The 144179-nt window shown below is 41.0% G+C and overlaps 4 protein-coding genes across 4 annotated transcripts; 1 reads left to right on the plus strand and 3 right to left on the minus strand.

Moving 5' to 3' along the window:
- Positions 1-2953: 2953 nt before the first annotated feature.
- PIG-T (phosphatidylinositol glycan anchor biosynthesis class T) lies at positions 2954-34479 on the minus strand. Its single transcript, XM_080273866.1, has 13 exons — positions 34259-34479; positions 29922-30102; positions 29380-29511; positions 26978-27083; positions 26505-26591; positions 22061-22243; positions 17828-18029; positions 10747-10890; positions 9882-10134; positions 7365-7526; positions 6529-6779; positions 3329-3336; positions 2954-3007 (listed from the first exon to the last, which is right to left on the minus strand). The coding sequence occupies exons 1-13, from the start codon at positions 34455-34457 to the stop codon at positions 2954-2956; spliced, it is 1962 nt and encodes a 653-aa protein (XP_080129992.1). The 5' UTR covers positions 34458-34479.
- A 7674-nt stretch (positions 34480-42153) lies between these two features.
- VhaSFD (V-type proton ATPase subunit VhaSFD) lies at positions 42154-81422 on the minus strand. The gene is made up of 11 exons (XM_080272747.1): positions 81287-81422; positions 77812-77893; positions 76780-76966; positions 67171-67389; positions 58271-58378; positions 56304-56404; positions 47898-48051; positions 47422-47531; positions 45776-46003; positions 44071-44184; positions 42154-43465 (listed from the first exon to the last, which is right to left on the minus strand). Exons 1-11 carry the CDS (start codon positions 81330-81332, stop codon positions 43408-43410), a joined length of 1407 nt encoding a protein of 468 aa, XP_080128873.1. The 5' UTR covers positions 81333-81422; the 3' UTR covers positions 42154-43407.
- A 637-nt stretch (positions 81423-82059) lies between these two features.
- U2A (small nuclear ribonucleoprotein polypeptide A'-like U2A) lies at positions 82060-102832 on the plus strand. Its single transcript, XM_080274409.1, has 6 exons — positions 82060-82223; positions 89628-89775; positions 96795-96987; positions 100791-100956; positions 101509-101643; positions 102412-102832. The coding sequence occupies exons 1-6, from the start codon at positions 82142-82144 to the stop codon at positions 102438-102440; spliced, it is 753 nt and encodes a 250-aa protein (XP_080130535.1). The 5' UTR covers positions 82060-82141; the 3' UTR covers positions 102441-102832.
- A 16925-nt stretch (positions 102833-119757) lies between these two features.
- LOC145402287 (dnaJ homolog subfamily C member 8) lies at positions 119758-137865 on the minus strand. The gene is made up of 6 exons (XM_080274421.1): positions 137770-137865; positions 133132-133290; positions 132475-132541; positions 123879-123973; positions 121821-122060; positions 119758-119868 (listed from the first exon to the last, which is right to left on the minus strand). Exons 1-6 carry the CDS (start codon positions 137857-137859, stop codon positions 119758-119760), a joined length of 762 nt encoding a protein of 253 aa, XP_080130547.1. The 5' UTR covers positions 137860-137865.
- Between the last annotated feature and the right edge of the window lie 6314 nt (positions 137866-144179).

The raw sequence follows: 144179 nt of genomic DNA on the forward strand, positions 1-144179 counted from the left end.
TACAACTGGGCTAGTGCATGGAAGGAAGTCTCTGTGAAAACTCTTGAAAATGGTTGGTCTCGTCTGCTTCTCGGAACGGATGTGGAGTATGATTTTCTGGGGTTTGACGTGGATGACTTCCATGCACGGCTACGTACACACGGCGACGATGTTGATGTGGACGATGTTCGTGAGTGGTTGGATGACGACGAGGTGATCCTGGGTATCAGACGTTGTCTGACATCGAGATCGCGTCTTCGGTTGCTGGTGTCAGGACCGAACTTGAAGATTCCGACGACGAAGGCGACGATGATGCGGACTCCTCTCAGCAGGACACTACTCCAGCCATCCCCAAGCTGAGCGCACTCCGGGAACATCTAGAGTTCGTCCTAGACTACCTGGAACACCCGGACTGCGACAGGGAGATGGGGCCCTTGGGACTCGTGGAGGAAGTGCGTGCTTTCAGGCAGCGCATCATCAATCGTCAGAATCGTCGTTCCTTGCGTCAGTCAACGATTGACAGTTTTTTCAGGCCCATGACCCCCGCTGTGCCCAGCCCTAGCTCCACTCCGTTGCCTCCCTAAGACAGGCCCTCATGCTCTGAGCCACAGCCCAGCACATCAGCCACGGTGGAGTCACCGTTCGACGTGAGTTTGCGGCTTTCTTCAGAGTCCTCTGCCGTGGGTACGCCATCACCACGACCCAGCGATGCACCCCTAGGTCGCCTGCCAATGATACTCTCGGACTCTGACAGTGAATAAACAGCAAGAACTTCTCCACTAGACCACACGGGAATTTTGAGTGTTGTGCAGTGAAAAAAACGGTGTGTTGTGTTAAGGTTTTCAAGTTGAGAGAAAAGACTCAATATAAAAAAAATTTAACGTAAATAGACTTCTTTGTTTTGGCTTTGGAAAATAAAAAAAATTGGGAAAAGTTAAAGTGCAACACTAAGTTACAATGGAGCATTATTTGGACAAAAGTGAACACTGTGAAGAGAATGGACTTCTGTGTGTTATTGACTAAGTTCAGTGCAAGACTTCAGGAAGTGTGTACTGCAAGTGCTTCAGGAAATCGTTCTTACTGTCAAAGTCCGAGAGGAGGCGGTTATTCATCGAGGTGGCCAGGGACTTGCTGTAAGTAGCCAGAATGTTTCATACTGTACTTTTTTCCATACTATACTTACCAGAATGTTTCATACTGTACTTTTTTCCATACTATACTTACCTCATTTCACTCTTTAATGTCCTTTATTGGTGTAAATAGGGTGTTAGTAGCTATGCATGTGCAGTAGGAATGTGTTTTTCTGAGTTAGGCTAGGTTAGGGTCCATAAGTACCAGAATGTTTATTAATGTATGAACATACTTCTAAACCCTCATTTTATGTTTCTTTTGCATTTATTTCAGTCATTTATGTGCCTTATTGGTGTGATTTGGGTCTTAAATAGGTGCTATGCATGTCCAGAGGGAGTTGTATAGGTGTTTCTCTGAGTTAGGGCCCATAAGTACACGTACATAAGCTGGGGCCCAATATCCGGACAAAACCAATAACCGGACCTACCAATGGCTCTATTACATCGGATATTGGAGTGATTACTGTATAAACTGCTTTAGTACAAGACACTAGGCCCTTCTCTGTCCAAACCCAGTGTATTTAAAGATTCCTTGCCTATGATAACACTGAGTTACATGCATAGGATCATCAGCTGTATGCTTCAGCATAAAAACTGCTATACTGGACATGCTCACTGCTTTTCCATTTGGGATTGATGGCATCATTTCTGATCCTACATCATAAAACATCATAGTTAATAATAAAACTGCACTGAGATCAATTCAGTTTATTGATCTTGAATGAGAGATATTTATTTAAGCAATAAAAAAAAAAAAATCCAAATTTTTAAAAAACATTGTACAGTAAACACTCAATTATCTGTTGTAATTCAGTCAACCCTACACAAAATAGTGTGAAACGCCTGATATTGCATAGTATACCCCCATCGGCACAACATTCGGTGTTGAGCCTGATATTCTTATACCATAAGTCTCGACCCTCTACACTATAAACTTTCCCATTGGTAAATGATGAAAACTATGCATAAAATACAGTACAGTAATGATACACTACAATAATACAGGACAGAACTGTACATAGTGTGCTACTGTATGTGTTCACCAAGTGTTGGCATTGATGGCGGGTAAAGTTGTACACCATGCAGACAATACTATACTGCACCATATGCAGTCATACTTTATGGCTCTCAACAGAGCACTAGGACATGAGCACTGACAAGCCATATGCTCTGCAACAAAATCGAGCACAGGATGCCACTGTGCCACAGAGTTAGTCACGGCACTAGGGTTTCGTGACTGCTTGGTTAGCAAAGCAGGGCGCAGAGCCACATCTTTACTCTATGAGATCCACGGGTGAGAATGAAAGTGCAGAGGTATGCTAGGCATGCCTGGTGAACTGCTCCAGTGATGGATTCTGATTGGCTGGCTCTTAGCAGGTGTTTTCACTGACTAGCACATTTCGGGGTTTTCCTAGGTGCCGGCTGGTTAGCCTACTTCTTACAAGTCGATTGATATGCCTCAACACTGGATATTGCATAGAACTGCCGGTTACGTCCTGCTTTGGCACTCGATGCTGCATAATTTTGCCGCATATTGTTTTAACCCCTTGGGATCGGGCACTGTTTATAAAATTGACCGTCAGGAGCAAGCATTTTTTTTTTTTTTTTTTTTGGAGGGGGGGGGGGAGTGATTTTTAAAAAATTGCTCCTATGAAAACTATTAAACCTATCATAAAAATGTTTAGAGCTGGCAGAGTACAACTCTTTAGCTTTAAAATGAGTGGTGTTCCAATGTCTTATGATTATTTATTGTAGAGCAGTGGCTGAGAACGTAAGAGTGTCTAAACATTCTGGAACGGGGACCGATGTCCCCATGACACGCGTTCCAGAACAATGACCGACCTTTAGGGGTTAATAGATCCAAGCCTGTAGAGTCGGATATTGCTCTGGCCTGGATACTGCAACAATAAATAACTGAGAGTTTACTGTGTTGAAAAATATTAGAACTGTTAACCCCCAAACAAGCAGTTTCAAACCATTTCACTTCTCTTGTCATATATACAATGTGACCTTATTAGAATATAATACTGGTACATAATCATACTGGAATGTATTACCATCATCATCATCATAATCATCATTTCAACACTTACTCTCACCTGAAAAGGGGGAGTGAGGTAGGATCTGGAAACAAAGAATGGAAAAACATCTATCTATCTATCTCTATATACCTAGGCTGCTTCCCCCAAAGAAAGTCCTTAAGATCACAAGGTTCTAACCTTCGTCCCTGAAAGATGAAAATTACTATGAAATCATAAAGAACATGTGTTACAATGGGTAGTTTAACTTGGTATTAAAGATACTAATCATCCATCATCCAGTCTTTTATTGCCTTATCCGAAGCACAGGGGCATGATGTCTAGGCTCTTCTCAGTCCTGACATTTAAAGCAAACAACCTGTCACTTGTACTAGTGGCACTGTGAGGGCAATAAGCCCCAAGCATCTCTTGAACTTTAACCCTTATTGAGAACATTTCGTTGGTGCACTTTAACCCCTTCACATCCGTGATGTATGTGTTTATGTTCACAAAGTGCAGAGTAATGCTGCCCATGACGTAGCCCTTTACGTCCCATAACATCTGTATGTATTTGGATGGGGTTTATTGACCCATATGCATTCTTTGAGCCTGGCATACCTCACTGGGAAAGAAAAATAAGTTCCACCCACCAACCAATGACAGCTGAGACAAATGGTGTCATCTGAAACGTCACTGCTCACCATAAAGTTTTATTGGCTCCTACTTTGTACTTGGCTCTCAGTCTGTGTCTGCCACTCGAGGGGATAGGATTATGTCAATAGTCGTATCTGTGCATTGCCATGTCGGGAATTTACTGTGATTTTTTTCTGTGATTGTGTTCATGAATACACAGCCATGTCAGACAGTAGTGACGAATATTCTGATGCAACATATGTGCCAGGGGAGTCCAGTGAGGATGATAGTACTGACAGTGAGTTATCCTTAAGTGATAATGAATTATGGAGGGAAGATAACCCGACTGAGCAGAGTGGGTGGAGGTTTCTGGTCGACATTTTTGCAGACCAATGGCCGGATGCCATTCCTGCCTTCAGTGACGGTGCTGCCCAGGATATGATGCCCCCTACCTTTGCTTCCCCTGGGGCTGCTTTTAGTCATTTTCTTGATGACAAAGTGATGTCAAAATTGTGTTCATGGGTGAATGAGAGGGCTGATGTGTACTGGGCTGTGAATCCTAGTAAAGGTAAAGTACATGGCCTAAAATGGAGACCAGTTACAACTGATGAAATGCACGTGTACAGTAGGTAAGTTAAATGTGTGTACGTAATGAATATTCCGGGTATGTCATAAATATTGCATTTATAAAGAAAGGGAACATATGACACTTTACTGAAGACAAAATAAGGATTTTCTGTTAAGTATTCTTTATGCAGGTTTATGGTCGGGGGAGGGGGGGGGGGATCAGCGGGCTACATGACCCCCTGAAGCATGGGTGTGATGGGGTTAATCTACTGGACCACCTCTTACCTCCTAAGTTTCCAACTTATTCATAAGGCTGGTTTGACACAACAGGGGCACTGTAACCATCAGACCACCAAGCACCCTTACCCTTCAACCTGATGATAGCTATCTTTTCTCTTGGCTGCTGAACAGACATTGGGAAAATTGGGGGGAGACTTCTAATGATTATACTATGAACTATTCTATACCACATGCTTTTCCAATGCTAGCAATTCATCACTTATAAGTTGGTAGGGGAAGGTGGTCATCATCCACTCACTCGATGTACTGTTGATTTCAGGTGCCTGCCCTTTCCTCTCTTCCTTCATTCCTTCCTCTTCTGTCTTTCCATCATTCTTTCCTCTTTCTTCTGTCTAAGGGTGACTCTATACTGAGTAACAAGCCAAATGGTTTCATGTACATGTGGAAACCATTTGCCAAGCTGGGTGGTAACCATCATCATCATCATGCGGACCTCCTTACCCACTCTAGGGCAGGGTCAGGAGCAGCAACGTCCAGACAGCCCAAGTGTGCCCAGTCCAATGGGTCATGCTTCCATTCATTCACCATTCAAGCCCTTGAAATCCTGGCTCTATCTGATACGCCAAAAACTTTCACCACATTCTGTAGCTTCACATAAACGCATCCAATAGAGTCAATCTGAACGCCATCACATTAAAAAAAGGTGCCAAATCCCTGATCACGCACTTCTTCTCAAAACATTCATCCAACCAGCTCAATCTCTTGTCAGTCCCCTAGCCTCACCGACTTCCATACCTCTCTTCCTCACACACTCATCCACAACATCCCTCCATCTTCTCCTTGACCTAGCTCGCCTCCTCCCTCCTTCAAATTCGTTCAGATACACCGTTTTCACCAGTCTATTGTTATCCATTCTCTCCACATGACCATATCATCTCAGTACACTCTCATTGACTCTGGTGTCCACGGACTTCCTCACTCCGCATCTTTCACAAATCACTTAATTTCGTATTCTATCCATTCTCTGTACTCCAAATACATTCCTCTGCAGTCCCACCTCCACTGGCCTCACTCCTGACTTTTCATTTTCATGGCACACCATAGTCTCACATCCATATTTTAAAGCTGACACTAACACTCCTTCATGTATTCTTCACACAGCTGCAATACTCATGCCTCTGTTTCTTATCAAGGTCTTCATAGCACTAGCTACTTTCCTTCCTTGTGTGGCGGTAGGTGGGGGCATCCATCATCCACTCGCTCAGTGTAGGAATGCCTTATGGTCTCTAAACTATGTGACAAGCCAAATGGTTTCCTGTACCCAAGAAACCATTTACTATGCTGGGTGGTAACCATATAACCGGGGTTTTTGGCCAGGTTGTGTCCTCCAGATTCCCCTATCTAAAAACGCTTAATCATGACAGATCAAATTATGGTGCCTGATGGTTTAGTGGGTAATTATGGCACTCCAATTAGATTGAGTCTGCAAGTTTATATCCAAGGAATGATTGGGGTCTGTTGCTCACACAATGCCACTCAGGGATGAGTGAGGCTGGTCACTCTCATCTTAAATGTCAGGACCAATTTCCCTAGCTCCAGGCTCCTACACTCCTCATGGGGCAACACTGGATTAGATGATGATTGAAATGAAAGAATGAAACATATAGTACCTGGTTGAAAATGTGCTAGTGTAAATGGCAAAATACTGACTTCAGAATCAAATTAGATATAAAGACCATGAGAGTAACTGCAACTCCTACGTTTTTAAACACTGATATCAGTTAGAAAAACAAGCTACAAACACACAGTATTCACAACTATTATTACAACCATTTTTTTTTTTTTTTTTTAACATGAGCTACCAGTACTCTCTATCACTTATACATCATCGTCATATCTTTAATTATTCTCCTAAACTTCATTTCATCTATCTGCCTTTGCTATAATTTTTCTATGCCTACATTCTGTCTTTTCCTTCTCCTTCACCTCCTCCTCCTCTTTGTCCTCCTCCTCTTCCTCTGCTATATCTTCCAAATCCTCTTGCCGATCATCAAAGACTGGATTCTGCTCTACGACGACAGGATCCTTCCCTCCCTCATTTACCCCATCCTTCCTCTCCTTCCCTCTACCAATTTTCCCAAGGAACTGCCGGATTTTCCCCAGAAGCCTCTGAAGTGGTGGATCTTTAGCCTCCACTTTCCTTAACACCAGCCTGAAAGCACACAAATTTAGTTAGTGCAGAGTACAGGCACTCCTCATTATAAGGTAAGGGGTCAGCTAAGCTCTGGAAACAGAGAGGGAAAAGCATAAAAGTACAACTATCAAACACAATATCCTATTAAACATGTCACTTAATCACTGAAACATAAAATATTAATAATGGTACTTAAAATGCATTATGGGTATGTCACACTAGATCATTATGTAAATCATACTCTTCTGAGGCAGCAATGTAATCTGGAAAAATCCCCATGCTGGAGAATGCTTAGCCCCTTCAATACAGAGACTTTTTTCTTCTACCCATGTGCAGATGATTATACTGAGTATAAGAAATAACTTCGATCTAGGAGGGTTTGATTTAGCCTTCATAAATTCTTTCACTACTAGGGTGATCTCTTTAAATGAACATAATTATCTAGAAGTAGCAGCGATAAAATACAATACAGTATAACATAAGCCATTAGACTGAAAGAGTTAATTATTCATTTACTGTATATAAAAACACCCACAAATATTACACAGTATTATACACTACATAAGCAAACACCAAACACAATAACAATTAATCTTCACAAACTTTTTGGTGGTGATGTTGTGGATGGGTCCAAAGGCAAGAGCAACGACAGTGCAGGCCAGACATATGACATTGTATGGCATGGAGAAGTCCGGTGTGGGCAAACTCACCAACAGTGTCTCGGTGTGAACCCGCACAAAGCTCTGTCCGCCCCCTACCTTCAGCCTGGTGTAAGTGAGGATGATGGTTAATGAAAGTTTTGTGGGCATGTACTATCACAAACACTTCCTTGCCAGATATAGTAATGGAAAATCTGTATGTGATAGGAATATGAAGCACATAACAAAAGGATATGAGATGGAAGGATACTCTCTGACATTCCTGGAGGAACAGGAAATGAGGATGGTAGGAAGCAACAGTGACATGGAACTGTCAGTAAACTTGATAGTCAGGAAAGCAGTATTCTCCTATATTCAGTTCATCATAACAAAAAACTGCCGGTATCTGAGCCCTTCTAAAACACTGTTGAGACAAGATGGTAGCTACAAGATCTGAGGTCATATTTATTATATGCTTTTGTATTTCTCTCCTTTTCACTTCAGGTGGCTAAACACAGAGTGACATGTCTAATGAACAGGGTGAAGTGAAGCCTATTACAATGCCCCTGTTAACTGGGTGGAGAGACAACTAGGAACCCTCCACTTTTCCCCTGCAGGGGCAGTTGCTTGCCTATGGCTGATGGGTCTGTCCAGCCAAAATGACTGGGGATGATCAACAACAACAACAACTTGATAGCCAAATCTCTCAAAATCAGTTATTAACATGGATAATTTTTTTCATACCTTTCACTGTAAAAGTCCCCTGATTTGACTGTACAGTGGCTGTTCGCTGTAGAAGTAGAATCAAATGTATGTTAACAGTAGAAGTACTACTACACACAACCCACAGACTGTGGCACACTGGAAATCCAAACTGCACCCCATGCACGCGTAAGTAAACAAATAAATACACAAATATGGAAGACGACGTAAGTTTCACATATTTGATTTCTTGTCTTGCTGATTGGTAGATGATATGATAAAGTATATACTGTATATGTATATCAATTTTCAGGCTGATATATGTCAAAGTTCAACCACTGCAGTGTTTTGAAGTTTAGTAATTTTGGACAGACAAAAAAAAATATGCACATCCACCCATCCATCCATCATCTGATCCTGTGTTGCCCCATGAGGAGGATAGGAGCCCAGGGCTAGGCAGGTTGGTCCTGACATTTAAGATGAGAGTTACCAGCCTCACTCATCCCTGAGTGGCTTTACTTGAGCAATAAACCCCAACCACCCCTTGGATATAAACCTGCAACGGCTCAATCCGATTGGAGCGCCTTATTTACCCACTAAACCACTAGGCGCCATAATCTGGTTATCACTCAGCAAAGTAAATGGTTTCCTGGTGTACAGCAAACCATTTGGCTTGTCACTCAGTGTAGGGTCACCCACAGGCAGAAGGAAGAGGAAAGAATTTAGGAAAGAAAGACAGAAGAGTAAGTGCAAAGTCACCCATAGGCAGAAAGAAGAGGAAAGAATGAAGGAAACAGACAGAAGAGGAAGGAAGAGAGGAAAGGGCAATCACCTGAGAGCAGCACCCAATCGAGTGAGTGGATGGTGAATGCCTCCACCTACCACATAAAAATGCATATACTGTATATCATTTTTTCCAAAGCCCAATTTTATGGGTATTTTATTAATGAGAGCAGGCTGCACTATGGGTGCGCAAGTTTTCAGGTCAATATCTACCATAGTTTACCTGTCAAAAGCCTCCATATTTTCCCATTTTGAAGGAGGAACTTACGCAAAAATGTAGCTACAATGAATATTCGTCACAAATAAATTTTATGTGTACCATATGAAAGAGTGCATGTCTAATATTAAGACACACAAACTCAGCCCAGTATGTACCTTGCTGTGGACAAGGTGAATTTCTGAAGTATGGTGGGCCAGACCTTGACCTTCTGTCATACCAAGCAATGACTAATGAAGCAGGCATGGGGTAGGCTATGAGCAAGTGAAAAGGCTCCAGATACATCCATATTTCATCATCTATAAAGACTCTTAACATGCTTGCTTGGCCACCTAATGGCAGTTCTCCATGCAGCTCATTCTCTGGCAGCCTTCCTATTCAGCCCTTTGCCCCTGAGGTCACACTCGAAGATGTTGTCCCAGGTCTTTTCTGGTATGCAACTCAAAACCCTACCCCCAACATTCACACTCTCCTCATTTTCTGCACCCAACTGCATGCCTGGAAACCATTTACAGTGCTGGGTGGTAACCATATAATCAATCCTTACATGTTCCCTATGTGTCAACAAGCGGGTTGGCAGAGGGTTAGTGCCTCTCCCCATAAAACAAGTAACTTGTCAAACAGCCACCCTTTATGGGATTATGGCATCTGGCTATATGCAGACTGATAGACAATTGTCACTAAATGTGGCGTTGGATAATTGGGGGATTACTGTAATCGGGGGATTACTGTATAAATAAACAGCCTCAGAATAATGCAGACATAAATTGCTAAACTCACTTCTCTCTGAGCGTTGAGCCAAGGGTAACATCAGCCGAAACATTGCGGGCAGTGGGTAGGAGGCAGGAGACAGTGGCCGCCGGAATGTAGAAGCCATGGTTAGCATCAGGTGGGTACTCGAGCCACTTTAGGAGAGCCCGGGAAAACTCCAGACAGAGCTCTACAGTTCCACCACCTCCTGGTACTTCTAACACAGCCTCGTAAAGCCACCCACGCTCACGATCTCGTGCTGTTACCAGCTTAGCAACATAAACTGCCACAAAGATAAGGAGTTGTGTCAATATTTTTGCCAATACAGAGATTACAGCAAATGCTCCAACCATTCTTATACATAATATACTAAAGCTGAATTCTCAGTGATTTACAGAGCTTTCTAACCTCTTCCTTAGTAATATATTTTGAAAATTTCACTATTATTTTTTTTCTTGTTTAATTTATGTCATTCTGGTGATGAAAAACATAGCACAAATAACATACAACAGAACATCAAAGTGCCATGTGCAGAAATAAACTGGCAGGTGAGAGTTCGTCCACCTCAATTTGCAAGAGATTTTCATCCTTTTGCAGCTTATTTTCAAAGACTCAGTGACATAATAAGACAATACTATGGCTCTACATCCTTTCCACTGCACTTCTTCATGATGACCATCATATTCTATTGTCTTGTTACAGTTCAGCTATCATGATGAAGACAGCAATTTTAGCCCAAATTAAGGTAAACAGAGTACAGTTAGCCTCCTATGCTGATATGAAGGCACACCAAGAACAAAAAAGGTCCTTCACATTAAACTGGTAGCAAATAACAAGCATAAACAATTGGTAAGTCTAACTAGTACATGGCAAAACATTACAAAATATGACTCACGTGACTGAAGCTGCTGTTCTGAGTGTGAGGTGTGGAGGAAGAGACGGAGGTACCATGGTAACACCTCTAAATACACAACAGTTAAAGGAGTCGGCCCTGTGTTGACAAACTGAACTGTAATACTTCCACCTTCCTGCCCATATCCTGCAAAGATAATACGATACGTGAAAGCAACACTGGACTGTCACAGCTGCTGTTGTCGTAGGATCACCTGGACTTCACGAAGCCTGATCAGAGATCTTTGCAATTATGATGGGTGACTGTCTTATGAAAGTGATGTGCATAAAGTGTGTTGTGGTATATCGGCCATAAACGTCTGCATTATGGTGACAGCACAGTGGATTCTTCATGAGTTGGAAGAAATAATGTTTACTCACATTTAGGTAGTCATTATTTCAGAGATGCATTCTAAAATTATCACAGTTTTCCATACAATTAGTACGTGTTGCAATGTACATACAGTAAACTCTCAATTATCCAGTGTAATTCAGCCAAGCCTTGCACCTAACAAAGTGAAATGCCCGATATTGCATAGTGCCCCCCAACCAGCTCAACATTTGACGTTGAGCCTGATGTTGTGCTACTATCTGTCTATCCTAAAAACTTTCCCATGAGTAAAAGATGAAAACTAAGCATAAAATACAATGCAGTAATGGTCTATCTATCTATCTATTGCCAGACACCTTAATCCCATACGGAGTGGTCACATACAAATCGCCTCCACGTCACCCTGTCCCCCGCCATTTCACTGCCCTGCTCCCAACTCACACACCCCCTCTCTCATATACCTCTCCACTCCATCCCTCCATCTCATTCTTGGCCTCTCCCTCCCTCTTCCCCCCTCCACCTCACTCAAATACACTCTCCTCATCAGTCTCTCACCCTCCATCCTCTCCACATGGCCAAACCACCTCAGTGTGTTCCTCCCAATGCTTCCTGTCACATCCACATCCACACCACAATGCTCCTTTATATCCTCATTTGTCAGCCTGTCTCTCCATGTGACTCCACAGGCTCCTCTTAAATAACTCATTTCCACTGCTCTCACTCTTGACTTGTGTCCTTCCAACAACGTCCAAGCTTCACTTCCATACATTAGAGTTGGTATCACAATACTGTCATGTAGTAATTTTTTCACTTCCATGCTCACTTCCCTGTTTCTTATCACTGCTTTCAAGGAACCAGCAAACCATTCTTCCTTGTTATACCCTTTCATGCAGTTCACCCTCCAAACTTCCATCCATACTCATCACACTCCCCAAGTACTTAAACGTACTCACATTTTCCATCTCCTCACCATCCAACCTCACCGTACTTTCTTCACCTCTCTCAAAGACCATCACCTTACTCTTCCCTACATTCACCTTTAGATTCCGTTTCTTACACACTCTCCCAAACTCATCCACCAAGCCCTGCAGCTCCCCTTCGTCTTGACTAAACAACACAGTATCATCTGCAAACAACAGTACAGGGAGTTTCCAAACACTACCCTCTCTTACTAGGGCCACTCCAACATCCACTGCCCTTATATTACCCCATCCATGTACAGATTGAACAACCATGGAGACATGACACATCCCTGTTTCAACCCAACCTTCAAAGAGAAAAAAATTCACTCAGTTCACCATCCACATGCACTGCAGCCTTACCACCATCATACATACTCTTCACAGCATTCAGCAACTTCACATCTACTCCATATATTCTTAAAACTTTCCACAATCCTTGTCTATCCACCCTGTCATATGCTTTCTCCAAATCCATGAAGGCCACATACAACTTCTTTCCCTTCTCTAGAAACTTTTCCACTCGAGATCTAAGAATCAATATCTGATCTACACAGCCTCTTCCCTTCCTAAAGCCTCCCTGTTCTTCTCCAACTAATTCCTCTGTTATTTCCCTAACTCTGTCAATAAGTATCCTACTATACACTTTTCCTATTACACTAAGGAGACAAATGCCCCTATGATTACCACACACTTCTTTTTCCCCTTTTCCTTTGTACAAGGGAATAATTATACCTGACTTCCAATCCTCCGGGACTCTACCTTCCTCCCAGACCAATCTGCACATCTTCCACATCCATTCTACTACTATCTCTTCCCCATGCTTCAGCATTTCACCACACACTCCATCAATTTCTGGGGCTTTCCCCAATTTGACTTTCTTCATTGCTTCCACAACTTCTATCCTACTGATTTCTTCCTGTCTTCTCACCTCCCTTCTTCTCCCAGCCATTCCTCAGCCACTTATACTCGCATTCCTTCCATTCTCTAAGTTCAACAATTCCTTAAAGTGTTCTCTCCATCTGCTCACTTTTTCTCCCTTCTCCACTAGTAATCTACCATTTTTATCTTTCACTCCACTACTAACTTCACTGCCACCCTGTCTTACTCTCTAAACCTCTTTCCATAACATTTTCTTACAGTCCCTCCACTATACACTCAAATTGTGATGGTACAGTACAGTAATATGGTACATAGTGTACCATTGTATGTACTCACCAAGTGTTGGCATCGATGGAGGTTGGAGTTGTACGCTGTGCAGTACAGTACTATACTGCACAACGTGCAGTCATAACTTCAGGATCACAATACTGCAGAGTACTAGGACATGAGCACTGACAGGATATAAGCTCTGCATCAATAACGAGCATAGGATGCTACAGTTAGTCATAGCAATAGGGTTTCACAATCGCATGGTCAGAAGAGCAGTGCGCACAGACACGCCTTTACAAGATCCATGGGCAAGAATGAAAGCGCAGCAATGTGCTTAGCGTGCTGGGTGAGCTGCTCCAGCAACGGATTCTGATTGGTTGGTACGTAGCAGGCGTTCTCACTGGCTAGTGCATTTGGGAGTTTTCCCAGGCGCAGGCTGGCTACTGCTTACGAGACAAATGATGCACCCCAACCCCAGATATTACACAGAACTGCTCATTACGTCCCATTTCAGGCACTAGATATTGCATAATTTTGCCAGATATTGCTTTAATAGAGCCAAGCCAACAGCGCTGGATATTACGTTGGGCTGAATATTGCAACAACGGATAATTGAGAGTCTACTGTACAGTACTAGGAAAACTAGTTGATTAGCTTTATAGCTAGCCTATGAAGGAAAGCTTAACAGACAAATACAGTCATGACCTGATTTACGACTGGGTTACATCAGGTAAGAATCAATCACATACTGATAAATCGTAAATTGATGCTGATTTAACATGGGTTCAATGGGGATACGTTCGAGGTCAAAGGCCACATAATCTAAAATCTCAGAAACACATTTCTGCCAACCACCTGAGGTATGTTGCAGACTGGTTCAAACTGACACTATGGGTTTCCCCCAAGGTTGGGAACAGCTGGAGGGCCTAAGCAATCACTCCAGGTTGTCAGGAGGTGATGGATGATGGAGAGAGTAATGCAGCAAGGCCAAGGAAAAGCATCGTGGTGTGGCAGGTGGGGAGCAATGTGATGAGGCAGCAGGAGAACAATGCGGTGAGGTGATGGGAAAGTGATCCAATGTTTTCCATAAAATGTTTTCCAAGTCACAAGTTTCAGTATCACACACACACATGCATGCACATGCACACACACACACATACACAAAACTTAGCTCTCCACTTAATATCGCACACTGCACTATTCGACACACACTTGCACTGTTATTTTGTGATGGCATTTGAGTAGAGATGTACCAATACCAAAATTTTGACCAATACCGATACCACAAAATTGGACCGATACTACTACCGATACCAAAACTTGTCATGCTGTAGTATTGTAAATAAAAATACGAATGGAATCAAACAACTATACGTATCAATAAGAAAAAATTATAAAAGCTGTGAAACTGTAACTCATGCAGGCAGAGGACTGTGTGTGGATAGTGAGGGAGGGTGGTGCCTACCATCTGAGGACTGTGGCCAGGCCCTGAGCCAGTGATGCAAGACTACCAACCTGTCTTGTACATGTCCATGGTGGCAGATGTGGCTCATTACCAAAGAATATACTGTATTACTATGCACCATGTACTGTACTGTGCTCAAAATAATATGATACTAAATAATTGGCTATTACCAAAAATGTATTTTTCATCCCTATAAAACATCCAAATTCTATTTAACAAAATAACATCCAGTGAGTGATATGCTATGCACTAATTTCCTTTTAAGTATTGGTAGTATTGGCAGAGAATCAGCCGATACCCATTCTGATACCGATACTCTAAAAATGGGCCAATACCTTCGATACTGATAAGTCGGTACACCTCTACATTCAAGGTGGTAGGTGGCAGCAACCATCATTCAATCACTCGATGTAGTGCTGCCTACTTCTTCCTTCACCTTTTTCATTCATTTCCTCTGTCTGCCCTCCTCTCTTCCTGTTTCTCCTTTCTTTCCTGTCACTTTTTATAACTCTACTTTCCTTTTCAGGTGGGTTTACATTGAGTGACAAGCCTAATGTTTTCTTGTATGCCAAGAAACCATTATCAATGTTGGGTGGTAACCATATGACTAACCCATATGTGCTCCCCACACGTCAACAAATGGGTTGGCGGAGGCATTGTGCCCCTCCCCATAATACAACTAACTCAAAAGAAAAACAGCCACCCCTTATGGGATTATGGAATCTGGTTAGAAACAGATAGATAGACTGGCATTTCAATGCTCATGTCAACAGTGGGTGCCCATCAAGGCTCAAACATATGACTGTCTTGGACAGATGGCATGTATCCTCACGGGATCATCCTCTGTGGCCATCGCAAAAATCACATTAGTGACTTCTGCTATTTTTAACCCAAAACTGTGTATAAGTTTTCACTGACCACAACTGATCACATTCAATACGATCATATACCAGGTTGTGGCTGAAGAAGTAGTGCATGAAAAAAAATAAAAAAATAAAAAAATAAGTCAAAGAAAAATTATGATGGAATACGTGGGAATACATCCATGTAACAAAATGTTCTGGAAAGAGGTAGAGAGCGTTGGACAGGGTGATACAGTATGTCAGTGAGTGAAAGATAAATATGGTAGATTGCTAGTGGAGAAGGGAGAAAAGGCGAGCAGATGGATAGAACACTTTAAGGCATCGTAGGTGAAAAAGAAATGTGTGGTAATCATAGGGGCATTTGTCTTCTATGTGTAATAGGAAAAGTGTATGGTAGGATACTTACTGACTGAGTTAGGAAAATAATAGAGTAACTAGTTGGAGAAGAACAGGGAGGTTTTAGGAAGGGAAGAGGTTGTGTAGATCAGATATTCATTCTTAAGTCTTTAGTGGAAAAGTTTCCAGAGAAGGGAATGAAGTTGTATGCAGCCTTCACGGATTTGGAGAAAGCATATGACAGGGAGGATAGACAAGGAATATGGAAAGTGTTAGAAATATATGGAGTAAATGGGAAGTTGTTGAATGCCGTGAAGAGTATGTATGAGGAGGCTAAGGCTGTAGTGCATGTGGATGGTGAACTGAGTGAATTTTTCTATTTGAATGTTGGACTGAAACTGGGATGAGTCATGTCCCCATAGTTGTTCAATATGTATATGGATAGGGTTATGAAAGAGGCACAAGGTAGGGCAGTGGATGTTGCAGTGACCCTAATGAGAGAGGGCAGTGTTTGGAAACTCCCTGTACTGTTGTTTGCAGATGATACTGTACTGTTAAGTGAAGACGAATGGGAACCGCAAGACTTGGTGAATGAGTTTGGGAGAGTGCCAGAAACAGAATCTAAAGGTGAATGTAGGGAAGAGGAAAGTTATGGTCTTTGAGAGAAATGAAGTCAATGAATGTACAGTGAGGCTGGATGAGGAGGAAATGGAAAATGTGTGTGTGTTTACGTTAAGTACTTGGGTAGTGTGATGAGTAAGGATAGAAAGTTGGAGGATGAAGTGCTTGAAAGGGTACAACAGGGATGATAGGTTGCTGGTTCTTTGAAAGCAGTGATAAGGAACAGGGAAGTGAGCATAGAAGTAAAAAAAGTCACTGCATGACAGTATTGTGATACCAACTCTAACAACTCGGGGGAGGCGTGGCTCAATCGGTAGAGAGGTGGCCTGCCGTTCCGACGGACCCAGGTTCAAATCCCTGCTCGGGCAGGGAACAGTTTAAGGATTTGAATTTCATTAAATCGTGCTTTACTGATCTACCAGAAGACCCGCCGACATGTCATAAAATACCTCCGCTAATACCAATATACCAGTCCTGTATGAGACACCCCTAGCATGTACTGAAGATGGATGATGGATGTTAGCGCCGAAGTGGTGATATGTAGAGGTGTATGGTATGTAGGAGGACTGCTAAGCCTTGATAGCAGGCTGTGAAGCCTATGCCCAGAGTCGAACACATAAAATATATATATATATATATATATATAGAAGTGAAGCTTACCTTGTTGGAAGAACACAAGTCAAGAGTGAGAGCAGTGGAAATGAGTTATCTGAAAGGAGCATGTGGAGTTACAAGGAGAGACAGACTGATAAATGAGGAAGTGAAGGAGCATTGTGGTGTGGATATGGACATGATAGAAAGCATTAAGAGAAGTACACTGAGGTGGTTTGGCCATGTGGAGAGGATAGAGAGCAACCGGCTAATGAGGAGAATGTATGCTAGTGAGGAGGAAGGGGGGTGAGAGGGAAGGGGAAGCCAAGGATGAGATGGAGGGATGGAGTAGAGAGGTACCGGTATATGAGAAAGGGGTGTGTGAGCTGGAAGCAGGGCAGTGAAATGGCATTGGACAAGGTGACATGGAGGCAATTTGTTTGTGGCCTCCCCTTACGGGACTGAGACATCTGGCAATAGATTGATAGACATGGGAATAATAGTAGATGTACCACCTGTCACAAGCAGTTATGAAGTAAATGCTTAATTTAACACCATCATCATCATCCTAACATTACAGGAAGTCCTTATTCACAGTTAGTGATGTTCCAAAATATAATTTTTTCCATTAAAAAAAAAAAGCAAATCAGCTTTAAAAGAGTGACAGAATTTTAATTGTAATTTTAATAATTTACCATAAACTTATAGCAAAAGGCTACAATAAGGAATTACTGTAACTCCAACTACACAACTAATCTGAATCTGACCAGTAACAAAACGTGACACATATAGCGGTGGTGATGGGACATGGCCGTGGATGAGACGGTTGGTGTAGGAGGCAGTCACATCGAACGTGTCCCCCATAAGCGATACGTGAGTGTCGTACACAGCCAGCCGACGCAGACTGGCTCCTTCACCACTCTCCTCTATTGTTTCAGGTTCAGGACTAAGGGTGAACTGATGGAAATCCTAAACACAAACACCAAATTAATTAATTTTCAAAGTAAGATCATCATCACCATAATCATCATCATCATCATCAGTCTGGCCCATATTCCAACCTAAGGATGAGGGTATATATATATATATCATCATCATCATCATCATCTGGACCTCCTTTCCCACCCTAGGGCAGGGTGAGGAGTAGAAATGTCCAAACAGCCCAAGTTTGCCCAATCCAATGGGCTATGCTTCCATTCACTCATCATTCAAGCCCACAGTAAACTGATCCTATCTGATTTGTCAAAAAGTTTCCTCACATTCCGTACCTCCACATAAGAGTATCTGAAAGAGTCAATCTGAAAGCTGTCACATTAAAAAAGAGTGCCAAATCCCTGATTATGCATTTCTTCTCACAACATTCATCCAGCCAGCTCGATCTCTTATTGGTACCATAGTTCTACCAACTCTCATACCTCTCTTCCTCACACATTCATCCACTCATCCATCATATCCCTCCATCTTCTCCTTGGCCTACCTCGCCTCCTCCCTCCTTCATATGCGCTCAAATATACCTTTTTTTACCACTCTACTGTTATCCATTCTCTCCACATGACCTTACCATCTCAGTGCACTCTCTTTGATTCTGGTGTCCACAGACTTCCTCACTCCGCAACTTTCATGAATCACATTATTTCACATCCTATCCATTCTCTGTACTCCACATACATTCCTCAGCAGTCTCATCTCCACTGCTCTTACTCTTGACTTTTCATTTTCATGCCACACCAAAGTCTCATATCCATATGTTAAAGTTGGCACTAACACTCCTTCATGTAAGCCTCGCACAGCTGCAACACTCAAGCCTGTTTCTTATCAAAGCCTTCATAGCATCAGCTACTTTCCTTCCTTGTGTCACTCTACTTTCCACTTCTTTTGCAGATTTTCCTCTCTTTTCTATCACTGTACTTGGGTACTTGAACTCTCTCACCAATTCTAGTCTCTCTCCATTCACTGTAATATCACACTGGAAGTACCTTCCCTCTCAATTACCATCACTTTACTCTTTTCTACATTTACTCTCAAGGTACAACGCTAACAGACATCAGTGAAACTCTGCACTAGTCTACAAAGAGCCCTTGGAATTTGGTTTCCTCTTCATTAAAAAAAAAAAAAAAAAAAAAAAAAAAAAAAAAAAAAAAAAAAAGGTCTTGTCTGGTATTTGCAAGTAGCAATGCATTATCAGCATACAACAAATCTGAGATATTCCATCCCATTCATTACCAACGTCATCCCTCACTCCATTACTCATGTTTTTACTTCTCTCATCACCCCATCCATATACAGGAGAACCTCACTCTAACAGACTAACTGGGGCCCAAGCGAAATTCCGATAAAAGTGACATCCGGACTTCCATCTGCTATCCCGGACTTTTTCCGATACATTAGACATTAGTCCGGATCGCACCAATGGTTTTTAAACTGTTTTCGCTATCATTGCAGTACTGTGCTGTATTATACCTTTACTACAAAAATCAAATGGAATAATATACATAATAACTACTGTACTGTACATTGATATACATGTCTTTTATTTACCTTATTGTGGTGAACACAGCTGAAGTGGTCAGGCAGTCCTGTCCGCTTCTGGATTTATCGGACTTTTTCTGATATATAGGAATTTAGTCTGGTAGCTCCTTGAGTCTGATAAAAGTGAATTCTGGTCTATTGAAGTCCATTATATTGAGATTTTACTGTATATATTGAACAGCCATGGGGGTATCACACAACCTTGTTGCATGCCCACACTGATCGTGAACCACATACAGGTATACCTTGATATGTGATACCCCTAGATGAGATACCCCGGCTTAACAATAGGGGCAGAAATACCACCATACCCCGCCTAACGATGGCCAAACCCCGGTTTAATGAGGGGTTTCAATTTTTATTACTGATATTGATTGTATTTTAGACTAAAATTGTGTTTAGGTTGATTTACAAACTGTTTATAGACTTAGATTAATGTGTTTTAGCCATAGGTTGAGTGAACATTGTCATTTTGGGGTACAGTTTACTAATCTTGATTTTTTTCAGACATATTTGATGATTTTCAGATTTTATTTGTTGGCTTTAGTCTGAGAAATGTTAAATTTACCCTGATATACGATACCCCGCCTAACGATGGGCTTTTACCAAACCAATTGCATTGTTAAACCAGGGTATACCTGTGTATATACTGTATATATATATATATATATGTATATATATATATATATATAAAGGTAATCCCTTAATTCACGCGAACTTTTTTCACACGATTTCGGTTATCCACGAATTTTTCGTACAATAATTAAAACATAAAATTATAGTATTCAAATAAATAATCTTAATATACAAGAGAAATAAATAAAATATAAAAATGCCTACCTGCTGCCTGTGTGCATACATATATGTATGTATGTATGTGTGTGTGTGTGTGTGTGTGTGTGTGTGTGTGTGGGAGGTCGGTCTACCAAGCACCACACAGTCAGTTTGAATCCAACGGTCGAACCATGCGTGACTCGCGAATCATTATTTGTGGCTTATTTTTCTGCCTTCCAGTGATTGCTTGCCTTGTCTCCCAGCATGGGGCCTAAGCGTAGTGCTAGTGATGAATGTGGTAACACACCAAAATGGACTCGTAAAGTGATGTTGCTGACAGAGAAAGTTAAAGTGTTGGACAAACTTAAGGGAGGAATGTCGGCGACAATTCTCCGTCAGGACGTTTCCCCATCATTTATTTACATACCAGTTTATTTAGCAAGTACAGTACATTAATTTTTTACTTATATGAGTTATAAAATCCCCTTGAAAATTAGTTATTAAAGTATTAATTAATCAATAATAAGTATATTTATAGAATGACAGGGAATCGTCCATGTTTTGATGGTGAATTGACTTCATGGTGAATTGTCTCAGAACCGTGTGTTTGGGGTGAGTCAACTGTTCTTACAATAAAGAACGCAGCATACAGGAGGCACTGAGGGCTAGTGCACCAGACTGTGCTAAAGTGTCTCCACCTACACCTGTGAACTGGCTCGGAGCCGTATGTTTGGAGTGAATGTGTCAACTGTTTGGACAATAAAGAAGGCAGAATGTAGCATATGGGAGGCAGTGAGGGTTTGTGCGCCAGACTGCTGAAGTGTCTCAACCTATGCCTGTGCTTGTCAGGTTTCAGTGTTAAATTTCTTACATTTTTGTTGTTTTTCATACTTTATACTAGTTTATAAGGTGTATGTAGTGCATAAACAGTATTATTCAGATGTAATATACTTAGTAGACATGCGTAACTATGTGCACACAAGGGCAGAACATATACGTGAATTTACCACATACGCGAAGGGTCTGGGAACGTAACCCCCGCATTAATTAAGGGTTTACCTGTATATATATATATATATACATACATATATATATATATATATATATATATATATATACTGTATATAAATGGGCAACACAATCATCCACACAACATTCAAATCTCTGGAATCCTGGCTCCACCTTAGAAGCATAACTATTTGGACATAAACACATACTGTACGGTAACGAACAGTACAACTACCACTGTACCAACATTCTGCTATCATGGGGGGGGGGGGTCTATATCAAATTTCTATAATTTTTTCAGGACATGACACTCAGAAAGAACTACAGTACTGTGCCAGATTAATCTCTTTCTCAATGTGCAAACAGTTATGTGAATACCTGCATCATACAATGTGGGAGGTAAAGGTGAAATATAACTACTGTATGCCAATATGCCCTGCATGTTATGCTTAGATAGCATGCAGATCATATATGGACAGTAAAGGACAATATTATACCTTCCCGATCATCAAGAAAAGTTGAAGGTAGTACTTAATCGTGTGAGTGGATAGCAGGTGACTCCACCTACTGATAAATTCTGTACAAACGCATGAGGCACTGATAACTCATTATCTTTATCCTTGGTGCTAATGAAATATAAAATTCAAATGTGTCCGAAAACCTTTCGGCGAATTAAAGTTACGACTGACCTTGTTTTCAGTAATATCAACATAGATCTTAGAGATGATGGCCAGAGGACAGGAATAAAGAAGTGGTGCTGAAAAAAGCCGTTCCAGTGACCAGTCTGGCCTTCCGCTTGGACTGTCACTCAATGAATGCACCAGTGATAATCCTTGGGTCAATTCCAAGTGTGAGTCGATACATGATGGGTCCTGGAAACCAAAATGTTGCAATTATGATATTTTTAATTTGGGATTTTAAAGTTTTGTTACAGTAGCTCCTCAATAAACCACTGCTGTATGAAGATTTTTTTTTTTTCCTTAGCCTATTCTTGTAATTATCAAACTATTATTATTATTATACATACATATATCACCTAATCCTGTGTTGCCCCATGAGGAGCGGAGCAGCCTGGGGCTAGGCATGTTGGTCTTGACCTTTAAGATGAAAGTGACCAGCCTCACTCATCCCTGAGTGGCATTACGTGAAACCCCAACCACCTCTTGGATGTAAACCTACACAGGCTCAGTCCGGCTGGAGCGCCTTAATTACCCACTAAACCACCATGCGCAATAGGTTGGTTATATGGTTGCCACCCAGTGTAGTAAATGGTCTGGCTAGTCACTCAGTGTAGTCACCCGCAGACAGAAGGAAGAGGAAAGAGAGAGGGAAAAAAGACAAGAGGAAGGAAGGAAAGAAGGAAGGGAGGAATGGGCAGTTACCCGAGAGCAGCACTACATCAAGTGGAGATTATTATTATTATTATTATTATCATCATATCATCATCATCATCATCATCATTATTATTATTATTATTTCCAAAGAAGTTAATGAAGGTTATTTCCAACACCTACAGTTCTTAAAACTACCAGCAGACAACAAATACCTACATGACAAGAATATTTTACCTCTATGAAAGGACTATCACTGTCATCTCATCTCTTATTCCCACCTAAAATGATGGGATGAGGTAGGATCCAAAATCATCACAACCACCTTACTTAAAGATCGAGAGAGGAAGGACCCAGAAAAAAGGAATGAGCAAATACAAAAGTCAAACAACTAAACAGCATGTCCAGTGAAACAGGCCACACAAAAATTCACTTCTCATTCAAACCTTCAGATTCCTGGTTCTACTCATATATCATGAGTATAACCAACTATATTTTTCTTTACAGATACGCTTTGCACTGTTTTGATATATATATACAGTACACTGTACCTCATGTTCTGTAAGGATCATAGGGGTCCAGGGCTAAGCTATGTAATGCAAACATTTAAGGTGGGAGTGATCAGTCATTGGCACCTGAGCATAAACTCTTATGGGCAACATCCAACTGGAGCACCTTAATCCAATACACCACCAGGCAACCATTAGTTGGTTATAGGGTTATCACTCAATAAAGTCAATATTTTCCTGGAATACATTTACAAACTTACATGAAATATGGTGATCAGTACGTCTGGCACAGTTAAGACTGCAGGGAGGTATAAACAGCTGTATGTTCCTTCTCTAGATCATCCTACCAGGAAGGACATGACAGAATCACGGCCAGCCTACACTGTACCTACATATTTCCCCTACATCCTTACTATGCCTAAAAGTTTCCCTTGCGCCTAAAAAAAATAAAAAATTCAGTGCAGTATTGAAAAACAAAAAAAAAAACAAAAAAAATCTATGAAAAAAATACTACCCAATTACTGAGGTTGCAACTGCAGTACTACAGTACAGTAATCCCTCCACTATCCAATGTAACAGAGCCAAAGGCATGTCCGGAAAGTGGGCCCCTAGCTCCTGGACCGGTACTTAAGGACCCTAACCCAGCCTATCTTTGAAAGCCACCTAAATAACTCCCTACCAGATAAGCACAGCATCTATTTAAACCTATTTAAGACCCTATTCACACCAATAATGGTCATACAGCATGAAATACTGTAAATGAAAAGGAACCAGAGAATGAAGAATTAGATGTGGTTATGGAAAATATTTAAGTGTACATGGTACTTACAGCACGTCTGTAGCCGCCTCCTCGCAGGCTCTGGTGGTGGTGAAAATGCTCTTGAAGCACGTACAGTAATCCAGTGTTGTGCTACACTTAATTCTTTGCACTGTGAGTTATAATTGTTTAACACTGCACATTCTGTTCTTAATTGTGCCACACCAGTTTCTACTGCCAGTTTGCACTCCACACTTAATCCTTTGCACTCAGAATTCTAATTTCTTAACAATGCACAACACAGTAAATTCCCATGTGGTCTAGTGGTGAGGCATTGCAGTTTGTTCGCTGTTTATTCACAAAAACGAACACGTGAGGCATCGATTGCGATGAACAGTGTTTAGGCAGTAACTGAGGGCAGGGTTGCCAGATCTGAGCTCCTCCACATTATCAAACTCCTCAGTTTTCATTACCAAATTTAACTTTTCATTACCAGATTATTAAAGGATGCATTTATTCTTCACTAATTATATGTATATACAAATGGAAATAATCACTCCCCTTAAAATCAGCAGAATGTTTATTTATGCGCTATGTATGCTAGCAGATTAATCAGAGAAAGCAAACAGTTCACCATCTCCATTCTCTATATCTATATACATGTGAAAAGTCTGTTTGATAATGGATCATGCTGATTCACTACCAAACGAACTTTTCAATACCAAATTGGCCGACATTTGGTAATCAAAAATACCAAAAGGCAACCCTGACTGGGGAGGAGGGAGAGGGGAGGAGGGAAGGGGTGAAGGGGCTGTGGTGTAAACAGCTGTTTGGCGCTGCGGGGCAATTTCAAATTACGGGTGGGAAAAAATTCGGATTTTGGGGGGGTTCCGAAGGTCCAGGCCCACAATGTCAGGTAAGTGGGTAGTCCAGAAAGTGAGCGTCCGGATAGTACAGTGATTACTGTACTGTCATACTGTTAGTTTCATCCATCCATCCATCATCTAATCCTACGTTTCTCCATGAGGAGCGTAGGAGCCCGGGGCTAGGAAAGTTGGTCCTGGCGTTAAAGATGAGAGTGACCAGCCTCACTCATCCCTGAGTGGCATTATGGGTGCAATAAACCCCAACCACCCCTTGGATATAAACCTTTACCAGCTCAATCCGACTGGAGCACCTTTATTACCCACTAAACCACCAGGAGCCAAAATTTGGTAATATGGTTACCACCCAGCATAGTACATGGTTTCCTGGTGTACAGGAAACCATTTGGCTTGTCACTCAGTGTAGAGTCACCCACAGGCAGAAGGATGAGGAAAGAATGAAGGAAAGAAAGACACAAGAGAGAGTGTAAAGTCACCCGCAGGCAGAAGAAAGAGGAAAGAATGAAGGGAAGAAAGACAGAAGAGGATGGATGGAAAGAAGGATGGAGGAGAGGAAAGGGAAGACACCCGAGAGCAGCGCTACATCAAGTGGCTAGCTTCATCTTCCATTAATTAACATCTCCGATCAATTTTAATACACTGTTAGAGGCTCCAGTAGGCATGAAGTTTCCCAGTAATGGATCATCAAAATTTAGGAAATAGCTGATACTCTTCTCAGATTTCACTAGGAATTCTGAAGTTTACTTCTCCCTGTATAATGTTCTCTTTTTCCTACCTACCTTACCCCATCATTGGGTAAGCAGTGAGACTGGAATGAAAATGATGATAATGATTCCCATTCTTGCATAGCGAACATGGTAATGTGGTGTTAGTGCTACTGCTAAGCAAGCAACATTATACTTCTTCCTTGATGCAGGATCATGAACTTGTTACTGTATACCAAAATTTCTCATCATCTCATGAAGTGCTCAAAAGGCCTCAACAAGGAAGAACAGTTGCTGGTTCTTTGAAAGCAGTGATAAGGAATAGGAAAGTGAGTATGGTAGTAAAAAAATCGCTAGATGATAGCACTGTGATACCAACTCTAACGTATGAAAGTGAAGCTTGGACCTTGTGTGATGGACACAAGTCAAGAATGAGAGCAGCGGAAAGGAGTTATTTGAAGGGAATATGTGGAGTTATATGGAGAAACAGACTGACAAATGAGGAAGTGATGGAGCATTGTGGTGTGGATGTGGATGTGACAGAAAGCATTAGGAGAAATACGTTGAGGTGGCTTGGCCATGTGGAGAGGATGGAGAGTGAGAGACTAATAGGGAGTGTATCAGTGAGGTGCAGGAGGGAGAGGAAGGGGGAGGCCAAGGATGAGATGGAGGGATGGAGTGGAGAGGCATATGACAGAAGGGGGTGTGAGCTGGGGGAAGGGAAGTGAAATGGCAGGGAACTGGGTGACATGGAGGCAGTTTGTTTGTGGCTAACCCTTACAGGATTAAGGCATCTGGCAATTGGTAATAGATAGATAGTAATTTCCTATATTACAAGGAAATGACAGGATACAGATAATGAAGTGGGTCATAAATGTATTCACTCATCATTCAAATAAAAAAATTTCTTGGTTAGACCCTAACAGGTATACATTACAGTATATTCACCCTGCATGCTGGTCGAAGGTGGAGAGAAAGGGAGTGGTAGTGCGCAGTGTAAAGGGGTCCAGGGTGCAGAAGGACTGATAATCCACTCTGAAATGCAAAACTATATAAACGCAGATGTATGAAACATTAATATTGTAATAAAGCCAGTCAATCCCATATTGCCCCTCTGGGACAGGAAACTTCCTTACATCTCCAACAGCATTTTATAAAGATGAATAATTCACAGTTTGCTTTTGGATTCAATGTGTGTGTGTGTGTGTGTGTGTGTGTGTGTGTGTGTGTGTGTGTGTGTGTGTGTGTGTGTGTGTGTGTGTGTGTGTGTGTGTCATTATCAATAAAAATGGTGACCAGGTGCATGTATCATAATATATCCTATATTTCAAGGGCTAATTAATATAAACAATACAGTATTCAGTGCATATATTCCTTGAAATGAGTGGAGAGTACAATTCAAGTGATCCATACTACCCAACCTGAGTATGACAGGGAAGCAACTTCTTCCATGGAGTGAGGTTCTCTGTGCAAACATTTTCACGAGGCAATGCAGCATAACGCAACAGCGATGAGTTCTTGGCATACCTGGCATGCAAAGGAAAACAAAAGTAATCAGATACATGTAAGCACAGTGCAACTCATCATTTAAATATCCAGTACACTGATGAATATACACCATACAACTAAGGAAAGTACTGTACCACCTAATTTCACTGCTCTGAACTATACAAGATTTTACCCATGCTTACAGCTTTCTTCTTTGAGGCAGCACTGCATCAACTGATTACATAACAGAGCAACTGAGGTGATGAGTGACAGGTCTGACAGATTATGTATTTGCAGAAAGATAAGTGGATGTGCATTTGTCAACAAAAGTATAAAAAGAACTGTGTAGAACACTGTACAGCTGTATGTATGATAAAATGAGGAATGTTTGAAAGATTTAGCTATCTAACTATCTACAATATAGCAAGATGCCTTGATCCCATAGGGGTGGCCACAAATAAACTGCCTTCCTGTCACCTTGTTCCCTGTCATTTCTCTTCCCTTCCCCCAGAGTCTCTCACTCTCCATCCTCTCCATATGGCCAAACCAACTCAATGTATTTCTCCTAACAATTTCTATCACATCCACATCCACACAACAATGGTTCTTCACTTCCTCATTTGTCAGTCTGTTTCTCCATATAACTCCACATGCGCCTCTCAAATAACTCACATCCACTGCTCTCACTCTTGACTTGTGTCCTTCCAATAAGGTCCAAGCTTCACTTTCATACGTTAATGTTGGTCTCACAATACTATCATGCAGCAATTTTTTACTTCCATGCTCACTTCCCTACTTATTACTGCTTTCAAAGAACCAGCAACCTTTCTTCCTAGTTGTAGCTACCCATTCAAGCACTTCATCCTCTAAACTTCCATTCTTACTTACACACTACAAAAGTAGTTAAATGCACCCACACCTTCCAATTACTCTCTATCCAATGACAATGTGCATTTACTGACTTCATTTCTCTCAAAGACTATAACTTTACTCTTCCCTACGTTCACTTTTAGATGCTGTTTCTTACACACTCTTCCGAACTCATTCACCAACCCTTGCAGGTCCCCTTCGCCTTCACTAACAATACAGTATCATTTGCAAACAAAACGGGAATTAAACACAGGAGGATTTGGCAACAATACCATAACAACATGAATAAAACAATGGAGGAGCATATTATTCAAATGAGAATGATTACAGTAAACAGGAAGAAACAATAACTATGGTAAGTCCAATTCAAGGAAGTCTCGTATGAATTTATGGAAGCACAAACAATATAAATGGTAACTGGAAGGCAATGTTAAAGGCGAATGCCATAATATAAATACTGTATTTAAGACATAACCACAGAAACAACATGATGAGATACAAAAGTAGAGAGTGCAGAGATCAAAATAATGAAGTGGTTGTGGTAATGTTAAAAATACATAAAATAATGCAAACTTGCATGGAGATACACGTGACAGTAGTCTCTCTCTCACTCTGGCAGTCTTTGAAACAATTTTATAGTGCAGGTATTTACAACTTCATTTAGTTCTTTTAGTCACAGAGCTTGTGCTCTGCAGCTAGGAATTCTGAGTGTTTGAATGAATAGTGAAGAGATGTGTAGTCTAGGTTTGGAGCACTTTGTCAATACCTACTTATTTTCCTGCCTTCTCAACCGTATCTTCAGCATACATAATCACAGTCATCTTAATACTAATTCCCATCTAAAAGACAGGGTGAGTTAGAATCTAGAAACAAAGAAAGAGAGAAACAGCATAAAAGTATATCAAAGAATAAATAAATAAATACCTTATTTCCATCTATTTCTCTTTAAACAAGCAGTGGTCAATTAATGTCTAAGATGAGTGAAAGAAAACAGCTATTTTTATTGACAAACTTTTAAGTGATGCACAAGCTTCTGTACTAAGGGTGTGGAAAGAAAAATTAGTCTCATTTCCAAGCAATAATAATCATGAGCAACTTGGTGAAAAAAGGAACCAATTTATCCGTAACTAAACAACAGAACTTTTAAGTGAACCTACCTTAACTCTTTCAATATGATGATTTTTTTTTTTTTTTTTCATCTTGCTCCTGTGAGATTATTATAGCTATTTATCTTACAAAAGATATCTTACAGTGATGAGTAGAAAGACTCCATCAACCCCTTCAGTACCTGATTGTTCTTTTATAATTCATTCTTCCTGTCAGATAATTTTGCTAGGCTTAAAAGAAACCTCTTGTAGTGGAGAAATTAAGAATGGATGGGATATCTTAGAATTTAGTTTGGCTGCCACCACACAGTGTTATTCTGGTGAAAGAAGTTAAATAAAGGTGTTCTTAGTACACTCACCAATCATCAGCCAATCCTTGTGGGCGGTAACTGAGTTCTGGGGAGACAGTGTTGGTGGAGTCTATGAAGTTAAGTGAGGCACACACCAAGCCACTCAGAGCATTCACCAGATCACGCCATGACTGATCCAAGCTGAAACACCAAATACAGGTATTACCGGTACACTATACTGTATTACACAACTAGGTAAACTATGTACTGTACAGGCTTATATCACTGGACAAGTAAATAATAATATGATTCTGTGGTAGGTTCTGAGTTACCAACAACTGGGAATGAAACCTGTACTGTATCATGCACCTTCCTTACTACTGTAGCTTATTTTGCTAAAAGTAATACAGTGTGCCTACCATGGAGAAAAATCACTATGGTCTAGCTACTCATTAATGGCTGTTCACTTGGAAGTTGACAATGAACACTCAGAATATTACTGTACAGTCTTAAAATTTCACTACAAGCTACGGTACTGGTACTGTACTAATTCACAGACTATTAACCATTGCTGTAAACTTAAACCTACTGTACTAAACTCCTGGACTCACTCATCATTGGTGGGGTTAAACCACACCCAGAGTTGAGCTCCTGGTGGAGCATCAAACACTGGGTAACCCCACTTGCGGTGACGCCAAAGGCCCTGTGTCAGGCTCAGGTGAAGTTCTCGTACGTGATACCGTTCAATTATTTCTCCAAGAGCTCGTGGGAAAAGGTCATAGTGGAAAAATTCTGTAATGGAAGGAAGAAAGGTGTTGAAATGGATGATATCCATGCTAAATTCTCTTTTTGACCATCAACTTTTTCACAGGTTAACATGATATGGATTTTGAAACTTAAACTCATAAAATATGAGCAAAATATAATGTACTGTACAATACTGTACTGATGTATGGAACAAACTAAAAAACGCTCACAGATGTAAATGTAGAGGTACTGGAGTTATACTGATAAGAAGAGATTCTTATTTTTTATAACTAGTAGCTAACACTAGAACTGGGAATACACACAACATGAAAGAAAAACCTACTACCAGTAGCAGAAATAAAAATACTGTATTATAGCTAGCCTACTGTCAGTGTACACAAAACTGAATCCAACTGCAGAATGCTATGGTACCAGGTAAGAATAAAATATAAAGACATTTTTTAAGGACACCATACTACAACTAGAAGTTAGAACAGTAAGATGTGAACATGGAAGGTAAGAATATGGTAAAAATAGGGTAAGCAGTGATTGATGGCTTAACCCTTTCAATACGATGAAGACTTCATAATTTTACTCTAGCTATTGCCAAGCAATCTGGTTTATCCCTGAAGAGACTCCCATATTGAATGACTTGAAATGACTGGGCAATCGTAACCCTCCTAAGCCTACAACTTCTTTGAGGAAGAGTAAGAAGAAGCTAATGTTAAATTACACCAAAAAGTTAGATATAGAATAATGAGGATTGAAGGCAGTGAGAAGAAAGCTAAAGTTGCCCACCATTATGGACTCAACGAGGTACAGTAATTATTTATCAGAAAGGCACAGCCATTCCACGTAGGCTATACGGTAGCTAACAAATTCACAATCTCAGACAGTTAACTGCTGAACTGTGACTGCAAGAAGCGAGTGTACAAAACAAAATAGCTATACCGGTACCTATCTTGGGGTATTTAAGGAGGCGGGCAAGTCGCCCGTGGCAGTGTTTACAAACTACAGTATTTCTCAAACTGGCCACGTTGTTTACAAACCACTGCTCCGACTGAACACATCAGTGTATCATGCATTCTAAATCCTAATTTATAGCTTTCAGGGGTAATTTTACAAAAATGCCCAGTAGCTATGGTAATCCTGGAATAATAATAATTACCGTAACCTGTGGAAGACTCATTTCAACATAAAATAAGCTAGCTAAAGAATTAATCTCAGTGAACAGACAACACGGAGGTAACTGAGGGTGACTACGACATCGCTTCTGTTGGCTCCACTCTGGACTTGGAAGGGTTCTTGAGGGAAGTTGATGAGAAGGAGGCAGCACTGAGAGGCAGCATGAGGCAGCTGCACACTCGCCTCATGCTGAGAGGCCGTAGTCTGCCTTAAGCCTCTGAACCCCTCTCTCCTCCCCAGGCCATTCAAGCAATGTCATTAAATCAGATTCAGATAAAAATCTTAAGATATTGTTCATTCTCATTAAATATGCTTTACTACAGCAATTTCCTTTCCAGATTGTTAATGTTCACTGGCGACCAGTTTGATGAAGGTTTAGGCCTAAGGAGGGCAACTTTTCCGAGATGACAGGGAATTTTCCCCATAAGATTAGTTATTTCTACCTGGCAGAGTTCTCAAATTGTGGCATGTGCTCAGTCTCATAAAGACATGATTTAGGAGATTCCACTGAAAAAAGTAGGGCAGTGGATGTTGAAGTGGCCCTTATGAGAGAGGGCAGCATTTGGAAACATCCTGTACTGCTGTTTGCAGATGATACTGTACTGTTAAGTGAAGATGAAGGGGAACTGCAAGGCTTTGATGAATGAGTCTGGGAAAGTGTGTAACAAATGGAATCTAAAGGTGAATGTAAGGAAGAGTAAAGTTATGGTCTTTGAGAGAAATGAAGTCACTGAATGTACAGTGAGGTTGGATGATGAGGAAATGGAAACTTTGAGTGCATTTAAGTACCCGGTACCGTACTTGGGTAGTGTGATGCGTAAGGATGGAAGTTTGGAGGGTGAAGTGCTCGAATGGGTACAACAAGGAAGAAAGGTTGCTGGGTTTTTTAAAGCAGTGACAAGAAATGGGGAAGTGAGCGTGGACGTAAAAAGTCGCTGCAGATAGTACAGTAAAAGTCCTCCAATCCGACCACCAATAATCCAAATATCCCAATAATTCAAAATTGTCAAGGCAAATTTTTCAAATTTTTCTAGGCTTTATCTAAGGATTTATATGGTTTGGACTTGCCCTTGGACTTGGATGTACCTGCCTAAAACTATTCAGCGACGCTTCTATACATTTCCGGTGAGTAAAACAATACCGTAATCCATATCATCTGAAGTGTTTATTTAATGATCTTGCACATATTTCTAATGTTTTCAGAGGTCCCTCCCAATAGCCTTAAAAAACCAGTAGTCCAGAAGACCCTCAGTCCCTTGCCATTCGGATTACAGGACTTTTAGTGTAGTGTGATACCAACTCTAATGTATGGAAGTGAACCTTGGTCTTTGTTGGAAGGGCACAAGCCAAGAGTGAGAGCAGTGGAAATGAGTTATTTGAAAGGAGCATGTGGAATTACATGGAAAGACTCATTAACAAATGAAGAACTGAGGGATGGTTGTGGTAGAGTTAGGAGAAATACACTGAGGTGGATGGAGGGTGAGAGATTAATGAGGAGAGTGTATGTGAGTGAGGTGGAGGGGGGGGAGAGGGAGGGGGAGGCTGAGGGTGAGATGGAGGGATGGAGTGGAGAGATATATGAGAGAGAGGGGTATGAGCTGGGAGGAGGGCAGTGAAACAATGAGGGGCAGGGCAACATGGAGGTGATTTGTTTGTGGCCACCCCTTACAGGATTAAGGCATCTGACAATATATAGATAGATGGACAGATCCTGACTGCATGTACACTAACCCTCAAGCTACTCCTTACCTTCTACTGTATGCACTTACCAGCAAGGACCTAACATAACTGTGAATGCCTTCATGGCTAACACTGAGGAGAAAGGTACAGTTCTGGCCTCTTCAGCCACCTTAGCACATCCAAGGATACGGGATGTACTTATGACAAAGAGATCTTTTGAAATGGGCTCCTCTGTTGGGGTGGGTTGTGTGAGGGCATACCGGTACTTGATCTGACAACGGTCCTTTATTGGTTAGTTTCAAGTTGAATGGGCACTGTTGATTAAGGGCTGTCACTCATTAATGAAGGGGTAGCCCCAGGTCGGCTCAGCATCTCTAGGAAGACTGTCAGGTGGCAGCATCAACAGAGCGCATAACAAGGTGAAGGGTAAACGCAGTGATAGTGGAAATTATTTATATCACACTGAGGTGGTTTGGCCATGTGGAGAGGATGGAGGGTGAAAGACTGACGAAGAGAGTGTATGTGAGTGAGGTGGAGGGGGGAAGTGGGAGGGGGAGGCCGAGGATGAGGTGGAGGGATGGGGTGGAGAGGTATATGAGAGAGGGGGGTGTGAGTTGGGAGCAGGGCAGTGAAATGGCGGGGGTCAGGTCGACTTGGAGGCGATTTGTTTGTGGCCACCCCAAACGGGATTGAGGCGTCTGGCAATAGATAGATAGATAGAGACGAAACTGAAACCACCATAAGGACCCATTTGTGGTGGAAACACCTTAGAGAAACCTAATATGTACACACAACATTGCAGAACACAGTGAAATAGTGAGGCAAAGCTAAACTAAATGGTATTATACCAGCAGAACTAAGAAAACAAGCAACAACCACCAGTGCAAAAGAAACATCTATCTACCTACTGCCAGAAGCCATAATCCCATAAGGGGTGGTCGTTTGAGTTAGTTGTGTTACAGAGAGGGGTACTAACCCTCTGCCAACCGACCTGTTGACACATAAGAAACACATATGGGTTAGCTATACGGCTACCACTCAGCGCTGTAAATGGTTTCCTAGCTTAGGCTACAGGAAACCATTTGGCTTGTCGCTCAATGTACTGCTACCTAAAAAAGAAAGAAGAGGGTAACAAAAAGTGACAGGAAAAATGGGAGAGGCAGACACAGAAAAAGAATTATAAAGGTGAAGGAAGAAGGAGGCTGCACTATGGTACATCAAGTGAGTGGATGATAGTCACCACCACCTACCACCAATGAGAAACATATATACAGTAATTATTATATAATGCTTAACAACACACTAAAACAGGATAATCAACTGTAATGCAACATACCAAAGTCTTTGTACTGCATGATGGACTCGCTGATTTCTGGTGAGGTCCAGGTGGTAACAAACTCGAAGTGCGAGTAAACATGTCCAGTGACCAAAGGTCTGATTAGCAGTTCCTCTGTGAATGTATTACTGGACTGGCTACCTTTCCCTACACTCCATAACACTGCCAGAAGTACAGCAGTCACAGCACAGTGATGCATGACTGCTCGCGGTGACCAAAGTTTTCTCACGGAAAAGAACTACAACAATGACTACGAGCAAGAAGGAGGGACTGGAAATATCCTTGGCATTCCTTCCATTACCGTAGTCTATATTTTTTAACACACTAAGTCCTCAAAACGGTCAATCCAAAGGGCACTTCTTTGGAACTTCATGAAACCACCTAAACTTCGAGTTCGATTTGTTTTGATTCGACCACTGCCTGGTGACATTGCCGAAATAATATACTACTTTCTTGACTAAATATACCTCCAACTGTATTTTCAAATTAAATTTTTGCAAAATGTAATGTCACGAGTGTTTGTATACTTAAAATAAAAATAAAAGCCGAATATTTACCAACAGTAATAACTTCATTGCTTTCGCGCTAAATTTTCAAAAGATCATCTTTCGCTGGATATCATTACTGCTGTATCTTACGCAATTTTCAGCCTTAATGTTGTACTAATAGCTTCAAAATGCTGACTGTAATGAACTAGATGCCAACTACAGTCAGTCATTAGCAAGTTCTAAATTAATGTTCTTTCCATTGATTTTTTTTTTTTTTTTTCTGGAACGGGGGACATGGGAAACTTTCGTAGTTTCCTTTCCTAGTCCTTCCTGAAAAAGAAAAAATAAGCTTCAGTAACGACAGATAATTGAAAGTACTGTGTATTCGTCCCAAACTGATGCAAATTAGCCAAGTGAGTGTACAGAGCATTTAGTTTAAGTGCCTTTGGACATATTCTTACATAAACCCCTTCACCACAATTGCCATTCTTATTTTATTCATTGTCTAAGAACCATTTTATTCAAATTAGGAATTACTTGTCGGAAGAGAAGGGGTTAGGTACTGTCTTCAGCTGCTTAGGTCTAGTATAGAGATATCTCAGCTGGGGAAAAAGGAAGTTTGGTGGCAACAACAATAAAATAAAAAATTTGTTCTCAGGCTGTAAGAGCTAAAATTTTGATTATATTAGCTGGCCAGGCTTTAGATGTTAATTAAGAGGTTAGAGGCTAATTAAAGTAATATGAAGTACAACTTTGTTAGAAAATGAAATATATTAAGTCTAAACCACTAGTCAGTGTTAGATATTAAAAACATCCAGAGATGTATTCAGCCAGAGCTTTGAGAAGCCTGAGACTCAGAATGAGTTGAGTGTTGTGTGTGTGCACCAGTCCACCACTTGCCAAGGAAGGAAAGAATAATGAAGAAGTATCACCAAGTCATAATGTAGCTGTGTGGCACTGTAGGAGTAGAGAGAAAATAAAGGTCGGAATAAACATGGAAATATCAAGAAGAGAGGTAGGGGAGAAGAGCAGAAGAGGACAGCAAGGAAAGAAATGGATATACTGGCGTTCCCTCGAGCTAGACCCTGTATCGGATCATATAGCCTCGCTAGGTTACAGAAGCGCGCTACCACTCCTGGCACGGCAGCCCTGGGTGAGGCTCAAACTCGCAATCCCCCGATTACGAGCTTGATGCTCCACCACTGAACCACTGTGCCTCCCGAAAGGAGAGAAAGACTGGAGACAAAAAGGTCCTTTTAGTCACCTCTTACATTAAGCTGGGATATTGGGAGGGTATTCTTCCCCCCCCCCCTAGGGTGCATCACTTGCCATGACACAGGGCATATATGAGCTTCAGGAATTAAGGGATTATTTCCCCAAGCTAGACCTAGATAGATCATGTAGCCCTGCTAGGGTTATAGGAAAGCGGTACCCCTCCCAGCAAAGGCAGCCAACTGGGCACGGCTCAAACTCTTGACCATGCAATCTAGAGTCACACACTTTACCACTGAGCTACCCCACTCCCCAGATGAGCTTCAGAAAACTTTTCATGCCTTCAGCTACTGTGATGAGTGCACACTGAGCTCTCTCAGTGTGAGTGCATAATGCCTTTGGCTCTGGTTTACCTTCTTGCATTTTCCCTTAATATACAGTAGTATATTTTTAGTGCCATGACCTGAAAACGATATAATACTCAATTATTTCCATTCTCCATTTCCTCTCACACATATCAATTTGGTCTTTCTGTTCCTCATATATGGTGGATGGATGCAGAAACACTGATTACATCTATCTATCTATTGCCAGACACCATAATCCCATAAGGGGTGGCCATTTGACTTTGAGTTATTGGTTTTACGGGGAGGGGCACTAACCCTCCACCAACCCACTTGTTGACACGTAGGGAGAACTGATTACTATTCAGTTTATTACTATGCTCAAAACCTTGTATGAAATTAAAGAGAATGGGAGAACCACTTCAGCCTCATCATCCTCAGCCTGACTTTACTGACAGAGGTCAGTAGAGTCTCGCTAATGGTTGACCTCCTCAAGGTCCTATCCTTCGTCAGAGGTGAAGTTTGGGGCACTGCGGTTTGGCCCTGGCTCAGCTGGAAGGCACTGCTTGTGGCCCCACTGCATGTTCCACAGCCAATGATACAGCTTCCATTATTTGCTGTGTTGCCCAGATGTAAAAGAGAGCCTGGCTCCTCTCATACCTTGGTTGTGGTACAACCATGGTGCCTTTGGCTCTGCCTCTCTGATGGACACCTACATTCTTTCCTTCTTGACTCACAAATGTGCGAGCAAGCAGTCAGAACTAAGGAAAGAGGGTGAAGAAAGGCACATGAGACCCTGGCACAGAGTCACCAAACGGTGCTCGGTTGTCTGTGCTAAAAGCCTACTTGACCCAATATGAAGTGCACAATTGTGAAAGGTAGGCCCTGACTGAAGTGGGCCTCATGTGGTGTAGGTGCAAGTGGTACAATAGTACATTGTGCCTTGGCACCCCTAGGAATGTATTCAACCATACCTTCATGTTGGCTGATCCTGTTTGACTGGTGGTAGGTTATATACATGTTCTTGCCTCAGGCATTCCAGTGTAACCTTGTCTCTCACTGGGCATTGCAGTATGGTACATCCTTACCTCACCTCAGGCATTGCAGTATGCTATTTTTTTCACCTCAGACCTTGCAGAGAGACCTTGTATGCCTCACACACTGTAAGGTGTCATTGTCCCAGACACTGTGGTGTGTCTCTGTCTTGCCCCAGGCATTGTGGTGTGTCTTTGTCTTGCTCCAGGCATTGTGGGATATCCTTGTCTCACCATGGCGATTATGGGGTGTTCTTGTCTCATGTTAGGTATTGTGGGGTGTCTTGCCTCACCTCGGGCATTGTGAGATGCCCTTGTCTTGCCTTGATTGTTCCATGTAACAGGAAGCATGGAAGTATTTGAGCACAATATCATCCCCAGGAAAGAGAGAGAATAAGCCATTTTCAGACTGGCAGATCACAGTCCCATTAGGCTAATCTTCAAACTAGTCATTATGCCCCTCAGAATACTAGCAACTTCTCCAGTTTATCACCTCCCAGTTATCTTTTACAATCAATGCACTAAAATCCTGCCATGCTTACAAAACACAGTTCACATATATCTAGTTATCCCCCTCTTCAAGCAATTTCCTATCCATGTGGTCTGAACTTCGATGGATCACCCTGTTTCTTCATTATCTGTCTGTCTTAACAACACATGTTCTTGTTGTGTGTTCTGCATTTCACTACCATAAATCAATGTTTGGTTCCCCTCCCCCATGCAACTGTATACAGTGCATATCCATCATCAATCATTACCTTCAGTGTACAGTACTAACATTTTTCTTTTTAGTTAAATTACTCACAATCCCGTATTAGCTACACTGGTACCATGAATACCCAAGGCCAAATCATCCACTATCAGATGTAGGGGACTGAAGGCTAGATGACTAGTCAACTCCCATTAGTTAGCTTCCATGATCAAAACACTTTCAGTCAGCTCTTGGGGATTCAACCTAAGTCCTTGGCAAGGCAGTCATTTTAACTGGGACATTCTACCAGCTCAACCATCATTTACCACATGGCCAAACCACCTCCATGTATTTCTCCTAACACTTTCTATCACATCCACATCCACACCACAATGCTCCTTCATTTCCTCATTTGTCAGGATGTCTGTCCATGTGACAGCACATGCTCCTCTCAAATAACTCATTTCCACTGCTTTCACTCAATGCTTGTGTCCCTCCAACAAGGTCCAAGTTTCACTTCCATATGTTAGGGTTGGTATCCCAATACTGCCATGCAGTGACTTTTTTTACTTCCATGCTCACTTCCCTGTTTCTAATCACTGCTTTCAAAGAACCAGCAACCTTTCTTCCTTGTTATACCCTTTCAAGCACTTCACCCTCCAAACCTCCATCCTTACTCATCACACTACCCAAACTCAAATGCACTCACATTTTCCAATTCATCCAACCTCACTGTACATTCAGTGACTTCTTTTCTCTCAAAGACTATAACCTTACTCTTCCTTACATTCAACTTTAGATTCCGTTTGTTACACACTCTTTTAAACTCATTTATCAAGCCTTGCAGTTCCCCTTTGTCTTCACTTAACAACACAGTATCATCTGCAAACAACAATACAGGATGTTTCCAAATGCTGCCCTCTCTCATTAGGGCCAATCCAACATCCACTGCCCTATCTCGTACCTCTTTCGTAACCCCATCCATACATAGATTGAACAACCATGGAGACGTGACACATCCTTCTTTCAATCCAACATTCAGATAGAAATATTCATGCAGCTCACTATCCACACGCACTGCAGCCTTAGCACCCTCATACATACTCCTCATGGCATTCAACAACTTCCCATTTACTGTATATATTCATAATATTTTCCACATTCCTTGTCTGTCCACTGTCATATGTTTTCTCCAAATCCATGAAGGCCACATACAACTTCTTTCCCTCCTCTAGAAACTTTTCCATTAAAGACCTAAGGATGAATACCGTATATGATCAACCCATCTCTTGCCTTCCTAAAACCTCCCTGTTATTCTCCAACAAATTCCTGTTATTTCCCTAACATTGCCAATAAGTATCCTACCATATACTTTTCATATTACACCCAGAAGACAAATGTCCCTATGATTACCACACATTTCTGTTTCCCCCTTTCCTTTGTACAGGGGAATAATTACACCTGACTTCCAATCCTCTGGGCCTCTACCTTCCTTCCAGGCCAATCTGCACATCTTGTAGCCTATATCCATTCTACTACTGTGCTATCACTACCCCATGCTTCATCATTTCACCACACACTTCATCAATTCCTGAGGCTTTCCCCATTTTGACTTTCATCATTGCTTCCACTGTTTCTTCCCTACTGAACTCTTCCTCACTTCTCACCACCCTCCTTCTCCCATCCATTCCCCAATCACTTATACTCACATTACTTTCATTCTGTGTGTTTAACAGTTTCTTAAAGTGCTCTCTCCAACTGTTCACTTCTTCTCCCTCCTCCACTATCAATCTACCATTTTTATCCTTCACTTTCCAACTAACTTCTTTATCGCCCTGCCTAACTCTCTTTACCTCATTCCAGAACATTTTCTTACATTCCCTCCAGTTTACACTAAAATTCCTTCCAAATTCCTCATCCACTCTTACTCTTTTCACCTCTCACTTCCTCTCTACATATAACTCACTTCCGTCTCTCAATTTCCTCCATGCCTCTGCCTCCCATCCACTCATTATATACTTTTTTCTTTTGCACCACATCTTGCCTCACCTCTTCATTCCACCATGCTGTTCCTTGCACCTCCTTTTGTCATTTCACCCCACACACCACCTCAACTTGCTGCACAGATTTCCTCTGTGAAAATCTTGCATGCACTTTCCACCTCACCCATCTGCTCCAAATTACCCAATCACTCCTTCATTTCTCTTATATTCTGCCATCCCCTTGCAACCTTTCTACTCTCTGTGTATGGGATACTTGCTCCTGTCCTTCCCTCCTTCTATTCCTGCATTGGACTTGAACCTTGTCTTTCACCAGCACCATGTGGTGACCAAAAAGTCCACTTCCCCAACCACTGCATGCTCTTGCATCCATTAAATACCTTCTCATCCTTTCGTCTACATACACATAATCAATCATTGTCCTCCATTCATTCAGTTCACAGCCTACCCTTCTCATCACTTGCCACGTATACCTGTGGATCATTTTGTGCCTAAAGAGGGTATTGGCTATCACCAACCCCCTCCCCACACAATGTCCACTAGAGCAATGCCATTCTCATCCACTTCTGCAGGCACACCCCACTCACCAACTACTCCATCCACCTTCACATTCCCTACTTTTCATTTGTATCTCCAATCAGAAACACTCTCTCATTCTTTTCAAACGTTTCCATGCACACTTCCACATTAGCCCAGAACTCCTTTCACTCTGCTTGCACGATCTTGCATTGGAGCATACACACACACAGTCACTTACATTTGTATTCCCACTTTCAATCTTACACAATCCTTGAACCAACTGATCCATACTCTCTTATATTCAACTTCCATCTCTTGCACACAATAATTTATACACTCACTTTTGCCATCTCATTCTCATCTACTTCTGCACATATACCCCATCCATACTCCCACTCTCACCTCACCATTTAGTTTCAGCTATTCCACATATGTCCACTTTTGCACCCTCAAGCACCTAGACAATCTCTCTCATTTCACCTCATCATTTGCACCCCTTACATTCCATGTTGCAAGCCATACCATGTCAAAATCTTATTCTCTGTGTAAAAAATATATGGGATGGATAGTATCAGAAAATAGAAATTAAAAAGTTAAAAAGTAGGGGAGAGCAACAGAATGCCCTCTGAAATGGGCCACACATATTCAGGCCTTGCTCCACCTCAGGCAAAATTTTATGCAATTGTGAAAAATGTTAAGCTACACATTCATTTTTCATTCACCACCAAATCCAGTGTTGCCCCATGATTAGCGTAGGAGCCTGGGGCTAGGAAAAGTTGGTCCCGACATTTAAGATAAGAGTGACCAGCCTCACTCATCCCTGAGTAGCATTATGCAAGCAATAAACTCCAACCACCCCTTAGATGTAAACCTGCACCAACTAAATCCAATTTGAGTGCCTTAATTACCCACTAAACCACCAGGTGCCATAATCTGGTTATATGGTTACCACCCAGTGTAGTAAATTACTTCTTGGTGTACAGGAAACAATTTGGCTTGTCACTCAGTGTAGAGTTACCCGTAGACAGAAGGAAGAGGAAAGATTGAAGGGAAGAGAGAAGAGGAGGAATGGAAAGGTGGAAAGGAAACCTGGAGGTAGGTGGGGGCGCTCACCATCCGCTCACTTGAAGTAGTGCTGCTGTCGGGTGTCTGCCCTTTCCACTTCTCCATCCTTCTTTCCTTCAATCCTCTTCTGTCTTTCTTTCCTTGTCCTTCTGCCTATGGGTGACTTTACAATCCCTCTTCTGTCTTTCTTTCCTCTTCCTTCTTCCTGTGGGTGACTCTACACTAAGTGACAAGCCAAATGGTTTCCTGTACACCAGGAAACCATTTACTACGCTGGATGGTAACTATATAACCAAATTCTGGCGCCTGGTGGTTTAGTGGGTAATTATTGCACTCCAATCGGATTGAGCCGGTGAAGGTTTATATCCAAGGGGTGGTTGGGGTTGATTCCTCATGTAATGCCACTCTGGGATGATCGAGGCTGGTCACTATCATCTTAAATGTCGGGACCAACTGCCTAGTCCCGGGCTCCTACTTTCCTCATGGGGCAATGTAGGATTGGCTGATGGATGGATGGATGGAAAGGAAGCCATATACCTTTCAAATTTATTTACACATAATACAAAGTCTGACACCCTTAACACGCAATTGTGTGCTATTATTATTATTCATACACCATAACTACAAGGAAGTCCCCAAGACAACTACTACTACCACAATGATGTAGAAGCAGAATAAGACTATTTAAATATACAATACAATATTCTTCCTTCATCAACAGCACTTTCATTGTTACATGACAGCAAAGTGAGTCATACCAATGTGCCACTAAACTGTTTATTTCTGTCTTCCACATAACCCCTCTCCATGGACATATGAAACACAGACTGCTCATGTAAAGTTAACAGAAGTGTCCATGAAAGATTTTTTTTTAAACTACTAACATTTCATACAGTATATCATCATCTTGATCTTTTTCCACCATCTAAAAGCTGGGTGTGGTAGAGTTCACAAAACTAGGAGCAAAAGCACAAAAGAAGGAGCACTTTCAACAGTATTTCTGCAATTACTTATTTCAGTTTTGTGGAGTTAATCTTGTAAAACCTAATATCAAATGTACTGCGTGAAGACAGTCCAGCTGCACGTAAGAGTAAATAGAACCTTTCAAAGGAGGGTGGTAATGTCTACCCATTTGAGCCAGTTTCAATATTATTAAAGCCCCCTAAATCCAGTGATATCTTAACTCATTCTATTCTTGCTACTTCACACAACCACATATAACCTGGCAAAAGTTTCTTATACAGACGGCATTAATGAGGGCTAAATATAACTCCTTCAATTTGAAAAATCTTTCCTCGGCAGAGTAACGGTCCATGAAAGTTTTCACCATACTGAATGGGTTCAACAACCGTCAGTTTTTTTCATGAATCTTTTCATAGTTATGGTACCATCAAAAAGAACTTGGAATGTTGCTTTGAAAACAACAACACATACTCATTTGTTCTAATATATAAAACATTAACCACATATCTGCTTTACTATATACAGTTTAAATGTACATTAGGATTGCATTTAGCAAATAAACAAATGTACAGCTGAATATAAAATTAATCAAGTACTAATATGAAACTGAAACTTCAGTGCTGCACTCAATAAGTAACCTGCAACCACTCATAGTACCAGACATTATTATTCTCAACAGACCAACTGACATTCAACATTAGCTACTTCATTACTTAACAACTGAAATTCTCCCATGGATGAAATGGTGAGATGCCAGCTTCTTGAAAGAATCTGAGACACAGGCTGGTATTCTAGCCTATGAACAGATTTCTTGACATGCAGTTATCAAGTAATCACTGACGTGGAGTGCTCTCTTGGGCATCTTTCTCAAGCTGTTTACCCAAGTATTCCCTGTGTAAGAAAAAAAAATAAAGTATATTAGCAACGCAGTAATGACGGAATTGTGACACTATGAAAAATCCTTTTAATCTGTATATGGATACTGCAATCTCACTATTATTTCCAGTACGAAAAACTATATTTGGGAGGTAAAGTACATTGTCATGCAACACAGCTCCAGTTAAGTCTTCAGTATGTCAAACTATTACTTTATGTTCTTCATAGTTCTTCTCTTCTCATTCAAGCTACCAGACCATTACTATACCATATGTCCTCTTGTATTTTTCTTTTCTAATTCAACCTAATAAACCATTTTATGCTCTGTCACTTCCTTCTTCCTATTTAATCACCTAAACTATTTTTCTGTGCTCTGTCATTTTTCTCTACCCATACAGCATACCTATACTCTATGCTCTGTCAATTTTCTCCTCCAATTTAGCTTGACAAACCATTATTCTATGACTGCTCTTAGTGTTCTCTTCCCATTTAACCTACCAAGTTATTATTCTAAGCTTTAAGTCATATTTTTATTTTTTCTACTCATTCAACTCTGTTTTTTCACTCTTCCTAAAAAACAGAAAAGTTCTAAGCACAAATATGGCTGGGATGAAACATACCAGTTATGGACCATAAGCTTCTGCACAGCCAGCAGCGCCTCATACCGCACATTGGGGTCTGGGTGTGTCAGGTGCTGCATCACCCACTGTTTTCCGCCCAGCTGCTCTAGCACCCTATAGGACAAGTGATCAACTTACAGATGGTTTGCATTTATCTGACTGAACTGTGCCACCTTCACACCTTGAATACTAAGTCATGACTGCATGGAATTCAATGAGGCTTTGTTGTTATTGTTGCTGTTGTGGTAGCCTCAAGCTCAACAGGACATGCACCCAGTGAACTGAAGACTAAAGTTCCCCTTCTACAGTGCACCATCCTACTTTCACGGGCTAGGGAGGAAGCTGAGGGCTATGTGTGTAACTTGGTGGGAAAGATCTAGAAACAGGAAAAGGGAAGTACAGCACTACGTGGGAAAACTACCAACAGTGTGTCCAGTGAAATAGGACAAACACCCATTCACTTATAAGTCAAGCCTTCAAACCTATTGATTCCACCCATACAAGCATAGCCTACATCTTTCACACAAAACATGCTTCACGTGATCAAGTCACTCACAACAATTTTGAAGTAGAGACCATGCTACTGACACCCCTCATTCCACTGACAGCATTACACCTTTAATGCCCCATCAGGAGTGTAACAGCCATGGGGCTGGGCTAATTAGTCCAGTTTGAACCTTTCACTACAGTGATGTAATGAACTTTTCATCTATCCTACTACCAAACAATTTAATTCACCTCTGGAGGGACTTTTAGTACTACTGAGGATAGATGGCACATTCTACACGAAGTCACACATAAGATTAATAAAATAGTCTGATGGTGTTGTAGTAGCCCCAGGATCATCTGGATGCGAACACAATAGAATGAACGCAGAATATGCTCTTCTCCTGCAGGCAACACCCTCCTTTAGAGGATAGGGAGGGTGTTAAGGATGTTTATGTAACCAAGCAACAGAGCCTGCCAATTATATCAGTACCACTTTGTAAAGGCACCCCTCTCTAGCACCTCATCTGAAAGTGGCAAGAACAAAACAGTGGTGGCAACCATCATCCACTCACTTGATGTAGTGCTGCCTACTTCTTCCTTCATCCCTATCATTCTTTTCAGTGTCAGCCTTCCTCTCCTATTTCTTCCATCCTCCCTGATGCTTTTTACTATTCTTCTTTCCACTTCAGGTGGCTCTACATCGAGTGACAAGCCAAATGGTTTCCTGTACACCAGGAAACTATTTACTATGCTGGGTGGTAACCATATAACCAAATTTTGGCGCCTGGTGGTTTAGTGGGTGATTATTGTGCTCCAATCGGATTGAGCCAGTGAAGGTTTAAATCCAAGGGATGGTTGGGGTTTATTGCTAACGTAATGCCACTCAAGGATGAGTGAGGCTGGTCACTCTCATCTTAAATGTCAGGACCAACTGCCTAGCCCCGGGCTCCTACGCTCCTCATGGGGCAACGTAGGATTGGATGATGGATGGATGGATGGACCACTCTGTAAAGGCACCCCTCTCTAGCACCTCATCTGAAAGTGGCAAGAACAAAACAGAAAGATGCATCAACAGAATAATGGCAATAATGGAACTAAGCCAAGAATGGCCATGTGCTCACCTCTCAATGGCAATATGTAAGCAATAAACCCCAACCAACCCCTGTTCCCACAGTAAGTCAAATCTAGTAAAACCATGCCAACATACTGCACCAACCTTTTGCCACGGGAGTAGTGCCTAGTGTACTCTCCAATGTCATGGCAGGCAACTGACAGCACCAGATTGTCCTTGCTGGTTTCTAACAGGTGTATCAAGATCTTCAGAAGCTCATAGTTTTTCTCATTCAGACGACCAGCATTCTCTCGCCAGAACTTCTCACTCTTGTGCACTGGTGACCATTCCATCCGGCCTGACTTCACTTCTGAGCAGTATTCCTCAAAGGAACTGGAAGGGGAACATTGGCAGGCACCATGTGAGTAAATGAATGAATGACAATCTAAGCACATGAATAAGTGACAATGTGCATGCACCTACATGTTACAAATGAGTCTAAGGGCAGTATTTTCATCTGTTAAGGAGGCTCCCTTTCTTCTTCTTCACCATTATATTTACGTATATGGCACTTTAATAATCCTGCATAGTGTATTTAAATAATCTACCTTAGTAGTAACAGACATAATTAACATACAAAAGAATGAGGTAGTTCAATATGAAAAATAAACTGGGAAGAAACAGATGCTAAAAAGACTCCTACACTGACAAGAATACCACCATCCAAGGGTTGGACGGATACAACAGAACAGCCAGTTCATCTGGTTTACTGCTCCTACCTGTGGGCAAGTGAGTGCAAATTAAAACAACATACAATATGCAATAATGGGAAGAGAAGGTCATGGGTGTTTTGTTTCAAATACCAATACAGTACTGTAGCATGTATATAGTTTACTCTTTATATATTCTTATGATTTTACTGTATACCATACCGAAGGCAGCACCACAGATGGATGGCTGCCATCAACCCTGTTAGTTACTACCACATATTAAATGTGGCTACAAGTTTGGTAACTGGCCACATGCTCATCACTCTTAGACAGGAAACATTCAGTCAAATACAGTCACTCTGTGATCTTTCTGTTGAGTTTCTGTATACAGAATCAATGTCCAAGCCAAAATTCTCATTTTGTTACAAACCTCTTTACATGTCTCAAATTTCTTGTATCCCAACAGTTTCCAGTAAGTGCTGGGAAGTAAGCAGTGGCTTCTGGCACTTGGTTTATCCCCCAGTCCACAAAAAACATCACCAGTACCATGCTGTGTGTTAATATTTTATCTATAATAAGTTTCCTGTACACCAGGAAACCATTTACTAAACTGGGTGGTAACCATATAACCAAATTATGGCGTCTGGTGGTTTTTTAGTGGGTAATTAAGGCGCTCCAATTGGATTGAGCCCGTGCAGGTTTGTATCCAAGGGTTGGTTGGGGTTTATTGTTCACGTTATGCCACTCAAGGATGAGTGAGGCTGGTCACTCTCATCTTAAATGTCAGGACCTACTTGCCTAGTTCCGGGCTCCTATGCTCCTCATGAAGTGACACAGGATTGGGTGATGGATGGATGGACCAAAATTATGACTATGAGCTGGACAGACCCACCTGAAGTATATCTTAATGCTAGAATGGTGATATGCAAACAAATAAATGGTGGCTCAAGATTGTAGCTGATTAAAATCTGTGAAAAGATATCATAGTTGATAACTAAGCATGTGTGTGAATGTAAGCAATCATGCAGATACACATACAAATGCAATCATTTGTATGCATGAATGTATACATACTGTAAATTCTCTCTCTCTCTCTCTCACCTAAGGTCCTGAATGGAGTTCTGAAGCTTCTCATTAAGAAACTCTATATCTGCTGTAATGTCCTCATCTTCAAACTTCCTCTGGGCCAGGATTTCCAACTGCTTTAGCACCTAAAAGAAAAAGACCATTTTTAAATCCACAAATTCAACACTTATCTACTGTGCATCAGCATTACAAATACAGCATATGGATACTATGCTGACTGTAACTGTATTATGGATACAATGCTGACTGTAACTGTATTAACCCACGCAGGAAAGAGGGAAAAGGAAATCTCTTAACATCTTCAACTTGGTGATTATGTTCTAATTTATTGTTGCAACCTCTGGATGATTTTATTCGACTCAGGAAGGACCTGTAATACTGAAAGAGTTAATTAATGCTACATCTAACCCCTACATTTCAAAGTGTCAATTGCAGAACAGACCTACTAGGGAGACTCATAAGCTCACAATACAATACAGTCCCAAGCTCACCTTGCACTGGACCATCTGTATGCAGTTCTCACGTGCGATGGATGGATCATCTGGTTTCTCTATCAAGTTGCGGAAAACAGCCAGTACTATCCTTGTCACCTTCTCCTTCACACTCTCACTCAGGATATCTGCCAGGGTGGGGATCACACTGTATCTGCCACAGTACAAGAACAGATTAGTCTGTCAGAAAGTAAATTTTAGTGGAGAGGTAGCATAGGGCTATCAACATGAGCTTAAAAAAATAAAAAAATAAAAAATATATAAATAAAAACTGAGGTGATGTGGAGTCCACTATGGTGCCTGTGTTAATTGGGTGGAATGATACAAATGTGGCATATACCCAGGAACCAAACTCCACACTAATCCCCATGCCTTGCTGTGGTGAGATGCTGTCAGTTGCATGGGAACATCAGCTCACTGCATGGGATGGCCCTACAGGGGCAGCTGCTTGACAGAATGAAGTAGCACAACAACAACAACACATGATGACTAATGTACCATACACTGGATAATGCCACATAATTTTTCTTCTCGCAGGGAAGCTTTCACTATGCAAGAGTTTAAAAATTATCTCAGTTAACTCCTGATCGCAATGAAATGACTGTGCCGACAGCAGTTTTTGCAAACACTGTTCATGCTTGTCAGCGGAGAAGCTCGAGTTTGGCCTTATATTTCACTAACATCTGTGATCTTAGTACCAATCTGAATTCCAATCACTTTTTCCTCCAATCTATTATGGACTCTAGCTCTGTTCTTCACAGAAACCCTTAACTCTCCCATTACTGACATATCCCCATTTTATTTTCCTAGTTATCATCTCTTCACAAACTTCCATAACAAGAGTGACACCTGTTGCCATATCAAATCTGAATTTGCAGCTGATGCTATTTTGCACTTCACATCAGGTAATTTTGATTATTCATTATATAAACTAAATATCTACATATTACCAAATACAGTACTGTACATTTGTATGGTTCATTGCTCCCCCAATGCTTCTTCAGAACCCAGCGTATTTGACCATATCCACACAGTTCACTAACCTTAAACTCACCCTTACTGCTGAAATTACTGTTTGGGGTGATTTTAACATCTATAATGTACAATGGTTACTGCATTCTGCCAGGACTGACAATACTGGTTTAGAATGTGAGCTGTTTGCAGAATCGTTTAATCTCACACGATTGGTAAAACAACCAGCCAGAATACCAGATAATCCTGACCATAATGCCTATCTCTTGGACCTATTCCTGACAAATAACCCAGATCAATACAGAATAGAAGTGCTGTCGCCACTTGGATCCCCCAACCACAATCCCATCAAAGCCTCATTGGTCAGTTGCCCCAAACCTCCCTGTTCTGAACCTGTCAGGGTGACCAGATGGCACTTTGATAGGGTAGACTGGAATGGATTTAGAAATTATTTTGCTGACAGTGGTTGGTGGGGATACTCACCATCCACTCATTCGATGTAGTGCTGCTAGGCAAGTTGATCCTGACATTTAAGATGAGGCTGACCAACCTCACTCATCCTTGAATGGCATTACATGAGCAATAAACCCTAACCATCCCTTGGATATAAACCTGCACCGGCTCAATCTGACTGGAGCACCTTAATTGCCCACTCAACCACAAGGCGCCATAATTTGGTTATATGGTTACCACCCAACGTAGTAAATGGTTTCCAAGTGTACAGGAAACCATTTGGCTTGTCACTCAGTGTCACCCATAGATAGAAGGAAGAGGAAAGAATGAAGGAAAGAAAGACAGAAGAGGAAGGAAGGAAGAGAGAAAAGGGCATCACTCATTCCCCCACTAAGATCTTCAGATGGTAACACTATAAATGACCTGCATGGTAAAGCAAACATCCTTGCTAGTACATTTGCAAGAAATTCTATCTTAGAGGAAGTCAGCCTGAATGCCCCAACACTAGAACTTAACTCTCCTGAAACTGCTCCACTTAAGATACTGACTAAATACATAAAATCTATCCAAGACAATTTACCAACCAACAAAGCTCCAGGTCCAGATGGAATTCCTCCAACTGTTTTGAGAAAGTGTTTCCAAGAACTTGATCTTGTTGTAGCTAAATTATTCAGACTATGCATATGCACTTCTTCATTCCCTACTTCTTGGAAAGAAGCCAATAGCCACCCAATTCCGTAGAAAGGAAGTTCCTCCGACCCCTCTGATGACAGACCCAATTCCAAAGAAAAGAAGTTCCTCTGACCCCTCTGCTTTACAGAGCAATAGCAATCGCATCTTCTCTTGGTAACGTATCTGAGATTGTAATTAATAAGCACAATGTTAAACATTTTGAATCCAACAACTTAATTAGTGACAGACAGTAAGGTTTTTAACACGAAAGATCCACTGTTGATATACTCTATCTCCTGACTCATACCATCCATCAGTCAACTGACCAAAATGGAGAAACTCATTCAGTAGCCCTTGATATTTCTAAAGCTTCTGATAGAGTGTGGCACCATTCCTTGCTATCTAAACTCCCTTACTATGGCCTTAATCTTTTATAGCTTTGATTTCCTCATATCTCAGTGACAGAAAGATGTAAATGTAGATGATGTATATTCCAATTTCCACTGGATTAGTGCCAGCGTGCCACAAGGATCAGACTTGGCTCCAACCCTATTCATGATCTCTTATCTGTCATCCATAATCCCATTCACTCATATGCAGATGACTCAACACTTCACAGTTCCTTTACATTTGAACACCACTGCACAAAGTTCAATATCTCTAACTCACAACTAAGTACAGCAATCTCCATGAATCAAGACTTATCTACGCTCAGTGAATGGGGAAAAAACAGCCTTGTCTCATTTAATGCTAGTAAAACTAAATATATACAATTTACTAATAGACATGTATTGCCAGATTCGTATATTATCATCAATGCTACAAATGTTCCCATCTCTAAAAGTATTGAAATTCTCGGTGTCTCACTTAACAATGCCCTCAGCTGGACCTCTCATGTCAGATAACTTGCTAAAACTGCCTCAAAGAAACTTGGATTGTTGTACAGAGTCCATAACTTCTTCACTGACAAGCAGTCAGCTATAATTTATAAGAGTCATGTGCGCTCTCAGCTTGAATACTGCTCACCCTTATGGAATGGATGTGGAGAGGTTGCATTAAAACAACTAGACAAAATTCAGAACAAAGCTGTTAGAATTATAAATAACCCTGCTATTACTAATAAACTACCTCCCCTACAAGTAAGAAGGAATGTTGCCTCCCTTGTATTATTTTACAGATATTTTTATAGCAAATGCTCAGACGAAGTTGCATCCATTGTGTCAACTCTCCATGCCTTCCCTCCTGCTACACGGGCATCTGGTAGCGCTCATGACTGGAATGTCACTCAGCCATATTGCAGAACTTCTTCCTATCAGAATTCTTTTATTCCCCAAACTGCATCTCTCTGGAACTCACTTCCCCAGTTGTTTCCCTCAAAACTTCAACCTACAGCTGTTCAAGTCTAACTGTTACAGATATTTTATGAACAGAGGACACCAGTAATCTGGTGTATGGATTAGTTCTTTTATTCATTTGTTTTTCCCTCCTCTGTTCTGTTATTAAAAAAAAGAAGAAAAAAAATGAAAAACAAATACCTGTATATACAAAATACTAATAGACAGATATTGCCTGATTCCTATATCAACTCTGATGCTACTATTATTCCTATCTCCAAAAAGTATTGAAATTCTCAGTGTTTCACTTAACAATGCCCTCAGCTGGACCATTCATGTTAGATCACCTGCGACAACTGCTTCAGAGAAACTTGGATTATTGTAAAGAGTCCGTAACTTCTCCACTGACGAGCGATTACTATAGCTATAATTTACAAGTAATGTGTGCTCTCAGCTGGAATACTGCTCACCCTTGTGAAGTGGATGCAGAGAGGTTGCACTAAAACAACTGGACAAACTTCAGAATGAAGCTGTTAGAAGTACTAATGATCGAGCTATTACAAATGAGCTACCTCCCCTACAAATAAGAAGGCATGTTGCCTCCCTTGCATTATTCCACAGATACTTTCATGGCAAATGCTCAGACGAACTTACAGCCATTGTCCCACCTCTCCACGCCTTCCCTCGCGCTACATGGGCATCTGGGTAGCGCTCATGACTGGACTGTCACAATGCCATTTTGCAGAATTTCAGTCTATCAGAATTCTTTTATTCTCTAAACTGCATCTCTTTGGAACTCAATTCCCCTGAATGGTTTCCCCTTATGCTTCAACCTAAGGCTGTTCAAGTCCAATTGTTACAGATTTTTTATGAATGGAGGACACCTGTAAACCGGTGTATGGATCACTGTTTTTCATTCAAATGTTTTTCATTCCTCTGTCCTGTTTTTTTATTAAAAAAAAAAAAAAAAAAAAAAAAAAAAAAAAAAAAAGTGACTGATGAACTGTGTAATTTATGCTGGCTAACAACAGACAGTATTACCACAGAGAAACTTAGATTTGTTCAAGGGTTGGTGCACCAGATAGATTAAATGCGCAGTTTGTGTTTCCTGTAGCACTGCTGCTCAACAGTGAGTATCTATTATTGAACAGTAATGATAAAACCAAGTACACCAAGCCTTGTTTTTTGATCCATTGTTATTCGACAATTCGTTGTTTTGACATTTATAAATCTACACTCTTTTTCATTGTTTGTCATGGTTATCCCCGCCATTTCGACAATTTAAACCACGTGCTGCCAGACAGAGAGGCTGAGCTGCCCGGTGACACTCCCACGCTCTGCCCTACTGATCGGTTGCCTTTTCATTCGTCTACATTTTTATTTGTCCAAATGGATTACTACAACACCACCATGGCTCCACCCAAGACCCCTACTACTACCACTGTCAAGCACAGTCTTGTGCTCACCAACCTGAGTGAGTGTTTATGTAAGTGTGTGACCTTTGTATATAATTTGTGGTGTGTGTGTGTGTGTGTGTGTGTGTGTGTGTGTGTGTGTGTGTGTGTGTGTGTGTGTGTGTGTGTGTGTGTGTGTGTGTGTGTGTGTGTGTGTGTGTGTGTGTGTGTGTGTGCTTGAGTGCATGTGTGACAGAGAGAGAGAGAGAGAGAGAGAGAGTTTTCTGATGTACACGATGTACAGTCGTGGTCATAAATTATCACCTAACTTCCAGTACCCTGTGCCTCAGGCTAGTTCCTTTATGTGTGGCAAGTCATAGTGGAGTAAGAGGGGCTGAGAGGGAGAGGGCAGAGAGAGAGGGGAAGGTGGGTGGAAGGATGAGCAATGATGCAGGGATGGAGGGAGGGAGGGGAGGGAGGGTAGGTAGGGGAAGGAGAGTGAAATGCAAAGTGGTGGTCACATTGTCTGTTTTCTTTCATTCAGAGCATGATATAAAGGAGTTAATATTTGTTAGATAATGCTGCATTACACCTTGTATAGTGGCATCAGATAATAAGCTTTGGATAGGTGGTGATATCAAGGGCTGGTTTGTGAGAGAAATATACTGACGTGTCAAATCAAACATTAGTGTGGAGCCAGATATTTGTGTTTAGGCCTATTCATGTATTCTGACTTCGGATGCTGAATGGAATCTGGATGGCTTTGACTTCCATAATGTTTAAGAAATGTCTTCTACCTTTCTATCTATCTATCTATTGCCAGACACCATAAACCCGCAAAGGGTGGCCATTTGACACTGAGTTAGTTGTTTTACAGGAAGGGGCACCAACCCTCCACCAACCCACTTGTTGACACGTAGGGAGCACGTATGGTTTGGTTATATGGTTACCACCCAGCGTTGTGAATGGTTTCTTGGCTTACAGGAAACCATTTGGCTTGTCACTCAATGTAAAGCCACCTGTAAAGGAAAGAAAAGGAATAAGAAGTGACAGGAAAGATAGGAGAAATAGGAAGAGAGGAGGGCAGGCACAGAAAAAGAATGATAAAAGCTAAGGAAGTAGGCAGCACTACATCAAGTGAGTGGATGATGGTCGCCACCACCTACCACAAACATGTAATTAATTTTTGGAACTAAATATCATATGCAACCTTTGAAATGGCTGTGTTCACAGTAAATATGATCATCCTCTCGGTATCCACTCCCTCTATACAGTCACCATCATATCAACTATTTTAAGGCATCTCTATACAAAAAGGCTATTTAAAATACAGTAACAGTGCATGAAAGGTAAATAAATTTGAGGTCTGTGCACATGGGTGGGCATAATAATGACATCTCTCATGATTTGTTGCTAGGACTCCATGCCGGCATAGGTTTTAATGACCGTCTAACAACTCAAACACCCTCTCATCACCTCGGAATGACATTTTCCTCAGATAAAAAAACAGCTATTTACAAATTGGTGGACAAGACAATAGTGTGTTGTGCTGGAAACCTCTGGCTCTGCACTAATGTTTGATTTGTCAAGTCTGTATATTTCTCTCATGAACCATTCCTTGATATCACCACCTATCTAAAGCTTGTTATCTGATGCCGCTATACAAGGTGTAATGCAGCAATATCTATCAAATATTAACCCCTTTTTATCATGCCCTTAATGAAAGAAAACAGACAAATAATGTGACCACCACTTCCCATTTCATCCTCCCGCTACCCTCCCTCACTCCACCCCCACACCATCGCTCATCTCCTCACCAAACTTCCCTTCCATATCTGGCCTCCTTCTCTCACCCCCTCTTACTCCACTGTGACTTGCCACGCATCAAGAAGCCAGCCTGAGGGATGGAGTACCAAAGAACAGGTGATTATGACCACGACTGTACTGTGTTTTTTCCTCATTATTGTGTTCAAAATTAAATAGATTAAGAACTTCCTTCTGTTGATGTTTTCTTCATCTTTATTGAATATTTTTTGACCAATGTTATTCAACCACTTTTTGAGGAATGCATCGCAGTCGAATAGTGGGGGAGAGGTGTACAGGCATACCCAGAGATCCGGCGCACCACTAACTGATGATACGTTAGACCAAACAAAAGAAATGGGGGAACATTCCCACAATCCAAACGACCGTCGATTCACTAGTCTGAACACTCTACCCCTCCCTAGGTTTGAAACGAGCGCATCCGAACACTCTACTCCTCCACAGGTTTGAAATGAGTGTGTCTGAACACATATGTGGTGGTGCATGAGTCTCTCCCTGTTGTCCCTCCATCTCCTCTCTTCTCCCCTCCCCCTGGTCCCTCCTCCACCTCCTGCCACACTCAGCACTGCCAGGCATGCCTCCCTCCCCAGCCCTGGTTGTCTCCCTCCACCCTCCCCCACCCTTGCTTGTCTCCCATGTGTGTGTGTGTGTGTGTGTGTGTGTGTGAAGTGAGAGAGAGAGAGAGAGAGAGAGAGGAAGGGGGGGTACTAGAGCAGTTTAACCTTCTTGTCTCCCTCCCTGTTCCCCCACCCTCCCCCATCCCCACTTGTCTTCCTCAGTCCCCACACCATCCCCCCCCCACTTGTCTCCTTCCTTATCCTCCCACCTGCCCCTACCCCCACTTGTCTCCCTCCCCCACCCCAGCTTACCTCTCTCCAGTCATCCCCCCCTCCTCATCCCCCTGCCTCCCCCCCACCCAACTTGGTGCACTGTCAGCTGCCTGCCTGGCTATCGGTTGTCCTGGGGCATTTTAAAACTGCACATCCCATCCCCTTACCTTTCTGCATGTGATGTCTGATGTCTCATTTTTTAGTAATAGTGCTGTTTATAAGGATAGCAATATTACCAATGGTGCTTCTGTGTCAGTCTCTACTGACTGAGTAAGGTATACGAGAGTTTGGGTATGGGCCTGGAATGCATCTCTGGTTTTTCTTCAGTATCTTATGGGGAAAATTGCTTCAATATCTAACACAGTCACTGACCAAACACTCTCACTGTTGCGCAACATTGCCGGATATCAGGGTAGGTCTTTATGGTATAACTTTACCATCATTTCATTCATCGTCCAATCCTGTGTTGCCCCATGAGGTACACAGTAGCTTGGGGCGAGGCAAGTTGGTCCTGACATTAAAGAAGAGAGTGACCGGCCTCATTCATCCCTGAGTGCAATTACCGGTACATTAGCACTAAATCCCAACCACCCCTGGATATAAATCTGCACAGGCTTAATCTGACTGAAGTGCATTAATTACCCACTAAACCACCTGGCACCATAATTTAGTTATATGGTTACCACCCATTTACTATGATGGGTGGTAACCATATAACTAAATTACGGTCTATTTTTCTAAATTATCAAGATACTACATTATCAATTACATGAACTGCATCATGTCACTGACCCAGACTTATAATAAAAATAACTAGGTACAGAAGAATACTGGTGTAACAAGATAATGGAGGGATCTGATGTGTTTGAATTATACTGAATTCATTTTTCTTTACGAAAAATGGTTTTAAAAATTTTGGTGGCGTACTTATTCATCTTCTCAGCAATGGCATTGTTGAAAGTCATGACCCACAAGCAGAAGGTCAGCTGGTACTGGATCTGGAAGTTTAGCTTGCCAGTACTCAAAACCTGCAAACAAAAAGCAAGAGCTGTTAGTGTCATCACAAATGATCCACAGTATCATATTAAAATGCTATGATCGGGCCACAATGTATAAGTGAAGCTCAATGAATGAAATACTGTACTTGTAAACTGTATGGTAAAAGATTTTAAATTATACTTTTTGTAATATGAATAATAAAATATCAACATTTCCTTACAAATGGAACTGTGAACCTTCTTTCTGATCGTCAGTATGAGTTTCGTCAGGGACACTCCACTGGCGATCTTCTCACTTACCTTTCAGACTCCAGGTCATCCTCCTCTCGGGACTTTGGCGAAAGCTTTGTCACTGCACTTGATATCTCAAAGGCTTTTGATTGAGTCTGGTATAAATCTTTAATTTCCATAATTTCACGCTGCCATCTTATGATTTCTATCCTTCTATCTGTGCCTTCATTTACAGCTTCCTCTCTGGTTGTTCTATAGCCACTGTTGTAGACGGCCATCATTCTTCTCCTAGATCTATCAACAGTGATGTTCCTCAGGGCTCTGTCCTATCACCAACTCTCTTCCTCTTATTCATCAATGACCTTCTATGCTGTACATCTAACCCTGTCCACTCGTACGCTGATGACTCTACCCTTCACCTTTCCATTCGGTTCCCGCAACATCCATCTCAGCAGTTACTTCAACAAACAAGGGATGAGGCTATGGCACACCTAAAGTCTGACTTGGCTCGTATCTCTGACTGGGGTAAAAATAATCTTGTTTTTAATGCATCAAAGACTCAGTTCTTACATTTATCAACCTGACAAAATCATCCACGGGAGTACCCACTAATGTTTAATAATATTCAGCTTAATCCTGCATCATCCTTGAACTTGTTTGGGGTTTCATTCATTCGGGACTTGTCTTGGAAAGATCATATTACATCTCTTGTAAAATCTCCTTCCAAGAGATTAGGTGTGCTAGGCCAACTCCATTCCTTCTTTGCCCCTGCACAGTTGTTGAATTTGTACATGGGTTTTATCTGCCCCTGTGTAGAGTACAACTCTCGTGTGGGAAGGCTCCCCACATACACCTCTTTGCAATGGGGTGGAGTCAAGGGCTTTTCGTCTCATTAACTCTCCTCCTCTTACTGGCTCCCTTCAATCTCTGTCTCTTCGCCGCACTGTTGCATCTTTCTCTCTTTTCTGTTGCTGCTTCAGTGGTCACTGCTCCTCTGAACTGTCTGCTTGCGTCCCTCCATCTCTACAATGGGTGCGTAGCGATCGTCTAGCTGCAAACTCTCAACCCTTTTCTGTCCAACTCTCTAGTGCAAGAGTTAACCGTTACTCCCAGTCCTTCATTTGTGCAATGGGTCAACTCTGGAACTGTCTCCCTCTGTCTGCATTTCCTGCTAGCTATGATCTCTAGTCTTTCAAATGCAGTGTGTCCAGGCATCTTGAAATGATCAGGCCTTGAATTTGGCTCTGTCTTGTATTTTGTTTTTCTCTTGGAAGGAACAGTATTGTGGGCTCCTGGCCTTTGGTTCCTTCTTCCTAGCATTAAAAAAAAAAAAAAAAAAAAGTTAAACTTAACAGCTAATTCTTCTGGAATTTGTAATGGACTTAAACTCCTTCCATCTGATGACACACTGTTTTCAGGCAAATTCTTGCTGCCTCCAGACAACTTTGCTAACTCTGAAAAAGCCATTTGTTGTGACAGGATTTGAAAGTTTCCATTAACCAGAGTTATTTTTACAATATGTTTTCTCTTCCTAGTCTGTATATGATTGGAAAAAAAAAAAAAAAAAAAAAATCATCCACCTGATGGGGTTCATTGGAAACAAAAATAAAAAATAAAAAAAATAAAAATCCCAAAATAGTGTCGTGATGACTTGCTGTACTTTACCTGGACAATCGTGACAACTCCATCCAGCTGGTAGAAGATGGTGCGGTACTCCTCCACCCTCAGCATCATTTGCAGACAACGACCCACTGACTGGATATATTCGTTATTCTGCGTAAACCAACAGAGATTCATAGTTATACAGGGTACAGTACATTATTGCAATTATGATGATGACAGTCATGATAGTAATACAGTAATTTAGAAATACTACTTTAGCGACATCAGCATTATACTCTGTACCAGTAACAATCAAACCATACAAACATACAACAGAGCAAATTAATTAGAGTATGTATGACTGGCAGACATTACTGTACTGCCTTATGTATATTATTTCATATGATGCTTACACATTTGACTTTTTTAAAATCTGACTCTGACCAATGAAGTGTTTGATAATTCTGAGCCCCCCTCCCCTTGGAAGTTATAGGGAGTATGGAAGCCTGATTCTTTAGACTGAACAGAAGAGATCATCAAAAAGTTTCACTAGAATTTAAACCTAGCAAACTACTTGCAGTATTGTACTGTTATACTAAACAGGATGAATGCAGCTCCAGAGATTTTTGCACAAGGCATCCCATCACCAAAGTCCATGTTAGTTAGTGGCATTCACACATATACCTGTACACTGGCATGAAATACAGCTACAGTATAAGAGAAGTTTGTGTGTAGCAGCATGTTTTATGTTAAACTTGGTATCTGAGAAGGAAAAAAATAATAGTAATAAAGAAATACATATGAATATGCAAGGGCTTTAAAAAACTAACTCTTAAAACATGAAAAAATGGAAATCACATTAAATACTCATAGTTCAATATGGAACAGCTGGAAACAATACTGTATAAAGATCTTAAATAAAGGTAACGTTATGAGCACAAGTTCTGCAACACCATTTTTTTTTTTTTTTCCCCCTGAACACAGAGAAAGATGGAACTAAAGACAAAATAAAAATATAACATTTTTGCAGTCTCAAGACTCATCCAACTGGTTTGTTGCAGGATTTCTGTTTTCAAATATACATCATGTCATGAATTCTACATACAGTACTATGCAAGACCTGGCATCATAGTTCAATACATCTCTCTAACTGAGGCATAAACTCAAATGCACAAATGAAGCACATGCTTAACTACAGTACATTATCAAGCCATCAACTAGCCAAACACTACATAACCAACAAGTCTACCAGCAACCTGATCAGCTGGTTGTGTATGTGTGTGTGAATGTGTGTTTGTGGACTTACACTCTCGAGGGGCTTCACACTCAGATGACCTCGTGATGTTGACATTTTTAGAGACACAATTTTCCCACTTCTTTTCTGTTATGCCAATTAAATGAGGAATTAATGCTTTCCTGTGGTATCCATCAGAATTATGAGAAATAATGAGCTGTTTCAAATCCTCTGAAGATATATCTCAATTAATGTCTGTTTTTACAAAAATCAGTTAATATCTGTTTAAACTGCTGATACAGTACAATACTGTAATCTGATGAGAAAATTAGATACTTGTACTGTACAGTGGATACACAGCTGACAGTGTAATCAGTGACACTGCTTACAATGATTAATTCAAACTCTATATATAGGATGGAATTTTCTATAAAATCTAAGAAGACTGATGAGGTACAGTTGGCTTATTTAATTTTCTGACATTTGTAAACACAGTTAGTCCTCAATGTACATAAGGGATGTTCCTAAAGATCACAGCTTTTTCCACAGAACCAGTACTGTAGTAGCAGTGGCTGAAGCCAGAGGTTCATTTGAAATGTGAACCCAATGGACTGCAGGCTAAGTTTTCCTCCTGCAACCCACCATCCTTCTCTTGTGGGACAAGGAGGGAAATAAGGAACATTTGTATAAGCTGGGATTGGACTTACCCAGTTATATCAGTGCCACCATGTGAAGATAGCATCAACTAATAACTGGTACTGAAAAATGGGGGGTGAAGGAGTTTTTTTTCTTTTTCTCATTCACTGTGAACTTAAAAGCAAAAAAGAGGACCTGAAAAGGACAACGTTTAGTGAGGCCCTTGCTGTCAAGGGGATGGAAACTGCTCTGGTAACAGTGTAACAAAAACTTTCTTCCTAGAGCATGATTTTGCTAGGGCAACTGATGTGGTTACATCATGCATTTGGAAGGAGATATTGGCTACACACCCTTGTCAGATGTGTGGCCCTGCTCCATACTTGCACATGTCTGTGAATTAACAAAGCCAACTGTACATTCAACTGAATACAGGCATCACTTAGAGAATCTACTAATTACACTATTCTAGCAGACTATTACAGTTCATCCAGCTTAACTTGAGAAATCTGTATCCTTTTGCAGCCTATTCCCAGTAGCTCAATGGCAGAATGACACTATGGCTCTAACTCCTTTCCAAAGCACCTCTTCCTGACCATCATCACACTCTACCTTTAATCTCTTGGTACAGCTTGACAATGAAGATGGGGATAGGAACTTTAGGCCAAGTTAAAATGGACAGATTACAACACATTCAAAGTACTGTAAACTAAAATGTGCAACAGAAATGAGACACTACTTCTGACATTCGCTGGTGCTCTCAGTGTACACCTGATTTGCAATTTTAAAAAATCTAAGACAGCTATCAGTATTTTGCAAAAAATGCTCAGGTTACATAAACTAATTTAAAAAGTGCATATACTGTACAGCAAGCTCGCCCCGAACACGTTCTCGCCAAATGCGCTCGCAATTTTATGCTGTAAGAGCTGGGATACGCATAAGACAATGTAAGATTAAAGAACTACTGTATTATGAAAACTATAAATTTAGGCAAGACAGGCCTTTGAAAGGCCAAATCCTCGAACATCAGCTCAGTACGCACGGTTTGTTTTGATCACGTGATGTGATTTGCTGTACTGCTTTTCCACAGTACTGTATTTGTAAGTTAAATATTTACGGTACTGTTCTGGTAAGTTTATGTGCAAGTTAAAGTCTATCTATCTATCTATTGCCAGACGCCTCAATCCCGTTTGGGGTGGCCACAAACAAATCGCCTCCAAGTCGCCCTGTCCCCCGCCATTTCACTGCCCTGCTCCCAACTCACACCCCCCTCTCTCATATACCTCTCCACCCCATCCCTCCATCTCATCCTCGGCTTCCCCCTCCCTCTTCCCCCCTCCACCTCACTCACATACACTCTCTTCGTCAGTCTTTCACCCTCCATCCTCTCCACATGGCAAGTTAAAGTACTATTAAATAATGTTCAAGCAAGAAATAAGGTCTTAAAACCAGTTTATCTGATAGGCGTCGGAATATTACCTTTTTTATTTGTTTGTTAAATATTTGCTCTACTGCTTTTCCACAGTACTGTATTTGTAAGTTAAATATTTACTATTCTTGTATGCACTTGTAAGTTAAAGCATTTAAAGAAAGTTAAAGCATTAAATAAAGCCTTGTAACCAGTTTTTTTTTTTTTTTTTTTTTTTTATGTGTCTGACTCTGGGCATAGGCTTCACAGCCTGCTATCAAGGCCCAGCAGTCCTCCTACATATGATTACCCACGATCAGCAAGTTCCGAGACAATCCGCCGTCATGTCAATTCCCTGTCAAAACATGGATGATTCCCTGTCTATTCACACCCTGGATGATTCCCGTCACTCTATAAATATACTTATGTTAATTAATCAATACTTTTATAAATATACTTATTATTAATTAATCAATACTTTAATAACTATATTTCAGGGGGATCCATCAAAGTCTATGTTGTCTTGTTATTGTTGTGATGGCGAACTGGCCTGACAGCGAATAGTCCCGAAACCATTTTTCTTCCTAGACTCCCTAAATGTGGTATTTTGCTGTTATCTGCCATTGGTAATCAATAAGAAACACTTTAAGTGGTTAGAAGGTTTATTTAATGTTATAACTTACAAGTACAGTACTACAGAGCAAAACTTCAACATACAAATACGTAAACACATGGCAACATTCCGACGCCAATTGGTTTCCGCATCGGAATGTTGCCTTGTGTTTACGAATTTGTATGTTGAAGTTTTGCTCTGCAGTACTGTAAGTTATAACAATAATTAAACCTTCTAACCAGTTAAAGTGCTTCATATTGATTACCAATGGCAGATAACAGCAAAAGACCACGTTTAGGGGATCAAGGTAGCAAAATAAGGAGTAGTTAAAACTTACGCGGTTTCGCGCCAAACGCGCTATGTTAGGAATGAAACCCACACGTTGGGGGCGAGCTTGCTGTACTTGATTAATACAGCTATTTAGTTAAAATAGCATTTACCAAATTATTATAATACTATATGGTGGTAAGCAGCGGCGCTCACCATTCATTCACTCAGTGCAGTGCTGCTCTCAGGTGCCTGCCCCTTCCTCTCTTCTTTCCTTCTCTCTTTTCTCTTCCTTCTGTCTACAGGTGACTCTACACCGAATGATAAGGCAAATGGTTTCCCGTACACCAGGAAATAATTTACTACACTGGGTGGTAACCATATAACCAAACTACGGCACCTCATGGTTTGGTGGGTAGTTAACTCTTAGACTTACCAATGACGACCTGGGTCGTCATGCATTTGTCAACCTCTGACATCAGTATGACGACTTTGCCTGTCATCTGATGTAAGCTCTAAAGAAATATTTAGGGAGTCATCATTTTTGTTGGATGACGGGCAAAAGTGGGTGGAGCTAAGCCTGCCACAGCTGGTGCGTGTGTGCTCACTTGGTCTGCTTGGCTCAGTGTGGTGTGAGGTTCCTCACAGGTAGGATGTACACCTCGACTCCCCGCCAAACACTTATGCTCCTTTTTCTCACGTATATATGCGGCGTTATTATTTTTAAAAATACAACAAATGATGCTTTATTGGAAAGGAAATTTATTCTGCTATGTATTGAAGCAAAAAATATTATTACTTCTTGAATAGTTTTTTTGGGGCGAATATTTTTTTAAAGGCGTGTAACTCTTTAGCATGTCAGCTAACTTCTACTCACTTTTTTTGCATTTTATTTTGTATATATTGTCTTTTTGAACAATATATGACAGAGCAAAAGTCTTCATCTTCAAAATGAGACCAAAGTGACCTTTCTATGATGAATAGTAACTTTCCTATGAGCGTCAGAAGTAAAATATCTCTACGCAACTGTTCTGAAAGCTCTCGAGCAAGAGTTACGCGCCACAGCCAGAATTTACGCTCACCCCTTTACGGGATAGGGTTAAGGCGCTCCAACAGGATTGAGCCTGTGTCGGTTTATATCCAAGGTGTGGCTGGGGTTTACTGCTCATGTAATGCCACTCAGGAATGAGTGAAGCTGGTCACTTACATCTTAACCCTCAAGAACACTTTCAACACAACCTGCAACCAACCACTTCCAAGTACTGCATGACCCCCACGGGCTGGCCCAGACCTTATATGCCACACATCCCTCACTCAGCGGTGTGCGTGACATCAGAATGTGTTTCCATTCAACTTTCTCCCCTGCACTTATTTATAATTGTTTTGTTATAAAATTGCTACATGTTATAAATGAATAAATGATCTTCCCGATGAAAAAAAAAAAAAAAAAAGCAAAAATAAATGATCATACTCTATCATTCACTCATTTATTCAATGTTGATTTCTCACAGATATAAAAACATTTTGTCAATGCTTGCTGAGAGAATGTTGTACAGCATTTTTTTGTGATGATTTTCATAAAAATGACACCTCTAGCTCTGTTAGAAAGATTTTTATGGCATACGGAACAGAAATATCCTGCAGTCTTTGACCACACCCAGTCACTCTAGTAGCAGCTGGTTCAGCATCATAAAATGTATCCAATCATTTCATTCTCCTGCCTTTACTTGTAACTGTATTGTTATGAAATTAATACATGTTATAAATGATTAAATGATCTTCCTAATGAGAAGAAAAAAGGGAAAAAAAAAAAAAAATACCATTTTTTTTCGTTCACTCATTTAGTCAATGCCAATTTTTTAGATATATAAATAGCTTGTCAATGCTTTTTGAATGATCTACAACTTGCTCTCAACAAGCATTGACAAAAATGTTTATATATCTGTGATATATTAATGTTGAATAAGTGAATGAATGATAAAATATGGTATTTCTTTTTTTTTTTTTTTTTCCCCATTCATTAGGAAGATTATTTGTTCATTTATCAAATGTATCACCATCCACTCACTCGATGTAGTGCTGCTCTCAGGTGTCTGCCTTTTCCTCTCCTCCATACTTCTTTCCTTCCATCCTCTTCTGTCTTTTTTTTTCTTCATTCTTTCCTCGTCCTTCTGCCTCAGGGTGACTTTACACTCCCTCTTCTATCTTTCCTTCATTCTTTCCTCTTCCTTCAGCAGCGGGTGACTCTACACTTAGTGATAAGCCAAATGGTTTCCTGTACACCAGGAAATCATGTACTACGCTGGGTGGTAGCCATATAACCAAATTTTGGCGCCTGGTGGTTCAGTGGGTAATTACAGCGCTCCAATTGGATTAAGCCGGTGAAGGTTTATATCCAAGGAATGACTGAGGTTTATTGCTCACGTAATGCCACTCAGGGATGAATGAGGTTGGTCACTCTCATCTTAAATGTCAGGACCAACTTGCCTAGCCCCAAGCTCCTACGCTCCTCATAGGGCAACACAGGATTGGATGATGAATGAATGAATAAATAACATATAGCAGTTTCATAACAATACTGTTATAAACATGGACAGGGGAGGAAGTTGAATGACGCAACCGAAAATCATGGTGAAAAAATACCACAACCTATATGGCTGGACACAACCTGAGTCGAAAAAAGTGCGAGTGGTTGGATTTCACTTGGATGCAACCTGTATTGAAAAAGTGCAAGTGGTTGGATTTTTTACCAAGCCCTCATGTATGAGAGGGTTAAATGTCAGGACCAAACTGCCTAGCCCCAGGCTCCTACACTCCTCATGGGGCAACACAGGATTAGATGATGTCTGTATGTACGTATGTATTTTTATATTGGACCTATAGTATGTATGAATTTATTACAAAACCAAAAACTAATTAAAGAATAAAACTATATCACTGAAATGCTATGCACTCCAGTTATGTCACATTCAATAACTGTAATTGGAACTTATATTTATAAATAGTGAAATAGGTATCGTTGTTTTCTTACTAATGGATGCCAAGACTGAACACCTGCTATAATATCAAGTGGGTGGATGGAGTGACCCAGAACACAACAAGACTGTACCACAACCTATTCACAGAATAATGAATGACTAAACCATCTATTACTGCCTGATGATGGAAATAATTTAGGTCAGCAAGTACTCAACAAGTGGGCTGGCAGATAGTTAGTGCCCCATCCACCCCATAAAACAACTAACTCAAAGACAAACAGCCACACTTTACGGGATTATGGTATCTGGCTATAGAGATAGGCAGAAGTACTCCCTGAGCATGGGTGGGCAAAGGTGCCATCCACACATCACTCAGGGGATGAAAAATTGATACCATCCCTCACTATAGTGTCCTGACAAATCAATGTATTCAAGCTACTGCTCAGTACCGGTATTTGTGATGCAAGCAGCCTCACACCTCCTACAACACATGTGGTGAAATATAGGTTAGGGTCTTGCTTTCTTCTCTAAACTGTATCTTCAGAATCATCAAACAGCCATTCTCTGTGGAACTCCCAACCTCAAGTAATGCTTGACAAGGTCCAAAAGTAAAGATTACAAGAATTTGCTGATTGTTACTTATTAAAACCAACTAAGCCTCTCTATGGTATGATGAAAATAAAACAAAATGTGAACAAGCAGTAACTGTGGAAATGTAGTTCAGAACATAATACACCACTGGAGGTCCTGTTCTCTTTCTCAAGTACAAGAAATCCTTCACTGACACACAAAAAATATAAAATATAAGGAGTCTAAGGAACAAAATGGCTGTACTTAGCATATCTTCAAATACTGTACAGTCTGTATGGGTACTGGTACCTCAACTGTTAAGAATAAACTTTAAAGCTGCTAATAGTAAATCTGCCTAAAGTAAGTGTTTGGATGAAAATAAGGTTTGCTACATAACATATTCATCTAGGGTGAAGAAGAGGTAACAATATGAGATTAATTGAAGGTAGGTAACAATATGAGATTTAGTGAGGGCAGGTAACAACATGAGATTTACTGATGGTGTGGTTGATTATTAAACTTGGTGTAAATTACTATAAACTAAAACAGAACTGAATAAAATACTGGTAAGAATGTACAACTGACTAGGTACATAGATGGCCCTGAAGAATGTAACAGTATGAGAAGCAGGTTTAACTGGATAAAACTGGGTGCAAAATACCTGCAAAGATTGCAAATTAATGTAAAACCTAACGTAACAATGGTAACAAATGAGACTTATTAAGGTGTGTTGTTGATCCTTAAGGAGGAAACTTAACAGCCTGATTTCATTTGCATTTTATAAGTAATGGTATGAAAAGCAGATTTACATGAATGCTGTGGTGCCAGGTTATTAATTAACAATTTGTGAAGGGAAGCTTGGTCGAAAAAATAGGTGCACTGTACAATGAAACTTAATGAAACAGAGATAACAAGCATAGGAATTTGATTTTGGTAAAGATAAAAGCTGGGTGTACAATAACAAGTGCAAATCAGAAAAATTATGAGACAGTAGTTAGTGGCATGGAAATCAGATTTAAGTGGGGGTGACTTGAATGTAAAATATTCAGTGCATACTAGAATGACACAATGATAGCATTAGTGAGACTGACCAGAGTGCGCAGCTGACCCTTAATGAAGAAATTTCAACGGCAAGGCACTGTTCAATATTTATTTTATATGAGTTGTAACTGAGTGATTATAATTATAAAGTAAGGTAAAAGAATAAAAAATGCAATTTAGAGTGATACTAAAGAAAACAATGATGAAAGTGAGACTGACCGGGGAGCGCAGCTGATCTTTAAGCCAAGTGAGGTAAAAAGTGAGGTCTGAGCCGTCCATGGGGTCACGCGACCAGCATGCCAGCTTGGCCACAATGCGAGCAGTCATATTGGTGATGAAGGCATCTGGTCGAGTCAGGAGGTTGAGGAAAGGGCTCCACATGCTCTCCCGGTGCTTCCTGGCATACTCCTTGAAGATCTCCACCCGTGATTTGTCCTCCTGTAGGACCAATTCATCACTAGAATGCAGGCTCAAAAATACACAGTAGGGTGGAGTTGCCTTGGATCATAATACTATTGGAAAAATATTTGTATAAACTCTAAAAATCCTGGAAATAAAACTCTACTAGTGGAAAAATATTTGTATAAAATCTGAAAACACTGGAAATAAAAAACAACACCTGTTGACAAAATTTGTGGTAGTTGACACTGTTTAAACCTACAGTTGAGGTAAATGGAATATTTGGAGCATTCTGGAAAAAAAAAAAAAAAAAACATTTTGTACTGACCATCACTCAGTGGAGATGGTCCATAAAGGCACAGAGGCACCATCAAAATAATATTAAGCAGGCCCATAAACATATAAACCAATGAACGTGCTTCCTGGATTTGCGAAGCTAATTTCATGGAAGACAGAAGAAAATATCAATTTGGAAAATCTTGTTTCTAAACCATATTTCAGGGCTTTAATGAAAACTGGATTGAGAAAGTGAGAAGGGACATTTTATTAAACTAGCACGTCTTTTGGGTACTTGTCTGGTAGGTGTCAGGAGAACTCTTTTCACCTTACTCCTTGTAAGTACTCCCTACTCAGCAGCAGATGGGAATACAAAGGTGTCCTTTTCTGGCAGGTGCTGGGAGAACTCTTTTCACTTTACTCCATGTAACTGCTCCGTACTCAGCAGCAGATGGGAATACAAAGGTGTCCTATTCTCCTGACCAATTGCTGAACCTGAGATATGTCTTCATTCACAACAGACTTCTCTTTTGCCCACAACAGTGCCAATTTTCTCTCATTTTTATTTTTTTTCCATTCTTTCAGGTTCATTATCTGTCAATGCACATGATATAATTCTCTTTCTTCCCTTTGCTTGTACATTTTATCTGGATGGCATAGTGCCCTAAATAACCTATATTCAAATAAGTATGTATCATGTTATAATATATAAATAACTCTTCTGTCTTTCTTTCCTTCATTCTTTCCTCTTTCTTCTGCCTGCGGGTGACTTTACACTCCCTCTTATGTCTTTCTTTCCTTCATTCTTTCCTCTTCCTTCTGCCTGTGGGTGACTCTACACTGAGTGACAAGCGAAATGGTTTCCCGTACACCAGGAAACCATTTACTATGCTGGGTGGTAACCATATAACCAAATTTTGACTCCTGGTGGTTTAGTGGGTAATAAAGGTGCTCCAATTGGATTGAGCCAGTGAAGGTTTATATCCAAGGGGTGGCTGGGGTTGATTGCTCATGTAATGCCACTCAGGGATGAGTGAGGCTGGTCACTCTCATCTTAAATGCCAGGACCAACTTTCCTAGCCCCAGGCTCCTATGCTCCTCATGGGGCAACGTAGGATTGGATGATGGATGGATGGATGGATCAGGGATATTCTTACAACCAACCCAAGAAAATCATAATCATAAGTCAGTGTGGGTGTAATGTATATGGGTGCAATGTACCATACACTCCTAACTTGTCATGTAGAGATAATGACTCACATGAAGTAGGAAGAAAATTATGTCACTGCATTATAACCAATGCCACAACTTTTATAACTGTTTTAATTACCAGTATGTCTATCACTGGTATTCACCATCCTTAACCAAATCCCCATGATACAGAATTGTTTAAAGTCATGAGGTATATAAACATATTGATGAAAATTACATCAGAGGGACATGCTGCAGGTGGGCTAACTGGTGCTCCCACAGTCCTGCAAAGGCTACTGGTTTCATTTCCATCACTGCATATACAATGATCCCTTGGTTTCAGCACACTGGGTTACAGCAGTTTATCATTACTATGAGATGAAAATCTGCACTCCTGTTCATAAACATCATTATTGTATGCCTGAGGTGGTGACTGCTGACGATGATGATGCTGTCTGTGGTTTCTGATGGCTTTGAGGGATTCAAAGATAAGGCCATACTCGAGGAGTTAATCCCAGGTGGTGGAGATCACTAAGGCCCAATTCACACTATAGGGACGGTCACGCTCCACTCAGGGTCCAGTCAAATATCATGACATGCATTTCAGTGACAGCATTCACACTGGTAGTAATGGTCAGGGAACGCTCCACTCTCACTCTGCTCACGATCCATTCAAAAGATATTTTGACCAGAGCAAGAGTGGACCGTGAGCAGAGGGAACCGACAGTTTGAACACCCGCCACGGTCTTGCTCTGCTCCAGTCTTGATTCAGCCCTCTGAATGATGTGTTTTCCTTTTTAAGGTCATCCTCAATTTTTGATAGTATTTTTTCAAATGTTCCAATGTTCATTCTAAAATAGCTGTGAAATTTACTTTCATCATCAATCAGATGACGAAACAGTGTATATAATTCCCCTTCACTTTTCCTATCTTGCAAGATTGGATGAACCCACACTCTCTTTCTTTTCTGACTGTTTTCTTCTTTTTCTTCATCCAGTGCAATGGCGATCACTGCCAACTCAGCTCGTGAAAAGTCACACACCCTCCGTCAATGGTGGTGGTACTTCTACTGTTGAGGGGGAGGGGATGACGAGACCGTGAGCAAAGAGAGAGCGGACCGGATGTGTGAATGCACCAGGACCGTGAGCGGTGCGAGAGTGGAACGTGACTGGAGTGTGACCGTCCCTATAGTGTGAATAGGGCCTAACTCTCTGCCCCCTAGCCTCAGAATCTCTGACCTTAATCCCATTTCCTCTCTCTGTGGTACACGTTTCTTCCTTACTGTACCCTTTTCATTACTTTTATAACCCTAACTATACCTGTGTGTGTTTCTGGTACTTCCCATTACAGAATGTATGTATTTAGTGGGTCTAAATTGTCGTAAAAGGGAAAATTTGGGCATGCACTTGGGGTGCTTCGTACCAATTGGGATAAATCCCAAAGGTATGTGCTTTCATTAGTGCTCAATATCGTTACCATGCACTAAGCCCAGTAATAATTATGCCTGATAACCGCTGGGATTAGTGTATACTGATGTTAGTGGATTTGTACATCACCTCATACAGGCCAAGGTGACTCCACCTTCAGGCAGTCCTCAATATACGTCAATGACGTGTCACAGTATTTTCCATACATCTGATATTGTTAGCTGGAGGAACTGGCAAAATCTGCTTTATGGGAAGCTTGAAATGTACAAAATATCCAATTTACTGTAACTCCTATACTTAACCCTCTTGTGACAGAGATGCTGGTGCAAATTTCAATCGCTCACTATCACTCAAAGCAGACAGTGTCCAACCAAAATCCAACCACTTGTTACCAAATGATGTAGGGTGCCTCAAACGAAATAGCAATCAATGTGCATGTTTTTTAAAAGCTATTGCTTTGATTTTCAGGTATGAACATTAGGCAACATTGCATGGCAATGCTGCTTGTGTACTGTATTCCTCCGTCATCTGGAGCTGTAAGAACACCTCACCGGCTGGAATATATGTAATGTAAAAACTATTTTCGTCACTGCGAGAAGCAGCTCCCACGACCTGAGTTAGGGTAACTTTTTTTCACGCTGTTCCTAACTGAGCTACACTGATCATTTTTGTACCTTTATGTTGGGAAGGAAATTATCTATAACTTTCTCCAACACAGTATTCTGAAACTAGTACATTTCTGTCTTTGTAAAATGTGAAGTGCGGAAAAGATTTAATGAAATAACTACAGTATTCATTTTGCCTCAGCTAGTCTTGTTTATACTACCAACAGGAAGTACAACTATTCAGAGGTATTTGAGAAAAAGAAATATAGAGGCAGAAGCAAAACTGTAGGTTGGAGAATAAATAGTCATAAACTTCTGGCATCTTTATGAGGTCTCACACAGTGAAGGTGTGTGTGCTGAATACTTGGCTGTAGTTGGACACAACTTGTGTCTTTTGGTCACAAGAGGGTTAACAGGAAACATGAAATGAACATAAAAAAATGTAATTTATAACAATAACTTACGATAGTATACATTTATATGTGTACAACACTTCATACAGCTTCCAAATACAGGTGCAGCAGTGATCTGTGAACCATTCAATAAAGACTAAGTACCGTATATGTCTACTTCAACTTCTGCTGATTCAATTATTTTATCCTTACAATTTACATCATGGTACGGTATCAGGCTATATTGTATAACAAAAATACTGATGACAAAAAGCCATTAAGGCCTAAAAAAATAATCTTACTTCCTATCCCAATTGTCTGTCAAACAACAACATCGCTATGGTACCTTAGATTCTATGCATATGCTTTATGAGGCTACACTGAATCAATAGTCTCCTAATACCCAAACTCTGAATTGATAACCTATGGTACTCAAGGAAAATTTAATTTGCTGAAGCTGCCCATAACACTATGGTATGTGAGTAATACTGTATCTGTATCCAAAAGAATGTACTGTATCGTATCATATTGTTTATTAAGGTTCCAACATGCCTGCATGCATTGGTCTTGGTCACCATATGGTATCTCTCCATGATGCTTGATCTCTGGCAGCCTCCCTATTCAGTCCCTCACCGCTGAGGTCACACTCTATGACTTCATCCCAGGCCTTCTTTGGTTTGCCTCTCGCAACCCTACCCTTGATGTTCACACTTCTCACCTTCTGCACCCATTTGTCATCTTCAATCCTCTCAAAAACAATCTCAATCTACCCCGCCTCATGACAAAATGAAAAAATGTAATACCATTCTGAAGAAATGAAGTAAGGACCAGATGGAGAGAATAATTTGAAAGCCTGATGAATGGGATTAGAGAGGGCAGAGCCACTGTAAACATGACTGGTTAGAGGGGGGTGCAGAGAAGGAATGGAGTGCCAGCAAAGTGACACTCACGTAGGTGAAAAATGCTGTGAGGCAGCTGAAAAATGGGAAAGCAGCTGGGGTAGGTGACTGTATGCAGAGATGATAATTGTAGTGGAGAGAGCAGAATAAAGTGCTTTTTGGAGATACGTAAGAAAGCATGGATGAGTAAATTGTGCCAGCAGAGTGGAAAAAGGCTGTGATTGTACCCCTGTACAAAAAAAAAAAGGGTAAGCAAAGTGAGTGCAAGAATTATTGTGGCATAAGTTTACTGAGTGTGGTAGGGATGGTATATGGAAGAATTATTACAGAGAAAGTAAGACAGATATCAGAAGTCCTAGTGAATAATGAACAAGGTGGCTTTAGGAGTGGCAGAGGATGTGTGGATCAAATATTTGCAGTAAGACAGATTGTGGAGAAGGCTTGTGAGAATGACTATGAGGTATTTATGGCATTCATTGATCTGGAAAAAGCATACAACAAAGTAGACAGAGAAGGACTGTGGGAGGTTTTGTGCATGTATGGTGTAGATGGTAAGCTGCTAGGTGCTGTCAAGAGTTTTCATGATGGTAGTGAAGCATGTGTACGGGTAAATGGGCATCTAGGTGAATGGCTCACAATCAGTGTGGCTGTGCAACAAGGTTGTGTCATGTCCCCGTGGCTGCTCAATATACAGAATATATGGATGGGGTGGTGAGAGAAGTAAAAACACGAGTAATGGAGAGGGGGATGGCAATGGTAATGAATGGTGATGGATGGAATATCTCAAATTTGTTGTATGCTGAGGATGCAGTGCTACTAGCAAACACCAGACAAGAGCTTGGTGGACTAGTGCAAAGCTTTGCTGATGTTTTCTTTTTTAACACATGGAAGAAGGAACCAAAGGCCAGGAGCCTGCAAAATGTTTCTTCCAAGAAAAAACAAAAAAAATACAAATGAGAGCCAAATTCAAGATCTGTTCATTTTGAGATGCCTGGACACACTGCGTTTGAAAGACTGCAGATCATAGGTAGCAGGAAATACAGACAGAGGGAGAGAGTTCCAGAGTTGACCTGTTGCATAAATGAAGGACTGGAAGTAACACTTAACTCTTGCATTAAAGACCTGGACAGAAAAGAGATAAGAGTTTGTTGCTAGACAGGCGTTAGGATATGCGTCTGTCGTAAAGGTGGAGGGATGCAGCCAAACAGTTCGGAGGAGCAGTCACCAAAGAAGTAGACATAAAAGAGATAAAGATGTAACAGTGCGGCGATGAGACAGGTTGAAGGAAGCCAGTAAGAGGAGGAGAGTTTATGAAATGAAAAGCTTTTGACTCCACCCTACTGAGATGAGCTGTGTGTGGGGGAGCCTCCCCAAACGAGAGTTGTACCCTACACAGGGGTGAATAAAACCCATGTATAAAGTCAACAACAGTGCAGGGGTAAAGAAAGTACAGAGTTAGCTTAGCACACCTAATCTCTTAGAAGCAGAATTTACAAGAGATGTGATATGATCTTTTCAAGATAAATCCCGGGAGAATGAAACCCCAAGTATGTTTAAGGATGATGCAAGACTGAGCTGGATATTATTAAACATTAGTGGGTACTGCTGTGGAAGATTTTGTTGGGTTGATAGGTGTATGAACTGAGTACAGTACCCCTCCTAATTTTGGCACTGTTTTCCGGGCATTCTGATATACTGAATTGAGACATCAACACACACACATAGGATTATCCATATTAATGCTAAACATCACAAAAACAATGCAAAACCAACAAAAATCAACATAAAACCTGAAGACAGTTTGAAAATCAGTTATCTGTGATGAGTGACTGCTCCCGAGGCTCAAAAAAAATTCCACGGCCAAACAGACCACCGTATGTTGTATATATAGTTATAAATGGTATACCTCATCTTTGCTGGTGTTTATACTATAAGCTAACAAAAACACATAGAACTGATAATTAAAAGTACTGAAACGCAGCAACAATAAACTGTCGGAGTAAAACTTACCTTCATATAACTTCCCACCATCCTAGTGCAAAATTTTGCCAGCACCTTCCAAGAGTTAAGCATATGTTTAGATGCAGAATTTCATGAGCTTTCTCGTGGTCACTTTGGAATTTTGATACAATCAATAGTACTTGAATAAATCGCGAAGGATTTTGGAAACTCACAAGTCAGTGTTATCACCATGGAGGAGGGTAAGGATTGAGGAAGTGAGGGGGGAGCCGGGAGGGTATGCAGGAGGGACGGGAGGAAAGGGAGAAGTGAGGTTGTGGGTAGGATTTTCCCCCTTCTGTCAACAGGAATATGGGCGCTTTTACCGTACATTTACTCGTGGCTTGTGGCCAGTTAGACTCCGAGTGGCCAAGCGGAAACACAACTTACAGTGACCGGGGGACTTTTGATGTTCGGTTGAGACGGACAGCTGCTGTCACTGAATATGTACTCGTGGCTTATGGTCTGTGTTCGATGGCGGTGGCGGCTGGGAAAGACTTAGCCTGGTGACTCGCGCGACACTGAACATTCGGTGAAGATGCGTATGGATGTTTTGACACCTCTTGTGGGTTACAGTCTTATGACTTGGGGGCTGGAGGCTCACTGGGAGTGATCGGACGAGCGTGTGACTTTGACCATTCAGTACAGGGACGGATGAACATTTTAGCTATGGTTGTGGGGTATGGACTATTTCCAGCTCACGGCTCAAGCCCAGCGGCCACGATACTGAATGTTTGAACATGTCAGCTAGCTGGCCAAAGTTCTCATGGACTTTTATGTCCGGATAATAGCAAGCAAATTCGGACAATGGTTTAATACAGCCAAGGTCCGGAACCCGGATAATGAACACGTCCAGATACTACACATCCGGATAAATGAAAGACTACTGTATATGCATGTCGAGTGCTAGTGAATTCCCTGTGGAATAACTGGTGCTTCTGAGAAACAAAAGACCAGATTATTATCTATCTATTTATCTATTGCCAGATGCCTCAATCCCGTTTGGGGTGGCCACAAACAAATCGCCTCCACGTCGCCCTGTCCCTTGCCATTTCACTGCCCTGCTCCCAACTTACACCCCCCTCTCTCATATACCTCTCCACCCTATCCCTCCATCTCATCCTCGGCCTCCCCCCCCTCCACCTCACTCACATACACTCTCTTTGTCAGTCTTTCACCCTCCATCCTCTCCACATGGCCAAACCACCTCAGTGTGTTCCTCCTAACGCTTCCTATCACATCCACAGCCACACCACAACGCTTCTTTATATCCTCATTTGTCAGCCTGTCTCTCCATGTGACTCCACAGGCTCCTCTTAAATAACTCATTTCCACTGCTCTCACTCTTGACTTGTGCCCTTCCACCAACGTCCAAGCTTCACTTCCATACGTTAGAGTTGGTATCACAATACGGTACTGTCATGTAGTAACTTTTTTACTTCCATGCTCACTTCCCTGTTTCTTATCACTGCTTTCAAGGAACCAGCAACCTTTCTTCCCTGCTGTACCCTTTCAAGCACTTCACCCTCCAAACTTTCATCCTGACTCATCACACTACCCAAGTACTTAAACGTACTCACAGTTTCCAATTCCTCACCATCCAACCTCACTGTACAATCACTGACTTCACCTCTCTCAAAGACCATCACTTACTCTTCCCAACATTCACCTTTAGATTCCATTCCTTACACACTCTCCCAAACTCATCCACCAAGCCTTGCATCTCCCCTTTGTCTTCACTCAACACAGTATCATCTGCAAACAACGGTACAGGGAGTTTCCAAACACTACCCTCTCTCACCAGGGCCACTCCAACATCCACTGCCCTACCTTGTACCTCTTTTATTACCCCATCCACATACAGATTGAACAACCATGGAGACATGACACATCCCTGTATCAACCCAACCTTCAAAGAGAAAAATTCACTCAGTTCACCATCCACACACACTGCAGCCTTCGCACCATCATACATACTCTTCACAGCATTCAACAACTTCCCATCTACCGGTACTCCATATATTCTTAATACTTTCCACAATCCTTGTCTATCCACCCTGTCATATGCTTTCTCCAAATTCATGAAAGCCGCATACAACTTCTTTCCCTTCTCTAGAAACTTTTCCACTAAAGATCTGAGAATGAATATCTGATCTACACAACCTCTTCCCTTCCTAAAGCCTCCCTGTTCTTCTCCAACTAATTCCTCTGTTATTTCCTTAACTCTGTCAATAAGTATTCTACCATACACTTTTCCTATTATACTAAGAAGACAAATGCCCCTATGATTATCACACACTTCTTTTTCCCCTTTTCCTTTGTACAAGGGAATAATTATACCTGACTTCCAATCCTCCGGAACTCTACCTTCCTCCCAGGCCAATCTGCACATTATTATTATTATTATTACCACCAGAAAAACATAAGGCCTATCTATCTATCTATAGCCAGGTGCTTTAATCCCATAAGGGGTGGCCACAAACAAATCACCCCTATGTCACCCTATACGCTGCTTATTATGTACAGTACCAACAATGTGGTAGAAATACAGTACTGTATGAACTATTCTGAAGGGGTTTATACTGTATTCACACTATTTCTCAAATCAGTATTGTAATTCACCAAATCATGTGAGGCTCACAGAAAGGATATCATCGACGAGGATGAGGATGTACTGGATGGTCTGGTCTTTGCTGATGTGTCCCAGGAGATTCATAAAGGTTCTGGCTACCTGGTAGCGCTGGGACTGCAGGAGTGTCTGACGAGTGTTGCCCCCAGCCTCCACACCGGTGATCACTTCATAGTCCTCTTGGCTGATCATCTGTGATCTCAAATACAAAGAAAAAAAAGCAGCAATTACTTCTCTGAATGTATTCATCCATCCATTATCCAATCCAATGTTGCCCCATGAGAAGTGTAAGAGCCCAGGGCTAGGCAAGTTGGTCCTGACATTTAAGATGAGTGTGACCAGCCTCGCACATCCCTGAGTGGCATTACGTGAGCAATAAACCCCAACCACCCCTTGGATACAAACCTGCACTGGCTCAATCCGATTGGTACGCTGTAATTACTCATTAAACCACCAGATGCCATAATTTGGTTATGTGGTTACCACCCAGTGCAGTAAATGGTTTCCTGGTGTACACAAAACCATTTGGCTTGTCACTCAGAGCTGAGACACCCATAGGCAGAAGGAAGAGGAAAGAATGACAGTAGAAAGACGGGAGAGGGAGTGTAAAGCCACCCAAGGGCAGAAGGACGAGGAAAGAATGAAAGAAAGCAGACAGAAGAGGAAGGAAGAGAGGAAAGGGCAGACACCCAAAACAGCACTACATCGAGTGAGTGGATGGTGAGTGCCCTCACCTACCACATACAACAATCAATCTTTGTGCTGTACCTTATTCTGTATACCTATAGATGACTGGTTCCTTATGCTGTACAGTACTGTATATGTAAGGGCAATGTAACAGCTAGAGTTAATACACAGGTCCCTGTGCTGTCAGAATAAATTACTGTACTTGTAAATGTGGATTCTGAATGAAATGAAAAATTACATTTTAGTACAGTACCGGGTATGTATGGTACACAAGACCTGTTACACATTAGAACTTAGGAAAACTATGGCACGAAGAAGATACTTGTACACTACAGGTACCCTATTGCTGAAACTTACTGGAGGTAAGATGGCCAGTTAACCTTCTGTTGTCGAATATCATTGGCTCGCTGAACCAGGACGCTGGTAGCTCCAGCAACCCCTGTCAAAAGAAATAACAAAAAGTTCACTAGTATATAAACCTTTTTACTGTGATGGATGCAACTGAGTATTCTATTTGGGCTACCCTGTAACCATTTTATTTAGCTGAGGTAAGCTTTATAGTCCAAACATTATATTGTAAGTTATCAACTCTATAACTACAGGTCTTCTTCTCAGCTGAAATACAGTACAGTATTAACAGGCTACTATGAACTGACAGTTTCTATGATACAGAAGTACAGTATCAAGAGGCTAGTGTTTGGACAACTGACAAGGTTCTATGATACAGAAGTACTGGTATGTTACAGTAATATTAGGCTACAGTTTGCACAGCTTTTTCAATATAAGAGTGGCCAAGGAAGATTGACATCTAATTTTAATGACATTATCACATACATCAACCAACAGTCTCCTCTCCACAAACTCTTCAGTCTATAGAAAGCTTAGGAAAGAGCAATCTCAATTATGTTGACACTTGCCAGCTTCAATCTCCCATCAACAAACCCCTAGAGCTCTAACCGATAGGATTCACTGAACTGATATATAGCCGATATTTGCCTTTTTTCTGATACCGATGTCTACTCCTGATACGGGGATATTGGATATGGACAGAGGAAACATTAAAGTGACATTTATCGAAGATTTCATTAATTGTTTTGCCTGATTCTGTGTGAAAGAATGTTGTTACCCTGACACTGCTCTGCAGCTTAATAAAGTCTTACTGAAAACTATTAAAGGTTCATTATAATAAGTGGGTAAGTGGGAATGGAGAAAAGAAAGAGAGAAAAGAACTAAAGGCCAAAAGAAACGAGTTATGGGTGAGGTTTTCTGCGTACTTGTGGTGTGTAAGTGTGGTGGCTGTGTGAGTTTATGTACAATACGTAAGGTGTGTACACACGCTGTCGAAATAAGTGTGAACTGATCACATCCATTAGTTTTTATATTCTTTATTCAGTCGTAATATTTATATTCAATCTTCTATCTCTGGTCAAAATACTGTAAAGTGATTTACTTTATCTAGTGAGAAAGAGGGCAGCAGATGGGTCCAATAAGAGTTGAGTAACTCTTCAGATGAGGAGATGAACGACATTTGGCAACTGTGTTTATGCTCGGTTCACCATCAAAACAATCCTTGAAATGACAGAAAAACGTTACATACAGATCTTGCCTATGCATCTTCATTACTCTGCCATATGTACTAGGTTTGCTGTTCGGTAGACATGTGGGTATACTGTATATATATATATATATATATATATATATATATATATATATATATATACTGTATATACAGAGCCTCTGTAGTACAGTGGTAAAGTGTGCGTTTTCGTACACTGGAGGACGAGGGTTCATGCCCCGCCAGGGTAATAAACTTTGGAAGCGTTCTCCCGGCCAAGTACTGCTTTGGCGGACACAATGGGTGCTGTGGTTGAACCAGTGTCGCATATTATAATGTATGCTTGCACCCAGTCGGCTCGCGCAGGCCAATTACACTTGGTTCACAGACTACACATACATCCAGCCACTCCAACACAAAAATAACACTTACAAGCACTTCTCACCCTACATACAATCTCTACCAGACAGCCTAAGCCACTTGGTAGAGATACATTGGCTGTATCGTCCCGACTTCAGTTGGGATAGGCCGGTCCTGCAGTGGATACTCAAACGGCTGATGATGATGATGATATACGGTACAGTAAATATATATATATATATATATATATATATATATATGTGGACTCTGAGATGATGCTTTGAAATTCCAGAAACAGAAGTCTGATTATACTGCATTAACTGAATACACATGCCTCGATCACAATGACCACCTGACCGTAAAATCCAGTACAGTAAAAGTAATAGTAATCTAGAGCTGGAGTCACAGGCTCATTAGCCTTCTCCACAAGTCTTCTGTAAGTATCTGTGAGTATGAGCGCTGGAATGGGGTCTATACAAGTCCCCATAGCCAAAGGCAATGTGGAGACTCTCTCTTTGGCTCAGCGGTACTGTTCATGCATGTGGGGCATGAGGGCATGAGTTTGAATCATGGCCAATACAGTGATTAATTTAGTGAGTTTCATATGGCCTTTACATAAAACTGATGGCAACGGTGGGATGTGAAACGAAGCTTGGTTGGCAATATGATTTGGATGGGAAGGATTTCTGGTCTGAGCTGGCAGTGTCCTTGCCACTGTATGCCCCACAGATGAGCTTCCAGGTTCTGTCACCCCACTGGTACTCTACAATGTTATGCTATCATATTAATCACTAGGGGAAGAAAAAGAGTGGTATAATGGCGTCTATATAAGCCGGTATTGCCAGAGGCAATGCAGGGCTCTTCTCTCTGTTTCAGTACTAGTCTGTGCACACGTGAAGCGTGAGGGCCTGAGTTCAAATCTCGGCCAGAACAATGACTGAGTTTTGTAGCCTATGGCCTTTACTACAAATTTTTCTGGTGGGAATTAAAGGCATCATGAAATGGCTGTCAGAGAGATGGTTGATGTTTTGTTGGAGAGTAGCCATTCCTCTGGATGCTAATAAGGAGAGAGAGGGGCAACTGAAGTAGTTTAATGTCATCTGCAAAGATTGAGTACTTGGTCAATTTTCGATAATTCACATCACTCAATCCAGGAAATCTGACACAACCATGTTGTAGACCACATTATTTTGAAGCCAATCCACTATAAACTTATTTTTGGAAATTTAAGCTATACCAGTATTTAACATGAAAACCCTACATTTAATTACCTCGGATCTCTGCCAACATCTGCCAGTAGCCAGCCATTTTAACGTTTCTTAAGTGCATTACTTACATTTGAACGCTAGCTGCCAAACGCAAGCTAGGTTAGGTTAGGCTATATCATTAAGGTACTCATTGCACTGACACAATACACTGATGTACCCACACAGGAGGAAAGGTTGGTAAACAATGCAGCCAGTCAGAGATCGTCGCCTCAGGTGACCTGGCCACTTCAACTACCCAAAAATACCATAGGTATATTTTGCCTTGGGTAGGCCGAATCTCCAAAACATGTGATTTCCAAAAAAAAATGAAGCTCAAATTAATTCAAATAACACTTAAATCGACCAGGAAAAATATTTTTTGTTGCAAAATCGAGTGACGTAAACTGTCCCGAAAACTGACCGTGCATTAAGTGGTTAGAGTTCTTTATGGCCTAAGTAACTTAAGCAATTTATGAGTATATTAATAATCCCTAAAACATACACATAGAATAATCAGTAAAACATCTACCCTGGTAACCAGTTGATGAATCTGTCCTCTTTTCTAACCGATGGAAGTACAAGTCCACCGTTAACTTTAAGTAAATATGGAATTTTACGGTACATTGAAGTTTCTCGCTACTGATAGGGCTTACCAAAAACTGATCGTTACCTCGGTCTATATCCTCTGGAAGGGCTGCTGCTAACAAGTTTGCCATCCTTATGTAAGAAGATAACTTGTTTCCTTAATGGAAGAGGTAACGGCGTCTACACACCAACAACTTTAACCGAACTCCCACAAGCAGAAGTCACGGGATAATACTACGCAATGCAACCAACATCGAGTAAGGTCTAAACGCGTAAAAATTGTCATATCACCATTAATTAGAGTAATTATAGTAGTAATTATTGATTTATAGGAAAGCTGATGAAATATAAATAAAACTGACAATAATCAACTACAAAATTTAATTTCTCTTGCAAGAAAATCATTGATTTATATTGGCATCCCTGACTGTCAAATGGAAATCCTGTGTCCGAATGCCTGTTGGTCATGTATTTGCCTATAGAAAACAACAATTATTTGCGTAAATGTTCATGTTTAGCTGTTAATTCTTTCTTGCTATTCTTGTAAATTATTCTCTCTTCTTCAGGAATATACCAAGGCCAAAGTATATGGTTGCAAGGAAAACTAAATCAATTGGCTTCATGCAATCGGGTTCATTGTTTTGATGTTATTCCCACAAGGCAACAAAAGCAAGGCAGCGCAATGCGTATTTCTCAGTACGTAATGTAGTTTGACTTAATGGACAATTTATGAGTGTAATAGCATAAAATTATTTATGTTTAAGAATTTGATGTGTGCTTTGCTCATAAGAGTTTGTTTACTGACACCATTAGAAAACCTAAATGAAAGTGAACCAAACAAATTTGAGATGTAAACAAACGTTGTCACGCTGCATGTAGTGTTGACCGTCCTCATTTTTTTGTTTTGTTCCCAGCAATTATTTGTACTTAATTTGAAAACATGGTGAAATTAACTCCCGAGCTTATACAGCAGTCAGTTCAACATATCAACCCACTTCGTGATCGGGAATTAATTCTTAGAGGTACGCTTTTTCTTTGGCACCTCCAGCGGGCACGCGAGGGCATGAATTTAAGTTTCTTAGCTCTTATAGGTCTTTAGAGGCTAGGAGGAGGTTCTTCTCGATTAGGTGCGTCAGTCTGTGGAACTCTTTGCCTGCTGATACTGTTGCTCTGAGTTCAATTTACTCATTTAAGTCAGCCTTACATTCATGGATAGGCCCTCTATCAGTTTCCTGCCTAGACTCACACCTAACCTTTTCTTTTAGCTCTCGGCCCCCACAGACCACTGACCATTAACCCACCTTTCCTCTCTGTGTACCCTCCTTTGAAATTTCTCTATTCACTGTAGTATTAAGAGAATTTCTCATTAATACTGTACATTTTGTGGTAAATTTTTAGAAGTAACCAACGTTTTCTTTTATTATTATTTTTATGGTTTCCAATGCAAATTACCGTGTTTTAACTAGTTTTGACCTTCATTTTTTAGGGGAAATCCCCCTTTTGTAATTTTGAGAAAGATTTCCAAAAGTGGGTTTATCCCCACAAATCAAGATCAAAATTAATTGAAAGCACACTAATCTGCATTAAACTAACCCAAACTAACCTAACCTAACCTAACCTAACCTAGGGCCTGACATAGACCGAGTGCACACGCCTGCACCAGCCAATATGGTGCGACATTCATCCGTTACTGAGCGACAGCCTAATCTAAGCCACTATATGACTACCCCTACAAAATTAGCTCCCCCAACTCAAACTAGGCTTACAAGGTAAGTCTTGGTTAGAATAGTTCAGGGACATGATATAATGAAAATCGGTAACGTTGGTTACTTCTAAAGTTCTACCCATTTTGTTAGTATTATTGTACTCTGCTTAAGGTACATAACTCAGTCTTTCCCATTGATAATATTAGATTACCTTTGCTGTCTCATTTGACTGGCATGCCTGCAGATTTGTGCTGCCCTTGTTTTCCTCAATGCGGCTCCCCTCATTGCCTAATTAACCAGTGCTAAAAAAGGTAGCCAACCAGGTGAGCTGCATGACTGCTATTTGTTGAGTGTAATGCTGAATCTGCCCAGTAATGTAATTTTTCAGTCGTCTGAAGTTTCAAGCTTCTGTATACGTTCTTAAAAATGCATGTAGTTCAGATACAATGATAGAGAAACAGGTATGAAGTGAAATGCAATTTTTTTTTCTTTTTTTCTTTTAAGGATCACTAAAATAATCTCTCATCCAGAAGCATTTCACAGGGTAGCATTTTACCTGCATACGTAGGTAGATTTAAAATGAGGACAGACTTTACAGTATTTTGAAGTTTCTATATATTAGCATTGTTAAACAAGAACATTTGCCCCCAGCAGTATCATACTGTAGTGTAGATGGTAGCAGGCTTTTCAGTACATTTTGCATGTATGCTGGTGTTCTGTTCATGTTTTATTAAAGTACGAAGATAGTAATGCAGTATCTCCAAGTTTCCTATTAGAATCAAGTGTTGGCAGGATTGTTTATTTTTAATACAGGTAAATATAGATATAAATGACAGTGATACAGCGATTTGAGCTGTTTTCTGATAGACCTGCACTCATGGAAAATAATTTTAGTATTAGATACATGCCATGTGATTAACATTTGATTTTCAATTTAAAAAAATTTTGAGGAATAAATGAAATATACCGGTACCTACTTAATGATATTACAGAAAGCTGCCTGACTGCCTCCAGTAGCATGTTTACTGTTGATCCCACTGACTGGACGTGATTTCAGCATGCCAGACAAACTCAGATGTTTACAATTTGAATTAATTCTTTACTGAATGGGTGTGACCTTTCCATATTTTCTATTGAAATGAATCTTTTACGGGTTCTGTCTGTTTGTCTATTACCAGATGCCTCAATCCCATAAGGGGTGGCCACAAACAAATCGCCTCCATGTCACCTCGTCCATTGCCACTTCAGTGCCTTGCTCCCAGCCCACACCCTTCTCTTTCATATACCTCTCCACTCCATCCCGCCATCTCATCCTCAGCCTCCACCTCACTCGTGTACACTCTCCTCATTAGTCTCTTGCTCTCCATCCTTTCCACATTGCCAAACCACCTCAATGTACAGTAGAACCTCTCTCATTCGGACTATATGGGGGGAAGGGTTGTCCGAATTAGCAGATTGTCCGGACCATCAGGGTAATATTACTCCAGTTCATACCAAACTCTATCTACATATGGTATGTTTGTTAATTATTAACATATGTGACATATGTCAACCCTACGTAACTGCAAAAGATGAAAGGATACTAAAATAACAAAACTAATCATGTACGACAGTTTTGTATTGCATAATTTACAGGTAAGGCCATGACAAGAAACTAGCCTACATTTTAAATTGTAGTAAGTGACTAAGGCCCGTGTAGGCAAAAAAATAAATTAATTAATTAACTGTAATATTTGGAATAAAAATAAAACTTATGTAGGCAAAAAATACATTGTCATCTCTGGCATATTGATAACACCCATATGGGCAAGAAGCTAATGTTTGATGTACAAGTAAAGCACATTTAAGTACAAAAAATAACCTACAGTAATCACTAAACACTGCAGAATATTCTGACCCATTGTTGTGTAAGCAAACTCCTCCTTTTAACACCTTTATTCATTACAGAAGCTACACTTGCATTAAGGGGCATTGTAAGGAGGATTAACTTTAGAAATACAATGTAAAAATATAAATGGTTGGTGAACTAGTTGATGGAACGAATGATAGCGTGTGTTGAAATAGGCGCCCATGTTGCGACCTAGCGTGATCCGAGACTAAACGAATGACGATCGCTTTCCGCGCCGATACTGAAAATGACTTTAGAATTACTTTCAACATATTTTTGGAGCTTATTATTTTTAAATTTTGTCCGGATTAACAGAAATCCGGATTAAAGGGGTCCGGACCAAAGAGGTTCTACTGTATTTCTCCTAATGCAAACCACCACAGTGTATTTCTTCTAACGCTTTCTATTACATCCGCATCCATGCCACAGTACTATTTCACATCCTCATTTGTCAGTCTGTCTCTTCATGTAACTCCACATGCTCTTCTCAGTTACCAGTAACTCATTTCCTCTGCTGTCACTCTTGACTTGTGTTCTTCCAACAAGTTCCAAGCTTCGTTTCCCTATTTTTGAATTGGTATCACAATACTGTCATGCAGTGACTTTTTTTTTTTTTTTTTTTTTTTTAATGCTCACTCCCCTGTTCCTTATTACTGTTTTCAAAGAACCAGCAACCTTTTATCCCTGTTGTATCCTTTCAAGCACTTCACCCTCTAAACTTTCATCCTTACTCATGACACAACCCAGGGACTTAAAAGCACTCACATTTTTTCCATTTCCTCCTCATCCAGCCTCACTACATTCCATGACTTCATTTCTCTTAAAGACCACAACTTTACTTTTCCCTACATTCACCTTTTGATTCCATTTCTTACACACACTCCCAAACTCATTCACCAAGCCTTGCAGTTTCCCTTTGTCTTTGCTTAACAATACAGTATCATATGCAAACAACAGTACAGGGAGCTTCCAAATACTGCCCTCTCTCATTAGAGTTGCTCCAACATTCACTACTCTACCTTGTATCTCATTTATAACCCTGTCCATATACAGATTGAACAACCATGGGTACCTGACGTATCCCAAATTCTAACTTTCAAATAGAAAAATTCACTCTGTTCGCTATCCACTAGCCCTGCAGCCTTACCACCCTCATACATATGCTTCACAGCATTCAACAACTTTCCATTTACTCCATATATCCTTAATACATTCCAAATTCCTCTCACAGGTTACTTGTTATTATTCCTGGATTACCACAGCTACTGGGAAATTTTATAAACTTAACTCTGAAAGGTATAAATCAGGATTTGGAATGTGTAGATATTCCGCTAATGTCTGCCAGTAGCCAGCTGTATTAAAATTTCCTTATGCGCATTTTTAAATTTGAAGCTGACTGTCAGATGCAGGTGAGTTAGGTTGTATTAGGTATGGTTTAGCCAGGTAAGGGGTGGTTAAATCATTAAGTTTCCCATTGCTTTGACACGGGATACACTGACATGTCCATTCAGAGCAATGGTTGGTAAACAGCATGGTCAGTCAGAGAGATCGTTGGTAAACACTCCCACAGGCAACATGGCCGCTTCTTTAAATACCCCAGAATAGGCATGTTTTGTCTTTTTCCAATCATTTCTTGCAGCCACAATGGGACAGTTAACTATCTGTGTTGCATATGTACCAAAATTACTTACCTTGAGATCGGGAGTTTGTTAAAATATATGGTAGGTGGAATCGCCGTGCCTGTTTAGTAAAGAATTACTCAGTTCTTACTTGATGTAGTGCTGCCTACTTCTTCCTTAGCCTTTATCATTCTTTTTTTGTGCTTACCCTCCTCTCTTTCTATTTCTCCCATCTTTCCTGTCACTTCTTATTGCTTTTCTTTCCTTTACGGATGGCTTTACTTTGAGTGACAAGCCAAATGGTTTCCTGTAAGCCAAGAAACCATTTACATCGCTGGGTGGTAACCACATAACCAAACCATACGTGCACCCTACATGTCAACAAGTAGGTTGGTGGAGGGTTAGTGCCACTCTCCATAAAACAAATAACTCAAAGTCAAATGGCCTTTCCTTATGGGGTTATGGCATCTGGCAATAGATAGATAAAATCATAAATAGCAATGGATGCCTAACTTGAGTTGTTGGAAGCTAATTAGGGGGCTTCACCCCCCAGGCCCCCAGTTATTACAACTTGCCTCAAAGCATGCAAACTAAAATGTGCATTAGGTAAAACTTGCACCAAAACAGTATTGTGCCTTAAGAGCATTCGTTAATCATGACGCACTCGGCAGTCGTCACACAGTGATGCGTTGGCAAAGGCAGATGCAGTCATAAAACAAATCTTTATGTGCATTGCAGGGGAGGTATCCATTAAAATTTGGTACAAGTTAGCAGGGTTGGCATTGATTAAATCAGATTGATTTAATCATGTGACTAAATCATTGATTTTTTTTGCTTAAAAAAAAAAAAGATTTTTTATATATATTTATTTTGTTATTATTTTTTTTTTTTAATCTAAAAGTTAACAAAAATAAATCTGAAGGTTTGTAAAAGTTGTGCATAACTTTGTGTTGGCATTCATTTATTCAGATACTTAAGCATTAAGTTAGCAGATTTTGGAGATTGATGCCATTAGAAATTGCTACATTGTATGACAGAAAATATTTTTACATTTGTATAACTAAGTATTGAAATTATTTGTACTCCTGAAAAAATGAGCCATAAATCAAAAACCAAAGCCATAAGACTAGGTAGGCTATGCTTGGTCACTTAAGGCCATGTCATAATAATAGCAGCTTAAGATTTTTCTGTGTGGTAATATAATCAGCTTTGGAGTATGCGGTCTTGATTACCACTGGCAACTCAGCCTTAACCAGTAGTGTAAAGACAGGACTTGAACAAGTATGTATCTGGATCCTGGGCAATGGCTTTCAGCCTGAACCATCAGTGTATAGACAGGACATGAAGTTAAATACAGGGAGTCCCCGATAAACGAAGCCCCAATATATGAAAATTCGAAGGTATGAAAGTGAAAAATACAGTATAGGAGAAATTCCCGTATATGAAAGGCATATGCTTTGATGGTATGAAAAGCGCTACAAGAAAACGATTCAAATTTGGCGCGTGACCAGCCGCAGTGCCACTATCGTTGTAAGGTGAGGCAAGCAACTACCTCCGCTTCGTCCCAGTTTGTTCCTGCTTCCCAGCTGTGTAGTGCGTGCCTTCTGTACTCCAAGCATCTTTTGCATCTTGCATCATGCCACCCAAGCATCCTTTACCTTCATCATAACCTGTGGAGCCTCTCAAGAAGAAGCAGCACCGAACCTGACACTGGAGTGCAAGCTCGAAATTATCAAGAGGCACGAGAAAGGCCAGGGCGTGAGTGATGAGATCAGGCATCACCTGTATATACTGTACGGTACTGTTTTGTATTTTCTATCTATCTATCTATTTCAGTAATTTGATAAATAAACAACTACTTAAAGTTGATTTAGGTTTTATTAACATCTAATATACAGTACTATAGCAGTATCCGTGTGTCTGTGTGTGTATTTTGGGCAGCCGAAACTACACATTCAAATCGCACAAAAATTGGCACAAAAATCGCAAAAAATTCGCTGATGTGAAAAAACTTGGTCCCATCACGATTGAAAAACTTTTACTATATTTAATGAGCGATCAAAGTTTGACCCGAAAACGCCACTCCCAGCGCCTGGTCGGTTGCTGTGGCCAAGTGGTTAATATCTCAGATGTATGGGTTCCATCGTGCAAATAACACGATCAGTTGGTTAGCCACAAAAAATTCAAGTGACAACATTAGACTAGAACAGCACAGTGCGAGAGCCCTCCGCAGGAGCAAGTGCAAGAGGGCCTGAAGGGTCTGCGAGCACTTGTTTATACTGTAGATATAGTACAAAGTAGTTAGTTGACAGATTTTGGGAGGCTCCTGGAATGCATCTCCTCATTTCCTGAAGTTTCTTATGGGGAAAAATGCTTCAGTGTATGAAAAATCGATATACGAAAGATTTTAAAGGTAACTAACCTTTTTGTTTATTGGAGACTCCCTGTATTCAGTATACTGCTTTTGAAATATTAGCTATATAATAAACAGAAAAATCTGATAAATAATTTTTTTTTTTTTTTTTTTTTTTTTTTTTTTTTTTTTTTTAAATATAAAAAGAATCACCAATCCTGCAGGTTTACATACTGTATATAGGTCTATCTGTCTATCTATTGCCAGATGCCATAATCCTGTAAAGAGTGGCCACAAACAAATCGCCTCCATGTCGCCCTGTCCCCTGCCATTTCCCTGCCCTACTCCCAACTCACACCCCCCTCTCTCATATACCTCTCCACTCCATCCCTCCATCTCATCCTTGGCCTCCCCCTCCCTCTCCCCCCTCCATCTCATCCTTGGCCTTCCTCTCCCCCCTCCACCTCACTCACATAAGCTCTCTCTCTCTCTCTCTCTCTCTCTCTCTCTCTCTCTCTCTATATATATATATATATACAGTATATATATACACTGTATATAAGTATCTCAAGATATTTCAGTAAATTTTTACCTTTACACCAACTCCCTGGTGGTTTTTCTTGGTTGGAGTTTTTTGAAAGGTAGAAATAAACCAATATTTCAGTTGTTAGACAGTATTTGATGTTATTTATTAGTTTTGGTTGAACTTGCTATAATGTACAGTATATGTTGCATATTTTCTTGCCAAGTCTCTTTATAATTTGCTTTGCCTCTGATTTATCTTGTTTTTTTGGAGTCTGATGTCTAAAATGAATATATATTGATTAGCTGTACAGTACTTTTAGCCACCTATTTTTCAGGTTACAAGATTCCAGTGATTGAGAACCTTGGAGCCACTTTGGATCAGTTTGACACATTTGACCTGAGTGATAATGACATCAGGAAACTTGATGGGTTTCCACTTCTGAAAAGACTTAAATCTTTGCTCCTGAATAATAACAGAATTGTGTAAGTATATATGATTTGTTTATCTATCTGTATTTATATATATATATATATATATATATATATATATATATATATATATATATATATATATATACATATATATATATATTTTTATACAGTACCCTCGCGTCCAACACGGTAATGTTGTCATGCATGGGTCACGTGTTGGACCAAAAACGTGTTGGACTAACAATAGAGCTTATGGGGAAAAATGAATTATGTCAGCAACCCTAGGAAAAGTCACCCTAAATACCTACCATATACCTATAAATATATTGGTACTATTGTAATTATAATAAATGGTACTGTGCTATGAATGATAACTAACCTTTTAGGATAGTGTTGGTGGCCATGCTGGGAATGGAAGGTGGTATCCAAGGCTGTAGGTAGTCCTACTGGGTCCCCGGAGGATGGCTGCTGGCGTCACTAGCGGGTAATGGCTGTTGCTTCTTCTCAACCTCCCTCATAAATCCTTCGAAATCACACTTAGAATCACTATCTTCGTCCACAGCCATGGAAGCTCCTGCTTCTGCCTGTCCTAGCAATCTGTAATCCTCAGCAAAGGGCATGCTTCTCACACTGTTGCCAGAGCCCCGTCTCATGACTGTGGAAAGTGGTCGCTGTCGCTGACTCGGTAGAGAATAAGGAGAAGCAACTTTGTTTATAAACTGGTACACACGCCGATGAGAAAGGTTTAAAAACGATTGATATTTATTTTAAAATATTAATATGTATTCAGTGTCAGGCTAAATATTCAATGCTGTAGTACGATACATTCTCTGTCGAGTCGCCTGGGTTTTGGTCACACTGTTTTCCCCGTCATATCCTCGGCAGGAATCCATCCAGATGAATTCCAAATGCCCGTGGTATCGTCGGCAATTTTACCACATTACCGTTCCGATTTACCATTGTATCCTCGGCAAACCTGGTATGAAGTGCCGTGTGATAGCCTTCGGCTGCCAGGATCTTGTCTTGGTTTTTTATTATGGTCCTCACGTTGGCTTCATTCATGTCGTAGGCCCTGGCAGTGTCAACTTTCCTCTCCCCTTTCTTCTTCCTCTCGATGCTTTCTAGCTTGGTGGCCTGAGGGAGGTGTCGACGCTTCTTGGGGTTCTCAGAAGGCTTCCTAGGCATCGTGAGCAGGGTACAATGCAGTAACAACGGCAGAAAATGCAGCAAGAAAAAAGCACCTTCCAATGCGAATTATGCGACTGAGTGGCGCTGTGGCGAGAGAAATTTAAACAAAACTTCACGTGACAGCAGAAGCGTTTTTAATTGGGCGGCATCACGATCACGTCATGATAACGGGCTGGGAAGGCTACTTGATCAGAAGTTTTCATTGGCTATCATCATCATGGGAATGCCCAGTATGACTGTGTTGGACCGAGGGTGATCGTGCTTGAGGTGAACTCTGCGGATTTCGCCCACTTCTCGGAGCTGTGTGCGTGTTATGCAAACACACTCGTGTTGCAGTAATTAAATCGTATTAAATAATACTAATTAATTGCTCTCCGTGCTGGACGTGAATCGTGCTGAACTAACGCGTGTTGGACGCGAGGGTACTGTATATATATATATATATATACATATATATATATATATATATACATATATATATATATATATATATATATATATATATATTATATACACCAGTCTTTTCCAACCCTTTCGTGACAAGATCAAACCTGAGTCAGTTCAAATTATGGCGGGAATGCATTTACGACCTATGCCATCATATATATACTGTATACACAGTATATAGGTCAGTATATATATATATATATATATATATATATATATATATCATTTTTCCTTTCACGGGGAAAGGAAAAATATGATATTTACTGTGGCAAATCAAATGAAGAGGGATAATCGGGATATTATAGGTGAGCAGTGTGTGAAGAATGATGAAGGAAGGGTAGTGGTGAACAGTGAGGATATTAAAGATGCATGGAGAGAGCATTGTAGCCGATTGTTGAATGATGAGTTTGACTGGGACAGGGAAGGTTTGGAGCCAGCAGATCCAGTGTTTAGCCCTTGGCCTTTGATTGATGCTGCAATTGTGAGTGAGGCAATAGTCAGGATGAAGGTGGGGAAGGCAGCATGTGTGTCTGGATTGACTGCAGAAATGTTGAAGGCCTCAGGAGGTATAGGGGTGGGGTGAGTCACTGACCTGATAAATATGATTATGAGTGTGTTGTCCCAGATGATTGGCTGAAGAGTGTAATTGTAAATGTGTATAAAGGGAAGGGTGATGCCCTGGAAAGAGGAAATTATAGAGGTATAAAGCTTTTAGATCAGATAATGAAGGTAATGGAGAGTTTTAGAAGGTATGATTAGAGAAAGAGTGAATATTGATGAGATGTACTTTGGGTTCATGCCAGGTAGGGGGACCACTGATGCCATATTCATTTGTTTGACAGCTTCAGGAAAATACATTGGTAAGAAAAGGGATCTGTATTTTGTTTTTGTTGATTTGGAAAAGGCCTTTGACAGAGTCCCTGGAGAGGTGGTGAAGCTGGCAATGAGAAAGCTTGGCTTGGAAGAGTGGCTGGTTAAGGTGGTTATGGTAAGAGTGAATGGAGATTTGAGTGATGAGTTTTCCATGAATGTTGGTGTATTTCAGGGGTCAGTTTTGAGTCCCATGTTGTTTATCATGGTACTCTAAGCCCTCTCACGTGACTTCAGAAACGGACTCCTGTGGGAGATGTTGTATGCTGTTGATTTGTTGTTGAATGCAGAGAACGAAAGGGAGGCTGAGGAAAGGTTTAGGAAGTAGAGAGATGGTGTGGGGCACAAGGGCTTAAGGGTAAATGCAGATAGAAAAAAAGTGATGATATCTAGGGTTGGGGCGGTACTGTCAAAGACGAGGGAGAGTGGCCATGTGCAGTTTGCCACAAGGGCGTGGGAAGTAATTCCATCTTGTGTGGTGTTTGTGATAAATGGGTACACATGAGATGTAGTGGTATCAGAGGTAGATTGTAAGATAATGCTGATTTTATGTGCACGGCGTGTCGGGGAGAGCAGGTGGAGATTGTCAGGCGTGAAAGGATTGAACTTGCTAGTGAATTTCTTGAGTGTATGGAGGAATTTTGTTATTTGGGAAACATGTTGTGTGCTGGAGGTGGGGCTGGAGCTAGCTCTGTGGCTAAGGTGAGAAGTGGTTGGAAGAAGTTCAGGGACCTGTCATCTCTCCTGAGGAGAGGACTCTCCCTACGTGCTAAGGGGTCTTTGTATGCAGCATGTGTTAGGAGTGTAATGCTGTATGGTAGTGAGACCTGGGCAGTAAAGGAGGGGGATATTCGCAGGCTCAGACGTACAGAAATGACAATGATTAGGTGGATGTGTAATGCATCCCTGCGTGCAAGGTCTGGGGGGGCTTGGTTTACGATGAAAGAGTTGAGATGTAGGATGGGACTGGAGTGTATTGGTGTTGTGATGAGGAGAGGTAGATTGAGATGGTTTGGACATGTGGAGAGGATGGGGGATGATAATTGGGTGAGGAAGATGAGAGGTATTAATATTGGGGTTGGGGTTATGAGGAGTAGACGAGAAAGACATGGGACGAGGTCATTAAGTGTGACCTCATGGTTAAGGGATTGAACAGGGAGGCTGCAATAGATCGTGCAGCATGGAGAGCCGTCATTAGGTGACCAAGGCCGACGCATGCATGTTGGAGCCTTTTAAAACGAAACAAAACTATATGTATATGTATAACAAGCCAAATGGTTTTCTGTACACCAGGAAACCATTTTCTATGCAGGGTGGTAACTATATAACCAAATTTTGGTGCCTGGTGGTTTAGTGAGTAATTATTGTGCTCCAGTCGGATTGAGCCAGTGAAGGTTTTTATCCAAGGGGTGGTTGGGGTTGATTGCCCATGTAATGCCACTCAGGGATGAGTGAGGCTGGTCACTCACATCTTAAATGTTGGGACCAACTGCTTGGCCCCGGGCTCCTACGCTCCTCATGGGACAATGTAGGATTGGATGATGGATGGATATATATATATATATATACATACAGTATATAGGCCAAGGATGAGATGGAGGGATGGAATGGAGAGGTATATGAGAGAGGGGGGTGTGAATTGGGAGCAGGGCAGTGAAATGGCAGGGGACAGGGTGATGTGGAGGCGATTTGTTTGTGGCCCCCCCCTGTACAAGGGATTAAGGCGTCTGGCAATATATATATATTTATATATACTGTATATCATCATCATCATCATCATCAGCCGTTTGAGTATCCACTGCAGGACCGTCCTATCCCAACTGAAGTCGGGAAGATACAGCCAATGTATCTCTACCAAGTGGCTTAGGCTGTCTGGTAGAGATTGTATGTAGGGTGAGAAGTGCTTGTAAGTGTAATTGTAGTGTTGGAGTGGCTTTGAATGTGTGTGTGGTTTGTGAACCAAGTGTAATCGGCCTGTGCAAGCCGACTGGGTGCAAGCATACTTTATAATAAACGACACTGGTTCAACCACAGCATCCCTTGTGTCTGCCAATGCAGTACATGGCCAGGTGAACACTCCCAAAGTTTATTACCCTGGCGGGGCGTGAACCCTGGTGGTACAGTGGTAGAGTGTGCGTTTCGTACACGGGTGAACAAAGGTTCGCGCCCCGCCAGGGTAATAAACTTTGGGAGTGTTCACCCGGCCACATACTTCATTGGCGGACACAAGGGGTGCTGTGGTTGAACCAGTATCGCATACTATAAAATATGCTTGCATCAAGCCAGCTTGCGCGGGCCAATTACACTTGGTTCACAGACTACACACACATCCAAAGCCACTCCAACAACACTACAATTACACTTACAAGCACTTCTCACCCTGCATACAATCTTTACCAGACAGCCTAAGCCACTTGGAAGAGATACATTGGCTGTATCGTCCTGACTTCGGTCGGGATAGGCTGGTCCTGCAGTGGATACTCAAACGGCTGCTGCTGCTGCTGATGATGATGATATATATATATGCTGTATAGAGATATAGATATTGCATGGTAAAGTACTGTGTATAATCTGTGTAATTGTAGTTACCAGTTGGATGATATTCCAGCTATTGTGGGATAAATAGTCATATGGGAGGTGGGTTCTACCACAAGACTCTACCGCAGTATAAAAGGAAAAGTTGCAAATAAGAATGCTAGAATTACAAAAGCATTTTCCTGTTAGGCACATTAAGAAAAATGTACTGTATTTGAGAGAAATAATTGAAAGAGTGCAATAGAGGTCTGAGAATTGTATAGAAGAGCAAGGAGGGTTTAGAAGTCAAACCCCCCCCCCCACTGCCAGAGCCATTCATAAATGTCCATGCCCTTAGCCGCGGGCAGTGCCAAATCTGTTTCCTAAACTGCCTAGGACTTTAAAAAATTGCCAAAATCAAAATATTGAGAGAGGCAGGAAATATTAACCAGCCATTCAGTTTTTAACTCCTATGCGCTAGGTGACGTGTATAGCTATCACAATTTTGGGCGTGGAGCAATGCCGGTTGATGTGTATAGCCGCAAGCGTCTTCCCGCTACCCTTTGAATTTTAACTTATCCTTACTCGTGGATGGGACCACCTGGAGACCTGAGGATACTTACATTTGAAAGAGGAAGAGTTGGTGAGTCTTATGTATCTTTAATTTTTTCTCTAGCTGTTATAGTTTGGCACATATTAGGATCTGAAGTAAGGGTATTTTTTTCCATCACGGATATCCCCTGTAGGGAGGAGCGTGCGACATCGGAAAACCCCCAGCATGTAGAGGTTAATGTGGCACGTTACGAGAGACCACTATGAGTCACCCAGAATGTGTCTCGTGTGAACGTCCTGCCCCTGCATCAGGTCAGCTTTGACCGCGTAAAAAAAAAAAAAAAAAAAAAAAAAAAAAATAATAATAATAATAATAATAATCAAAGTATTGAGAGAGGCAGGAAATATTTACCAGGAATTCAGCTTTGAATGTGGCACGTCACAGGAGACCACTATGAGTCACCCAGCGGGAGATATTGAGAGAGGTTGGAATTATATAACCTACCAAGGGTCAAGTTTTAATTGTGATGGGTCATATGAATCACTTAATGTGCATCCCATGTGGTCAACCTTGGGTCCCCCAGTCCTGGGACACGTTAGGAGCATCACCAGGGCATTTTCATCAGTATACCATGGCCTAACACCAAAGAAAACTGCCTGATCCCCTGTGGAGTGAAAGAAGTCAATGAGGTTTACTCGTGTGTTTCACCTGATAGGCATGGTCACATTAGGGGCCCAGAATCGACCTTCCTGGCTTCTGTGAGTACCGGTACCAATCTGGATGTTTTTACAAGTTTTACATCAAGCCTAACCTATCTAGGCTATAAAGAAAAAATTGAAAACCAGTTGGCACGGGGGAGGGGGGGGGGGGCAGAGGTGCTAAAGTCACCGGCAGAGGGGAAGTTAAAAGGTTGTGGCCATGTGGAGAGAATGGAGAATGAGAGGCTAGCAGAGTGTATGTAAGTGAAAGGGCTGAGAGGGAATGGGAGACTGAAGATGGGATGGAGAGATGTATGTGAGAGGGGGATGTGAGTATGGAAGAGGGCAACCTGATGGCAAAGGAAAGGGTGACATGGAGACAATTTGTTTGATGCCATCCATTTTAGGATTAGGCTTAAAGCATCTGGTAATAGATAGAAAGGTATGAAAGGTGAAAAGCATTTAATGAAGATTTGCTAAAATTTCAGTGGTTTGAATCATGCATGAATGATTGTGTGACACATTTCACTTGGTTTACTGTTGATAGTTTTCCCACTTTTTCTCTTTATTGCTTTATTCTACCTTCTCCCATTGTTAGTTGAGAATAAGGGTTGAGATGATTATGATGATGATGGATACTGAACTTAGGTACTGTATACTGTAGTTTATTTTTTCAAACAGCCAAATGGCAGGAGACAGGATGACCTGGATGTGATTTGTTTATGGCCATCCCCTCTAGGATTAAGGCATCTGGCTGTAGTTAGACAGGCTGAATGCAAACAATTGTTCTGTTATTTCAGGCGCATCTCTGAGTCATTGCCAGAATGTGTACCAGGACTACAGAGCCTCTACCTCACCAACAACTTGGTGCAAGAACTATCAGATCTTGATAGCTTGGCAGGCCTCAAGAAACTGGAGCATCTGTCCTTCCTTGGTAATCCAGTCACCACACGTGATCACTACCGGTTATATGTCATCAATAAATTACCTCAGGTACTGTTCTCTGCATTTTACTATATAATTACTCCTTCACTCTGGGGGTTCTTTCAAAGTAGATGATATAGAGAATATAGCCATGGGCTAAAGAAGTTAATTGAACTTTAATGAAACCTAAAGCCTGTAATTTGTTTCAGTTATTAATTTGTAGAAGCTTAGAAATGTTCTTAAATTAATTGCTAAATAGGGTCTTTTCTTAATGTTGGTATCAGTTTGGTGTCACGAATATAAGCCACAGAGTACTGTATATGTTGCAGGAAAATATTGTATGTTTTTAGCCTGGAGAGAATGTAAACATCAGAGTACACTATATATTGCAGGTAATCCACACTCAGCTATTTATCCAACATTTCTCTTCCTCTGCTACCAGTTAGCATTGGTAGCATGCACCACTACATGTTCTGATAATTTTATCTGATTCCTAGACAAGTATGTTTGTTTCGTTTCATTTTTGAAGGCTCCAACATGCTTGCAAGCATTGGCCTTGGTCACCTAATGGCAGCCCTCCATGCTGCTCGATCTCTTGCAGCTCGCAGTGCAGTCCCTTATCCCTGAATGACCTCGTTCCAGGTCTATTTCAGTCTTCCTCTCGCAACCCTACCTCTAACATTAACACTTCTCACTTTCTGCACCCAGTTATCATCCCCCATCCTCTCCACATGCCCAAACCATCTCAGTCTACCATTCCTCATCACAACATAAATACACTCCAGTTCCATTCTACCCCTCAACTCCTCCATTGCAAGCCTAGCCCCTCCAGGCCATTCACACTCAGGGATGCACTGCACATCCACATAATCATGGTCATTTCTGTATGTTTAGCCTGCAAATATCCTCCTTCACTGCCCATGTCTCACTGCCTGCCCAGGTCACAATAACATTACACTCCCAACACATATACAAAGCTTCTTTAGTACAGAGGGAGAGCCTTCTCAGTGTCAGGAGAGGCAACAGCTCCCTGAACTTCTTCCAGTCACTTCACACTCAATCCATAGAGCTAGCTCCTGCCCCACCTCCAGCACATAACATCATCATCATCATCCAGGCATCCTTTCCCACCCTAGGGCAGGGTGAGGAGTAGCAACGTCCAGTCCAGTGGGGTGCATTTCCATTCACTCACCATTCAATTCCCTGAAATCTTTGCTCTGTGTGATACACAAAAAATATTCACCACGTTCTGTAGCCTCACATAAATGTATCCAATAGAGCCAATCCAGACGCTGTCACGTTAAAAGGGGTTCCAAATCCATGATCATGCACTTCTCACAATATTCATTCAGCCAGCTCGATCGCTTGTCAGTCCCCTAGCCTCACCGACTTCCAAACCTCTCTTCCTCACATACTCAACCACCATATCTCTCCACATTCTCCTTGGCCAGCCTCGCCTCCTCCCTCCTTCAGATTCACTCAGATACACCTTTTTCATCACTCTATTGTTATCCATTCTCTCCACATGACCATACCATCTCGGTACACTCTCTTTGGTTCTGGTGTCCACAGACTTCCTCACTCCAAATCTTTCACAGATCATATTATTTTGTATCCTTTCGACTCTCTGTACTCCACATACATTCCTCTGCAGTCCCATCTCCACTGCTCTCATTCTTGACTTCATTTTCATGCCACACCATAATATTTCATCCATATGTTAAAGTTGGCACTAACACTCCTTCATGTAAGCCTCGTGCAGCAGCAACACTCAAGCCTCTGTTTCTTATTCAAGGTCTTCATCGCACTAGCTACTTTTCTTCCTTGTGTCACTCTACTTTCCATGTCTTTTGTGCATTTTCCTCTATTTTCTATCACTTTACCTAGGTACTGTATTTGAACTCTCACCAATTCCAAAGTCTCCCCATTCACTGTAACATGAAACTGGGAGTCACCTTCTCTCTCAGGAACCATCACTTTACATTTTTCTACATTTACTCTCAAGGCACGATGCTTACGGACATTAACGAAACTCTGCACTTGTCTACCACATTCTTGTCCAGTATTTGCAAGTAGTACTGCATCATCAGCATTCAGCAGATTTGAGATATTCAATCCATCACCATTCATTACCAGCGCCATCCCCCTCTCCATGACTGATGTTTTACTTCTCTCATCACCCCATCCATATATATATATATATATATATTGAACAACCATGGGGACATCACACAACCGTGTTGCACACCGTCACCGATCCTGAACCATTCACATAGATGCCCATTTACTCTTACACATGCTTCACTACCATCATAAAAACTCTTGACGGCACCTAGCAGCTTACCATCTACACGATACATGCACAAAACCTTCCACAATCCTTCTCTGTGTACTTTGTCGTATGCTTTTTCCAGATCCATGGATGCCATAAACACCCCATAGTCCTTCTCACAAGCCTTCTTTATCATCAGTCTTACTACAAATTTTGATCCACATGTTACGTCTCCCAAATAACAAACTCTTCCACACACTCACAAGGCTCACCAGCAGTTCAATCTTTTCATGCCTGACAATCTCCACCTGCTCTTCTGCTCTTCCCAACACACCGCACACATGAAATCAGCATTATCTCGCGGTCTCTACTACATCTCTTATGCACCCACTTATCACAGACACTGCACAAGATAGAATTACTTCGTACGCCCTTGTGGCAAATTGCTCATGGCCACTCTCCCACTTCTTTGACAATACTGCCACCAGCCCTAGATACCATCACGTTTGTTTTATCAGCATTTACTCTTAAGCCTTTGTGTCCCATACCATATCTCCACTAACTAAATCTTTCTTCTGCCTCCCTTTCATTCTCTTCAGTCAACACCAAATTATCAGCATACAACATCCCCCATGGGAGTCCATTCCTGAAATCATGTGAGAGGGCTTCAAGTACCATGATAAACAACAAAGGGCTCAGAACTGACCCTTGATGCACAGCAACATTCCCAGAAAACTTATCACTCAAATCACCATTCACCCTCACCTGTGTGTGAGCACCCACATACATGGCCATAACCACCCTAACCAGCCACTCCTCGATCTAGGCTTTCTCATTGCCCATTTCTCCACTTCTCTGGGGACTTTGTCAAAGGCCTTTTCCAAATCAACAAAAACAACGTACAGTTCCCATTTCTTTCCAATATATTTTTCCTGAAGCTGTTGAACAATTAATGCTTGGCCTGGCATAAACCCAAACTGCATCTCATCAGTATTCACTCTTTCTCTAATCATATGTTCCAAAACTCTCTCCATTACCTTCATTTTCTGGTTGAAAATTTTTATGCCTTTATAATTTCCCCTTTCCAGGGCATCACCCTTCCCTTTGTACACATTAACAGTTACACTCTTCAGCCAGTCGTCTGGGACAACACACTCATATACTGTACAGTAAAAGTACAAGTTAATCTTTGGACTCTTTAAAATTGTTATCATGTGCTGTTGGTGTGGATACATTAATAAATGTACATGATCAAAAACATATCGGGTAGGAGGGTACGATGATATCAAATGATCAATATAGCTTGTGTAGTCCTTGGAAACTTAATTGATTATAAGCTGAATATGCATCCAGTAACAACATTAACCATAAAATGTCACAAGAAACCTTCTCTGACATACTTACATAAGCATGTAAGACAGCATGGGAGTCCATCTTCCGTGGCATCAAATTGTATCAGGCCAAACGTGCACCAATACTTTTTTGATCGTGTGTACAGTAAGTTACTGACCCACCTGAAAAATAAATTGTTATAGTTTGCAGTGTTGTTGGTTAGGAGGAGGAGGAAGAGGGTGGTAACTCAGTAGATAACCTTTCCCAGGTACGTGTGCTGGACTTCCGACGTGTGCGATTGAAGGAGCGTGAGATGGCTCGTAAACTGTTCAAGAGTAAGCTGGGGAAGGAGATTCAGAAGGAAGCCAAAAAAGCCAGAACATTTGCTCCTGGTGGAGGGGCACCTGGCAGCATTGATTCACGACCTCCCATAGGTTTGCAACAACATTCCATAGTCCCATTTCTCGTGTGTGCACATACATGTGTTTGTGTACACACGTGCACTTGTGGCTGTTTTGAATTGTTTCAGTCATATAGTCAAGATTTCAAGAAACTAGCATATTTTAGAGTTGGTTCCGTGATGAGTCTTGGTACTTTCTTAACTATATTTGAGGCTATCGGTATACTGGTACTGAATTTCAAGATTAGTTTCAAATTACCAGAAGTTTGCTTTTTGATGATAATTTAGAGTACCGTATTTCATATGATGTATTGTGGTCATTCTGTCTTACCTTTAATCATACTCTCCTCTCCATGTGTGATATTATAATCTCCAAATTTTGTCACAGTATGCTGGCAAAAGTCATTTTTATTTACAACAGCTTTTAAAGGGATGCATGGTCGATGGATTATAAGGTATAGTAGATATTTTTATTTGGCTTAAAATTGTGAACAACATGAAATCAGTATTGTTATTAATATTTTTGAACATTATAACAAAACAGCCTGAAATAGAGATTACCTGTGTCTCTTGTGGCCATTCTCAGGTCAGATGAGTGCAGAGGACCAGGCAGCCATTAGACAGGCCATCTCCAATGCCCGGTCCATGGAGGAAGTGGAGCGACTGCAACACATGCTGCGCACTGGCAACATCCCTGGACGAAACCACCCACATAAGCGTAGTCAGTCCCTTTCTTTCTACTGTACTGGAATTTTGATGGTTTGCTTTAACAGTGAATGAATGTATGGCCCATTTCACTGGGCATTTTGTTGATAGCAAATTATAACGCCATCATTATGGTGATGCCACTTTGTATTTTACTTTTCTTATCTCATGCAGTTTTACTTAATATATGAAAACCTCACAGTGAAGGAGATAATAACGGCTACATCTGACTGCTTCAGCTTGAAAAGTCTCCTAAGCTGAATAGATTGGTGTTAGTTCGAGTAATACAAAAACTGCCATCATATAAGAGGTTAATGCTTTCCTTCTATTATCTTGTTCTTCCCATGCCTTTGATATACAGTAATTTTGGAATTTGGATTGAGATGATGTGGACTAGTTATCTGGTATTTGTAAAAACATAAGTTTTGAAACAGGGCCCAGAATTGACTCAAATGTGATGTCACTTTTTGTGTTCAAAAGGAATAGGAATAAGTTGACTGTGAAAAAAGCAGACACTATCTATCTATCTCTCTATCTATTGCCAGACGCCTCAATCCCGTTTGGGGTGGCCACAAACAAATCGCCTCCAAGTCGCCCTGTCCCCCGCCATTTCACTGCCCTGCTCCCAACTCTCACCCCCCTCTCTCATATACCTCTCCACCCCATCCCTCCATCTCACCCTCGGCCTCCTCCTCCCTCTTACCCCCTCCACCTCACTCACATACACTCTCTTTGTCAGTCTTTAATACTAAATTAAGTAAACCATCATTCTTTTTCTTCCCAGGGCACCCAGATGAAGAAGAGGATGAATGAGGGTATAGGAATGGTCCCAGCACATCCCTTCCTAGTATGTTTAAGAATAGCTTATAAATTCATGGTGTGATTATTATTTTTTAAATTTATTTATGTACTTTTTGACAATTGGGTTTAGAAGATACTTTTTTTTTTCTCATTGCTTTAAGTTAATAGTACTAATGATTACAGTATTTTCAGTCAGTTCTTCTCATGCACTTGGTAAGTATGTTGTCTTAAGTATCATAACTGCAATACCGTGTTGTGCGACAATGTTAACGGTGGTAAGAACAGATACAGAGGCACACCACTTGTGACAGTGTTGATCACTGAAACATATTAAATTATTTACTTCAGTATTTTCCAAAAATTTTAGGCTGAGGAGCAACACTTCAGGAAATAAAAATATTTTAAGGTCATGTTTACTTTTATAGTTTGTTTCCCCATCTTAAACATGTATCCTTCAGTGCACTTGAATTAACTATGACAATTACCTCCCCGCACTAATTACAATAATCTAATCTAATCTAAAAATGATGCTATGCTTCCTCTTGAGGAATATCTGTATTGGAAATGGCTGTAGTACAGTTGATGTTTTCTATGGACCAGAAGCTGAACCAAGTGCCAGAACCAGCTACTTACTTCCCAACAGTTGCTGGTAGCTGTTAGGCAAATATAAATTTGAGACGAATGTGAGAATTTCAGCTTGGACTTCGACTGTGTATAGATCAGTAAGTGGCTGTACTTGCGGCTGAATGTTTCCTACCTAAGAGTGATGATGTGTGTCCCGCTGTAAAGCTTGTAGCCACATTTCACGCTAATGGTAATACTGTTCCTCCCAGGGCTGTTGGTGGCAGAGGGGCATGAGAGGTTACAAATGTGTCAGCTCGAGATGTATGTATGTCAAGTTCAGTTTTGAGAAGGTGAAAATGGGAGTGATTGTAGTGTATGCACTTTGTGATAACAGGAGTGAGAAAGACAGGTTTTGGGATGAACTGGATGAAGCAGTGAGAGAAATGCCCAGGAGCTATAAAGTGATTGTAATTTGTGATATGAATGGAAGAGTAGGTACCGGTACTGGTTCTGAGGATGACATAACGAGTTGTAATGCATCACCAGGAGAAAATGATGATGGGAAGCAACTGAAGGATATGTTTCAGGAAAGGAGGTTGTGCATTTGTAACTCATATTTCAAACACAAAGATGCTCATAAATATACATGGTTTAGAGGGAACAGGGATCGTGAAAGGAGCCTGATTGATTACGTGCTTGTAGAGAGGTCAATGCTGGGAGAGGCTGCTGATACGAGCGCTGTGACAGGACGATGTGAAGGTCTGTCAGATCATATGATTGTGGTGTGCAAGATCAAGCTGAGAGGAATGAGGTGGACCAGGAGAGGGGTATTAAATGCATTTTCAACTTACAAAAAAATTGACATCCTTGCATTTTCAACTTACAAAAAAATTGACATTCTAACAATTTGTCAGAATGTAACACATAAGTAGGAGACCACCTGTATTGAACAACCAGGGGGACATCACACAACCTTGTCGCATGGCTGCATTGATCATGAACCATTCACTTAGATGCCCACTTACCCTTACACATGCCTCACTACCATCATAAAAACTCTTGATGGCACCTAGCAGCTTACATCTACTCCGTACATATGCAAAACCTTCCACAATCCTTCTCTGTTTGCTTTGTCATATGCTTTTTCCAGATCCATGAACGCCGTAAACACCGTATAGTCCTTACATGCCTTCACTATCTGTCTCACTACAAACATTTGATCCACACATCCTCTGCCACTCTTAAAACCATTGCTGTTCACCACTCACTAGGCCTTCTGATATCTCTCTTACTTTCTCAATAATTTTTCCATATACCTTCCCTACAACACTCAATAAACTTATGCCACAATCATTCTTGCACTCACTTTGCTTACCTGTATTTTTGCACAGGGGTACAATCACAACCATTTTCCACTGTACTGGCACAGTTTCACCCATCCATGCCTTCTTACATATCACCAACAACCACTTCATTCCGCTTTCTCCACTACACTTAATCATCTCTACATACACATCAACTCCTGCTACTTTTGCATTTTTCAGCCATTTCACAGTGTTTTTCACTTCTGCAAGTGTCACATTTCCTGGCACTGCATTCCATCTCTGCACACCCCGAGAACGAAGCATATTTACAGCCACTCTGCTTTCTCCAATCCCATTCATTAGACTTTCAAAATATTCATTCCACCTTGCCTTACTTCTTATTTCAAGTGAACCCCTGTACTGTATCCATTCTAGCCACCACCTCTTTTTCCTCCACTGCCTCTCTTAACCTCTGCATTCCACCATGCCGTACCTTTCTTCTTCGTTGTTACTCTTGCCGCATCACACACCACTTTTGCATTCCTAACTAAGCAGTCTCACTCAGGTCATTGATTCCAACTCCTCCCATACTTTGGCCCTGTATTCAGCTGCCATTTCTTTAATCCCCAGCATCTCAGTTTTCAGTCTCTCTCCCTGACTGCTCCTCTCTCTCTCTTGGTCCACCTCACCCCCTCTTAATTTGATCTTGCATACCACAATCATATGATCTGACAAACCTTCACCCGCCTCTCACAGTCCTTGTATCAGCAACACTTTCCAGCATTGATTTCTCTATTAGCACGTAATCAATCAGGCTTCTTAAGCTGAACTTATGGGGGGGAAAAATTGGGGCCCAGAGATCTTCAATTTTTGTCATTTCTCTGACCTTTTTGTTATATTCAACTCAGTGATAAGCTATAAACCTATATTCACAAGTGCCTGCACTAAGTCATTCACAAGTGCCAAAATACTAATATCTTATTAGTAGACCCCTCTATCACTGACTAATTGGGGGAAAACCAGGTCCAATAAAGCCGATAATTCGTCACATATGAGGTTTTCGCAGAGATGGGATTTCAAGCACGTTTAAAAATGAGTACAATAGCATGTACTAGTACTAAAAATGTAAAATATACCTATTTTACACTAACTTGGCTAAGTTTGCCCTTTTGCAGCTTATTTCACATTCTTGTCATAGCACTTCATCATGACTGTACAGTACAGCATTACTATAGTCAGTTACTACAACTCAGCAGTCATGATAGGGAGGGGGCAATTTCAGGCCAGGTTGGGGTCAAATGGCAGGAAACACATGTACTGTGACCCACTGTGTCCCATTTATTGACCATTGTTTGTTATAGCCAATGAAAGTTTGGTGGGCTTCATGGCATTTGTTATGGTAAATCCATTAACTGCAATGCTGGGATTAATTATAGCGAAAGTCTACTGTACATACTGTTTTATGTGTGTGTGTGTGTGCACGTTTCTTCTTTGTTTTCTGCTACAAATAATCAGATGGCACTATGGGCCTTTCAAAATGGATGTTCACAAATAAACATCACCTGATGTGGCACATATCAGTTGCTCCAACTGCTCAAAATCCATGGACAAAATATCATACAGGATTTCTTATGTCTCATCAAGATACACAGCAAAATAAAAATGTGAAATACAAAATCTTATCTAATATACTATAGCACTAGCTGTGTGTGTGTGTGTGTGTGTGTGTGTGTGTGTGTGTGTGTGTGTGTGTGTGTGTTTTTCTGCTACAAATAATCAGATGGCACCATGAGCCTTTCAAAATGGATGTTCACAAATAAACATCACCTGATGTGGCAGATATCAGTTGCTCCAACTGCTCAAAATTTCTATATCCATGGACAAAATATCATACAGGTTTTCTTATGTCCCATCAAGATACACAGCAAAATAAAAATGTGAAATATGAAATCTTATCTAATATACTATAACACTAGCCGTGTGTGTGTGTGTATGTTTTGGGCAGCCGAAACTAGACAGCCCATTCAAATCGCACCAAAATTGGCACAATAATCGCAAAAAAAGATCGCTGATGTGAAAAAACTTGGTCCCATCATGACTGAAAAACTTTTACTATATTTAATGAGCGATCAAAGTTTGACCATATAACGCAGCTCCTGGCGTAAGTGCATGAAATTAGGGTTGTGTTCACCGTAGAGTTTTTGATGGCTTTATATAAACGTGACTCAGATACCTGAAATGATCGCAACGCGCGCGTGAAGCGCGAGGAAATGAGTGTGATGCATGAGAAAGCAAGCGCGTAACGCAACAGCCCACCGCAGGAGCAAGTGCGAGGGGCCTGAAGGGTCCACATGCACTTGTTACAGTACTGTACTGCGCTTTTCAACGACGATGGTAATAAAAGTCATTCAAAGCTTAAAGATTAGAGGATTCTCATTAAATCAGCCTTCCTAAAAGATTATTTAACTTATGTAGAGTTGTACATTAAAGAAAGAATACAGACAAAATTTGTTTATTCATGGAACTGTACAGAAAAAATGGTATTTTCTTTCTGTGTTAAGACTGCTTTAGTATCAATCCTTTAATTAAAGAATTGTGGAAAAGATGGCAGAAATGCTGATAAACTTAACATTACATGCCCAAGTTAAGATATTTGCACTCTCTTCCCTGAACACCACCTTTCAGGACTAGCAACAAACCTTGGAACTGCTAAAAGCTAAACAAAGGTACATACTGTATATGGTATTACACATCACGCCTTCCTATTGGCTTTAGTTCTGAGTACAATTATAATATTTTTGTACGCATGATTATTAGTACAGTAATGAGCATTTTGACAGTGCATCACATAATACTGTATACATAATACCAAAAATAAATATATCAGTCTGATCAATTCAGTTTGAGAACTAAGCAATACTGCTTATGAGTACAACTCTGTTCAGCATCATAACTATAGTTTTAAAAGTATCTACAATGTATACTTTCTGTCAACTGAATATTAGTGCATAACATACTACAGTCCTACTATCCTACCCTACAGCAGACTGAAATCATGAATCTCTTGTCATAAATGTAAATAACTTGGCTTCACATAATGACATAGCCTTATACATGTACTGTACTCATCAGATACACATTCTTCTTCATATCCAATCTGCCATCTTATACATCCTTCACACCACAGAACTTGATCCATTGTAAATTAGTTCAAGGGAATTTGCTCACATGACATGAAACTCCCATCTCAAACTTAATGGTTTGGAACAGTGAATAGAAAGTATTTAACCTCTTCAGTCAAAGGATATGACTGTATTTCATTCATGAAACTAGCTAACTAATGATTTTACTGGGCTCTGGGGGATATCACTCACAGTATAAAGGTTAAAATCACTCGCCATCGACGCCTGCAGTATGTCATCCTTTTTTTAATGTACTGTAGAGTCAGCCGTCCTTATATGCCGGAGATAATTTATGTTCCAAAACATTTTTTCCACACAACTGGTACTGTAAATTGGGAGAAACTGGCAACTGAACAACAAAATTTTTTTCTGTGATTATTGTGTAATTTAAAGCAAAAAAGTGAGGGAAAAAAAGCTACATATAACAAGAAAATACTGTTTTAGCACCACTAGATGGCTTTGTATGTCACTGGAGAGGCATACCGTATGTAATGACTGGTTCACAGTAATTGGTGGATAAAATTGGTATGAGGGATGTTCTGACCACTGGCTCACCCAGACATTAACCCAGTCGACTGCAGTTATTAGGCCACTTTGGCCAGACAACAAATGAAAGAGTTGGCAGACATGTTTATTCAAGCTGAGAGCACAAAGGTGTAACTCATTAATTTCTGATTGTCATTTATGGAACACAAAATGTTATGTGTGATCAGCCTCAACCCACTTTACACAAAGTAGTCGGCTGTAAAACATGGAATGGCTAGACATTTTTGCCAAAGACTGCAGGCTTGTCCACAACTTTGTCAATCAGCTTTATTAACATGAAACCAAATTCCTTATTTCTTAAGCACTTTCCTGTCATCTCCCACATACCTTAACCATTTCTTGTAGTTAAGAAGTTAATCCTTTCAAAATGATGACTTCTTTTACAGTAGTATGGCTACCAAACAATTTCCTTCAGCTTTGGGGAACCTCTTGCGATGAGGCTGATGAGGTTGGTTTCTAATACTTTCACAAGGAGGAGGTCCTATATAAGATTAATAAAACTGCCTGACAGTACCAACCACAAAGCAGAGAAAATCCATCATCATACTGAATGATTTACTGTGACAAGACATCATGGCCCTGAGCAATCAACGCATACAAACCATATTAGAAAAAGGGTATGTTATACCTTACAGGGGACTGAAGCCCATAAAGACAGGTATGTTGGAAAGTAACCTGGTGCCATATACAATCAGTTCTAATTATACATCAAAAAGGGGTTCTAAAATATAAGGACTTTTTCTGCACAACAGGTATACCATAACCTGAGAGAAACTGGCAAATCGGCTTTATAGGTAGCAATGAAATTTTAATACAGTATGCAATTTCTGACATTTACTGAGAACAGCAAAAATCAGTGTCAAAAGGCAGACTTATAATGAACTCTAAATGTATGTGTGAGTTAAGGAGGCATTCTATAGTTTTTTTTTATCAAAGCAAAGATGCACTTGACAAGTTGGTGGTGATTGGCTGAATGTAACATATATCTGAGGGAGAAATTTGAGTTAGTAAATGAATTTTGATTCACATACCTGGTATTTTATTTGAAATACAACGATGTTATTCAGACATGTTGCAGTCAGTCAATCATCACCAACCTGCCAAGTGCAACTTTGCCTCGGTAAGAAAAACTGAGTAGTAACTCTTTGCAGCTCATTTTGCATATTACACTACTCTACGTGCATCAGTTAGAAAAAATACTAAATACTTATATGTGCAGGAACTATTTTTACTTGTGTGAAGTGAATATTCTGAAGGAGTGGATGACTGTGAGACTAAGTATAATGGGTACACAATGTGATGGTTATCTTGATTCTGTGTTTTCCTTTGCTCCTGGATCCTACCTCACTGCATCTCTTGGATATGAATTATCATCATCATCATCATCATCTTAACCCTCTTTCCCATAGGGTGGGTGGTATCCTGAAAGAGAAAACCTCCAAAGCACAGCTATAAACAGTGCCCAATGAAGTAAGCTACACAGCCACTCACACACCACTCAAGCCTTAGATGTTTTTGGTTCTCATAGGTTGAAAGATCAATATCTACCACACAAAAATATCAATGTGCCATATGCAGAAATAAAAAGATGAGGAAGAGATGCCTGACAGCCTCCTAAGCATATGAGTTAATGACCATGTTCAGTCCAGAAGAGGAGACCGTAGTGACATTTACTTAATAATTTGTTATACATATTACGCCTTGATATTCAGTTTTATGTTGTTAATCTATTTTCAGGATTGGCCTAGTCTGCCACAGTAATATACAAGAGGATAAAGAGGTGTTAAATCCAAAATAAGTGCTGTGAAAAAGGCATTACAGAAGAAGTCCGATTATCCGGCATCTACGGGACCGGACCAATGCCGAATAACCGGATTTGCCAAATAATCGAAAAACCTACCCACTCAGTACCTTATATTTATTGGTTAACAGTCATCACTACTTAACAAATGTGTATGGAGAAAGTACTGTATACTGTATGATACTGTACAATACTGTAAAGTACTATACCTGAATCTGAAAAATACAGAAATTAGTGAACATACACAAGTGTAATGACACAGCAGGCCTACAAGTCACAGATAACACTTCCTGGACTGCTGAGATGATTCAGAATATCTGCCGAACATTCAAAGAGTTTCATTAATGGGACTACTGCATATCTCAAAACTGCTGAAACATCGGGTTTACTGAATAATCGGATGTCGAATACACCCATACCCATTTTCTGGCGCGATGATATCCGGCGCTTTGCTAGACCGAACACAAGAAAAAGGGGAAGAGTCCCACAATCAGAACAATTTGAGTGTCTGTCACCTCACCTGTCCGACACTGCCAGGCATGTCTCCCTCCATCCCCCACCCCTGGTTGTCTCCCTACCCCACCCCCACTTGTCTCCCGTGTGTGTGTGTGTGTGTGTGTGTGTGTGTGTGTGTGAGAGAGAGAGAGAGAGAGAGAGAGAGAGTAGGGGGGTGGGAAGTAGGGCTGTTTGGCCTTCTTGTTTCCTTCCCTGTCTCCCCACCCTCCCCCACCCCTACATGTCTCCCTCCCCATCCCTCCACCCTCCCCCACCTGTCTCCCTCCAGTCCCCCCACCCTCTCCCACCCCATCCCCCAGCCCACCCCCACCCCTGCTTGGCTTGCTGCCAGCTGCCTGCCTCACAGTTGCTTAGAAGCATCTCACACTGCATGTCCCACCCACATTACCTTCCTGCATGTGATGTCTGTTGTCTCAAATTTTAGCAATGGCATTGTTTATGAGGATAATCTAATAACATTACCTATGGTGTTTCTGTGTCAATCTCTATCGATTAAGTAAGGTATATGAGAGCTTGAGTTTGGGTCTGGAACGTATCTCTGGCTTTTCTTCAGTATCTTATGGGGAAAATTGGTTTGATATCCGACATACTCGCTGACCGAACACTCCCACTGGTATATAACACTGCCAGATATCAAGGTATGGGTGTATTTGGACTTTTACTGTACAAGCTCTCCAAAGCCAACTTTAGTCAACCTGTTTTCACTTGGCAGACTGCTAACCCCTTTTCAGCCTAGTTAATAACCAGGCATAGTCAGATTGGAGGATAAATCTGAAAGGTGATGCAGAAGACTTAATCCTACCTCATAACTAAGGCTCATCCAATTTCACACAACCATAACTTACGATTCAGGTTGAGTGGCCCAGTTCCATCAGATGAAAACAAACTATCAACAGGTAAAGTAATATGGCCCTATGACCCCTTGTCTGTTGCCTGATGGGCCAGTCAGAGTTAATTTCTTTGGAGGTATAATTTGAGACACACTGGCCTTACTACAGTATATTCTCTTCTCTGAATATCACATCACCTACAGTAAACCCTCGATATAACGAACTAATTGGGAGGAGGGGTGGGTCGTTATATCCGAAAGTTCACTATATCCGATGGTCATTATTAACCGAGGGATTACCGATCCAAGGTTGCTATATCCATGGAGTCATTCAGTCCTACTTAAACAACCACAACCTCTATGAAGTTCCACATGGAGAATTCAATGGTTTATGTAGTTATACAGTACATGTACAGTAAATACCATCCTGTATGAAGTTGTACATTTTTTTTTTTTTTTTTTTTTATGTGACCGACTCTGGGCATAGGCTTCACAGCCTGCTATCAAGGCCCAGTAGTCCTCCTACGTACCGCACACCTCTACATGTCACCACTTCGGCGCTAACACCCACCGTCCATACTGAATACATGCTAGGGCTGTCTCATACAGGACTGGTGTATTGGTATTAGCGGGGGTATTTTTACGACAATGCCTATAATGAAATGTAGCACTGTTACAGTACACATACCATGCCAGAGAACGAACTGCCGCCGGATATAGTGACCATATAACAACCCACCATTTCCAGAGCGAACTATCCGGCGGAAGTTTGCTCTGGAAATGGTGGGTCATTATATCCAAAGTTCGCTATAAAAGGGTTCATTATATCAAGGGTTTACTGTCTTTCAGAGATTCTGGCAAGGCTAGGAGCTAATCTGACTAATTACATACAGTACTCTCCTTGTTCCCTTCAGTACCATGACATCATCATCATCATCATCCGGACCTCCTTTCACACCAAAGGGCAGAGTGAGGAGTAGCAATGTCCACACAGCCCAAATTTCCCTGGTCCAATGGGCCAAGCTTCCATTAACTCATCATTCAAGCCCCCGGAATCCTGGCTCTATCGGATATGCCAAAAAACATTCACCATGTTCTGCAGCTTCACATAAACGTATCCAATAGAGTCAGTCCGGACGTTGTCACATTAAAAGGGGATGCCAAATCCCTGATCATGCACTTCTCACAATATTCATCCAACCAGTCTGATCTCTTGTCAGTTGCCTAGCCTCACCGACTTCCAAACCTCTCTTCCTCACACACTTATCCATCATATCTCTCCACCTTCTCCTTGGCCTACCTCACCTCCTCCCTCCTTCAGATTCACTCAGATAGACCTTTTTCACCAGTCTATTGTTATCCATTCTCTCCACATGACCATACCACCTCAGTACACTCTCTTTGATTCTGGTGTCTACAGACTTCCTCACTCCACATCTTTCACGAATCACATTATTTTGTATTCTATCCACTCTCTGCATTCCATATACATTCCTCAGCAGTCCTATCTCCACTGCTATCACTCGACTTTTCATTTTCATGCCACACCATAGTCTCACATCCATATGTTAAAAGTTGGCACTAACACTCCTTCATGTAAGCCTCGTGCAGCTGCAACACTCAGGCCTCTGTTTCTTATCAAGGCCTTCACTGAACCAGCTACTTTCCTTCCTTGTGTCACTCTACTTTCCACACTTTTTTTTTACATTTTCCTCTCTTTTCTGTCACTGTCCCCAGGTATTTGAACTCTCTCACCAATTCCAAAGTCTCTCCACTCCCTGTAATATCACACTGGGAGCTACCTTCTCTCTCAATAACCATCACTTTACTCTTTTCTACATCTACTCTCACGGCACAACACTCACAGACATCAGCAAAACTCTGCACTAGTCTACCAAGGTCCTGTCCAGTATTTGCAAGTACTGTAGTACCGCATCATCAGCATACAACAAATTTGAGATATTCCATCCATCACCATTCATTACCAATGCCATCCCCCTCTCCATTACTTATGTTTTTACTTCTCTCAATACCCCATCAATATATATATATATATATATATCTATATATCCATCCATCCATCATCCAATCCTACGTTGCCCCATGAGGAGCGTAGGAGCCCGGGGCTAGGCAGTTGGTCCTGACATTTAAGATGAGAGTGACCAACCTCACTCATTCTTGAGTGGCATTACGTGAGCAATAAACCCCAACCATCCCTTGGATATAAAGCTTCACCGGCTCAATCCGATTGGAGCACAATAATTACCCACTAAACCACCAGGCGCCAAAATTTGGTTATATGGTTACCACCCAGCGTAGTAAATAGTTTCCTGGTGTACAGGAAACCATTTGGCTTGTCACTCAGTGTAGAGTCACCCATAGGCAGAAGAAAGAGGAAAGAATGAAGGAATGAAAGACAGAAGACGGAGTGTAAAGTCACACGTAGGCAGAAGGACGAGGAAAGAATGAGGGAAAGAAAGACAGAAGAAATGGAAGGAAAGAGGGATGGAGGAGAGGACAGGGCAGACACCCGAGAGCAGCACTACATTGAGCGAGTGGATGGTGAGCACCCCCACCTACCACCATATATATACTGTATATATATATATATATATATATATATATATACTGTATATACTGAACCATGGGGACATCACACAACCTTGTCGCACGCCCACACCGATCGTGAACCATTCACTTAGATGCCCATTACCTTACACATGCTTCACAACCATCATAAAAACCCTTGACAGCACCTGGCAGCTTACCATCTACACCGAACATGTGCAAAACTTTCCACAATCCTTCTCTGTCTGCTTTGTCATATGCTTTTTCCAGATCCATGAATGCCATAAACACCTTACGATCCTTCTGACAAGCCTTCTCCGCTGTCTGTCTCACTGCAAATATTTGATCCACACATCCTCTGCCACTCCTAAAGCCATCCTGTTCATCACTGACTCAGACTTCTGATATCTCTCGTACTTTATAATAATTCTTCCATATACCTTCCCTACCACACTCAGTAAGCTTATGCCACGATAATTCTTGCACTCACTTCGCTCACCTTTATTTTTGTACAGGGGTATAATCACAGTCTTTTTCCACTCATCCATGCCTTCTCACATATCTCCAACAAGCACTTAATTCCACTCTTTACACTACACTTAATCATCTCTGCATACATCTCATCAACTCCAGCTGCTTTCCCATTTTTTACCTGCTGGACAATGCTCTTCACCTGTGTGAGTGTCACATCTCCTGGCACTTCATCCCTTCTCTGCACACTCCCAAAACCAATCATGTTTACAGCTGCTCTGCTCTCTCTATTCCCATTCATCAGGCTTTCAAAATATTCCTTCCACCTGGCCCTTACTTCATCCCCATGGGTTAATAAACTACCAGCTATATCCTTCACACCATCACATTTCTTTCCGCTTTCCCTTCTACATTCCCACATCTCTTTTTCAGAATAACTTTCTATTTTCTGAGTAGTGTGCATTCATTTTCCTTCCTAGATCATCATTTAGCTCCTTTTTCATCTTCACTAGTCTCTTTGCATACCATGACTCTATCACATTATCTTCTTGCCACCTCCATATGATTTTAATCAGAGTTGGGAAGATATCTAGCAAAGAAAGAGAAATAGTCTCCATTAACTGCTATGCAACTAAGTTCTCCTCTCAGTTAAATAACATCATGTAGCAAAAGCAAGAAGTAAATAAGACATGTCAGTGTAGTTACAAGGCAATACACTGGTTCAGTTTACTGTAATGGTGCTACCTCCAGACATTTTCATTAAACTTAAAGCTTCTATTACTGTAGTGATGGAGTTCAACAGTGCTACAGTATATCTAATCCCTCCAGTTCAAAAAGTCTCTCCTACACTAAATAACATCATTTGGTGGTGACCTGAATAAAACAAAAAAATAGCTCAGAGTTGTGAAGATATTACTGCCTACCATCAGGTAATGCATAATTTTTAAAGATAACTGTTACAAAGGAAACACATCTATTTACTGATGTTAACGGAGTTCATTTTCTCCACAGGTTTTAACCCACAGAATTTGGAAACATCTTTATTAATTTTATTCTTGCCATCCCATGACAACTTTGTCTACTTAGACTAGACTTTTAAGACTGGAGGACATAGATATAGCCCTAATAAGCCCCTTCCATATGTACTTGTAAAGTCTTTCCCAAGTTGAATAAAAGTCTTGGGAGAGCAGCAAGAAAAACTTTAAAATAATCAATAATCAATGTACTCTAGGGCTGAATGTCTTACTCTGATGTGAAAAAACTGAATATTCTACACTAGGATGCTGAAACCTACTCATCAACTGCCCCCTAAAATAATGGACAATACATAAAACTACAGTTCAGTGTTAATGAGACAGTGACTAAGAGAGAGAGAAAAAAATGTTCTGATGATTCTTTTGCATTTCCAGAGTGAATGTGAGGGAAAAAAAAAAAAAAATCAGATGATTCTATCCTCATAATTCCTAGTTTTCTTGTTTACTAAGCAGAAATTGGTGGACATTAAAAAGTTAATGAAGTTTGACTTCTGTCTACCAAAAGGATATAGTAATACTGAGAAAAAAAATATTGATGATTTTTTACCACTGAATTCGGTGATGTATTTTACGATTTATTCTCTTTTTTTCCAGATGATTTAATTCAGCCTGGGGGAGACCTCCTGATCAGAAGGGTATTGATATAAGACTCTATAAACCCCTCCACTACTAAAAGTCCTTACCAAGCTGAATAAAACTGCCTGCAGATGGAAAGAATAAAATATAAAATGCATCCTTGTATTAAAGGGGATGAGTGTGCATTGATAGTTTTCATGCAATATGAGAATGGAACTTGTGACAGATATGACTAACCCATCCAGTAAGATGATGTCATTTTATAGTTCTTGCTGTTACCAGATGATTTTAGTCATTTTAGGTCAGACCCATGGTAAAGCAGTAGTTAAAATTAAGGCTCTACAGTATATAGCCCATCCAATTCCAATAATCTTCAGAAAGTCCTCATTGTAAGGAAGGCTGCCTCCACACCAAATGCTTGTTGGTGGGGGCAGTTGTGCACTATTGTCACCCACAGATGTAGGCCCACTGGGTTTTGGTGGGTGCAGGTGAGAACTTCTACGGGGTACGGTGATGCAAAATTCCTGCCCACGCCAACATGCATTTGGCATGGACGTGGCCTAAGATATAAGTTCCAAAATATCACAATTGATATTGTAAACAGGAGGAAATTGGCAAATCTGCTTTAGATAACAATGAAATTTAAGGTAATTAAACAATTTTCTGTAAATTACAGTAAACTCTTGTATCCGGCATAATGCACCAAGAGGGTGCCGTTAGTTGATGTACTGACAGATGGTGATGTAATACCCTTCCCAACCTCCCCAAAGGGAGTCTAACCCCCTATAAAACCCTTTAACAATACTGCATAACTGTTCATACGTAGAAAAACACCCCGCAATAACTATTCAAACATAGAAATACACCCTGCAAAAAGCATGATATAATGTCATTGTACTGGTGAAAGTGCTGGATTTAGTCAAAGAGACAGGAGCCATCCAGTCTAGCATTGCAGGGCCACCGAACACGCTGTACATAAAACAAACACACACCCTTACCACATTTCACTGAAGTCCTGACATAAGAGATGATGTTACAAAGATATGTTTTAGCAGTCAGTGAAGCAGTTTATTGCATGGCTGTGTACCCATAAGGATGTGACAAGCACCAGTCCAGCAATGGCTGTTTACAGCCATGAGTAAAAGTTAATCAACAATTTTCTCCCAGCAATAAGCACTGTCTTCAATATATCTTATTCCTACCCAAACAACAGAATATTCTAGATTCTTATACTGCCTTGTGTAAGTCATACTGCTGTGACAAAAACAGTTTATGTAACCCCAGTCATCGACCCAGCTGGCTATGACATCAAAATTTTGCTCATGGCTGTACATATCAGGCCTGGCGGCACTCAGCTGAGTACATGTTGCAATATGTTGATGTCTTTCCCAGTAACAAACTTTTTATACTATTGCCACAGCTATGGACACACTCATCATTACTTTGGTGATGGTACAGTAGAATATATGCAAATTCATTTGTTCAATAGAGAACAAATATTAAAAATGTAGGTTTAAGAAACTGTTAATTCTGCCGCAGTATTCAATTTCATTACAAAGAGGACATTAACAGAAATGTGCTGTCCAGCCGACTTCTGAAATTGGAGACTTAAATATATCCTTCTTTTTCCCTTGTACAAACTCAGGTCCTTTCCGACGTGAAGCGTATTGTATATTTTTCTTTCAACTGACACTATGAACAATACTTCACATGCTTCAAGTCTTTCTTTTTCTTTTCTTTTTTTCACATTAGATCAATAATATCATGATTTTAAGCCAGTGATTAACAATACTTAATACTTTACACACACCATACACCTGACATCCAAAGGCAGGGTTGGGCAGGACAGGGTAGGTTAGCATGGTAGACAGAAAAAGGACAAGGCAGACTGAAGTGTGAAGCATGCATGACAGAAATAAAACAGGAGACATTAGGGAAATTAACTCACCAGAGAGTAGTCAGAGATTTTCTTTATACTGCACAGTACAGTAAAACCAATGTGGTTTGTGATGTAAATCCCATGTGGTCCTGTGGTATACGAGGGGATGTTGCATCATACCTCCTCCCCTGCCTGACTCACTCGATCCCTTGTCCAGTTTTCCAGCAATTTTTGTTTCTTTTCATGGGATAGGACATTCCTGGTGTGCTTGGCAGGTGGATGTGCCACTGAGACACATGCCAACAGAAGGCAGGAGGCCAGCACAATATGAAGAAGGATAAGATGATGAAACACACAACAAACTCCACTGTATGCACAGATGCCATGTACAGTAGTGGTACAATAGTGGAGGACTGGAGAGAGAGGCAGAGTGGCTGCCTTTGGGGGGGGAGGGTGACCGACACATTGTCATCCATTAGAGGATGAAATATACGAGGAAATAAGAATATTATATGTACTGAAGAAGAGGGATATCCATCCATCCATCCATCATCCAATCCTACATTGTCCCATGAGGAGCGAAGGAGCCTGGGGCTAGGCAGTTGGTCCCGACATTTAAGACGAGAGTGACCAGCCTCACTCATCCCTGAGTGGTATTACATGAGCAATCAACCTCAACCACTCCTTGGATATACACCTTCACCGGCTCAATCCGACTGGAGCGCAATAATTTCCCACTAAACTGCCAGGCGCCAAAATTTGGTTATATGGCTACCACCCAGCGTAGAAAATGGTTTCCTGGTGTACAGGAAGAGGAAAGAATGAAGGAAAGAAAGACAGAAGAGGGAGTGTAAAGTCACCCATAGGCAGAAGGATAAGGAAAGAATAAAGGAAAGACAAAAGAGAATAGAAGGAAAGAAGGATGGAGGGGAAAGGGCAGACACCCGAGAGCAGCACTACATTGAGTGAGTGGATGGTGAGTGCCCCCACCTACCACAAACTGAATATGAGAAGAAAACTAAAGGGACCTACAAGTAAGATATTGGAAAGGAAACTGCCAAATTCGGCAACATCAAAAGCAATGTTTTGACAAAGAGACTTACGGCAGAGTTTGGTTGACAGGACACCTGCCAAACAGCGTTGATTTCAAATTCTGGACTTCCCACAGATTTTTAAAATGTGGCCTCCATTTGCTGTGACAGAAAATGACACAAGAAGAGTTTTGCTGTGGCGGATACGAGAGTTTACTGTACTATAGATTTCACAGTAAAATGGGATGTCATAAAAAGCAATTTACACTGACAAGGGCTAATTATATCCTAAACTCAATAAAATCATCTGGAGACAGCAAGAATAAAATATAAAAGGACATCATCACACTGAATGGGCAATGATACAGGATCACTTCACAGTAGCTCAGATCAAAGAAGAGCAAGATGCCATGTTGAGTCACTGAGTTCTGGCCCAGGATTCACAAACTTACAATTAATTCCCTCTTATAACTCTTACTTAGATATGCAGGAATACTAACTGACATGCAAACTTACTCTACCATCCTTTCCTTCTCCTTCCTGCATGTATGAAAAACAGCTGATGATAATTTTTCTCATAACTTTTTTTTTTTTTTTTTTTTCCAGAAAGAATATTTGACATTAAATGATTACACATACTCCTGTCCTTCCTACAAACACAAATCAACTTTACAAGAGGCAACTGGCTCCACTTTTCTTTCATTCTTTTCCTGCATGAATGAAAAACTGCTCATCATAATTCATTCCTTCGTACAAAAACATTTAGCTTTATAAGAAGCAATTATTTCCACTCTCCTTTCGTTCTCTTTCTGGAATGAATGAAAAATACCTCATTATAACTTTCTCTCATGACTGTGATAAGTTTTTTCTGAAAGAGTAATCGACATGAGAAGATACTACACTGTCCTTGGCCTTCCTGTAAAAGACAAATAATAGTTATGAGGACAGTGATAGTAGGTTGTTTCTAAATCGGGCCCTGGTGTGTCAGCAGCTTGCTCTAGATGATACTGTACATCTTAATGGTATGGCTAGTCTCTTGCCTCTGCCTTGTGCTTGGGGGGTTTGAAGCCCTTAAACTTCTTTGCTGATTTACCTTTTTGAAAGTCCTTCCAACTATTTACTCTATCAACTCTTGATTCCTGCAAAAGATAAATGGGATTAATAACTAATCATATACAAAAGTTCCAACTCATATGCATCCTCATCCCATTCCAGGTCTTCAAAATTACCGCACTCTGTTCTAAAGTAGTCTATGAATACAGTACAGTATTAACATTCCATCACTTCGTGCAGTAGAACATACTGGGTTATCTACGAAAAATAAATAAATAAATAAATAAATTTGTGATTTCAGTGGTAGGCTGGGACACCCACCATTCATTTATTCACTGTAGAGCTACCCAAACCTGTACCTGTTTCCTGTAACCCTGGAAACTATTTACAGTGTTGGGATGGTGCCCGTTAACTGAGTGGAGTGATGGTAATGCAGCATCCATTTGAGAACCAAACCTCCACAGTCTTTCCCAAGCCTTGCTATGGTGAGGGATTGTCTGCCACAGGGGTACATCAGTTCACTGCATGGGATGGCCCTGCAGAGACAGCTGCTTACCTGTGAACAATGGGTCTGCTCAATCAGACAGACCAAGGATACTCAACAACAACAAAAACCACTCTGTTCGCATCATCTCCATAATCAATCAAAAAATTCTTTCCCTCTCCTCCTTACTTATCTTTCATGTACGGTAAACCCTCATTATAATGAACTAATTGGGGGAAGGGGTGGGTCGCTATGTCCGAAAGTTTGCTATAATCGAGGGGTTGGTATTTCTGAGGGATTACCAAACTCAGTTCGTTGTATAAGGGGAGTCGTATGGTCCTACGTGCTCAAACATACCCTAAACTAACTCTATGAAGTTTTACATGGAGAATTCAATGGTTTAAGAAGTTGTAAAAGTAAATACAATAGTGTATGAAGTTGTACATGTAAATACAATACCTATAATAAGCATACAGTACAATGTAGTACTGTTACAGTACAATTACTGTACTGTGCCAGGAAGGGATGCTGTTGTACCATGGGCTGATTTGCGAACTTTCCCCACATTTAGCAACCTATGTTCGCAAAATCTGGGGGAAGTTTGGTTGCGATTTGGCCGTTCATTACATCCAAAATTAGCAATACCGGGGTTCGTTACATCAAGGGTTTACTGTATTGGCATTCATTATTTTTGTCCCATACACTTTTACACTTTCCTCCTCCCTCATTTCCACATTCCTTTTCAATTGAAATTAGCTTTGCATTATCAAAATAAGTAGTTCAACTGATTTTCCTTCTTGGCTTATCCTTTACTTTTTTTCTCTTTACTCATACCTTCACATTTCTTAATTTCAATATACAGTATTGCATTTTTCTTTCATCTAAACCCTTTTCTTGCATGCAACCAAGCCATATCTTTCTCTTTTTCTCCCACTGCATACTAAACCTTCACATACCATCAAGCTCTGCCCTTCTTACTAGTTACTGTTCTTGCAACATCACTCACAGTTTATATTCCTAACCAAGTACTGTACAAATATATCTGTTATTGTTGCCAGTCTGTCAGTTCAAGCAGACCCAATAACAACAAGAATGCAATCGCCCCTGCAGGGCTGACTGGTGCAGTGAACCTGTTCTCTAACAGGAGACAATGCCATGTCACAGCCAGGAGTGGGGAAGCGTGTGAAGGTTTGGTGCCTAGATAGATGCCACATTTATGGAACTCCGTTCAGTCAACAGGGGACAACACAGTAGACTCCATATCATCCCGTTATTTGGTTACATAGTTACCACAAAGTGTTGTAAATTGTTTCCTGGGAACCATTATGCTTATCATTCAGTGTACAGTCACCTGACAGGGAAAGAAAGTGAGGAAGGGTGGAAGTAACAGGAAGAGAGTGGGGCAAACACCAAAAATAAATAAATAAATAAGAGGCTAACAAAATTTTTAAAAATAATTAAAGGTGAAGGAAGGAGTAGGCAGCACTACATTGAGTGGGTGATGGGTGCCACTACCTACCACCAATTAAAAAGATGACATATGCCTATACTAACTTCAAAGTTCTTTTGCCATTCCTTTTCTGCCTTCTTCTGCTCTTCTTCGGCAATTTCCTGGTCCCTCTTCCTTTTCCGCTCTTCCTGGTCCCTCAGTTCCTGCTGCCGCCGCTTCCGCTCCATGTCTGCAAAAAGTTTCATCGTTTGGACATACACTGCCCGCTTTAGCTTCTCTGGGTCATCCTCATCCACCCGTACCTCCTTCCCTTCCTTCTTCAGTTGTTTTTTCCGTTCCTCAATCTGCAATACATAAATAAAATTCTAGAGAATACATAAATGTGACATTTAAAAACAACTAAGAATGAATCTGATGGTGGGAAGTGGTGTGGCACATTAAGATGGTGGATGGATATGGTAAATGAGTGTGTAAAAAAGCAAGGCATGGAAGACGATGATGCTAGAGAACTGACAGGGGATCAAGCTGGTTATGTGGGGAATAGCACATGAGAAAGGTATCACATAAGAACTTCATAATCAATAGACATCAATTCCCATTATCATTTTCTCCTGGTACTCCATAACAACCCATTATGTCATCCTCAGGACCAGTGCCTACTCTTCCGTTCATATCCCCCATCACGATCACTTTATAGCTCCTGGGAATTTCTCCCACTACTTCACCCAGCTCATCCAAAAACCTGTCTTTCTCTCTCTCACTCCTGTCCTCACACGGTGTATACACTACAATCACTGCCACTTCCACATTTTCAAACTTGAACTTGACATACATACACCTTAAGCTGACACATTTGTAGTCTCTCATTCCACTCTGCCACACCTCATTCATCAACAAAGCAACTCCTTCCTTACATCTTCCTCTCCCATTCATTCCCGATCTTACACATTTCACACCCTCCCACTCCTCCACTTTGCACCCTTTCATCTTCATTTCACACAATGCCATCACAGCATATCTTGCACTCTTGAGTACATTCACCACTTCCACCCTCTTGCTCTCCTCATTCACACCTCTCACATTCCACACGGCCATGCGAGTCTGCCCATTTGGCTGGGGCCCTGGGCAGGTATTGGGCCCTCCGAGGCTCTCTGAAACGACTGCCATGATTAAATGATTTTGGATGGGGGAATCTGGGGGACACTTAACCCTGGATTTGATTTTCCATAAAAAAATATTGGAGAACAAATGAAATATACCTACATAGCGATATTAAAGAAAGTTGCCTGAATGCCTTCGACAGCATGTTTATACCTATCCCGCTGACTGGACATGACGTCACAACACCAAACAAACTCAAATGTAGCCTATTACCATAAATAGTGGTGGAAGCCTAACTGGAAATGCTGATACCTAACAGGGGGGCTTCGACACTAGGACCCCCCAATGATTATAACCTACCTAACCTAGGGCAAAATAAGATGTGCATTCCATACAACTGGCGCCAAAACAGTATTGTGCATTAAAAGCATTAGTTAATCATTGGCACAATTGTCACCAGGGGTGCCATCTGGCATTTTTCATTACCAAATGTGGGCCAATTTGGTAATGAAAAATTCGTTTGGTAATGAATCAGCATGATCCATTACCAAACATATTTTTCATAAGTATGAAGATACAGAGAGTAGAGACAATGGATTGTCTGAGCTGGGGGAAAGGCAGTGAAATAGCAGGGGACAGGATGACATGGAGGTGATCTGTTTGTGGCCATCCCTTATGGGATTAGGGTGTCTGGCAATAGATACACATTACTTTTCTAGTGTTATTTCCATACTTGGTATTAGGCAGACTGTATCCAAAGGATATATGGAGAAGGAAACCTTCCCTCATGGTATTGGCAAACATCATCTGCTTACAATTAATATCTAGGATGTATGCATATACAGTACAGTGAGTACTTAAAGTGATAAGCCTGAACAGAGGGTTCTGGCTCATGGCTAAGTAATCAAAGAAAAAAATATCCTAATTTCTGACTTCAGAAACACTTTACAGTGAATCAAAGGCAACTTTGGGTGAAAATTTGTGTTGGTTTATCAAACACAACAATTACTTTAAATGTGCAGCATGATCACAAATAGTGAAAAAATGTTGCCTTAACATACCCTCTTGGCGACTACTGCTTCCGCCTCCTCTACAATATCTAAACATTTCTGCCTTGTTGTTTCATTTTCCAGGCATCTATAGGCTTTGGTCACCTCTGAAAAGGAGAAAGTTGAATGTAAAAACAAGAAAAGCTTATAATAGGAAGAAACACTAATAATGCACTAATGAGTATCATTTTAAGCAATCAATATTATGATAAAGGTATTTGTAATTATATATACTCCATAACATTTACTCACCACAGTATAGGTATTTCTAATCAATTAAGAGATTTTGAAATTCATGTTCCCCCCCCCCAAAAAAAATAAAATGCAACGGTGAAGTATGGATAATGAATTCAGTAAAGTGAATGCCCATAAAAGATATGGAAAATGGACCAAGAGGTTATCCTGAAACCAGAGGGAAGATACAGTAGTTGGAATGAACTACTATGCTGTCTGTGAATGATACTGTGCTAAGATGAGAACAATGAAGGATGGTTGTAGATGTGGGTTAAGAAATCTGAGAAGGTGTATTTGTGCTTTCTCTATGTTTGGAACCTGCTTTGCCTACCTATAATGGTGGTATTAAGGGTGAGATGAGTATGATTATGATGACGATGACAATGCTGACGACGGTGATGATGATGAGTGATAAAACTTGAAAAGGAATGGGTAAGTTCAGGGTATCTGAGAAACACACCAATTCAAAGGTCTGTAGGAGCCATGATCATCAACATCATCATAGTCAGTGCAAGTCAGGGTATCTGAGAAACACACCGATTCAAAGTTCTGTAGGAGCCGTGATCATCAACATCATCATAGTCAGTGCATGAGTGGTCTATTGCATGATGAATCTTTCCACCAGGAAGAGGTAAATTATTCCACACCACATGGGTTTAGGACATCAGGACAAGAAGGCTGAACTGGGGAAAACCATTTAGGAAGGATGATAAAAAGGATCAGAAGAGGTTTTAGCACACCATGCTACTTTATTAGTTTAGGGATAAGACAAGAGGGTTGAATGTGGGAGGACTATTTTACCAAGGATGGCAAAATGAATGAGGAAGTACAGGAGAGGATTTATCACGGTAGGAATAGCATGGGTTTCGAAAGCAGTGATAGGGAGTATGAATGTGAATTTGGAAGGAAAGAAATCCCTGCAGGAAAGTGTGTTGTTGCCAAATTTTGCTGGAAAAAAAATTAATAATTGTGGTAGGTGTGGGAGCTCACCATCCACTCGCTCGATGTACTGCTGCTCTCGGGTGTCTGCCCTTTCCTCTCCTCTCTCCATTCCTTCCTTCCTCTTCTGTCTTTCTTTCCTTCATTCTTTCCTCATCCTTCTGCCTACGGGTGACTTTACACTCCCTCTTTTGTCTTTCTTTCCTTCATTCTTTCCTCTTCCTTCTGCCTATGGGTGACTCTACACGAAGTGACAAGCCTAATGGTTTCCTGTACACCAGGAAACCATTTACTACACTGGGTGGTAACCATATAACCAAATTATGGCACCTGGTGGTTTAGTGGGTAATTGCAGTGCTCCAATTGGATTGAGCCCGTGAAGGTTTATATCCAAGGGATGGTTGGGGTTATTGTTCAAGTAATGCCACTCAGGGATGAGTGAGGCTAGTCACTCTCATCTTAAATATCAGAACCAAATTGCCTAGCCCCAGGCTTCTATGCTCCTGGGGGAACGTAGAATTGGATGATGGATGGATGGATGAATAAAAAATCTGACATACACAAAAAGGCACCATCATACACAAGGTGTTATGGAACACTGTCTAACCCCTTCATAATTAAGAGAGGTATTTCTTACACTCAGTAACATTATCTAGCAGTACCATGAACAGAATGCACAGATATCATCATACTGAAGGGGTTACAAGCATTTGGAGTGATTTACTGGAAGAGTGCATGTGGTATTGCCTGAAGAGACTGGCAGCTAAATAAACAAGGGTGTTGATATAGTGAAACAGAGGGAAATATAGACATGGTTACAAAGACCATTCTAGGGTAGTCTAAGCAAGTGGAATGCATGAAGAGGAAATGATTTATGGTATGTTTAAAACTAAAATACTGCTGATGAAAGAATGTGATGATGAATTTTTACTCATCCCTCCACTACTGTCCTTTTTATTCATTTGAGAATACGGGATTATGGCGTCTGGCAATTGACAGATAGATAGAGAGTAACCAACTTTCCGAATCACAAATCTTGAAAAAAAAAAAAAAAAAAAAAAAAAAAAAAAAAAAAAACTATTTGACTACAGTAAGCTAGAGAACATCAGGCTATAAATATGGTGGAACAATGAAGTGGATAGCACCTAAGGGAAAGAGGCCTGGACGGGTGGGAAAGGAATAAGATGAGTTGGGAAGGGAATAAGATGAGTGGTGATGGAGAGGAGTGAAGGTATTATTGCACTGTCAGATCCAAACTGGATAAATATTAAGTTTCTTGTAATATGAACAAACAGATCTTTGCAACTCCAGTAATAATACAGTAATGTATAAAACCATCAAAGGTCAGAGAACACAAAAGATTTTATTTAAATTTGTGACAGTATTTTCAAGAACATCATACTTGTCCCAGAAAATTCAGTTGTATTGGTACTGTAATTTTTAATAACTGCAACAACCAAGAAGAGATATACAGTGATGTATATTCTCTACAACTTAAATGGTTAGCAATAATCTCAATTAACTCCTTTTATCCAATGACAATCTTCATTTCATTATGACAAATGCCTGATGACTATAGTCATTCAGACATTTCAGACTATAAGTTACTTTGCTAGTAAGTCAAGGATTGTTCAATAAACTATATTATGTACACTGTAGTAACACAATCATCACTATTACAATTTTCTTTTCACCTATGAGATGGTGTGAAGCAGGATCTAGAAACAAAGAAAAGAAAATCCACAGAAGCAGAACTATCAAACAGTCTGCCCAGTGATGTGGGCCTACCATCATTTTAGCCTTCAAAATCCTGGCTATACTTCACACGCAAAATCACAGACATATATTTCCCTTTATACTTCACATACACTCATGAGATATTCATTTCATCCAATACCAAGTTATAAAGGGTTTAACCTCAATCATGTGCATCTCAGTTCACACTTCTTTCATCCATCTCGAATCCTTAAATTCCTACTTCAACACTCATTTACTATAATCGTCCACCATATGGTTGAACAACACTGTGATGTAAGTACCCTCAACTGTGTGAAGGTTGAACCCACCTTGCCACTGCAGGTCTAAAAGATGTGTGCCTGTCACATATTTATAAAGTTTTATGGTGTGTTCAAGCCCCATGCAGATGGTGATTTACTGTGTAATGTTATTCAACCTGTTGTTAATATCTATACAATCATTATATTTCTGATACAGCTCATCTCCAGCCAGAACTTTCATAAGCACTCATACACTGGTATAACCTTTGCATGAACATACAGTAACCCTTCCCCAGTAACAAGGTTCACATATGATATGAGAACTCTATTGTACAAGACTATTTAAACAGAGGATCCCTGACTGAATAGCTTTACTCAGTTTCCCTTCATCCCTTGGCTTCATTTCAGCAAACTGGAGATCTACTATCTTTATGTAACCATGGGAAAATTAAAGCATTTTAAATACTGCAAGGAAAGGTTTAAAGATATGAATTTTGGTAAAACAGATTTTCTACCTTACCCACCTCATACATCTTATGGACAATTTGAGGGTCAGAAGTCACGATTGAGGGCAGTAGAGATGAGTTACCTGAGGAGTGCATGTGGAGTTACATGGAGTGAGGGGTGAACAAATGAATGAGTACAATACAGTATAAAGACACAGTAGAATGGAAGGAAATGTATTACAGGTGTGTATCCATTCTTTTTATTACATGGAGTGAGGGGTGAACAAATGAATGAGTACAATACAGTATAAAGACACAGCAGAATGGAAGAAAATGTATTACAGGTGTGTATCCATTCTTTTTATCCAGAAACCCTCCTTCTTTTCTCTTCAACAGACACAACATACAAATAATATTCCTGTACCAGAATATAATTTATATATTTACCAAATGGGAACCCCTTCCCCTACAGTCCTGGATATACCCCCGTAACAGGTGTGACTGAGAATATGTACTGTAATAAGGTAAGTGGATATAAGAATGCAAAGGGTTGGATGAGGCATATATGGAGACACACATGACAATGTTGCACCCCATTTTAACTTGGCAGTGGACAGACTGGTCTCTCCCTAACAAGTAATCCCAAAGTGAATGACATTTTCGTATACAGATGCCTCTGGAGTGGTGCAAAGAAACATGAAGGCATGAATGATGCTCCATTTCACTGGGCACTACTGGAAGTTCTCCTACTTCATTGCAACTTTTCTTTTCCAAAGTCTGAATCCTACCTACCTCACTAACTAATGGGAACTATACTTACAATAATCTGAGACTGAAAGGTTAACACAGTGTACCTACGCTGAGACAAGCCAAAGAGTAAAAATGAGATGGAAAGATGAAGAGGGAGAAAAAGACGTATTATCACAATATTAAAGAAACCTGGTTGCACTTTGCTGCAGCCACCTTAACCCCCCCTCTGCCAGCAATATTAACACCTGACACCCCCAGTCCTGACCGATTTTCATTTTCATTTTCATTTTTTTTTTTTTTTTCCTAGATGGGTTAGTTTTGATGCAAAACTCATAAAAGAACCCAAATTGGTACTCACAGAAGCCAGGAGGGTCGATTTTGGGCCCCTATCATGACCGCACCTATCCGGTGAAATACAGGAATAAATTCCGAAGACTTTCTTCTCTCCATAGGGGACCAGGTGCTTTTCTTTGATGTTTGGCCATGGTATACTGAAATATATGCCCTGGTGGTGCTCCTAACTTGTCCTAGGAGCAAGTGGCCACTGTTCTCGGGCACAGTGATATGCAATTTTTGTTGAATTTTTTTATAATACAGGGTCAAAGTTGACCTGATGCAGGGACAGTGCGTACACGATACGCACTCTGGGTGACTCATAGTGGTCTTCCGTGATGCACCAATTTCAATACGTAACGCCTGGTAAATATTTCCTGCCTCTCTCAATAACTTGATTTTTGGCAATTTTTTAAATCCTAGGCCATTCATGAACGACTCTGGCACTGCCCATGGCAAAGGACATGGATGTTTATAAATGGCTCTGGCAGAGGGCGGGTTGAGTGAATGCCTGAGATCAGACAGTAAATAGATAAATTGTTTTCTGATCCAGACATGATCTCTAACATACATGATGCATTACAAAACAGTACTCTCCAGTGTGATTAGAGAGTAAAATGTGTGTTTTTTTTAATCCATACTATCTCCATACAATTTTATTACCCTTGAATACAAACTCTAGAGGTTTGATACAGTCTTCATTGACTCATTCATAATAACAGACCTTTTCCAAGTTGAATAAAACTGTGTATTAGTAGAACGAATAAAATAGAACTATGATACTGGAGTACAGGGGATACTATACAGTACAGCATTATATAAAACTGTGAAACCTGATACATAATTATTAATACCTTCAATCTGGAGACATGTTTTACTGACTTCCCCAGACAGTTTTATTCAACTGAAGAGAGACCTCTTGTGGTGAAAGGGTAAACAAAGGCTATATTTAACCTCTCCAGCTCATAAAGTACAGTAAACCCTCAATACAACAAACTAATTGGAGGGAAGGGTGGGTCGTCATATCCAAAAGTTCGCTATATCCGATGGTCGTTATTGACCAAGGGATTACCGACCCAAAGTCGCTATATCCATGGAGTCGTTCTGTCCTACGTGCGCAACCACAACTTACTTCATGAAGTTTCACATGGAGAATTCAATTGTTTATGTAGTTATACAGGACTATCTATCAATCTATCTACTGCCAGATGCCTTAATCCCTTATAAGGGGTGGCCACAAACAAATCGCCTCCACGTTACCCTGTTCCCCATCATTTCACTGCCCCCCCTCCCAATTCACACCCCCCTCTCTCATATACCTCTCCATTCCATCCCTCCACCTCATCCTTGGCTTTCCCCTCCCTCTCTCCCCCTCCACCCCCCTCAGATACACTCTCCTCATCAATCTCTCACTCTCCATCCGCTCCACATGGCCAAACCACCTCAGTGTCTTTCTCCTAATGCTTCCTATCACATTCACATCCACACCACAACACTCCTTCACATCCTCATTTGTCAGTCTGTCTCACCATGTGACTCCACAGGCTCCTCTCAAATAACTCATTTTCACTGCTCTCACTCTTGACTTATGTCCCTCCAACAATGTCCAAGCTTCACTTCCATACGTCAGAGTTGGTATCACAATACTGTCATGTAATAACATTTTCACTTCCATGCTCACTTCCCTATTTCTTATCACTGCCTTCAAGGAACCAGCAACCTTTTCAACCCTTTCAAGCACTTCACCTTCCAAACTTCCATCCTTACTCTCATCACACTACCCAAGTACTTAAACATACTCACATTTTCCATTTCCTCATCATCTAACCTCACTGTACATTCACTGACTTCACTTCTCTCGATGACCATAACTTTACTCTTCCCTACATTCACCTTTAAATTCTTTTTTTTACACACTCTCCCAAACTCATCCACCAAGCTTTGCATCTTCCCTTTGTCTTCACTTAACACAGTATCATCAGCAAACAACAGTACAGGGAGTTTCCAAACACTGCCCTCTCTCATTAGGGCCACTCCAACATCCACTGCCCTACCTTGTATCTCTTTTATAACCCCATCCATAAACAGACTGAACAACCATGGAGACATGACACATCCCTGTTTCAATCCAACCTTCACACAGAAAAACTCACTCAGTTCACTATCCACGCGCACTGCAGCCTTAGCACCCTCATACATACTCTTCACAGCATTCAACAACTTCCCATCTACTCCAATAGTCTTAATACTTTCCACAATCCTTGTCTATCCACCCTGTCATATGCTTTCTCCAAATCCATGAAGGCCACATACAACTTCTTTCCCTTCTCTAGACACCTTTCCACTAAAGATCTAAGAATGAATATCTGATCAACACCTCATCCCTTCCTAAAGCCTCCCTGTTCTTCTCCAACTAATTCTTCTGTTATTTCCCTAACTCTGTCAATAAGTTTCCTAAAGTATACTCTGCCTATTACACTAAGAAAACAAATGCCCCTATGATTACCACACACTTCTTTTTCCCCTTTCCCTTTGTACAAGGGAATACTGTGATTATACCTAACTTCCAATCACCTGGGACTTTACCTTCCTCCCAGGCCAATCTGCACAGCTTCCACATCCATTCTACTACTATCTCTCCCCCATGCTTCAGCATTTCACCACACACTCCATCAATTCCTGGAGCTTTCCCAATTTTGACTTTCTTCATTGCTTCCACAACTTCCATCCTACTGATTTCTTCCTGTATTCTCACATCCCTCCTTCTCCCAGCCACATATACTCGCATTACTTTCATTCTCTATGTCCAACAATTCATTAAAGTGTTCTCTCCATCTGCTCACTTTTTCTCCCTTCTCAACTAGTAATCTACCATTTTTATCTTTCACTCCCCTACTAGCTTCATTGCCACCCTCTCTGACTCTCTTCACCTCTTTCCAGAACAATTTCTTACATTCCCTCCACTTGACACTCAAATTCCTTCCAAATTCCTCATCCACTCTCTTCTTAATCTCTCTTACTAATTTTCTCACCTCTCTCATCCTATCTACATATAACTCTCTCTTCCATTTCTCAACTTCTTCCACGTCCCTGTTTCTCATCCATTCATTATATGCTTTCTTCTTTTGTGCCACAGCCTGTCTCAACTCTTCATTCCACCATGCTGTCCCTTGCATCCCCTTTCGTCTTCTCTTCACCCCACACACCGCCTCACATGCTGCACATATTTCCTCTGTGAATATCTTGCATGTGGATGTGATAGGAAGCGTTAGGAGGAATACACTGAGGTGGTTTGGCCATGTGGAGAGGATGGAGGGTGAAAGACTGACGAAGAGAGTGTATGTGAGTGAGGTGGAGGGGGGAAGAAGGAGGGGGAGGCCGAGGATGAGATGGAGGGATGGGATGGAGGTATATGAGAGAGGGGGGTGTGGGTTGGGAGCGGGGCAGTGAAATGGTGGGGGTCAGGGCAACGTGGAGGCGATTTGTTTGTGGCCACCCCGAACGGGATTGAGGCGTCTGGCAATAGATAGATAGATAGATAGACAGATAGAATATCTTGCAGACATCTTCCACATCCCACATCTGCTCTAATTCATATTTATCCTGTATGAAGTTGTACACATAAATACAAGGCCTATAATGTAATGTAGTACTGTTACAGTACACTTACCATGCCAGGGAATGAACTTCTACCAGATATAGCGACCAACGGTCGCTATATCTGGTGGTCGTTCACTCAGGAAATTGTGGGTCATTATATCCAAAGTTCGCTATAAAAGGGTTCGTTATATCGAGAGTTTACTGTATCTTCAAAGTTGAATGACCTGTCTGGAGAGTGCAAGAAAAAATTACACACACATTACTAGATTCAAAGGATTAAATAAATTAGGGGTCTACACACTATCATACCGTCAAATGCTTTCTGTGCTCGCTCTGTGTCATCCTGGTTCTTATCCGGATGAACAAGGATTGACATCTGAAAATACAAAATTTTAAATTGTGTATAATAACATACTCATATTATATACTGTAATTACTGGATGTAAATACAAGTACTGTACTACTTTTCTGTAAAGTTGTCTAATATCTCCAACACAAACCACACATCCTTATTAACATGACCAGGAATCCTCATTGTAAGTCAAGGAGGGTGTTTCAAAATATCACATCTCTTTCCATACAACCGGTAATGTAAAATGCAGCTGAGAAAATTGGCGGATCAGCTTTAAAGGTATGGAATTTTTTGGCAATGTTTCTGTAACTTTGTGGCTTTAAGCTAAAAACAACATAAAAAGGGAACTTAAAAATAGGGAAGATATACAGTACACTACTGTTTTTGAACAGTGAATCTACAATATCCATAGCATGTACCAAGAACCATTCTACAGACATACTGCATTACTATCAACTAGTAATTACAACTTTATATCAATACAGGTATGGTATGCATTATTTTTATTTCTTAAAATAATGAATTACTCAAAGACACACGTACAGTAATCTAAGGAAAGAAAACAGAAAAAGGTGGTTAAATCATGCAACTATATGTATGAAAAACTAACATACCCGTCTAAATTTCTTTTTAATTTCTTCAAAAGGTGTTCGTGGATCCACCTGCAATACTTCAAATGGGTTGAGGTTGGCATATGAAGCACCAGGCCGTAACAAGCGGTCAATCTGTTGCTTAGGTGTCAATACTGAGTCCCTCTTCTCAGTCTCTTTTAACTGCAAAATGAAGGAAATGTAGCATTATCAGGAATCCAGACCAGAATCTTCTTCAGTCAATCAGTATCTATGTGACAAAACCAAGAGAATTCATCATCATCCAGATCTCTATTTCCATCCCAAAGTGGGGTGTGACAGGGCCCAGAGAGACAGAAAAACTTGACAGAAAGCTATACTAACCAATGTTTGCCCAACTCAATAAGCCATGCTCCCATTCACTCACCGCTCAAGTCCTCAGAATCCTGGCTCCACCTGATAGGTTAAAAAACATTAAACATGTGACTTTACACACACCTGTCTGACAACTCTCAAGTTAAAAAGGGGTGCCAAACCCTGGTCATGCACTTCTCCACGCAAAATTCATCCTGACACCTCAGTTATTCATCAGATCTCTAGCCCTGCTGGCTCCTATACCTTTGTTTCTCAAACACTCATTTACCACTGGCATATCTATCCACCTTCTTCTGTGCCTACAATGCCTCCTCCCACATTCAAATTTGTCCAGATATACCCTCTTTACCATTATCTCTATATGTTCATACTGTACCATCTAAGAAAAACTTCTTTACTCCTTATTTTTTACAAATCACATTATTTCTTATCCTATTCACTCTCCACAATCATTCCTCTACAGTCCCATCTCCACTGCTCTTACTCTTTGACTTTTCATTGTCATGCCACATCACAGTCTTAGACTTGTATGTAAGAGTACAGTAGGCACTAAAACTCCTTCAAGCATGCCTGTTGCAGCTACTACACTCACACTCCTACTTTTCATCAAAGACTTCATAGCATCATCCACTTTCCTTCACTGTGACACTCAACTTCTCACTTATTTTGCACATCTATCTCTCTTTTCTATCATTGCACTGTGGTACGAGGTCTGTTCAGAATGTATCCAATCCTAAGCTCTAACAAATAAACAGCTAACTTGTTGAGCTAGGACATTAATGCTCCTCAAAGTAGACCCCTTCTAACTTGACACACATGGCTCAACATTCTTTCCACTGCCTGAAACATTTTCAGGGTTGGTTCTCGGTACATCCTGCTGATGCTTCGTCAAAATCTCTTCTCTCAGATGAACACTGCTCCAGACATGTTGGAGTGTGCAAATTCCGATCCGGACTTACTGAAGACTTATCACTGGAGATGAGACTTGGGTATACAGGTACGACCCAGAAATCAAAGCACAATCATCCCAGTGGAAGCATGCAGGGCCGCCTTGGCCAAAAAACGCGTGACAGGTCCAGAACAAGGTGAACTGCACTTGCATGTTGACAGTTTTCTTCAGCTACCGTTGTGTTGTCCATCATGAATACACACCAGAAGGTCTGACTGTCTACAAACATCACTACTTCAATGTTATCTGTCGTCTTCATGATGCTGTTTGGCAGAAGAGACCAGACCTTTGGAAAGCGGCAAGTTGAAAGTTGCACTACGACAATGTCCCTGCCCATTCTTCTCGACCAATTCAGGAACTTCTGGCCAAGTACAACAGCCTGCAGGCCCAGCAGGCTCCCTACTCACCAGACATGGCTCTGTGCGACTTTTGGTTAATCCTCTAGTTCAAAACTCCGCTGAAGGGTTCCCAATTTGAGATGGGAGAGGAGATCATGATATATGCAACAAAGCACCTAAAGGAGATACCGAAAACTGACTTTGAAAAATGTTTCAGGAAGTGGAGAGAATGCTGGGCTCCATGTGTCAAGTCAGAAGGGCCTACTTTGACGGTGATTAGTGTCCTAGCTCAAAAGATTAGTTATCTATTTTTTTAGAGCCTAAGGTCAGATACTTTCTGAACACACCTCGTAATTAAACTCTCTCACTAGTCTCTCTCCAATCACTGTAACATCATGCTGAGAGTTGCCTTCTCTCTCTCTCTCTCTCTCTCTCTCTCTCAAAAACCATCATTTTACACCACAAGAAAATTTTTTAGTACCGTACTTTTTTGAGAATTTACATTTCATTAAAGTAGCCTAGTCTTCACAATTATCTCAAACGGTACTACAACATAACAAATTCCTTTAACATCATCACACCACACATAGCCATACTGCTTACATTGCTTTGTACTAGTGACACATGTTGGTGTGTGATGCCATTTAAAGGGGTATATCAGTACCAATATTATACTGTTAAAAACAACACAAGAGAGTGTTAAGGTGTAATTTGCAAAATATATTGCTGACTAAGTGGCATTACAAAGCCTCCTGTGCTATCTATTATTCAAATTAAGAGCTACCAGTAGTGCTGAAAACGGAATAAATTTTTTTGCATGGTGCAGCTAGTCAATGCGTTATTTCACATAAAGGCCTCAGCATTATACAGCAAATGATTTCCAGTTAACATTTACCAGCACAAGAGATACAGTGAACAGCACAGATGGTGGCTAAAAATGTACAAAAATCCACTTTATGCTGAACCCTCCAATATTATGACCTACTTTTTAATATCTGATAAAACCTCTATTTTTGCTTCTGCCTATTTACAATACTGTTTTTATGATGTATCCATCCATCCATCCATCAACCAATCCTATGTTGCCCCATGAGGTGCTTGGATGACCAGGGCTAGGCAAGTTGGTCCTGACATTTAAGATGAGGGTGGCCAGCCCCACTCATCCCTGAGTGGTATTAGGCTACATGAGCAATAAACCCCAACCATCCCTTGGACATACACCTACACAGGCTCAATCCGATTGAAGAGCTTTAATTACCCACTAAACCACCGGGTGCCATTATTTGGTTACAGTATATGGTTACCACCCAGCACAGTACGGTAAATGGTTTCCTGGTGTACAGGAAACCATTTGGCTTGTCACTCAGTGTAGAGTCACCCACAGACAGAAGGAGGAGGAAAGAATGAAGGAAAGAGATACCGAAGAGGGAGTGTAAAGTCACCCGCGAGCAGATGAAAGAGGAAAGAATGGAAGGAAGACAAGCAGAAGAGGAAGGAAGGAGGACAGGAAAGGGCAGATACCCAAAGCAGCACTACATCGAGTGAGTGGATGGTGTATAATAATATACATAACAATAACAATAATAATAATAATAATAATAATAATCCATCCATCCATCTATTGCCAAATGCCTTAATCTTGTATGGGGTGGCCGCAAACAAATCGTCTCCATGTCACCCGGTCCCCCGCCATTTCACTGCCCTGCTCCCAGCTCACACTTCTCTCTCTCATATACCTCTCCATCTCATCCTTGGCCTCCCTCCCCACCTCACCCACATACACTCTCCTCATTAATCTCTCCCTCTCCATCCTCTCCACATGGCCAAACCACCTCATTCTCCTATTGCTTGCTATCACATCCACATCCACATCACAACACTCCTTCACTTCCTCATTTGTCAGTCTGTTTCTCCATGTGAATTCAGCACACGGCTTAACAAAAAAGGACTGAAAAGGATAAGGAGCGGGCGCCGATACAAAGGCTGCGCCCCATCTACTACTACTACTACTGATGTGACTCCACATGCTCCTTTCAAATAACTCATTTCCACTGCTAATCATTAATACCTCTTATTCATCACATGATATGGACAGATGGATGCCAACATAAATACAAAAAAATACCACAGGGGAGACATTCCTGTCACACAAGAAAAAGAAAAATAGAAAAACCTGGTTCCAACAAAAAGTAAATCACACCAAATGAATCTGCTGAACAAGACAAACAATATCCAGGGAACAACTATGAAATCAGCCACTGGGCTAAATACACGTTTTCACTTTTCAGTAAGTAAAAGGTTCAAATGGATCAACTTAAAAGCTACAAGATTCAAAATAAGCTCACCAATCATGTAATTTATACCAATTACCTAAAAAAATTCATAACTACTTTTCATGAGTAATTTCATGACTGCTGCCTTCATATGATCATCTTTAATCCCTTTATTTTAGGAATGTACAGTATTTTATTACCTTCTTGTTACCTCCAAATTATTTTATACATTTTGGGAGATCATTGACATACTTCTCTTTATCCGAGTTAAAGCATCTGAAAGATGTAATATTGTATATGAAAGATGCAACTGGACTGAAGTGGTTAATTCTTTCAGTTAAATCAAAGTCCACTATGGCAACTGCCAGACGATCTTATGTAACCTGAGACCTCTCTAGTTGTAATAGCTTGAATATTGGATTTGCCAGATGTACTCATATCATCTCTTCCTGCAATAGCCTACTCACTCTGACAGGATTTCTCTTAAGTTTGAACAGCCATAGCCGGAATAAGCACATAATCCTGATGAACTCTATGGAGCGGCTGTGAAAGCTTCCACACTACTTATTTTCTGCAGAGAATTTCAGACTTTTCTGTACCAAATGTTCTAATTACAATATTAATGCATTAATTGCCTTACACCGATTCGTCCTCGATAGGCGAATTCCTTGAACCATAACTAAGGTTTCTCAACGTTCCCGAAGCTTGTTACTCAATCATGGTTCAGTGCTATGACCGTGATACTTACATCTTTATAAAAATCATCGAATTTTTGGTTCGGTTCTTGTGAAACTCCCCCGGAATTTGTCCCGATGGGCTTAAACATCGGAGACGCCATGTCTGCTTGTTTACAGCTGTTAGGCTAGGGATCTTTCATGTAAAGCAACACTTAAGCAGGGACCCTTCATTTTATATAGCTTACTATTTCGCAGTAATATATAATTACTTTCTCTCAGTTATATTATACATAGCAAAAGCATGAGGTAACGCGGGTCTAAAAGAGTAGAGGTGATGTGATTTATCAACTAATCTCAGAAACAACACTGCTCCAGAAAAGCGACAACATAAAAAATTTACTGAATTCCTATATGTTATGCGACACTTGACTTCCTTAGCTACTCTTGTAAGGAAAAAGGACAAAAAAATGAGCTCTATAGTATGGTGGGGCTATCTCCGCAACGAGCGCGTGACTTTGGCCGCCACCTTGAAACACCCGCACTTGTCGCCTCCACCTGTTCTTCGCTTGCTATTTCTGTTTCTGTTTGGCTGTTGCATACATAAGATGAGCAGTGGGCCATGGCACTATATTCTAGCTGCGCAGTGGACCATGGCCACTGAGCTCTATAATATGAAGAGGCTTTCTCATCGGTAACAGCGTAATTTATGTAGCCGCCGCCAGGGCGACGCTGGTGAAGCGACAGCCATGTTACACCACGCCTGATGCCCATGGTTTTTGAACTGAGGCGTTTGCCGATGATTCCGTAATATATAGTGCCATGGTCAGCTGTGCAGCTTCTGGATGCATAAATGGGTACAGGAATTTATCAAAGAGAGATGGCATTACATTTCACAAGTAAGAAAAATATCTTGTTGCTAATTCTATAACATTATGCCCCTTGGGGTGGGGCGGGAAGATTCTTCCAGTATCCCTGCATGAATGAGGCCACTAAAACGAGCCCATTTATCTCCAGTCTTTCTCTCCATGTCCTTTTCTGTTCACAATCTCTTGTAGATATTTCCATGTTCCTTCCGGCCTTTACCAATCTGGACATTCGGTTTCATGACATGGACAGTGCCATAAAGGATAAGTTCTGCACTGCAGCAACCTATGGCGTTGTTTTATATTCATTGGCTAAATGTACTCGATATAATTCGTTGAACTAGGCAGAGAAAAATCATAATCCATACATGTTTTTGTATTATAAGCGGCGAGTGTATCTTTATTAATAACCACTGTTTAGTGGAAATAATGTATTTGAATTTGAATTTGAGTGCGTGTTTCAATATGGCGGCCAAAAACACACGTCTGCGGCTGAGATAGCCTCTCCGTACTATACAGCTCAGTGACCAAGGCACTATATTTTCCGAATTCGTCGGTTGATTTCAAAATGAGCGGGCGTTGGGTGTAGTGCATAACATCAGCGCTGCCCTGGGCCCAGGGCGGCGGGCTCACACGCGGCGCTACCCATGAGAAATCCGCTTATTTAATAGAGCTATGTGGAAAATACTCAAACTCTTCTTTAAATTCACAACGACGTCTTTTTCTATCTATCTACTTACCAGTCTATGTCTGACTATCTCCAGACGTTTTTTTTTGTAAGGGGTGGACACAAGGGGGTCTCTGGGTGCCCTCTCTCCGACTCATATCTCTCCTCTTTCTCGGACCCCTCCACTATATCCCATTCTGCAGCACGTACTCCAATTTTTGCTGGCAAGTCAGATTCTGTATTTACACGATTTAGTGAGCTTAAAGCCTCAGTTTGACGACGTATTTTTTATTTTATTCTTACCACCATCTGAAGTTAGTTTTAAGAGTGGCGGAGTTTATTGGAGATCGTTTATAATTCCTTATGTGTCATCCAAAATAAATAAATCGCCCGAACGGATTTAGTTGTACATAAGATTGCTTGCATATGCTATTGCCTCGAAGATATTAAAGTGAATATTAAGGTGAAATGAGATGCACACTCCCGCGGGAACTCCCGCGGAGCCCCCCTCACCAGGACGGAGCCGCCACCCGACCCTCACCCCAGGAAGACACCACAGTGGGGCTTACGAGTACACCGGGTCCGAGCCAGACGGGCCCCGGGACATCACTACCCTACGCCCCTCTCGCCCCCAACACGACCAGCAGTACCATCGCAGGAATGAGAGACTACTTCTCGGCCAAGCAAGCCTTCGCCAGGATTGGGGTGGGACTTGTGAACTCACAGTCCCAGTCAGCACCGCGGTTTCGGCCACCGTCCGTCCTTCCGCTGTAGACCCTTGCAGCGCCGCTGGTACCCAGAGGGAGGCGGAACCGCGGTCTCGGCGACCGTCCGGACCGGGGAAGGGTTGGCCACCGTTCGCCCTTCGTCCACCTCCTCCTCCTGTGGGAGCGGCACCGCGACCTCGGCCACCGTCCGGGTCGGGGAAGGGTCGGCCACCGTCCGCCCTTCGCCCAGAGTCTCCAGGGCTTCCCCGTCGGAGGAAGTCCCCGGCGCGGCCCACTCCACCCAGAGGCCGCGCGGGGATTCTCTCCCCTCCAGGTGTGGACTCCCGGAGGAGCCGCCGTTTGAGAAGTGGTGGCGGGGCCCGATTGCTGAGGAGAGGATCCACACCCTACGGATCCCCCCTGGTCGACGCCCGGACCTGACAGACACCACCCGGAGGGAAAGCCGCAACCTACCCCATGACGGCAACCCAGTCTCGTGGCGACCGCAGTCCCCAGTCTCCCAGGGACGCCCCTCGGACCCTAGGGTGGGACCTTCCCGGCTCTGCCCAACACCGGCCCTCCGCCAGGAGCAGAAGATGCCAGGAACAACTCCTGGCCCTATTTGGCCCCAGCCTCGAGGGCCACTCACCAGGTAGAGGCTCTGCCAGGAGGGAGCCTCCCTGCATCCCCGACCAGGACCGCGCCCGGGCCTCCACGCCCCCGGTAGTGGTTCCGTGCCTCCTACGTGAGGGCACACCCCTGGGCCGCCCCACTACGCCCGGGCGCCATCTCAACTAAGACCCAGGATCAGCAGCCCAAGAATTTCTCTAGTGTACGCCAGTGTCAGTCCGGGAAATATAGACTAACCATGCCAAGAGAGAGTGTTACAGTGGAAAGTAATAGTGACTGTGCCTAGAAACTAAAACATCCTATCATAAAGTGTGAATTACCTAAGTTCAGGGACTGGGAACAATATGCAAGGACTGTGAGGGAAAAGACTCTATGGACTATATCTATGAAGTCTTTGTATTATTGGTGTATGTAACTGACCTATGGTGTTCCCATTGTATGTATAATGTAATATAAATACTGGCACTAATAAGTCTGTCCTGTCCACATGCCCTGTATTTTATACTATTGTATGTATATTGTAAGAAGGTCGAATTAAGGCAATACATGTGTTAAGGTAGCCTGCCGAGATTTTATGCCCTGTTCCTCTGTTAACGTGTTCTAGTTCCGGTCTAGGAAGAGGACACCGCTCAGTCGCTGGTGTCTTTAGGACGAGGAGTCGACCTAAAAACACCCAGCACAACATGAAAACACAGGAGACAAGATGACTTCTGATACTGGTAACCTGCTAAGAAGACTGTCTCATGCTGCACACTGGTTCACATCCACGATAATACCAACTACTGTCACGCTGCTGTCTTCTCCTCCTCCTCCTCCTCCTTATTTTTGTCATTATTATTATTATTATTATTTTTATTCTACCACCACCTTCTCTCCCTCCTCTTCTTGTTCTTGACGGCCGGGTTGCATGGACTGGACAACAAACGGTAATAGGTAGTCCCATTCTTATACACGGGTCATCCTGATCTAGTAACCCAGTTCAGTTCAGTTGATAGGCAGGAGTATCGCCATTGCTACGGCATTCCCTGATGTGTTCTTATTCTTTCCCGCTTTCGTTCTATTTTCTTTCCTTCAGCAGTCCTATTTTTTTTTTTTCAGTTATGTTGCTGAACCCTTCTTTCCCTTATTTTCCAAAAATTGTGTAGTGTTCTCTCTGTCTCTTCTACATTGTCGTTGTCGAATAAAAACTATCTTATAACTTGTTCCCCTTCTTCTTCATCAGGTTGTTCAAGTCTTGCACCCCCTTGTGTCCGAGGACGTCTTTGGCCTTATTCTTGCTACCTCCAGATAATTTTATTCAAGGACAGACCTTTCGCTGTCATGGGAAGAAAGAAGGCTACATCTAACTAAAGTTTGAAATTCTCTCCAGAATTGAAAAACTAGTCGATGGTAACATTAATATAGTGAAAAATACGTTACCAGCCTACTTCCCTTGGTGACCCGATTGTGGTACACGACTACCCTCCAGCCCTTTCCTGAGGTTAATCCTATGTACCTAACGAGGCCGTCGCTCCAACCACCAGACACGTCGAATAGGATGTAAGTGGTTTAAAAATTTTGTAACATCATTCTAGGCGATTTATTCAGCACATTAGCCTACACCTCATTATCCTCTTTTATGATATTGGTGTAAATTCTGTCAATATCATACTGTACTGTACATATAAAAATAATACAGAAGGAAATGTTAAACTGTAATATGCTAAATAAACCGCTAATGGAGAGGTGTTACGAAAATTTCCCTAATGTCACTCAGAAATCGACCTATATAGTTTGGTGAAAGACGGGGATTAACCCCCAAGTGATGTGGGAGAAATGTAGGTCAAGGACGAGCCGAAAAATAAAAAAAAAAAAGCTAAGCACACACTGCACCGGCATCTTACTTGCTTGCGTACAGGTCGTGTACATCTGCAGATGCATTGGCCATGAGTTATCACAAAACTCAAGGATGCAGTTCCGGGTCTGTTTTGCATGCAATCCATGAATATAATATCCATGAATACAATCGTGTTATCTTACGAATATATATATATATATATATATATATATATATATATATATATATATATATATATATATATATATATATATATATATATATATATATTGTCAGCGATGGTGCAGTTTACGAGATAACATAAAGGCATGGCAGCACATCAGATAGCACAATACTGGCGCCACTGCTCCCTCGCATATACATTAACTAAACAGCCTTGCCTCACTCCCCCACCCTCTTACCTCCCTACTCCCTCTACTTTTACCTACTCTTCACAACCCAAGGGACTTGTTTCCCACAGGGTGAGTTGCTGGGATTTCCAGCTCATCATCGTTCTATTGCTGTTGTTGTTATTGTTGTTATGTGATGCCATGTAGGTCAAGGCATATCTATGGTGATTTCGTAAAAGTGTTGTTTAGCAATTTTTTCTGCACACTGCATTATCGGTATCCCCTTCATGTTATTGAAACAAACTATTTTAAGTGACATACAGAGTGTTTAGGTGTAATATACAATTTAATTCCCTAAAAAGTGCTACGAAGCCTCCAATGCACCATCAATACGGCCCTTTTCATTGGATTTGGAGGCTTCGTAGCACCTTTTTCGTACCAATTTAATATGCATTTTACATCCTGATAGTTTCATTGATGTTGACTATACTTTTTAACGGCACCTCTTCATCTTACACCTTCATCTTCAACCCACAGTCCACCGGGTTAGCGTTCAGAAGCGTCTGGGGCAACAACGGCAACAACAACAGCACCATTATTCAAATCTTTTTTCAGAAGCGTCTGGGGCAACAACGGCAACAACAACAGCACCATTATTCAAATCTTTTTCCTCTTTCAGTCAGTCACTACTATTTCAGTCTCTCTCTCTCTCTCTCTCCTACTGTACTTCACTGTTACGGGGTATCGCTTTGCTCAATGGTTAGTTAACCCGGCCGGCTCACCCATTCGACTCCTTTGGCTGTCAATCTTCGACCCCCCAGACGTTGCTGTATATCACTCACACCTCTGTTCTTCTTTTCTGCCGTCCCTGTTACTTAACTTAGAGATTTTGGTCCTTTTGCAGCTTATTTCCCGTAGCTTAGTGATAAAATAAGACAGCACTAAGGCTCTACATCCTTTTCATAGCACCCCGTCTTAACTATCATTGTATTTAAAAGATGTCCTCTCTTGTAACAGCTCAGTGACAGAATAAGGCATTACTACGGCTGCACATCTTTTCCTTAGCACCTCTTCGTGACCAGCACCACATTCTAGTGTTAATCTCTTGTTGCAGACCAGCAGCCTAGATAGCGCGATCGCAATTTCACGCAAAATTAAAGTGAGCAGAGTATAGTTCGTCTTCTTGTTTCCGTTTCCTACCTGGGGATCCCACGCATCTCATTCGGTAGCCGGAAATATAATGACGATGATACCGATGTTGATGATAAAGATCTTTGTCTTACTTTTGTGTTTCCCTTTTCCTATTTCTGGATGTATCATCCTGTTTATATCTATATACTGTACATTATGTTAGTGAGAAATGCGGTGGTGGTGGTGGCGGCACAGTAATAGTTTTCTTACTTTTACTTTTCATTTTCCTGCCTTGATTCTGCTTGCCAATGTTGGTT

This window comes from Coenobita brevimanus, chromosome 6 (assembly GCF_032717465.1).
Source record: "Coenobita brevimanus isolate Jiangsu-jjx chromosome 6, ASM3271746v2, whole genome shotgun sequence".
Classification (NCBI taxonomy): Eukaryota; Metazoa; Arthropoda; class Malacostraca; order Decapoda; family Coenobitidae; genus Coenobita; species Coenobita brevimanus.

Bases quoted from the DNA above. Each gene is read 5' to 3' on its own strand.
- PIG-T (XM_080273866.1), bottom strand. From the start codon at position 34,457: ATGCATCACTGTGCTGTGACTGCTGTACTTCTGGCAGTGTTATGGAGT. The intron at 18,030-22,060 runs GTCAGTCGTAAC...GTTTGTGTTTAG, and splicing joins TTGATATTACTGAAAACAAG to GATTTCCATCAGTTCACCCT. The intron at 10,135-10,746 runs GTGAGTCATATT...TCTTTGTGGCAG, and splicing joins AGAACAGCAGCTTCAGTCAC to TTTATGTTGCTAAGCTGGTA.
- VhaSFD (XM_080272747.1), bottom strand. From the start codon at position 81,332: ATGGCAAACTTGTTAGCAGCAGCCCTTCCAGAGGATATAGACCGAG. The intron at 77,894-81,286 runs GTAACGATCAGT...TTCTTTTGACAG, and splicing joins TCCAGAGGATATAGACCGAG to GGGTTGCTGGAGCTACCAGC. The intron at 44,185-45,775 runs GTTGGTGCAGTA...CTTGTCCTATAG, and splicing joins CACTACTCCCGTGGCAAAAG to GGTGCTAGAGCAGCTGGGCG.
- U2A (XM_080274409.1), top strand. From the start codon at position 82,142: ATGGTGAAATTAACTCCCGAGCTTATACAGCAGTCAGTTCAACATATC. The intron at 89,776-96,794 runs GTAAGTATATAT...CTGTTATTTCAG, and splicing joins CTGAATAATAACAGAATTGT to GCGCATCTCTGAGTCATTGC. The intron at 101,644-102,411 runs GTCAGTCCCTTT...TTTTCTTCCCAG, and splicing joins AAACCACCCACATAAGCGTA to GGCACCCAGATGAAGAAGAG.
- LOC145402287 (XM_080274421.1), bottom strand. From the start codon at position 137,859: ATGGCGTCTCCGATGTTTAAGCCCATCGGGACAAATTCCGGGGGAGTT. The intron at 133,291-137,769 runs GTAAGTATCACG...TTCATTTTGCAG, and splicing joins TCGATGATTTTTATAAAGAT to TTAAAAGAGACTGAGAAGAG. The intron at 119,869-121,820 runs GTTAGTATAGGC...TATCTTTTGCAG, and splicing joins AATGGCAAAAGAACTTTGAA to GAATCAAGAGTTGATAGAGT.